The sequence below is a fragment of the Erythrolamprus reginae genome, chromosome Z, assembly GCF_031021105.1.
Source record: "Erythrolamprus reginae isolate rEryReg1 chromosome Z, rEryReg1.hap1, whole genome shotgun sequence".
In the NCBI taxonomy this organism is placed as follows: domain Eukaryota; kingdom Metazoa; phylum Chordata; class Lepidosauria; order Squamata; family Dipsadidae; genus Erythrolamprus; species Erythrolamprus reginae.
The window spans coordinates 137,223,174-137,345,069 of record NC_091963.1 but is presented as its reverse complement, the minus strand read 5'-3'; the positions used below and the strand labels follow the sequence as shown (position 1 = coordinate 137,345,069).

Here is a 121,896-nt window from a genome sequence, read left to right as displayed (position 1 = left end):
AGAGAAACCCAGGTGGGTGAGAGGGAGAAACCTCCCACTCCTTTGACCGAAAGACAGCTGCTGCTGCTGCGTCCTGCTTCCTCTTCCTTCCCATGCTGAAGGGCTCCCCTCTTCTCTTGCCTGCTCGCTTTGTAGCCGGTGCCTTTTCTTCACTGTGGTGACTCCTTGGTTTGGCTGAAGCAGAGTTGATCCGGCCAGGGCAAAGCGCCCCCTTTTGCCTTTCTGCACCCAGACTCTCCAGGAGGCAACCTCATGCCGGGTGTGTGGGAGGCAGCGTGAGGGAGTCACCGCAGTGAAGTGGTTTATTCCCTCTCCAGGCGCTGAGAAAGGAAAATGCTTCGTTCGCTCTGGACTGCCTAAGCCTTCTTAAGTGCCAGAAAAGCCCGAGATGGCTGGGATTAAAGAGGGAATGGCAGGAAACTGGCAGAACCTTCATACCGCTCCCAAATTTCCTGGGAAATTTTTCCAGGCTCGGGTTCTTAAGTAGAAAATGGTTCTTAAGAAGAGGCAAAAACTATTGAACACCTGGTTGTTATCTAGAAAAGTTCTTAAGTAGAGGCATTCTTAGGTAGAGGTACCACTGTATCATAAAAGTCGGTTCTTCTTATTCAACAGTTGGAATATGTTTGCTATTTAGCTGACAATATGGCTTTATTCTCTTTGTCGCTTAAGCCAGTGTTTCCCAACCTTGGCAACTTGAAGATATCTGGACTTCAACTTCCAGAATTCCCCATCCAGCATTCACTGGCTGGGGAATTCTGGGAGTTGAAGTCCAAATATCTTCAAGTTGCCAAGGTTGGGAAACACTGGCTTAAACCAATAAGAAAGTATAAGCAACATTGTTATATAGAGCATGACTCTAAGGCTGGCCCAGTTTCTTGGCTTTGCGTCTGAATGATGAAATATCAGAGATTCCATATCTGAATTATATTATATTAATTATATTATATAACAAGACCTGAAAGCTCACCCTCTTTGAAAGTGTTAATTTTCTTTACTAGTGTAACCTTCTAAAACTGTATTTCTCAATCTTGGCCAGATGAGTGGACTTCAACTCCCAGAATTCCCCCAGTCAGCCCATCCTGGCTGGGGAATTCTGGGAGTTGAAGTCCACCCATCTTAAAAATGGCCAAGATTGAGACACAGTTAGTTTTAGATCCTGATTGTATTTAAAAAAAACCAAAACTATTAGCATTTCTACAAATCTTAGAGAAGACTCGAAAGGGCAGCTAGCAGGGTCGTCTTCAGTCCCTTCATACGCCTTTTTGCAATATATCCTGAAACCCACCCACCATTGACTGAAAATGTCAGCGCTTGGCGGGCTCTGCTTTGACCCGCCTCAAACCAACAGGTGAGCTAGACCGCCCTATGCAAATGGCAGCGTTGTCTCCAGTCTCTGACTGGCTCTCGCCCGACGCCCAGCCCTTCTCCGACAGGTTAGACGGCTTGTCCGTCATTGGCGAAGGTAGAGCCGCCAACGCCGCTTCCCAGCTTCAGTGCACCTGTCTGCCGGGCTGTTCGGAGGATCTTCCACCTGGGCTCCCTTCGGCGCTTCTCTTCAGCGGGCCAGCGTCGTTGCCGTCCATCCACCTGGGACCCGCCATGGAGCGGTTACGGGGTGGCCTGAGCCTCGCCGGGCTGCTGTGGTTGCTCGCCGGGCTGCTCGTCGCCGGCGGTAAGTAGAGAAGGAGGAGGAGAGGCGACAGCCGTCGGGGGCGCCTAGAAAGGCAGCGGGAAGTTCCTCTTGCGTTCCGCGCACCTTGCATCTTGGCCGCGGGCTATTTCTCGACATCCCGCCCAGGTTTGGAGCCAGGGCTGATTTGGCAACGGGAGAGGCTTCGGGCTGAGTTGTATATTTCAATCTTCTAGTCCTCAAGGCTTTAGGAGCCAAGTTGGGTTTTGTAGAGGGGGATGGTAGGTGGGAGGACGGGAAATCTAAGTGGAACTCTATGCTTGCGGCAGTGAAGGAACTTGGCTTGGAGGGAAGGAAAGTGGGAAGACTTCATCAGGAGTTTATTATTTATTTATTTATTTATCAAATTTGTATGCTGCCCAACTCCCGAAGGACTCTGGGTGGCTTTACAACATTTTTTTAAAAAAAAAACCAATATAAAACAATTTGAAAATCCAATTTAATACAATCATACAATCTTATTGCGGCTGGATTTAGACATGTGTTGATTGATCATGGGAGCCAGGACTGCCTGCCTGCAAAGCCAGGTCTTCAAGGCTTTCCAGAAAGCCAGTAGAGTTGGGGCAGTACGGATTTAAAGAGATAGTTGGTTGGGTGCGGGACATGAGCAGTCCTGCAGAATAACTGTTTCTCGCTGTCCCAGGCTTAATCTGGACCTCTCTTTTGAAAGGCCATTTCAAGGTGGCACGATCAGGATAGAATACAGAATAACAAGAGTTGGTTTGAAGGGAACCTGGAGGTCTTCTAGTCCAACCCCACTGTCCTCAAGCAGGAAGTCGGGTTGCCATTTCAGACAAATGTTTGTCCAATCTCTTAAAATCTTTCAATGTTGGAGCATTCACAACTTCTAGAGGAGAGACCCTCAAATTGAAGTCTAAATGATTGTCTGTAATGATTAAAGGAGACCCCCCCACACACCCCTTTTGAGTCTAATGGAATTGTGCTTTTAATGCGCTCCTCTGCTAGAGGGGTGAGATTAAAACTCTTCTTGCTGAATGCTTGGTTGGAGAGCCTTATCTTCTTTTCGGTTTTATCTTAGATTTAAGACTACTTGGTTTTCCCACCCTTCTTCCTGAAACCAGCTTTAGGAGCATGACTAGCAAAGAGTTCCTGTTCTTGTTAGCTTACAAGAGGGCAAAGGTCTGTGCATTGGGAAAACAGAAAGAAAGAGAAAGGGGTGGAAATGTTCCTTGGAATGTCTTGAGGAAGAAGATTTGCCATCTTATTGTGTTTACCTGAAAACAAAACCCTGTCTTATATTGTTTTGAACCCTGAAATAAGCGCTTGGCTTATTGCCATGCACTCGAAAGCCTGATTGGCCTTATTATTAAGGGAGGTCTTATTTTGAGGGAAACAGGGTATTTTCTCCCACCACCCACTCTTTGGAGTTTTCATGCTTAACTACAGTTATATTTCTAGCTACTCTGACTGTATTTTTTACCTGCTGGAATTTTAGAAGGAAATACTAGAGTACAACACTAGAATGTGCTAAGTATTTTAAAGGAAGGGCTTGTCACAATAGGAACCTCTGGTCTGATGTGTTAAGATCCTTTTTAGTTACTCTTTGAAAAAGGCTTAACCGGTTATGTGCAACCTTCAGGCCTGCAATGTCCTTTCTGACAGATGTAGAAATATGCTCAAAAAATAAAATAAAGGGAACACTCAAAGAACACATCCTAGCTTTGAATGAATGAAATATTCTCATTGAATACTTTGTTCTGTACAAAGTTGAATGTAAAAGTTGACAACATGTGAAATTGATTGTCAATCAGTGTTGCTTCCTAAGTGGACAATTTGATTTCACAGAAGTTTGATTTACTTTGAGTTATACAGTGTTACCTCGATTTTTGCGGGGGATGCGTTCCGAGACCGCCCGCGAAAGTCGAATTTCCGCGAAGTAGAGATGCGGAAGTAAATACACTATTTTTGGCTATAGAAACATAGAAACATAGAAGTCTGACGGCAGAAAAAGACCTCCTGGTCCATCTAGTCTGCCCTTATACTATTTTCTGTATTTTATCTTAGGATGGATATGTGTTTATCCCAGGCATGTTTAAATTCAGTTACTGTGGATTTATCTACCACGTCTGCTGGAAGTTTGTTCCAAGGATCTACTACTCTTTCAGTAAAATAATATTTTCTCATGTTGCTTTTGATCTTTCCCCCAACTAACTTAAGATTGTGTCCCCTTGTTCTTGTGTTCACTTTCCTATTAAAAACACTTCCCTCCTGCACCTTATTTAACCCTTTAATATATTTAAATGTTTCGATCATGTCCCCCCTTTTCCTTCTCTCCTCCAGACTATACAGATTGAGTTCATTAAGTCTTTCCTGATATGTTTTATGCTTAAGACCTTCCACCATTCTTGTAGCCCGTCTTTGGACCCGTTCAATTTTGTCAATTTTGTCAATACTATGAACAGTATCCCAAGCCTTCCCTTAAACACTTTAAACTCCTAAATTTACAATTTCCCATTCCCTTAGCAACCATTTAGATTATTACTTACCATGTTTATTTATTAAAGTTTATTTTTAAAAATGTTTTTTAAAGGCAGATGAAAGTTTGGCAATGACATATGACATCATCAGGCGGGAAAAACCGTGGTATAGGGGGAAAAAACCGTAAAGTATTTTTTAATTAATATTTTTGAAAAACTGTGCTATAGACGTTCCGCGAAGTTCGAACCCGTGAAAATCGAGGGAACACTGTATTGTGTTGTTTAAGTGTTCCCTTTATTTTTTTGAGCAGTATAATATTTGTCAGAGGTGGGAAATGAGATTCCCCCTCCCCTTGTCTTCTGGAAGGAAAATCTGTTCTTGGAGCCAAAAGAAAAAAAGAAGGGGGAGAAAAAGCATTATCTCCTTTTTGGTAAGGACGCCCAATCTTTGGGCTGCTTCTGAAACTTCCACTATCTTCTTCCATGAAGCTGAAACTCAAATACACTTCATAGAAGAGGCATTAAAACCCAAGCACTTGGGAATAGCGGTTCCTGGAATGTTATGCACGTGTGTTTACATTTGTCTGTCTTTCTAAGGCTGCGGTTGGGCAGGATGTCTGTAATCAAACAAAATAAGAATATATAAGATGCTTTGCCCTCAGGCCTCATCCAGTCAGCAGTAGCAGCACTCAGTCCTAGAACATACAAATAAAGTACAGAATGTTCTTGAACAGTTTATTTAGGTCAAAGTTACAATAGTTTATGGCCATTTTTCACACTTATGACCGTTGTCGCATACCTGAAGGCACACGATCAAAATTCAAATGCTTGGCAAGTGGCTTATATTTATGACGGTTGCAGTTTCCTGGAGTCGTGTGATCCTCTTTTGTGACCTTCTTACAAAGCAACGGGGAGGCCTGATTCACTTAACAACTGCATTATTAGCTTAGCAACTTCAGGAATTCACTTAACAACTGTGAGAAAAAAGTTCGTAAAATGGGAAAAAACTTAGCTTAGCAACATAAATTTTAGGCTCGATTGTGGTCATAGGTTGCAGTCAATCCGTAAACAGCATCCTTTTCTTCACCTTGACCCATGACCTCCAAACTCTGCATTCAAAAATAATGGGTGGTAATTTTCTGGGGTTTGATGCTTCCTTGTATTTTAGATTGATAAAGTGGGGGAGGGGGAAATAATTTTACAAAGCATAAAATGCAAATTTAAATTACTTCTTAGCCACTGAGATCTGCAAAAAATTATTAGTAAATAAGAAGTCAAGTTATATCAGGTTGGTTCATGCATTGCATTGAAACATGATGTGACTTGCTTAGTTTCATCTTGTGAGATCCATGAGCCCGTCCATCATGTAAAATATGTATAGTTTAAAGTTGAAACAAGATATAATGGGTTGGTCAAACCATAGATAAATCTATGGTAATAGTAATTTATCACAATGTTGAAGGTAGCACCGGATTGATAGAGGTTCTCCTGGATTCCTATCTAATTTGGAGATTCCCAAGGATTGGATTCAAGTAATTCTGCATGCGTTGTTGATTTTTTATTTTTCCCTGTCACTTTGTGGTGGATTGTGATGTCTGGCATTTACTAAATGTCTCTTTGAGCTATTTTCTTCCAAGATTATATACAAAACAGGGTGCAGTAGTTAATTTTACAAATTGTGAATCTTAAGAAACCATCTTAGATATGGATGTCACTGTTCTGAATATTTTCCAGATAAATTCAGGGGTTTCTTTGTGTTTTTGTTATTAACAGAGTTGCAAAACTATACGACAATTGTACCTGTACTTGCTGAGAAAAAGACCATTTGTTGAAATTCTGCCTCCCAGGTTAACAATGAAAACAGAAAACGGATGTTTCTTGGTGTTTATATTTTAAAAAAATATGGTTTACAGGTAGTCCTCAAATTACAATAGTTCATTTAGTAACTGTTATTATCACAGCACTCAAAAAAGTTTTTCCCCAGCAATGATGTTTGCAGCATCCGCATGATCCTGTGATCAAAATTCAGATGCATGGCAATATTTATGACCGTCGCTGTGTCCTGGGATCGTGGGATCCCTTTTTATGACCTTCTGACAAGCAAAGTCGATGGGGAAGCCAGATTTCCCTGAACAGCTGGGTTAATAACTTATCGACAGGTCATAAAATGGAGCAAAACCAGGGGTGAAATACTTCGGCCTGGTTCGGGCCTACTGGTAGTGGCGGCTGCTGATGATTCGGTTGTGTGAGGCTCCGCCCACCCACCTGGAGGTCACCATTTTCTTTTTAAAAAATCTCTGCATGCACAGAAGGTGAAAAAACATGAGGTGTGCGTGCGCGCAAAGCACGCACTTCCTGACTGGTAGGGAAGATAAATAGATTTCACCGCTGGGCAAAACTCACTTAACAAATATCTCACTTCACAACAAGAATCTTGGACTCAATTGTGATTATTACCTGTACAGTGGTACCTCCACTTATCAACTTAATTTGTTCCGTGACCATGTTCTTAAGTAGAAAAGTTTGTAAGAAGAAGCAATTTTTCCCATAGGAATCAATGTAAAAGCAAATAATGTGTGCAGTTGGGGAGGGTGGAAGCCCTATTTCATCCCAGGAGATTCCTAGAGAGGCCCCCAGAGGCTTCTCCCTGCCTTTTCCAGCCCAGTTTCCTCCCAGGAGATTCCTAGAGGCTTCTCCCTGCCTTTACTGATTACTGTTTCAGAGGCTCAGGTTTGTAAGTTGAAAATGGTTCTTGAGAAGAGGCAAAAAAATATTGAACACCCGGTTCTTATCTAGAAAAGTTCATATGTAGAGGCATTGGTAGGTAGAGGTACCACTGTATTTGAAACCAGCCATGATAGCATTTTAACACCCTGAGGAGTAAAGCTGGATGTCATTTGCTCACACCTAAAGCTGATGGCACTTAGAATAATCTCCGGGACCACCTTCTGCCGCATGAATCTCAGCGACTGGTTAGGTCCCACAGAGTTGGCCTTCTCCTGGTCCCGTCGACTAAACAATGTCATTTGGCGGGACCCAGGAGAAGAGCCTTCTCTGTGGCGGCCCCGACCCTCTGGAACCAGCTCCCCCCAGATATCAGAGTTGCCCCCACCCTCCTTGCCTTTCGCAAGCTCCTCAAAACCCACCTCTGTCGTCAGGCATGGGGGAATTGAAATTTTTCCCTTCCCCCTATGCTTATAGAATTTATACATGGTATGCTTGTTTGTATGATTGGTTTCTTAAATTGGGGTTTTTTAAAGATTATTTTTAATATTAGATTTGTTTACATTGTCTTCTTTATTGTTGTTAGCCGCCCCGAGTCTTCGGCGGCATACAAATCTAATAAATAAAAATAAACAAATAAAATAATAATGATAATGATGATGATGATGATAATAATAATAATAATAATAATAATAATAATAATAATAATAATAAGCCTTGTAATGTGAATGTGTGTCCCTCAGGTGTTTAGTTCTTGCTAGGGTTGGGCCCTGGGACATGGGTTGGTGTTTAAGAGGGCATGGATAGGTCAGGCAAGTTTCTTTCAATGACTTTTTCTCCTACAGGGTGTGGCTGGCTCGAGTGTCATGAACAGGTAACCTAACAAGTCAGCCTGGATCTGTTTTTAGACATCCTTGTTGCTCATTCAACCACAGTTTTGTCATGAAAGATCAGATAGCAGGATTGGCTTGGAGCCCTAGAAGTAGCTTCTGGGTGTCAGCTATGACATCTGAAGGGGTGGTACCCCGGGGAGGGGGGGGGCTGCTGCCCAGACAGGGGGGAATGCAGTGAGTAGTGAAAATGGAGCTCCACCCCAGAGCACCCAATTTGCACTGAAAGATAGTGAAAGAAAATGCAGGGCGTCTTGCATAAGCCCTGCCCACAGTGTGGTGGTAAAAATTTTGGTAGCCCTTCACTGGGTGGTACATTGTGCTGAGGACTCTGTTCTAAGTGGGAGCAGATTTGTGTGACAACAAAGTTGAGTCCATGCTTACGTTTTGCTCAATAGTGGGTTTTAAAACCCTTTGCTACTGCATACTTTCCAGGTGGGATGGGGGAGCTTCACAGAACTGGGCCAAACCAGGAGCAACCCACTATTGGTTGTGCTGCAGTCATACCAGTACATGCGATATGGCCACAAGGATGTTGTGGGTTCTCGTTTCACAATCTTACCCTAAAAGATCAGGATGGTTGGGGGTCAAATATTTTTTAGGTTGCAGTAAAGCAGGGATCCCCAAATTCTAAGTGGCATCGATGGATGGACATTGACATCATATCAACAGTACAGACATCCTGCTGGATGAAAAAAGGAGGGACAATAGTTGGTCAGAAAGATTAATTTGACCCAGGCTTCAATGGAAGAACTTAATTTAATTTATTTAATTTATTAGATTTGTATGCCTCCCCTTTCAGAAAACTCGGGGCGGCTCACAACAACGATAAAAACAATATTATACTGGCACAAATCTAATATTAAAAAACCCTAAAAAACCTATCATAATTAGAAACCAAACAGCACATACATACCAAACATAAATTATAATAAGCCTGGGGGAAAGGTGTCTCAAATCCCCCATGTCTGGCAGTATAGGTGGGTCTTAAGTAGTTTACGGAAGACAAGGGGGGTGGGAGCATTTCTAATCTCCAGGGGGAGTTGATTCCAGAGGGCTGGGGCCACCACAGAGAAGGCTCTTCCCCTGGGGCCCGCCAGACGACATTGTTAATCGACAGGACCCGGAGAAGGCCAACTCTGTGGGACTTTATCGGCCGCTGGGATTCGTGCGGTAGCAGGCGGTTCCGGAGGTACTCTGGTCCAATGCCATGTAGGGCTTTAAAGGTCATTACTTATTACCAAAGTCTCACCAAGAGAGCACAATCAGGGATAATGGGGATGGCATGACTCAGCATGAATGGCATGACTCAGACTTTGACAATTTGGAAAATGCAAGATAAACCCATTTTGATTATCGCAGCTAAGTGGCCTTCAGATGCATTGGTCTCTTTTTTCCATTATCCCCAACTAACATTTCATTAAGAAAAGATAATGTACCTGTCACAGGGTATTCAGGTCTCAATATTTTCAACAGAGGTAACATTTATTTATTTATTAGAGTTGGAAGGGACCTTGCAGGTCATCAAGTCCAACCCCCTGCTCAAGCAGGAAACCCTACACCACCCCAACCAGATGGCAGTCCAATTTTCTTTGGAATGTGTCAAGTGATGGGGCGTTCACAACCTCTACTGGCAGGCTGTTCCATGGTTGATCGCTCTCTCCGTCAGAAAGTTCTTCCTTATTTCCAGGTTGAATCTCTCCTTGGTCAGTTTCCATCTGTTGCTCCTGGTCTGGCCCTCTGGTGCTCTGGAAAATAGTGTGGTCCCCTCCTCTCTGTGGCGACCCCTCAAATATCTGTATGCTGCTATCATGCCCCCTCTGCCCCTCCTTTTTGCTAAACTATCCATGCCCAGTTACAGCAACCTCTCTCCATATGTCTTGGTTTCCAGTCCCTTTATCATTTGAGTTGCTCTTTTCTGTACTTTCTCTAGAGTTTCAATGTCCTTTTTATAGTGGGGTGACCAAAATTGAATGCAGTAAAGGTGCTGAGATTATGGAATAATTTAGCCTCATCATCTGCCCTAAATTGTTCACCTCTAGTTTTTAGATGATTATTGAATTTAAGAATCCAAATCTGCGCAAGGTTAATTGTCCCGTTCAAAAATGGCTCCAAACTTCTATAATCTCATACATTAGAAGAGTTAAAAAAACTGAACAGGCATAGAAGAGAATATTTATGACTCAGCGTTAAACTGTGGGATCCCTGGTGCTTTCTGAGCAGGATGGTTTTCTTGCAGAGGTTTCATCCAATCTCAGTGGTGTTAGGTCTGATAATATTCAGCCCTAGCACTGATGATATTACCTAGTTGGGTAATGAAATGTCTTCAAGAAAAAACTAAGTTCAGAGTGTCTGTGGAGATTCTCAGTCATCCAGGTCACGGGTGTCCCAAAGGTGCTTTTTTTAAAGAGGCAACCAGACTTTGTGTTTTTTCTTTGAAGACGTTTTGGATGAGAAATGAAATACCTTGAAAGAAAAATCAGAAATTCCAGTTGCCTCTGGAAAAAGCACCTTTGGGACAACCAAGCTCAGGGAGTAACAAGAACCCCCTCTCAGATGTATTTGTGGCTCAGAATGGAATAGTTGAAAGAACAGAAAAAAATAAAAAAAATTATTTGAAACAAGTTGAGGGGGCTCATTCCCCACTTATAATAATTTTGCCTCAATTCCACTTCCCACGTTCTGAGTTCAGCCACTTTTGCAGGGCCTACAAAGGATAAGGTGGCTTGGTGACTTTGCAGTTCCTCTTCATAAGAATTGCTTAGAAATGTTATTATTTGTTTGTTTGTTTGTTTGTTTGTTTTTTTGGTTGGTTGGTTGGTTGGTTGGTTGGTTGGTTGATTGATTGGTTTACTTACTTACTTACTTACTTACTTACTTACTTACTTACTTACTTACTTACTTACTTACTTATTCAATTTGTTTGCTGCCCGTTTTGCTGTAAAGTATGATTGCACATAGAACCAAGCTAGGTAATATAAAACCTATCCTCTACAGCAGTGATTTTCAACCTTTTTTGAGCCAGGGCATATTTTTTACATTTACAAAATCCTGGGGCACACCACCAACCAAAATGACACAAAATGACACTCTAACGCAGTACATATTATACATTCATTCATTCATTCATTCATTCATTCATTGATTTGATTTGATTTGATTTGATTTGATTTGATTTGATTTGATTTGATTTGATTTGATTTGATTTGATTTGATTTGAATGCCGCCCCTCTCCGTAGACTCGGGGCAGCTCACAAGAATAACAAGAACAATGTAAGAACAAATCTAATAATTTAAAAAACACTAAAAACTGCATTATTAAAAGCAAACAAACACACAAACATTCCATGTAGTTCATAATATAGTTTCTAAATGTATTTATACTCACTCAGTGTGAAACCTGGGTCTGTTTTGATGAACACAAAAGGGATATCCTGGCAGGAATGGTATTGGGGACCCATGTTTAATTTCCCCACAGCACACCTGACCATGTCTCACGGCACACGCGGCACCCTGGTTGAAAAACTCTGCTCTACAGGGGTGGGTCCCAACTTAACTCACTTCTGGTTTGGTCCCTCTTGCACCGTGTGAGCACAGTAATAAAAAATGTGTGTGGGGAAAAACCTGAACAAAACGAAGCGGGAAAAATTATGGGAAACGCTTGCACAGTGCCAGAACTCAGTCTCTGCACATGCTCAGAGGAAATAAAAATAATAATAAATTCAAAAAAAGATGGTGGCGCCCATAGGCCGGCACCAACAAATCTCGTTTGGTGACATCACCGTGATGTCATCACCAGGTCGCCACTGGTTTGGGCAAACGGATCCAAACCATGAGGAACACACCCCGATCCCTTATCTTTTTCTAACTACAAACCGTTTCTAGATAGAGAACACAATTTTTGGTGAAGGATTGAACTACCCTTGTAGTAATTTGGGAAATATCCTCTGAAGAGGAAAAAATGTTCTGCAATTCTCTGGAATGTTCTATTACACATGCAGAAACCAATCAGACACATATGATATGAAATAAGGACAAGGAAGGGTGCGGTTGATTTGATTATCAGAGATCCTGTCTTCTGGAATAGTTGTTTATTTAATATTTTTATTAAATAATGGGAAAGCTTATCTGTATACCCATTATGTAAGGGGAGAAGAAACTATGTTTTTATTTATTTATTATTATTATTATTATTATTATTATTATTATTATTATATTTTTTATTATGCGAAGCAGAGCCTGAAAAAATTAATCGTAACTCATAAATGTTCCTTTCCACAGAAATTTTTAGTAAAAGGCGAAAGATTTATACGATCTGAAGAGAAACCAGAGTATTGAGTATTATTTTATTTCAGCATTCAGCTGGGGTAGATTCTTTATTTTAGATTTATTTAATATTTGGGTCATTTTTTCCTTTTTATTTCTTATTAGTGCTGGATGTATGGTTTTTTCTTGGCATTTTATTCTTGTTGATAAACAAAATAAATAAATATAAATAAAAGAGGATATGGATGGTTATGTACATGTAATATATTTTCACTTTTGCATGGAGTAGAACTGTGGAGATAGTATTTTGACATCGTAGGATTGGGACAGGACAGTGGTTTAATGATCATGTGAAGAGTTAATATCATTTTATAATGTCTACCAAGACATTATAGACCACACTTGGAATACTGCAACCCACTTGGTCTCCACAGTGTAAAAAAGATGTTGAGATTCTAGAAAGAGTGCAGAGAAGAGCAACAAAGATTATTAGAGGACTGGAGGCTAAAACATTTGAAGAACGGTTGATGGAATTGGTGTTTAGTGCAGGAGTGGATTGTAACCTGTTTGCCCTGGATCAGGCAAACCAGTAGCGGCGGAGACAGGAGGCTCCTTTTACCCACCTGGCTGTCATCAAAAATGCTCTGCACATGCTCAGAAGCATTCTGTGCATGCATAGAAGCATTGTGAATGGGCAAGGCGCACACAAACCCGCTGCCGTTCCCAACCGGTAGCAAAGTAATTGAAATCCACTACTGGCTTAGTGTAACGAAAAGAAGGACTAGGGAAGACGTGATAGCCGTGTTCCAGTATCTGAGGGGTTGACACAAAGAAGAGAGAATCAAACTATTTTCCAAAGCTGCTTAGGGTAAAACAAGAAGCAATGGGTGGAAACTAATCAAGGAGAGAAGCAACCTAGAACTAAGGGGAAATTTCCTGACAGACAGAACAATGAATCAGTTGAATGACTTACTTCCAGAAGTCGTGAATGTTCCAATACTGGAACTTTTAAAGAAGAAATTGGGCAACCAGTTGTCTGAAATGGTAAATATCATGGGGTTAGACTAGAAGACCTCCAAGGTCCCTTCCAACTCTGTTAAACTGCTTTTGAAGGATTGAATAGTTAAAAGGCTTCAGACGTGCCCTTGTTCTTTGCTGATGCACCTTCTCGCTTGGGTCTTTAATCTCCTTGTTTGATTTCAATTTTGCTTATGTGCAGCCTTCAACTAGTGGGGCATGACAAGGTTTGGGATAAAATAAACAATGAAGAAGAAGAATTGGTCATGTTTCCTATGTTCCTGATGCCTCTGCAGTTGGAATGGACTTCAGAAGAGTTTGGTGTGGATCTAGGGGACATGCGTGCCAAACTTGATTTCCTTGAGGACTACATCTGGGTTGTGTTTGTCCTTGGAGGGGTGGGAAAAGGAGGGCATGACCAGCTTGATGTCACTCTGTCAGGGCCCCCTGTGCCACCTTTATGCCACCCCCGAGCTTCTTTTTCATGGCTGAGGGTTGCAGGAGGCCATGGCAGCCGAAAATGGAGCTTCTGAGCCTGTTTTCATTGCCAAAAGCACCACGGCCTGTCCTTTACTGTTTCCAAGACAGCAACGCAGACCAGATCCAAGTATCCCATGGGTCAGATGCAGCCCCCAGGACTTGAGGTTGACAGCCCTGGTCTAGGACAACTCATCATGGCTAACTTATCACGGGACAACAACTAATCTAATATTTAAGAAATGGTGGAATAGAATCATTAAAGAAAGGAGGAACCCAATGAAATATGAATGACAAAAGTTAAAATAAGTGTTTAATTATTTGAAATAATTGAATTATTGAATTGTCCCACAGCAAGTAAGCCAGGGCCAATTGGCCGTGGCAAATTGGTCATGGAAAGTTGTTGCATTCCAGGCTTGGTGTAGTCACAAGGCAGGAAATAAATTCTTGGGAAGCAAAATTGTTCCAAGAAAAATCTGGGCAGGAGCAGAGAGAGAGAGAGAGAGAGAGAGAGAGAGAGAGAGAGGGAGGGAGAGAGAGAGAGAGAGAGAGAGAGAGAGAGAGAGAGAGAGAGACTGACTGACTCAGATTCCTTAGCGCAACCTTAGGAGGAAACCTTGGAAAAGCCCGTGAGAAATAATTTTTCTCTCTCTCTGTCAGGATGATGATATCTTCCCCGGTTATTTCTAAAGTGAAAAGTACATGAGTTTTGGTACATCAGCTTTGGTATGGGACCTTTACTCTAGATAGGGCTGTGGCTTTATAGTTTTATGATCTACATTATTTCCTGCATCTTTCACAAGAAATGCAATGAATTGGTTCTGAGCAGTTTCCTTCAAGGATATTTCTGCTGGTTTGCCACCTGTTGCCCTGCTGTTCAAGGCAAAGGAGTTTGGGAAAGTAACCTGAGGGAGTTCTTAGGTACAGCGTGCTCGATACACTCCTTCCAAAATGCTCTTAAATAAAATACAGCCTGGAGACTAAAAGATATAAAGGACAGCTGCAAGGAGTGGATTTGGCTTGTGTAAAGAAAAGAAGAATTATGGGTGACATAATAGTAGTAATTTGAGGAAGTCAAATTATTCTCCAAAGTATTCTTCAAAGAAACAATGGTTGGAAATTAATCAAAAAGCGACCTGAAGAAGGTGATTTGGAAAATATTAAAATGTGCTGAAATGAACAGATTGACACTAACAATTAAAGAGAAAACAAACTGAATATTATATGATATGGGAAGTACTTTATCAATGATTAGAGAGTAAAAGGGGGAATTGGAAATAAAACAAGACTAAAGAAGAATAAAAAATATTAAGATAGATGTATAAATAAGATGATGATTGTATTACAATTAGTTATTACTGCATTTTTGTTACTGGTAGAAGACCCGTTAAGAGGAAAAATGAATAGGATTATAATGTTTAATTTTTTAGCGTAATACGATTTTAAGATTAAGAGAAAGATATTACAGTGAATGATATTGAAAATGTCGAAGATTGGTACCCAGAGATATATGAACTCAGAAGATGCACTGTTTAATGAAAGATGGAATGCTTGTATTTTGAAATTAAAAAAAAAAACTTTTTTAAAAAGAAAAGCAACCTGGAATTAAGGAGAAACTTCCTAACAGTGAGGACAATTAACCAGTGGAACAGCTTGCCTCCAGAAGTCGTGGGTGCTCCATCACTGGATGTCTTTAAGAATAGTCTAGGCCAGGGGTAGGCAAGTTGGCTCTTCTATAACTTGTGGACTTCAATTCCCAGAATTCCTGAGCCAATCATGCTAGATCAGGATTTCTGGGAGTTGAAGTCCACATGTCATAAAAGAGCCACCTTTGCCTACCCCTGGTCTAGACCAATGATGGTGAACCTTTTAGGGTTTATGTGTGCACGTTAGGATGCCCACACCTATTCCCCTTGACACACACAGATGTGCACACACACATCCATGTTGCCCCTGCACATGCGCACAATCCCCCTGGCCTCTATGCATGCTCACAGGCCTCACTGAAGCTTGGGACCGTGAAAAAATGGCCAAGCGGGCACACCGGAAGTTCAGAAAAACAGACTTCCTGTTTTCCCGCTGTGATGTTTTTCCCACTCTGGAGGCTTCAGGAAGCTTCCCAGAGTGCGAAACGGCCTTCCCCAAGACTAAAAATGAGCTGGCCAACATGTGCATGTGCACTGGAACTGACATAGGTCAAGGCTATGCGTGCCGTCCGATAGGGCTCAGCATGCCACCTGTGACACACATGCCATAGGTTCACTATTACTGGTCTAGAGACATAATCATTTGTCTGAAATGTTATAGGTTCTCCTGCTTGAACGGGGTGGTGGTGGCGGTGGTGGTGGACTAGAAGACTTCCAAGGTCCCTTCCAGCTCATTCATTCTATTCTCCTAAAAGTTGTGAGCATTGGGCCCAAATTAAGGCCAGTTTTGGACCAAAGGATTAAGGTCATATAGTCAGCAGAATCAAGGGAAAATTGGCTTTCTGAGGACATTAGGTATAGACAGATAGTCCTCACCTTCAGCTATTTTATTTAGTTGTTTATTTATTTAGTGCTGTTATAACCACTCAAGGTTACAACAGCGCCAGAAAAAGTGACTTACAACCGTTTTTCATACTTTACAATTGGGCATCTGCTTAGCTACTGCCCTAAATTTATAACATTTGCAGTGTCCCAGAGACCCTCTGACAAGCAAATCAGAAACATAGAAACATAGAAGATTGACGGCAGAAAAAGACCTCACAGTCCATCTAGTCTGCCCTTATACTATTTCTTGTATTTTATCTTAGGATGGATATATGTTTATCCCAGGCAGGTTTAAATTCAGTTACTGTGGATTTACCGACCACGTCTGCTGGAAATTTGTTCCAAGCATCTACTACTCTTTCAGTAAAATAATATTTTCTCACATTACTTCTAATTTTTCCTCCAACTAACCTCAAATTGTGCCCCCTTGTTTTTGTGTTCACTTTCCTATTGAAAACACTTTCTTCCTGAACCTTATTTAACCCTTTAACATATTTAAATGTTTCGATCCTGTCCCCCCTTTCCCTTCTGTCCTCCAGACTGTACAGATTGAGTTCATTCAGTCTTTCCTGATAGGTTTTATGCTTCAGACCTTCCACCATTTTTGTAGCCCGTCTTTGGACCCATTCAATTTTATCAATATCCTTTTGTAGGTGAGGTCTCCAGAACTGAACACAGTACAGTGGTACCTCGAGATACGAGTTTAATTCGTTCCGGACCTGGGCTCTTAAGTCGAGCAGCTCTTATCTCGAACGACTTTTCCCCATAGGAATTAATGTAAATAATTTTAATTGGTTCCAGCCCTCAAAAAACTCACAAAGTTAGTCTAAATTATGCAGAAAGACATGTTTTTAATGAAGAAATGTACATGTACATATAAATGAATAATGAAGTTTCTTTCACTTAACTTGTAAACTTTCTTAAACTTTTAAATTTACATATGTTCAACTTCTCTGCCACCCAATCCTGTAGGACAGAGGTCCCCAACCCTTTTTGCACCAGGGACCGGCTTTAAGCGATCAAGAGAGGAATGGGTGAATGAATGGACGGAGGGTGGGAAGGAAGGAAGGAAAGAGGGAAGGGACAGGAACAGAGGAAGGAAGCAAGGAAACTTATGAAAGGGGAGAGTAAGAGAGGAATGAGTGAAGGGAGGGAGGGAGGAAGGTGGGAAGGAGAAAGAAAAGAAGAAATAGAGGAAGGGAAGGTAAAAGAGAGAAAGAAAAAGAGCAAGAAAGAAAGAAAGAAAGGGGGAAGGGACAGGAACAGAGGAAGGAAGCAAGGAAACTTATGAAAGGGGAGAGTAAGAGAGGAATGAGTGAAGGGAGGGAGGGAGGGAAGGTGGGAAGGAGAAAGAAAAGAAGAAATAGAGGAAGGGAAGGTAAAAGAGAGAAAGAAAAAGAGCAAGAAAGAAAGCTGCAAGCACCCCCCCGAGCCCCCCAGGCCGGCTGCAACCTTTTAAAACACGCGCGCCGCTTCGCAGCTGTCTCCTGAAGCCGAACGCGGAAGTTAGCGTTTGGCTTCAGGAGACAGCTCCTTGGCGCTTGTATCTCGAATTTGGGCTTGTAAGTAGAACAAAAATATCTCTCCCCTCCCAGCTCTTATCTCGAGTTGCTCTTAAGTAGAGCAGCTCTTATGTCGGGGTTCCACTGTATTCCAAATTCAGTGGAGAATTTCACTTGCATCGAGTTACTAATTTAAAAATTGCGGTGATTCACTTTAACAACTCTAGCAAGAAAGGGCAAAAATCACTTAGGAACCCTGTTGCTTAGCAGCAGAAATTTGGGGCTCAATTATAGTCATAGGCTTTGAGTTGCGGCCATAATGCAGCCTGCCCATCATGGTTATAATTTGTGATGGTAGTCCATTAGCTTGTCCACGTGACAAAACTTTTTACAAACTTTCTTTTTTATATAGATATACTGGTATATGTATAAACTTTATTGATTTTCAAACTTTTCTTTAAATATTTATTTATTTATTTATTTATTTATTTAGTCCAATACACAATGAGGGTTTTAGTGGGTATATATCTATATACACATAGTAAAAGTACATGATGAAGGTTATAGAGGAGATATTCATAGTAAAATATATCTAAGAAATAATAGAAAAGAAGATATAGTAATAGAACATATCAATGAAAGAATAGAAGAAGAGATATAGGAATAGAAGAAAGGTATAGGAGATATAGGAGAGCAATAGGACAGGGGACAGAAGGCACTAGTGCACTTGTACTCGCCCCTTACTGACCTCTTAGGAATCTGGATAGGTCAACCGTAGATAATCTAAGGGTAAAGTGTTGGGGGTTTGGGGATGACACTATGGAGTCCGGTAATGAGTTCCACGCTTATATTATAATAATTATTATAATGTTATAATAATTCTTTCAGTAATTCTACATTGTTATATAGTTCCATTTTTATCTAAAAATATTCACATTACACTTAATCATTTCTTTTATCCATATTGTTTATACATTTGTATTTACATATTTATATACTATAATCCCTCTATTTTTTGTTATCACATTTACAAACTTTCTGTGATGGTCATTAAGTACAGGCTTTGGTTTTTAAACAAAGTGGTGGTTTGATATGGGCCTAGATTTGCTGAAAACCAGAAGCAAATGTCGCTTTTCTAGAAAACGGTCATAAAACACAGTTGACTGTGGGACCCTAACCCACTTCCTTGAAGTGACCACGGAATTGGGGGTCTGGAATGCTGCATCTGCATCGTAAATATCCTCAGGTAGCTCCGCCATAACTCTGAAGTGTTGCTAAGCAACCATAAACTGAAGTCTACTTATATGTAAATAGGAAAAAGACTGCCCTAGAAACCTCTTTTCATAAACAAGAGTGTAATCAATATACCACCAGCTATGTTTATGTCCTAACATTGCTTTGTTTTCTTCTTTTTCATGTTTTTTCCCTGTTCCTATTCTGCAGTCGTGAGAGAGGCCAGGGCACAAGGTAAAGAGATGAATGAATGTTGCACACTCTACCTGTCTTCTTATGTTTCCTGTTTTTCTGCTGGCTAATTGAACTCTGCCCTCCCCACTTCAAATCCCGATTGGCTTTTGTTTCTAACCAATCGTGGTTTAATGATCATATGTCTTTCCAATGAAATCCTTGATTCTGTGACCTTTTTCAAAATGGGATTATTTATTATTGGCCTTCTAGATTGACGTGACAAGGGGCACATGTTACCTTTTCCAGCAATAGAAAGAGGAAGGCACTATTAAAATAAAGACCAGAGATTTCCCAGCTGTTGATTATCTTTCTTATCAATGTCCCCTGGAACACAAGCATAGTCCTAATTTATAACAAGGCTGTACTTGGCAGCCAGCAATGGACGAAGCGATGCCAGCAATTCTAGAATGGGTTTTCCCCGCCCCACTCATGAAAATGTCTCCTTCTCTGCAGTGTTGTGTGGTGTGCCTGCCCTGGGACGGATCGTGGGTGGTTCCAGTGCTCAAAGTGGACAGTGGCCATGGCAAGCCAACCTGAACTACAACAGTCATCATGTCTGTGGGGCAACCCTCATCGCCCCCCAGTGGCTGGTTTCGGCTGCACATTGCTTCCCAAAGTAAGTCAAGTATCCAAGTTTGGTCTGAGGGTGAAGGCACCAGGCTAGAAACCAGGAGACTGTGAGTTCTAGACCTGCCTTAGGCATGCAAGCTGGTTGGATGGGCCAATCTCTAGGACAGGGATGGCGAACATATGGCACAGGTGCCACAGAGCCATGTCTGCTGCCACACGAGTTGTTGCGCTAGCTCAGCTCCAACGTGCATGTGTGTACTGGTCAGCTGATACTTGGCTTGCAGAGAGGCTTTGGGAGGGCGTTTTTGGCTTCCAGAGACCACCCAGGAGAACGGGGAGGGTGTTTTTACTCTCCCCTGGCTCCAAGGAAGCCACTGGAGTCTGGGGAGGACGAAACACGAGCCTTCTGGGCCCATCAGAAGTTGGGAAACGGCCTTCAGAGGGCTTCCAGGGGGCGGGGGAAAACTGTTTTCACCCTCCCCGCACATTGAAGTATGGGTGTGGACACTCTCACATGCACTCCCACGCTCTTTCGGCACCTGAGAGAAAAAAGGATTGCCATCACTGCTCTAGCACTATGAGTTCTAGTCCCACCTTTGAAAATTAGCTGGGTGACTTTGGGCCAATCATTCTCTCTCAGCCTCGAAGCATGAGGAAAATAGTAGCAGGAAAGCACAGGTAGTTCTCGATTTACAACAGTTTGTTTAGTGACCATTCAAAGTTACAGCAGCACTGTAGTAGAGTGTAAGTAGTGACTTGTGACCATTTTTCATACTTATGACTGTTAAGAAAGAGCCGAGGTGGCGCAGCAGGTAGAGTGCTGTACTGCAGGCCACTGAAGCTGACTGTAGATCTGTAGGTCAGCAGTTCAAATCTCTTCACCAGCTCAAGGTTGACTCAGCCTTCCATCCTTCCGAAGTGGGTAAAATGAGGACCCGGATTGTGGGGGCAATAGGCTGGCTCTGTTAAAAAAGTGCTATTGCTAACATGTTGTAAGCCGCCCTGAGTCTAAGGAGGAGGGCGGCATAAAAATCGAATAAAATAAATAAACAAACAAACAAATAAATAAATAAATAGAAGATAGATAGATAGATAGATAGATAGATAGATAGATAGATAGATAGATAGGTAGGTAGGTAGATAGATAGGCAGGCAGGCAGGCAGGGAGGGAGGTAGATAGATAGGTAGGTAGGTAGGGAGGTAGGTAGGGATGTAGGCAGGGAGGGAGGGAGGGAGGGAGGTAGGCAGGGAGGGAGGGAGGTAGATAGATATATAGGTAGGTAGGTAGGTAGGTAGGCAGGCAAAGAGGTAGGGAGGGAGAGAGGAAGGTAGATAGATAGATAGATAGATAGATGATAGATAGATAAATAGATAGATAGATAAATAAGTAAATAAGGCGTCACACAGTCACACAATTAAAATTCAGATGTCTGGCAACTGTTTCATATTTATGACAGTTGCAGTGTCCCAGGATCGTGTGATTCCCCTTTTGTGTCCTTTCAGACAAGCCAAGGGGTAGGGAGCCAGATTCACCTAATAACCGGGTTACTAAATCAACAACTGCAGGGATTCCATGCAACAAGAAAAGTCGTAACATGGAGCAAAACTCACTCTACCCATGTCTCACTTTGCAGCATAAATTTGGGGCTCAGTTGTGGTTGTAGGTCGAGGACTCCCTGTGTGCTCAACATCTTGAGCTATTTGTAAAAATAATAAAGCTGGGATTAAAACTAAAAAAAGGTGTGGGTATTAGGAAGCAGAGCCTCATGCTGTTAGCTTCCTTACAGAGAAAGTCTCAAGGCTGCTGGATTTGAAATCCCAGACCTTGATCAGAACAAACGGATGAGGCCTTGTGGCGCTTGCAGAATGCAATCAATGGGAGATTTTGACTCTCTCATGACAGTGTGTGACCGCTTGGTCTTCATCACGCCTGCTGTTACCCATTCAGAGTTCTCAAACTTTTTGGATTAGTCCTCGAGTTACGACCACAGCGAATCTCCAAAATTTCTAAGTGGGATGTTTCTCAAGTGATTTTTTTAAACCCCTTTTGTGATCTTTCTCTTGCTACAACTATTTGTAAGAATCACTGCAGTTATTAAGTTATCTCATAAGGTTGAAGGCTTTCCTCATTGACTTTGCTTGACCGAAGGTCGCAAAAGGGGATCACCAGACCCTGGGACACTCAAACCGTCATAAATATGAACCAACCGACTAGCTCTGAGTGCTAGCGGAGTCCAGCGCAATTATGCTACAAAATTATGTAGCAAAATTGCACGCGGACACGCAGGGGCACCACAATTTCGCTACCTGCTCGGGTGTAGTAGCATAAAATGAGCCGAGGTGGCGCAGCAGGTAGAGTGCTGTACTGCAGGCCACTGAAGCTGACTTGTAGATCTGAAGGTCAGCGGTTCAAATCTCATCACCGGCTCAAGGTTGACTCAGCCTTCCATCCTTCCAAGGTGGGTAAAATGAGGACCCGGATTGTGGGGGCAATAGCCTAGCTCTGTTTTTAAAAAAAGTGCTTTTGCAATGCTAACATGTTGTAAGCCGCCCTGAGTCTAAGGAAAAGGGCGGCATAAAAATTGAATAAATAAATAACTTGCGCTGGACTCCGCTAGCACTCAGAGCCACGGGGGCGAGCACACGTCACCGTTCCACCTTAGCAACCCCCCTCTGCTTATGAAGTTTTAAATGGGGATGCTGCAGTGGTTGTAAGCGTGGGAAATGATTGCAAGTCGCTTTTTTCCAATGCTGTTGTCACTTCGAATGGTCACTAAATGAACTATTCAGTGGTGGGTTGTAAATAATTTTGCTGCTGGTTTGCATGCACGCGAGTTGCGCGCTCCGCTTCTCCACATGTACAGAAGCATCTCTAAGTTGGTGGGCTGAGCCTCCTACCGCCAGAGCTACCGGTTCTAAGAACCGGTCCGAACCAGGAGCAACCCACCGCCAGAACAGTTTTTATTTATTTATTTATTTATTTATTTATTTGTTTGTTTGTTTGTTTATTTATTTGTTTATTATTTAGATTTGTATGCCGCCCCTCTCCCCTCAGTTGCAAGTTGAGGGCTATCTGTACAGTTCAGTGTATGGCTATATGTGATACTAGCTTAATGTTGGCTTACAATTGAGAAGTAGGATATATTTAAGCATTGGGGAAGTGGGGAAACTCAGGTGGATTATTATTGCTGCCTTTCCGTGGTTGGATACTTGGGAATCTGCTGGCCCTTGCTGGGAAGAGAAGAATGGGTCTGGATGCATTTGGGAGGATCTTACAGATTTGGAACCTCAGAAATGACACAAACCCTGCTTCCTCTCTACAGGGGGAATGAGATCCCGTCGTACGAAGTGTCCCTGGGCTCCTTCCAGCTGAAGAACCCCTCGTCAGAAATCCAAGTGAGGTTAATAGAGGAAGTGATTAAGCATCCTGATTTCAATGAAGACGAAGGCTCTCGAGGAGACATTGCCCTGGTGAAACTCAAGACGGCAGTTCAATATTCTCGGACCGTCCGGCCGATCTGCCTGCCGGACTCTTCAGCCAACTTCCCACAAGGCTTGACGTGCACCGTCACAGGCTGGGGGAATGTCCACGAATCCAGTAAGGATGGAATGTTTTCACCTAGAGATTTCAGACCTTTAGCAGATGGTGGTTGCATTAGAAATCCCAGAATTTATCATCAGCTAGATGGGTCAGTGTGTCACTTGGGGCATGCATTTTTCTGACTCAAAGTATGCAAGGATGCTGATATACCTGAAATGGCAAACCATTTATGTACAGGTAGTCCTCAACTTTTACAACAGCTCATTCAGGGACTGTTCAGAGTTAACAACGGCATTGAAAAAAGTGACTTACGACCTTTTTCGCATTTATGACCTTTGCAGGAGCCCCATGATCACGTGATCAAAATCCAGATGCTTACGGCCATTGCCGTGTCCCAAGGTCACGTGATCACCTTTTGATGAGCACAACCAATGGGAAGCCATGTTCACTTAACAACCATGATACTAGTTTATTCCTTGCAGGGAGTCACTTAACGAATGTGGCAAGAAAGGTCATAAAATGAGGCAAAACACACTTAACAAAAAAACCCTCACTTAATAACAGACATTCTGGGCTGAATTGTGGCCGTAAGTTGAGGACTCCCTTTAAAATTTATTTATTTATTTTATTTTTTAGATTGATAGGCTGTCCTTCTCCTCGGGGAGTCAGGGTGGCTTACAAGGATAAAATAGACCCAGTAATAATAAATACAATTACAAATATTAAAAAATAAATAAAAACCACTATAAAAAAAATTCAGTCATCCTCCTTTCATACTAATGGCCAGAGCGAAACTGTCACTCACGGTCATAGTTCCCTCTAAGCTGAGTAGTGAGCAATCGCTCACTTAAAAATCATCATCAACTCAGAGTTTTCCAAACCTGCCCAGAAGCCGAGGGGGAAAGAGTGAGAGGGAAGGAGAGAGAGAGGAAGAGAGGAAGAGAGAGAAACAGATAGAAAAAAGAGAGGAAGGAAAAGAGAAAGAAAAAGAATGGGAGTAAGGAAGAGAGAAAGAAAATCAAAATCTAGTTTGAAACTAGCTCAACTATTTAAGTGGCATTTTGATATTGATAGAGTTGCCCTATTATGAGCTCACTGTTATCGACACAGTACAGTATTTTATTTTGAAATTCTCTGAGGCAAAACAGGGTGGGTTTTTTATTTGTTTGTTTATTTATTTATTTATTTATTTATTATTTCTGTGCCGCCCAGTCCCGAAGGGACTACCGCTCAGACAGTATACTTTTCCGCCCCCCCCCCCAAAAAAATTAGAGGGAACACTGCTCACGGTCCCAGGCCTCTGGCACAGATGTTTCTCTAACGCATTATGAAAGGCAAGGAGAATGGAGGCGATGCGAATCTCCGGGGGGAGTTGGTTCCAAAGAACTGGGGTCACAACAGAGAAGACTCTCCCATGTTGATATTGTTTAGCCAACGGGGCCTGGAGGAGGCCGACTGTGCAACCTAACCGGCTGCTGTGATGTGTGAGGCAGAAGTTGGTCTCAAAAATAATCTGGTAAAATGTCATGTTGGTCTTTATAGGTAATAACCAACACTTTGAATTCCATTCAGAAAGCAATCGGCAGCCAGTGCAGTGCACGGAGTGTTGGACTAATGTGGGAATACCTGGGTATGCCCAACCCAGCTCTCGCGGCTGTGTGCTGGACCTATAATGTAGGTTCTCTTCCTGCAAATTCTTCCAGACACAATCAGTATTTAGTTTCCTTCTCTTGTATTTGTATTTATTAGATTTGTATGCCACCCCTCTCCGAAGAGGCGGCTAACAACAATAAAAAAGACAATGTGAACAAATCTAATATTAAAAATAATCTAAAAAACCCCAATTTAAAGAACCACTCATACATACAAGCATACCATGTATAAATTCTATAAGCCTAGGGGGAAGGGAAAATTTCAATTCCCCCATGCCTGACGACAGAGGTGGGTTTTAAGGAGCTTGCGAAAGGCAAGGAGGGTGGGGGCAACTCTGATATCTGGGGGGAGCTGGTTCCAGAGGGTCGGGGCTGCCATAGAGAAGGCTCTTCTCCTGGGTCCCGCCAAACGACATTGTTTAGTTGACGGGACCCGGAGAAGGCCAACTCTGTGGGACCTAACCGGTCACTGGGATTCGTGCGGCAGAAGGCGGTCCCCCTCTTCTTATCCCAAATGATATTTCTCCAATATAATGTTAGGAACAGTTGATTTCAGGGGTCTAACATTTAAAAAAAAACTTAATGTTATTTCTGAGTTGGGGGCAGGTGGTCCACAAAGGGTAGCTGGGACATAATGACAGTAGGTAGAGAAAGGCAGGCTTCACAAGCATTCATTCCTGAGCAATGAGCATTCATTCCTATCCAATATTATTATTATAATTATTATTATTATTATTATTATTATTATAATATAATAATAATAATTAGATTTGCATGCTGCCCCTCTCCGCAGATTTGGGGCCGCTCACAACAATAGTAAAACAGTATACATGAACAAATCTAATATTTAAACAATATCTAAAAAACCCATTATTTTAAAAACATACAACACAAGCATACCATACATAAAACTATATAACCTTGGGGGAAATGTCTCAATTCCCCCATGCCTGATGGCAGATGTAGGTTTTAAGGAGTTTTCAAAAGGCAAGGAGGGTGGGGGCAATCCTAATCTCCGGGGGGAGCTGGTTCCAGAGGGTCAGGGCCACCACAGAGAAGGCTCTTCCCCTGGGTCCTGCCAGATGACATTGTTTAGTCGACGGGACCCAGAGAAGGCCAACTCTGTGGGACCTAACTGGTTGCTGGGATCCGGTTGGGATAGACAAAGTTCTGGGCTAAGAAACATTTCGGACCGATCCAGGAAGTGAGCCTCTTTTGATTGTTTGAGGTGATAGAAAAAACCACTCGGTTCCACAGGAAATTCTGAAAGTCTAGGTTCCCCATTCAAGGGAAGACTATCCCTCTTGCTTAACCTTTACAAATAAGATCCTTCAGGTTGTCTTGCCTCCATACTGACCCTATATCCTTCTCTATAGCGAGCCTCGCCTCGCCCATGACGCTACAACAACTTGAAGTGCCCATCATTGGCTTGGACACCTGCAGGTGCCTATATAGAAGAAACCCAGATCCTGAGGAGTCCCACACCCTCCATCCTGACATGATGTGTGCAGGCTATGTGGAAGGCAAGAAAGACGCCTGTCAGGTGAGGCCACCGGGAGGAGTTTAGGGGTGCCATTAATTGGCCAGGTGTGGTGGTAGTGATGGTGGTAGGACGTGAGGCCCTGAAATCTGCAGGAATATGAGGATTGGGAAAGAAAGCATTCCTTTATTAGAGGAGGCTAACAAACCGTTGGGTTGTCTAGTGCAGTGTTTCCCAACCTTGGCCACTTGAAGATATCCAGATATCTTCAAGTGGCCAAGGTTGGGAAACACTGGTCTAGTGCTTTTATTTATTGATTGATTTGATTTGATTTGTATGCCGCCCCTTTCCGTAGACTCGGGGCGGCTCACAACATAATAAAACAATTCATAACAAATCTAATAATTTACAATTTAAAATTTAAAGTAGTTAAGAAAACCGCATTTTTAAGCAGACATACCTACAAACATACCATACATAAATTATATAGGCCCGGGGGAGATATCTCAGTTCCCCCATGTCTGACGACAAAGGTGGGTTTTGAGGAGTTTATGAAAGGCAAGGAGGGTAGGGGCAGTTCTAATCTCTGGGGGGAGCTGGTTCCAGAGAGTCGGGGCTGCCACAGAGAAGGCTCTTCCCCTGGGGCCCGCCAACCGACATTGTTTAGTTGACGGGACCCAGAGAAGGCCGACTCTGTAGGACCTAATCGGTCGCTGGGATTCATGCAGCAGAAGGCGGTCTCGGAGATATTGTGCTCTAGAGCAGAATTTCTCAATCTCAACAACTTTAAGATGGGTGGACTTCAACTCCCAGAGTTCCCCAGCCAATATGGGAATTCTGGGAGTTGAAGTCCAGGCATCTTAAAATTACCAAGTTTGAAAAGCACGGCTGTAACTTTTCATCATTTTTGACTCCTCTTCATGTAATCAGACAACATGTTTATGGATTCTCAACTTTTTTTCCTTTGCAACTCCCTCTCTCAAAAAAATGACCGAATTAAATTTTGTTGGGTTTTTTTAGGGTGATTCTGGGGGGCCCCTCTCCTGTCACGTGGACAGCGCCTGGGTCCTGGCTGGCGTTGTGAGCTGGGGCTCCAGCTGTGGGGCTCCCAACAGACCTGGCGTTTACATCCGCCTTGCAGCCTATGCCGACTGGGTGAAGAAAAACGTTCCAGAAGTACAGCTTCAGCAAGTAACAGTCCCTACAGTGCCACCCCCGAAAGAGGCTTTGTGTTCGAATTCTACAGAAGGCGGAAAGCCCTATGATGACATGCAACCTTTACCAGGTTGGAACCGACCCATCCCTCCAGGCAAGAACCCTGATAACAGTTCTGCTTCCTTAGCCCGCTGGGCTGGTCTTCCACTTCTTCTCCTTCTCATCCAGACCTGCCTGTGGTAACTTTCTCACCAAAGCTGCGCAGGGAACTTGATTGTCTTTCTGTTCTTTACCCTGCTGGTGATGGTCTCCCTGTTTCATAGCCGTCTGTGCTTCAAGCTTTCTCTTTGCAAGCTGGGTATACAGAAGGCAGCGTGACTCAATCAGGATGTGGTACTGTTCCTCCAAAGCCCAAATTGCCTCTCAAGTGGTCATCAAGTGTGCATTTTGTAAATCCACTTGTGGTCTTGGCATCGCATGCAGCTTTTAAAAAACTTTCCTATTATTCCTGGCTTTTACTCAGACAATCTAATAACTTTCATAATTTTCTATTTTTTGCCCATTTCCCTACCACTTTTTAAAAATCATAGCTGGGTACAAATCTGTAATAAACCGGTTTTGTTTCTTTTGGCTGTGGACCTAATTTCAAAGTGGGAGCCTAGCTTCCTTTTTAGGCAAATTCCTGAACTGTGTTTGGATATGACTGGGTATCTCTGTTGAGTAGTTGGCACCCTTCTCCGGTTGCATTCCTCGCTCAGGTTTTGAAACGTGATCGGTTTCAGGACGGGTTCCTCTCTGTCCACTTCCTCCTTTCCTGCTCATAATGTGAATTCTCTTGTAGCCTTCCTAACAGTTGCTGTGAAGACAAGGTCCTCCACAATAGTTGGACGTTATTCAAGGACCAAAGTTGAGCCCTTTGAAGAGAATCGGTCAGCTGAATCCTTTCCTCCTTAGGATTTAATTGAGATCAGTGTCTGAGGTCTTGCCTGACCGGATAATCCAGCAGCATAATGGGCCGTAGCGTAATTTCTCTCTCTTCAAGTGGGGCCTTGCCGAGTAGACAATGCCATTGGTTAAGTTGGGTGATGGGAGGATTTTTACAGGGCTAGCAGTTCTATTATCTTAGGCTATCAGGGTCTCAGCTTATGTGAAACAGGTCAAGAACCTTGTTAGAGAAGTAAAATGCAAGTTCTGCAACTACAGAGTTCTGAAAAAGGGGATATATTCTATAGCAGTGTTTCCCAACCTTGGCAACTTGAAGATATTTGGACTTCAACTTCCAGAATTCTTGGCTGGGGAATTCTGGGAGTTGAAGTCCAAATATCTTCAAGTTGCCAAGGTTGGGAAACACTGTTCTATAGGAGCATGGTGGCGAACCTATGGCACGTGTGGTGGCACACGGAGCCATATCGGAAGGCATGTTAGACGTTGTCCTACATCAGCTCTAGCATGCATGCGCACCAAGCCAGATTATTTTCAGCCTTGGGGAAGGCTGTTTCGCCCCCTGGAGATTTCAGGGGAGGCTTCCTGAAGCCCTGCAATGCGAAAAACAGCACAACAAGCAAACTGGAAGTTTTAAAAAACGGACTTCCAGTTTGCCCACTGTGCTATTTTTTGCACTCTGGGGCTTCAGGAAGCTTCGCTGAAGCCTCCGGAGTGCAATAAACAGCACAACGGGGAAACCGGAAGTCTGTTTTTCTAAGCTTCCAGTTTGCCACTTTTTTTCATGGTCCCAGGCTTCAGTGAGGTCTGTGTGCATTTGCAGGGATGGGGTGGCGATTGTCTGCCTACACAGGGGCAGCAAGGTGGCGGTGCGCATGCATGGGGTAAGGAGGGAACGGGTGTGGGCACATGTATGTGTGCTAGCATACCCACATACACCCTTTTGTCACACAAACCAAAAAAGGTTCAGCACCCTATAGGACCACTTCGGCCCATGCTTGTTTTACTTGACCCTCGTTTCTCTCTTCTGGGCTCCCCATGTGGAGGGAAGTATTGGTGTTTACCCACCCCTCTTTCTGGCTCACAGACTGAATAAAAGGAGGCTCATCAGCAGTGCTGGGACTTTGAAACCAGCCTGTTGCCTTTTGATCTTTGGCTGGGTGATTAGGCCCTCTTGCTAGTCTTGCAGTTTTGCCTGATTTCAGCCGGAATTGTACAGGGGTGGAAGTGCAGCCTCTGGATGTTTCCGCTGTGTAATTTATGAATCCCTGCAAGGTGGGATGTGGGTAGAGATTCTGGGAAGTTCTGATGTGTGTGGACACCTCAAGTCAGAGATGCCAGCAGTTTTCGTTCTGTGTCACCAACTGTCTGCCTGGCAGATTTATGGAGCATCACCGACCATGATGTGGAGGAGATGAAGAGCATTGCTTATTCCCAAATGCGCTTGGACTGAAATAGCTGCCAGCACAGATGCAGAAATAAAAAGAGTGGGACTGTTGATTGAAATCGTCCCCTTTGGGGGAAAGAGGATTGAAACTGTATTTAGATAATTTATGTTTGTACACACTTTAAAAAAATGTATGGATCATCTTTTAAGGAAGGATTTTCTGTTTTTGAAATGAAGGGTTTTAAATAAACAGTAATTTTGCACAAATATGGCTTTTATTTATCACCAAATGGAAACTTTGTGGACTTTAATCTCCCCAAAAATGTCAAGGTGAAACTAGGGAAAATTTTAACAGATGGCTGAGCAGTTGCTTATGAGCAATAACATCTACAGATGTTCTCCGGAAGGCATACAGGAAGTAGATGCCAACGTACCAGGATCCGCATTGCCTGCTGCCAAGTGTAATGACTCATGCAACTGATCTTGTCACATTAGCTGTGTGGCATGAATACTTGGCATGGGTTGGTCAAGAGTCTGGATTAGGATAGGAATGCAATTCTTATACTAAACTGTCGCTCTAGTTTTTAGATGATTGTATTGAATTTAAGAGTCCAAACCTGCGCAAGGATTCTTGTTTCATTCAAAAATGACTCCAAACCTCATAGTCCCATAGCATTAGAAGTGTTCAAGAACTGACCAGGCATATTTGTAGCACTAGCAGAGAATATTTGTGGCTCAGGGTTGAACTGTGGGGTCCCTGGTGCTGAACCTGGTGGTTTTCCTGTAGAGGTTTCATTAACCCAATCTCAGTGGTGCTAGGTCTGATGATATTCAGCACTTGCAACTGATGGTATTACCTAGTTGGGTAATGAAATGTCTTCAAGAAAGCAATCAAGATAAGAGTGTCTGTGGAGATTCTCAGTCATCCAGGTCATGGTTGTCCCAAAGGTGCTTTTTAAAGAGGCACCTGGACTTCATATTTTTTTTCTTTTTGGTGTTTTGGATGAGAAACAAAATTTATTTATTTATTTATTGGATTTGTATGCCGCCCATCTCCGCAGACTCGGGGCGGCTAACAACAGCAATAAAACAGTATATAACAAAATCCAATACTAAAAACAGTTAAAAACCCACTATATAAAAACCAATCATACATACAGACATACCGTGCATAAAATTGTAAAGGCCTAGCGGGAAGTGTATCTCAGTTCCCCCATGCCTGGCGGCAGAGGTGGGTTTTAAGCAGCTTTCGAAAGGCAAGGAGGGTGGGGGCAATTCTAATCTCTGGGGGGAGTTGGTTCCAGAGGGCCGGTGCCGCCACAGAGAAGGCTCTTCAAGGAAGAATCAGAAATTCCAGTTGCCTCTTGAAAAATCACCTTTGGGACAACCAAGCTCAGGGGACGACAAGAACCCCCTCAGACGTATTTGTGGACCAGAACGGAATACTTGAAACAACAGGGAAAAATAACATCTTTTTTCTTCCTGACTATGAAGTCTGAGGGGGCTCATTCCCCATTTATAAGAATTTTGCCTCGCTTCACCCTCCCATGTTCTGGGTCCAGCCACTTTTGCAGATCTTGCAGAGGATAAGGAGGCTTCATGATTTTGCAGCTCCCCTTCATAAGAATTGCTTAGAAATGTTATTTATTTATTCAATTTCTGCTGTAAAGTGTATATTGCACATAGAACCAAGCTAGTTGGTGCGTAATTTATCCCCCTGTCCTGATCACCACAAACCATTTCCAGGTGGGGAACATAATTTTTGGAAGAGGACTGAACCACCCTCAGAGTAATTTGGAAGAATCCCCTCTGAGGAGGTACAAATGTTCTGGAATTCTCTGGAATGTTCTATTGCACATGTACAAAACAATCAGACTCATGTGACATGAGCCACAGTGGCACAGTGGTTAGAATGCAGTACTGTGCAGGCTAATTTTGCTGATCACCGGTTGCCAGCAGTTTGGCAGTTCGAATCTCACCAGAGCTCAAGGTTGACTCAGCTTTCCATCCCAAGGATGATAAAATGAAGACCCAGATTGTTGGGGGATAATATGCTAACTCTATAAATCATTTAGAGAGGGCTGCAAAACACCAGGGAGTGGTATATAAATCTAAACGCTATTTCTATTGCTGTATGAAATAAGAAGATGGATGGGTGCGATTGATTGGATGATCAGAGATCTCATTTGGAATAGCTGTTTATTTAATATTTTTATTAAATAAGAATGGAAAATCTTATCTGTAGACCCATTGTGTAACAGGAGGGGAATCTCTTTTATTATTTTATTTTCAGCATCCAGGCGGGGTTGATTCTTTATGTTTGATGTTAGATTTATTTGTTATTTGGATAAATGTTTCTTCTTTTTGTCCACAATTTCCCTTCTTTTTTTTTCTTATTACTGTTGGATGTATGTTTTTCTCTTCTGCATTGTATTCTTGTTCATTAAATAAATAAATATATATATATATAACGAAACGAGAATGTGTGTGTTTGTGTGTGTAATAAATATACAGTATTGGGACAGGACAGTGATTCCAATGATCATGTGAAAAGTTAAAAGGACTTTGTAATGTCGTGTTAAGACCACACTCGGAATACTGCTACCCACTTTGAAAAAAAAGGATGTTGAGACTGTAGAAAGAGTGCAGAGAAAACCAACAATGAAAGAGACAAGATGATTTGGAGGCAGGTTGCGGGGATTGGGTATGTCTAACTTAAGGAAAAGGAGGGCTAGGGGTGACATGATAGCGGCGTTCCAATATCTCAGGAGTTGTCACAAAAAAAGAAGAGGAGGCCAATCTATTCTCCAAAGAACTTGAAGGCAGGACAATTAAGGAATGGATGCAAACTAATCAAGAAGAGAAGCAACCGAGAACTAAGGGGAAATGTCCTGAGAGAACAACGAATGAGGGAATGACTTACTTCTAGGAGTCATGGATGCTCCACTACTGGAAATTTTTAAAAGGAGATTGGGCAACCATTTGTCTAAAAGAGTACAGGGTTTCGTGTTTCAATGACACCTCCCCGCATTCCCCCACCCCTGTGCACGTGTGCATGAACCCCCAGGCTCCCCACACTCCCAGCACATGGATGACAACTCCCCCAATTCGGAGACCCACCAGAGGCCATTTTCACCCTTTCGGAGACTTGAACATAGCCTTTGGAGCTGGGGAGGATGAAAAATTGGCTTCTCGGAAGTTCTGGAAGTCTGGAAATGCACCCGTTTCCGGCCTCCGGAGGGTCTTGGGATCTCAGGAGAGGCCGTTTTTGCCCTCCCAGAGGCTCAAGGAAGGACTCCAGAGACGGTGGATGCACACTGCCCTCCATGCTGGCAGGAGGTGGAGCTGAACTGAGTGACGGCTTGGGTGCCCCGCAGAAAGGGCTCTGCGTACCATGCCTGCCATAGTTTCGCCATCATGGATCTAGGACATGGGTGTCAAACTTGATTTCATTGAGGGCTGCATTAAGGTTCTGTTTGACCTTAGGGAGCTGGATTGGGCGTGGACAGGGTGGGCCTGGGCAGTTTGACATCACTCCTGCATTGGGCACCTGCGAAAAAGGGAATAAATTATCGGGAAGCATAGTTTCCCCAACTTTTCTCTCTCCATCAGCATGGTGATATCGCTTGGGGTTATTTCTAAAATGAAAAGTACATGAGCTTTGGTACAGTCTGATATGGGACTTTTGCTCTAGATAGGGCTGTGGCTTTATAGTTTTATGATCTACACTATTTTCTGCATCTTTCACAAGAAATACAATGAATTGGTTCGGAGCAACTTCCTTCAAGGATATTTCTGCTGGATTGTCAGCTGTTGCCCTGCTGTTCAAAGCAAAGGAATTTGAGAAGGTTACTTGAGCGAGTTCTTAGGTGCAGCATGCTTGATACACTCCTTCCAAAATGCTCTTAAACAAAAATAAGACTAAAAGATATGAAGGACTGCTGCAAGGTTTGAGCTTGGCTGGTGTAAAGAAAATAAGAATTATGGGTGAATTATTCCAGTACTTGAGGGACTGCCACAAAGAGGAGGGGGTCAAATTATTCTCCAAAGTGCCAGAGGGCAGGACAAGAAGCAATGGGTGGAAATTAAAGAGAGAAGCAAGCTGGAATTGAAGGGTGAGGACAATTAACCAGTGGAACAGCTTGCCTCCAGAAGTCATGGGTGCTCCATCATTGGATGTCTTTAAGAAGAATCTAGACAATCACCTGTCTCAAATGTTATAGGTTCTCCTGCTTGACCAGAGGGCTGGACTAGAAGGCCCCTTCCAGCTCATTCATTCTACTGTCCTAAAACTTGTGAGGCTCAGCATTGGGTCCAGTTTTGGACCAAAGGATTACGGTCATATGGTCAGCAGAATCAAAGGGAAATTGACTTCCTATGGACATTAGATGTAGACAGATAGTCCTCCATGTTCAGCTATTTGTTTAGTGATTGTTTCTTTAGTGCTGTTATAACCACTCAACGCATTCAAGGTTATAACAGCAGTGGAACAACTGACTTTCACTATTTTTAGCACTTACAATAATTGTGGCATCCACTTGGCAACTGGTTCAAATTTATAACATTTGCAATGTCCTAGAGACCTTCTGATGAGCAAATTTAATGAGAGTTTCACTTACACCGAGTTACTAATTTAATAATTGCAGTGATTCACTTTAACAACCCTGAAAGTCGTAAAAAGGGGCAAAAATCAATTAGGAACCCTTTTGCTTAGCAGCAGAAAACTTGGGCTCAATTATAGTCATAGGTTATGAGTTATGGCCATAATGCAGCCCGCTCGTCATGGTTATAACTTGCGATGGTAGTCCATTAGTTTACCCATGTGAGAAATGCAATTTTACAACTTTCCGTGTTGGTCATTAAATGCAGGCTATGGTCGTTAAATGAAGTGGTGGTTTGCCTAACTTTTAACCAGAGGTAAATGCTGCTTTTCCAGAAAACAGTCATAAAACACAGGTGGCTGTGGGACTCTAAGCCACTTCCTTGAAGTGACCACAGAATGGGGGGTCTGGAATGCTGAATATGCGGAATCTACCTATATGTGAATAGAAAAAGCGTGTCCTAGGAACCACTTATTCTAAACATAATTAATGTATTCCCCGCTATTTTTAAGTCCTTCTAACATTGCTTTTTTTGTTCTTCTTTTTCATGTTTTTCCCCCCGTTCATAAAAGAGGCCAGGTCAGGAGGTAAGAGATTAATGAATGTTGCACATTCTATCTTCTTTTATTTCCTGTTTTTCCTCTGGCTAATTGAACTCTGCCCTCTCCCTTCAAATCCTGATTTGCTTTTATTTCTGACAATCGTGGTTTAATGATCATATGTCTTTCCAATGAAATCCTCGATTCTCCATAATGGATGGAGTTACCATCCAGGATGCGTTGACCTTGTCCAATCCATTTGCCCAGTGATGCTGGGAGTTTTGGGGGAGCTCCTTTGGCTTGAGAACTGACGTTAGCAGTCACCTGGGCCGTTGAAGCATTGGCGACTGCGTCTTTTCATTGGTCTTCTCTTACCTGGTTGAGACAATTCCAAGAACACATTTCACCTTCCGATTTGCAGGCCCAGCAGGACCTCACAAAGCTGATAGCCGCTACGCAGTTTTTGACAGATGTGATGCTCCAGGCTTCCAAATTTGCCTCCAAGACCATTGCCGCCTCCATTGTTTCCGACAATCTGCAGTGATAGGCTGATAAACGCCGCAAATGGCATTTAGCATCTGCTCCTTTCCAGGATCAACATTTGTTTGGGGATTCCCTGGACTCAATCCTAATGGAGTCCAGGGACCAGACGGGGAAATGCTAGGCCTGCTCCATAATCCCCACCATTCTTTTCATGCCCCAGATTAGGCCTCTTTTATTAATGCCTTGGAGAGTGGCGGCATACAAATCCAATAAAGAAATAAATATTTTATTTTATTTATTTATTTTGTCCAATACACAATGAGGGTTTTAGTGGGTATATATCTATGTATACATAGTAAAATGCATGATGAAGGTTATAGAGGAGATACTCATAGTAAAATATATCTAAGAAAGAATAGAAGATATAGTAATAGAACATATCAATGAAAGAATAGAAGAAGAGATATAGGAATAGAAGAAAGGAATAGGAGATATAGGAGAGTAATAGGACAGGGGACTGAAGGCACTCTAGTGCACTTGTACTCGCCCCTTACTGACCTCTTAGGAATCTGGATAGGTCAACCGTAGATAATCTAAGGGTAAAGTTTTGGGGGTTTGGGGAGGACACTATGGAGTTTGGGGAGGACACTATGGAGTAATGAGTTCCATGCTTCGACAACTCGGTTACTGAAGTCATATTTTTTACAGTCAAGTTTGGAGCGGTTAATATTAAGTTTAAATCTGTTGTGTGCTCTTGTGTTGTTGTGGTTGAAGCTAAAGTAGTCGCCGACAGGCAGGACGTTGCAGCATATGATCTTGTGGGCAATACTTAGATCTTGTTTAAGGCGTCTTAGTTCTAAGCTTTCTAGGCCCAGGATTGACAGTCTAGTCTCGTAGGGTATTCTGTTTCGAGTGAAGGGCTCTTCTGGTGAAGCATCTTTGGACATTTTCAAGGGTGTTAATGTCTGAGATGCGATATGGGTTCCAAACAGATGAGCTATATTCGAGGATGGGTCTGGCAAAAGCTTTGTAAACTCTGGTAAGTAGTGTGAGATTGCCAGAGCAGAAGCTACGTAGGATTAGGTTTACAACTCTTGAAGCCTTCTTGGCTACGTTGTTGCAGTGGGCTTTGGCACTTAAATCTTTTGTTATTAGTATACCGAGGTCTTTAACCGAGTGGGGATTATCTGTGATAATTTGATTATTCAGTTCGTATTTGAAGTTCAGATTCTTCTTCCCAATGTGTAGGACAGAGCATTTGCTAGTTGAGATTTGGAGTTGCCATGTGTTAGACCACTCAGAAACAGAGTTCAGGTCTTTTTGGAGAGTAGTTGTGTCAGTGCGAATCCCAGCTCACTCTACGCGAGTGTGGCAACTGGATGCACGCTCCCGCGGGGCAACTCGGGCTTCTCTGCATGAGGTGTACAGAATGGAAACTTGGGCCTCACCTACCCAGTTCATATGCCACTATAGGGTTGATTTGTATGCTTCTGCGGATGTTGCATTTGGGTGCCGTGTTTTACAATGAGTGTTAGAAGATGGCTAGTTCTGAGCCTTAACTATTGTGTCCTGGGCTGTGGAGAGACTGCTTGGGTATGTCCCATCCTGGATGATAACTCCACCCACTATGGAAAAAGGGCATTGACTCTTAGTTGATACGCCTCTTCTCTTAAGTAGGTGGAGTTATTATCCAGTCCCACCCAGTTTCAGGGCTCCTTTTGTTTTATTTGTGGACAATTTTTCTTCTTGATTTTGATGAGAGGTCACGTGGAGTCTGATGGTTTCCATCTGATGATGATCACGTCATGTCAGTGTCTTCAGCTTCGTTGTAACTGGAAATCCAGGCCAGGCGAGGGTTGCAACTTACCTCCGCTACCGCTGCTGATGTGCCTGCAGCTCCGGATGACCAGCGGGCACAGGCATCAGAGCAAGATTTGAGACTTCAGCAATTTTGCTTCTGCGCATGTGTGGAAGCAAAAAAAAAAATCACCGAAAAACACCAAATTCTTGAACACTTGTGCATCGCCTTGTGAGATTTTGCTTCCTGCACATGCGCAGAAGCCAAATCTCACTCAAGCACATGCGCCCGTCCACCAGTCATCTGAAGCTTCATTTTCGCTACCAGAATGCCCCCTGGTCCATGTAGGAACCCAATACTGATCCAGGCAAGGCGGAGCCTTTCAATTCAAATCAACAGATTGAGTCCTCAGTTGATTGGTCGAGGTCAACGCATCCTGGATTACAACTCCACCTATCTACATGAAGAGGCGTATCAGGTAAGGACCAACATCCTTTCTGTGACCTTTTTCAAAATGGGATTATTTATTATTGGCCTTCTAGATTGAAGTGACAAGGGGCACATGTTACCTTTTCCAGCAATAGAAAGAGGAAGGCACTATTAAAATAAAGACCAGAGATTTCCCAGCTGTTGATTATCTTTCTTATCAATGTCCCCTGGAACACAAGCATAGTCCTAATTTTTAACAAGGCTGTACTTGGCAGCCAGCAATGGACGAAGCGATGCCAGGAATTCTAGAATGGGTTTTCCCCGCCCCACTCATGAAAATGTCTCCTTCTCTGCAGTGTTGTGTGGGGTGCCTGCCCTGGCACGGATCGTGGGCGGTTCCAGTGCTCAACATGGACAGTGGCCATGGCAAGCCAAACTGAACTACAACGGTCAACATGCCTGTGGGGCAACTCTCATCACCCCCCAGTGGCTGGTTTCGGCTGCACATTGCTTCCCAAAGTAAGTCAAAGTTCGGTCTAGTGGTGAAGGCACCAGGCTAGAAACCAGGAGACTGTGGGTTCTAGTCCTGCCTTAGGCATGAAAGCTGGCTGGGTGACTTTAGGCCAATCTCTGGGAGACTGTAAGTTCTAGTCCTGCCTTAGGCAGGAAAGCCAGGTGGATGAGTTGGGCCCAATCACCAGATCATGAGTTTTAGTCCCACTTTAGGTTTGAAAGCTGATTTGGTCCAATCTTTAGGAGACTGTGAATTCTAATCCTGTGTTAGGCATTAAAGCTGGTGGGTGACCTTAGGCCAATCTCTAGGAGACTGTGAGTTCTAGTATTACGAAACAGAGCCTCGTGCTCTTAGCTTCCTTACAGAGAAAAGGCTGCTGGATTCGGAATCCCAGACTTTGATCGGAACGAACGGGTGTGGCCTTATGGCGCTTGTAGAATGCAATCAATAGATTTCACCTCTCTCATGACAGTGTGTGACCACTTGGTCTTCACCACTCCTGCTGTTACCCATTCAGAGTTCCCAAACTCTTTGGATTAGTCCTCGAGTTATGACCACAGCGGAGCTCCAAAATTTCTGTTACTAAGTGGGACGTTTCTCAAGTGACTTTTTTTTAAACCCCGTTTGTGATCTTTCTTGCTACAACTATTAATAAGAATCACTGCAGTTGTTAAGTTACCGCACAAGGTTGCTAAGTGAATCTGGCGTTCCTCATTTACTTTGCTTGGCAGAAGGTCGCAAAAGCAGATCACCAGATCCTGGGACAATGCAATCCATCATAAATATGAACCAGTTGCTAAGCATTTGAATTCTCTGTCATGAGATTAATGGGGATGCTGCAGTGGTCATTAAGTGTGAAAAATGGTTATGTCGCTTTTTTCAGGGCCAATGTAACTTCAAATGGTCACTAAATGAACAGTTGTAAGTTGAGGACTATGTGTATTGTCCAGTTTTTGGCTATGTGTGATGCTAACTTAATACGGTTAAGAGGTAGGATATATTTAAGCATAGAGGAGGTGGATTATTATTGCCTTCTTTCTGTGCTTGGATACTTGTGAATCTGTGGGTCCATCACTGGGGAAAGAAAAATGGGTCTGGATGCATTTGGGAGGATCTTACAGATTTGGAATCTCAGAAATGACGCAAACTCTGCTTCCTCTCTACAGGGTGAATGACATCACGTTGTATGAAGTGTCCCTGGGCTCAATCCAGTTGCAACCCCCCCCACCAGATGTCGAAGTGAGGATAATAGAGCAAGTGATTAAGCATCCTGATTTCAATGAAGAAGAAGGCTCTCAAGGAGACATTGCCCTGATAAAACTCAATGGCCCAGTTTCGTATTCTCAGACTGTCCGGCCAATCTGCTTGCCGGACTCTTCGGTCAACTTCCCACAAGGCATGACATGCACCGTCACAGGCTGGGGGAATGTCCACGAATCCAGTAAGGACAAGAGGTTTTCATCTAAAGTTTGTTTGTTTATTTATTTATTTTTTAGTCGATCCTGTATTAGATGATACTTATAAGTATATACACTATCTGAATACATAAAATGAATAAAATTAAAAGGGAACATCAGGACAGGTAAGGTAGGCATGCAAGTACGCTTATGCACACCCCTTGCAGACCTCTTAGGAATGGAGTGAGGTCAGCAGTAGACAGTCTATGGCTAAAATTTTGGAGGTTTGGGGATGAGTCGGGTAGTGTATTCCAGCCTTTGACCACTCTGTTGCTGAAGTTGTACTTTCAGCAATTGAGTTTGGAGAGATTCACTTTAAGTTTGTATGTATTGTGTGCTCATGTATTGTTGTGGTTGAAGTAGTCATTGACAGGTAGGACATTGTAGCAGATAATTTTATGAACTATGCTTAGGTCATACTGCAGGTGGTGTAGTTCTAAGTTGTCTAAACCCAGAATTTCAAGTCTGGTAGTACAGGTAGTCCCAGACCTACGTCGATCCATTCCTACGGGGCGTCGTAAGCCGAATTTTTGTGTAAGTCGGAATACTGTATTCCGATTTACACAAATGGAGGCGTCGTCGGCGTCCTCAAGGGACCAACAGCTGGTCCTACTCGGCGCTGCGTTGCTGCAGCCTCCGAGGCTGCCCACCGCGGTGATCCCCTCGCCTGAACAGAGGTGGCAATGCAGCACCGAGAAGGACCGGCTGTTGGTCCCTTGAAGCTGCCGTCTGCGGCGTCACCATTCGGGTGAAGGGATCTCTGCGGTGGGTGGCGGCGGCAGCTTCAAGGGATCAACAGCCGGTCCTTTTTGGTGCTGCATTGCTGCCTCCGTTCAGGCCTGGGGATCTCTGCCGTGGGTGGCGGCGATGGCTCCGAGGCTGCCCACCGCAGAGATCACCTCGCCCGAATGGAGGCGGCATGGCGGCGGCAGCCTCGGAGGCTGCAGCAACGCAGCACCGAGAAGGACTGGCTTTTGGTCCCTTGAAGCTGTCGCCGCCTCTGTTTGGGCGAGGGGTCTCTGCGGGGTCTCCAAAGCCACCGCCCACCACGGAGATCCCTTCGCCTAAATGGAGGCAGTGGTGGTAGCGGTGGCTTCGAAGCTGTCCCCAGGTCGTTGTAACGAAGAAACATCATACGTGGGGGACGACGTAACCTGGGGACTACCTGTATAAGGCATTCTGTTGCAAGCAGAGGAGTGGAGAACTCTTCTCGTGAAATCTCTCTCTCATTCAATTGTATTAATGTCCAATATGCAGTGCGTGTTCCCAATAGATGAGATGTATTCGAGAATTGGTCGAGCAAATGTTTTGTATGCTCTGGTTAGTAGTATAATATTACTGGAGAAGAAGCTACACAAGATTAAGTTAATAACCCTTAATACCTTTTTGGCGTGATGTTGTTACAGCAGGCTCTGGCACTTAGATTATTAGATATGAATTGTCCTTGACAGAGTGAGGGCCATCTAAAACTCTCTTTGTATTTTGTGTTCTGATCCCTTTTTTGCCAATGTGTAATACAGAGCATTTGTTCATTGAGATTTGTTCATTGAAATTTGGACCATTCTGACAGAAAATCAAGGCCTTTTTGAAGGGAAGCAGTATTGTTGATGGTGTTAAATAGTTTTATGTCATCGGCAAAGAGGACACAGTAGCTTATAATAAGATTACAAAGGTCATTTATGTAGATTATAAAGAATCTTGTTCTTGGAACACTGCCTGGGGGGACACTGCTCTTAACAAGTACAGGATTTGATAGGGCTCCCAATTTTGACCACGTTGTCTGTTTGACAGGAATGAAGCCATAGAGTTATGCAGGGGTCTAGAACTGCCATAATATTTTAGTTTTGGGAATAGCCGTGTACCACCGAATCAAAGGCTTTACGAAAGTCTATGTAAATTGCGTCTACTGCTTTGCCCTGATCAAGTTTTATAGTCCATGTTTTTGCTGTGCAGAAATTGTAGATGAGGGGATTTTTTTTTTCTGAAACCAAAGTGAGTGGAAAGCTTTTTTAAGTATGCACATAATCCATCAGGTCTGATAAATAAAGATGGTTTTAAGTTGCTAGTGCCTTTTCAACATTATCTTCTGTGAAATTTATTTGTGTTAGGTTGTTGTAATTATTTGTGGCATGACTAGGGACTGTTGGGCAAGAGCCATTGCTGTTACAAAAACTTAGACAAAGAATGTGTTAAAGAGTTTGGCTTTAACTGTTTCATCCTTACATTCTTTACTGTTAGGTCCTTTTAGGGGTAGCATGGATCTAGAGTCTTTATGTTTATTATTCACAAAATTATAGAAGGCATGGTTGGATTTCATGTGTAGAAAGTTTTCCTCTTGTTTTATGTGATAATTGGTACATTCAGTCTTTATTTGTTGGCATATATTCTTGTAGTGGCTTTTAAAGTTTGCTAAGTAGCCAATTTAGTTTTTTCTCAGAGATTTCTTTTTGATTGGAGCTTCCTTATAGATATGGGTAAACTGTTTTTCCTGGTTTTGGTGATTATTAGTGATACGTATAGCTTAATAACTCTTTTGACTTCAACCAAGAAAATGTTATAATGGCCTTCAGCAATGTTATAGCCACAGTCTCAAATTTGCCAATCATGAGGAGTGAAGTTACTTGTTCGCATGTGTGATGTCGTAATCAGAAGCGCTATATATAATATAGTAGGAAGCGAAGTGTGGAATTTAAGGACAGTTCACAGATTATGGTTTCAGGAAGAGCATGTGTAACCTGAATATTTTTTTTTACATTTAGTGACTTTTTATAGAAGATAGCTACTCCACCACGTCTGCGGGGTTCATGATCAGACTGATAAACACGACAGTCTCTTACTGTGATAATGCAGTCACGGAGGGATATGTTTTGACATATTTTATAGACAAATGTAATGTCAAATATAACACTATTTAATAAGAGGAGTTTGGACATTTTGTTTATGATGCCTCTTGCATTAATTAGTTTGCATTTAAGATTAGTAGAGGTTTGTATTGAAGAAGTAAGCGGCGTGCTTACCTAGTTTTGGATGATGGTGGGTTGGGGGATTGATATTGGGGGATGGATTGCGGGTCTCACTTTTGATGCTGTTGTGCATGGTAGTCAATATATAAGTCTTTGTCACCTTGGCCTTGGCATCTTTTGAGTTCTGTACAGAGTTTACAGAAGCATTGTAGTATGCATAGGTTAGGCCGTGATCTAAGTTTGTTATGGTAGGGATTGGTTCTGGCTATGGAATTTATAGCATAAATGAATTTGCGTTTGCTTGATTCATTTTTGCAAACGACTCTACAGAACCGTGGTGCCACCGAACCCGTCATTCTTCCTGTACTCTGGGCCATCTCTGGAAACTTCGATGATTTCATCAGGGGAGATGGATGGTGTATGATGGCTGCTGCTGATGTTTCTAACCTTTGTGATATCAGGTTCGTTGGTTTCAAATGACCCAAATAAAATAGTGTCTTGGTGTTTTTGTTTGCGCTCAATGGTATCTTTGGTAAGTATGGAGATGCCGTGTGTTTGTTTGGTAGCTATTTGTGGTTGTGGTAATGGTTGTTGAATTTGTTGGATTGGGATAGGATTTTGATATGCTGAGCTTTCATTTTTATGTGCTGTAATTATTTTTTGTTTCGTTTCCAAAAGATTTAAGACGTGATTCAAAACATGTTAATATACATGCTTCTAAATGTGTTTTTATTAAGCCCATGACTGTTTCTAAGGTAGATTTCATCTAGGGATGTCACACCCTACTCTTTGCCAAACCCTTAGCGGCCTAGGATGTTGGTGGCACTATAAATCACAGAATTTCTCATCAGCTAGCTGGATAAGTGTGGCACTTGTGGCTTCAGTTGTACTCAAAGGATGGCATGGTTTTTTAAAAAAATTCTGATTTAAAGTATGCAAGAATGCTGATATACCTGAAATAGTGAACCATTTATGTATAGGTAGTCCTCAGCTTACAACAACTCATTCAGTGACTGTTCTGTTAATAATGGCATTGAAAAAGTGTGACTTTTTTCTCATTTTCTTATTTCTGACCTTTGCAGGAGCCCCATGATCATGTGATCAAAATTCAGATGCTTACGACCCTTGCTGTGTCCCAAGATCATGTGATCACCTTTTGATGAGCAAAATCAATGGGGAAGCCATGTTCACTTAACAACTGTGATACTAATTTATCCCCTGCAGTGATTCACTTAACAATTATGGCCAGAATGGGGCAGAACCCACTTAACAAATGTCTCATTTAGCAACATAAATTCTGGGCTGAATTGTGGTCAGAGGTCAAGGACTCCTTCTATAATGCAGGTTCTGTTGCTTCAAATTCTACTCAGGATTTAGTTTTCTTCCCTTCTTGTCCCAAATTATGTTTCTCCAATACAGTACATATTGTTAGAACAGTTGATTTTGGGTGTCCAATATTTTACAGGGAGTCCTTGACTTGCAGCAGTTTATTTATTGACCACTCAAAGTTATAATGGCATTGAAAAAAAGGGACTTATGATCATTTTTCACACTTACAACCATTACACTTAACAAATTGCTCGCTTTGCAACAATAGGTTTGGGGCTCCATTGCTGTCACAGATAGAGAACCAAGCATATTTCTATGGCATCAGTTTTTAAAAAATCAAAAAGAGGAGCTTACAAGGGTATAAGTATCTAAAAGAAAACAATTTAAAAACATTCCTTAGTAATAATAACCATTGACAATCCATGAACCTCTTATTGTTCAGAGAGATTAACTAAATTGAGAAACAGAAGGACCATAGAAAAAAACAGTAGGAGCAAAGCCCGATTTCCTGCTGGCTTCACAATTGATTTGTGGGGAGACAGCAGGAAGCATTGGAAATGGCAATCATGCGACCATGTCTGATGGTGGCAGCACTGAAGCAGCTACAAGATTGTCAAAGCTCAATCCCATAGGAATAATAATAGGTCCTGGTTTCGGATGCATTCTTTAAATTAGCTCTATTGAGGTAGGTTGATTTAAAAAATGGTTTCCCAGTAATGCACTGGTTTTTGCCCACTTAAAGTTTACACACAAACAAGAGTTTGATAGTTTAATATTAATAGTACACGGATAATAAAAATAGAATGCTTCCAAGAAGAAATGGTTTGGGATAGTTTAGTTTGGAAAAACATTGACTGATCAAAGCTTATAAAACCATGCTTGGACAGTGTGGAGAACATGGCCAGGGAGATTTTTTTCTTCTCTGAAAACAATTGGATCAGGGAGAATTTAATAATTTATTAGATTCTCTTATCTAACAAAGAGATTTAGAATAGACAAAAGAGAAGGCATATTTACATTGCTCATTATTGATCTGTGGAGCTTATTACCACAAGAATGGGCATGGCTACTGACCTTATGGGGACTGGACGCATTCATGTAGAATTGCTCCGTCAAGAGTGGTCTTGAAGACTTAATGTTATTTCTGGGTTGGGGTCGGAGGGGTCTACAAAAGGTAGCTGCGACGTAATGACAGTGGGAGTAAGGCAGGCTCCACGAGCATTAATTCCAGAGCAATGGGCATTCCTATCCAATATTCAGTTGGGATAGACAAAGTGCTGGGCTAAGGAACATTTTGGACCGATCCAGGAAGTGAGCCTCTTTTGTTTATCTGAGATGGTAGAGACTACTCGGCCTCCAGGAAGTTCTGAAATCTAGCATTTTTTATTTTGGGTTCTAGCATTTCTTAGTTTAACTATCTGTCTTGCTTAACCCTTACAAATAAGATCCTTCAGGTTGTCTTGCCTCCATACTGACCCTATATCCTTCTCTATAGCGAGTCTCAGCCTGCCCAAGATGCTACAACAAGTAGAAGTGCCCATCATTGGTCTGGACAACTGCAAGTGCCTATATAGAAGGAACCCAGATCCTGAGGAGACCCACACCCTTCACTCTGACATGATGTGTGCGGGCTATGTAGAAGGCAAGAAAGACGCCTGTCAGGTGAGGCCACTGGGAGGAGGTTAGGGGTGCCATTAATTGGCCAGGTGTGGTGGTAGTGATGGAGGTAGGACGCGAGGCGCTGAAATCTGCAGGAGTTCTCAGGCATTTTATGAGGATTGTGCATTCTTTATTAGAGGAGGCTAATAAACCGTTGGGTTGTCTAGTGCTTGTGCTCTAGAGCAGAATTTCTCAATCTCAACAACTTTAAGATAGGTGGACTTCAACTCCCAGAGTTCCCCAGCCAATATGGGAATTCTGGGAGTTGAAGTCCAGATATCTTCAAATGGCAGGTTTGAAAAGCACGGCTGTAACTTCTCCCTTTTTCTGACTCCTCTTCCTGTAATCGGACAATATGCTTATGAACTTCTTTTCCTTTGCAATTCCGTCCCTCTTAAAAAAAATGACCTAATTAGGCGGTCCCGGAGATAACTGGGCCAGGTTATCTCCGGGACCGCCTTCTGCCGCACGAATCCCAGCGACCAATTAGGTCACACAGAGTGGGCCTTCTCCGGGTCCCGTCAACTAAACAATGTCGTTTGGCGGGACCCAGGGGAAGAGCCTTCTCTGTGGCGGCCCCGACCCTCTGGAACCAACTCCCCCCAGAGATTAGAATAGCCCCCACCCTTCTTGCCTTTCGTAAGCTTCTTAAAACCCACCTCTGTCGTCAGGCATGGGGGAATTAAGATATTCTTTCCCCCTAGGCTTCTACAATTTATGTATGGTACGTTTGTATGTATGATTGGTTTTAAAATAAGGGATTTTAGCTACTTTAGTATTGGATTGTCGCATGTTGTTTTTACCACTGTTGTTAGCTGCCCCGAGTCTACAGAGAGGGGTGGCATACAAATCCAATAAAATGAAATGAAAAATGAAAATAAATTTCCTTTTGTAATTTTTTTTAGGGTGATTCTGGGGGGCCCCTTTCCTGTCAGGTGGACAGCGCCTGGGTCCTGGCTGGCGTTGTGAGCTGGGGCTCCAGCTGTGGGGCTCCCAACAGACCTGGTGTTTACATCCGCCTTGCAGCCTATGCCGACTGGATTAAAGGAAACGTTCCAGAAGTACAGCTTCAGCAAGTAACAGTCCCTACAGTGCCGGGGCCGGAAGAGGACTTGTGCAAGAGCCCTGATAACAGTTCTGCTTCCTTAACCTCCTGGGTTGGTCTTCCGCTTCTTCTCCTTCTCTTCCAGACCTGCCTATGGTAACCTTCTCACCAAAGTTGCGCAGGGAACTTGGCTGTCTTTCTGTTCTTTACCCTGCTGGTGATGGTCTCCCTGTTTCATAGCCGTCTGTGCTTCACGCTTTCTCTTTGCAAGCTGGGTGTAGAGAAGGCAGCGTGATTCAATCAGGATGTGGTACTGTTCCTCCCAAGCCCAAATTGCCTCTCAGGTGGTCATCAAGTGTGCATTTTGTAAATCCACTTGTGGTCTTGGCATTGCATGCAGCTTTTTAAAAACTTTCCTACTTCACTCTTATTTCTGGCTTTAACTCAGAGGATCTAATTCAAAATTTTCTAATTTTTTGCCCATTTCTTTACAACTTTTATTTTTTTAAAAATCATAGCTGGGTACAAATCTGTAATAAATCTGGGGTTTTGACTGTGGACCTAATTTCAAAGTGGGAGCCTAGCTTCCTTTTTAGGCAAATTCCTGAACTGTGTTTGGATATGACTGGGTATCTCTGTTGAGTAGTTGGCACCCTTCTCCGGTTGCATTCCTCGCTCAGGTTTTGAAACGTGATCGGTTTCAGGACGGGTTCCTCTCTGTCCACTTCCTCCTTTCCTGCTCATAATGTGAATTCTCTTGTAGCCTTCCTAACAGTTGCCGTGAAGGCAAGGTCCTCCACAACAGTTGGACGTTATTCAAGGACCAAGTTGAGCCCTTTGAAGAGAATCGGTCAGCTGAATCCTTTCCTCCTTAGGATTTAATTGAGATCAGTGTCTGAGGTCTTGCCTGACCGGATAATCCAGCAGCATAATGGGCCCTAGCGTAATTTCTCTCTCTTCAAGTGGGGCCTTGCCGAGTAGACAATGCCATTGGTTAAGTTGGGTGATGGGAGGATTTTTACAGGGCTAGCAGTTCTACTGTCTTAGGCTGTCAGGGTGTCAGCTTATGTGAAACAGGTAAAGAACATTGTTGAAGTAAAATGCAACCACTGAGCGATATAGACCATTTCTGCCCATGCTTGTTTTACATGACCCTCGTTTTTCTCTTCTGGGCTCCCCGTGGGGAGGGAGTATTGGTGTTTACCCACCCCTCTTTCTGGCTCACAGACTGAATAAAAGGAGGCTCATCAGCAGTGCTGGGACTTTGAAACCAGTCTGTTGCCTTTTGATCTATGGCTGGGTGATTAGGCCCTCTTGCTAGCCCTGCAGTTTTGCCTGATTTCAGCCGGAATTGTGCAGGGATGGAATTGCAGCCTCTAGATGTTTCCGCTGTGTAATTTATGAATCCCTGCAAGGTGGGATGTGGGTCGAGATTCTGGGAAGTTCTGATGTGTGTGGACACCTCAAGTCAGAGATACCAGCAGTTTTCGTTCTGTGTCACCAACTGTCAGCCTGGGAGATTTATGGAACATCACCGACCATGATGTGGAGGAGATGAAGAGCATTGCTTCTTCCCAAATACGCTTGGACAGAAATAGCTGCCAGCACAGATGCAGAAATAAAAAGAGTGGGACTGTTGATTGAAATCGTCCCCTTTGTGGGAAAAGAGGATTGAAACTGTATTTAGATAATTTATGTTTGTACACACTTTAAAAAAAATGTATGGATAATCATTTAAGGAAGAATTGAAATCAGTTGCTATTTTTAAAATGACTTTTAAATAAACACTAATTTTACACTAATACAGCTTTCATTTATTACCAAATGGAAGCTTTGTGGACTTTAATCTCCCACGAAACGTCAAGGTGAAAATTTTACCAGATCGCTGAGTGGTTGCTTATGAGCAATAACATCTACAGATGTTCTCCAGAAGGCATACAGGAAGTAGATGCCAAAGTACCAGGATCCGCATTGCCTGCAGCCGAGGGCAATGACTCATGCAACTGATCTTGTCACATGAGCTGTGTGGCATGAATACTTGGCATGAGTTGGTCAAGAGTCTGGATTAGGATAGGAATGCAATTCTTATACTAAACTGTCACCAGACTCAAGGTAATCAAGAAAAACAACCCAGTCATATTTGGCAAGTGAGGTTCGCAGAGGTTGAATGTTAAAACAATTAACATCTTAGCGTGCTGTTGTTAGTCAAATGAACTAATGGGGAAATGAGGAAGAAATGCGTTAGTAAACCCTCTTCACAAGAAGGGTAACAAGTATTAACTACCTGTTACGAAAAGGAATTAGTTTCTGTGACCTAAGCATATTGATACAAATTGGCTTTCATTTCCTGCTATAGGTTTGTTCCTGCTTAGAAGGATCCTTTCTCTAGATTTCCTTTCCCAGGGCTCTTCAACAGTTTTTTCACTCTGCCACCATTAAGGAGCAGCTGTAATTCTTGTAAATGAGTTAAAAACAGCACAGTGCTTGTGTTACGGTTTTATTAATGAAAATATTTCTCAAGCGGAACATACTATATATCTGGTATACACAATGAAAACTATAACAACTATGGTGAATATATGTTTCTAGCCAAAGACATCCACCATAAGCTTTAGGGTCCCTCCCAAAACCACAGTCCCCAGGACAAAAGTATGCAAGCGGAAACTAGTAGTATAAAGAGCAGTAGGTTTTTCTCCACTTCGGTTCACTTGATCCCTTCAAGAGGCTTTTGGTCTTTTGGAAAAGTCCCTTCTCATTTGGTCACCAACAAACATGGTTTGTAAGATAGAAAGGGGAAATGTTGAGCAATCACACCATATCCTTCTAGACTGTTTTTTCCAATCCGGAGTTCATCCATTCATCTGGGTAAAGGCTGCCATTTAGAAGGGTACCTAACAAAGACATCCCCCCCTCCCCATCCTTATTCACATTTTGTTCCTACAGAGAACCATTCCCTTTGGGGCTCTGCAAAAGGAATTGGTTAATTCATTTTAATTACATCATAGAAGCTACACGGCACTACGAAACAGCCTTTTTAATACGTGCCTATTTCCACTCCCCCCACCTCCTCCAAGTCTTAACATCCAAATCCTGGCGACCAAGCGTTCAACTGTAATACAACTTACTTTTCTTGGCACCATTGACCTTAAAAATTGACTGTGTAACCAGTGATACTGCTTCAAAACATTCTCCCTCTTAGCAATAGCTATGTGACAGTGGAAGGATCTAGTATATCCAAAGACATTTATGAGCTTTGACAGACTTGCCTCTTCTTGAAGACATTGAGTGTGGCAACAGATCTACCAAAGGAGAAAATTACAGAAGACACATTTCCCCCCTCAAATTTTTTTTGAACAAGGCTGATTTTTCAATGTTTTGGTAAGTTGGAGATCCTCCAGCATCTCTTTTGGGAAGTCAATCTTCTTTCCTAGGACAGTCAATAATCTAGTTTTCAGTATGACTGATAGTAAACGTTGCCTCCAAATTTTAGTTGACCGCATGCTGCTCAAATATCCAATCCCTGTGTTTATTTACTGCTCAGATCCTGTTCTACCACAATTCTGCCAAAATTTAATCACCTGTTTGATTTCAGAACTAGTAATATCCCAAAGTCAGTTAAAACGGTCAATAAGAAATAATAGAATGATTTATCTGCTCCTTTTACGGCAAGAACAAGAGTACCAGTTCTATTTTAGAGAAGACATCAGGTTTGGCAAGGGAAAAAAAACAGTTCTATGTTGAGTTACAGAAGAAAAAAAAGGGATAAATTAGTAGCTCTTCATTCAAATGAACCGACCTAGGCAGAACTGCTGCAAACTCAAAAATCACCTGCTTTCAGGTGTTTCTCATAACCCCAAACCACCTGTTCCATGTATGCCCTTTCTCTGCAAGACTGACAGCAATGCTAAATTACTGAACATCTTCTAAAATAAAAAAAAGGCAGATGTGGAGCCAAACCCTTTCAGTTTTTCAAGCCAGTTTTTCCTTCACTTCTTGGAAATCTTGGCTTGCTTGTGTTTAGGAGGTGCCCATCTCAGGCAGAGAGAATCCACTGGAAAAAGAGGGGGGGGGAGGGAATAAAAATAAGAAATAAGAAAATTTAGTAGGTCTCATTGCGGTAAGTGGAAAAGAGCAGAGCAGTCAAAGCCCATCACTATCTTGAACATAATGGGGCATGGGTATCCTTGCCTCAACTGAGAATGCTAATGAAAATTCAGTAGGTTAACCATGTTGAGAAAGGGCTACAGATACCACCAGTGAAGGGCTACCAAAATTTTTACTACGACACTGTGGGCATGGCTTGTACAGGATGCCCTGCATTTTCTTTCAACATCTTTCAGTGCAAATTGGGTGCTCTGGGGTGGAGCTCCGTCTTCATTCCCCCACTGCATTCCCCCACCCCCGTCCAGGCAGTAACCCTCCCCTGGTTAAACACCGTGAATAAAATTATGCCTTGGGCTGGTCATGGCAAACACCTTTCACTTGCCTTTCGCTTAACCATTCAGTGACTGTTTGAAGTTACAGCAACATTCAATAATAATAATAATAATAATAATAATAATGATGATGATGGTGATGATAATAATAATGATGATGACCTATGACCATTTTTCACACACTTATGACCGTTTGCAGCATCCCAACGGTCACATGAACAAAATCTGGATGCTTGGCAGCTGGCTCATATTTATGATGGTTGCAGTGTCCGTTTTGCAACCTTCTGAAGAACAAAAGTCAACGGGGAAGACAGATTCACTTAACAGCCATGTTACTAACAACTGCAATGATTCACTTAACAAATGTGACGGGAAAGGCTGTAAAATGAAGCTGAAATCACTTAACTGTCTTGTTTAGCCACAGAAACTTTGGGTTTAGCTGTGGTCATAACTTGAAAACTACTTGCAAGTGCCACGGCAGATTCATTTTAGATTTGAGGAACATGCTTATCATGTTCCTCATGACAACTCTTCCTCTCTCTATATACAGTAGAACCCCGACTTACGAGACTAATTGGTTCCGGAAGGAGGCTCGTAAGTCAGAACGCTCGTATGACGAAACATTGTTTCCCATAGGAAACAATGTAAAGTCAATTAATCCGTGCAACAACAAAAAAAACCGTTGCCGCCGAACGCGGAAGTTAGCGTTCAGAGACAGCTGCGAAGCGGCGCGCGTGTTTTAAAACGTGGCAGCCGGCCTGGGGGGCTCAGGGGCTTCCCCCCGAGCCCCCCAGGCCGGCTCTGACGTTTTAAAACACGCGCGCCGCTTTGCAGCTGTCTTCTGAAACCGAACGCGGAAGTTAGCGTTCCGGCTTCAGGAGACAGCTGCAAAGCGGCGCGCGTGTTTTAAAAGGTTGCAGCCGGCCTGGGGGGCTTGCCAGCACCCCCCCCCAGCCCCCCAGGCCGGCTGCAACCTTTTAAAACACGCGGGATACGAGCGCCAAGGAGCTGTCTCCTGAAGCCGAGACAGCTCCTTGGCGCTCGTATCCCGAATGTGAGCTCGGGAGGCGAACAAAAATGTCGCTCCCCTCCCAGCTCTTATCTCGAGTAGCTCGTAAGTAGAGCTGCTCGTATGTCGAGGTTCCACTGTATTAAATTTCCTTTCCTTCTTACGACTGTGTGACTGTAATTTGTTGCTTTGTATCCTTATGATTGATATCTAAGTCTAAGGAAAAGGGCGGCATAAAAAAATCAAATAAAGAAACAAAAAAAATAAATTAATACTGATTGTTTCCCTATGACCAACATTAAGTGTTGTATCTCATGATTCTGGACAAATGTATCTTTTCTTTTATATACACTGAGAGCATATGCACCAAGACAATTCCTTGTGTGTCCAATCACACTTGGCCAATAAAAAATTATGTTCTATTTATTCAGGCCACAGTGCAAGAGTTAATGCCTTGTTCATACCAGTTTCACAGACCTTCTGCCCCACCCAGTAGGCAGCTCCTGACCCAGCCTCCTATTGAAAAGGAAAGAGATCTGGGAGGGGGTCCAAATAACCTCCCTAAAGCTCCTGTTACATAGATGACATATTTATGTAACAGGAGCAACGTCATCCGCTGCCTGGGGAGGAAAATAACAATGCCTCTTTCAGGAAACATCTAATTTCTTTCGAGGTGACTCTTAATAGATACCAGGCACGGTTGCCAATAAATTTGGAGTGAGTTGTTTGGCTTAACTGAGGAAATGGCTTTATAGTGCAGTGAGGAGTCATTTAAATGTTTATACTCATAATAAACAAATATTTCAGTTTCTTTGCATTTTATGTTATACCCCTGCTAGTGATGCAAAGCAGGAAAGATCCGGTGTGCAAAAATTGAAGTGGTATAAAGTGAGCCAAGGTTAGATAAACATCCAGCTATAACTGGAAACTCAAACGAGAAATTGCATACGTTGAGTGCTGAATGATTTGTGTCTCACCAAATAATCAAAAATGGTATTTTTCTTCCTTAGCTACTGTGCTGGTCCTTGGGTGCTCTGAAACAAAGGTCTGGACTGCCATATGTCAGAAATGGCGTAGGGTCACCTGCCTGGGGGTGGGGTATGGGTTGGACTAGATCAGTGTTTTTCAACCAGTGTGCCGCGAGACATGGTCAGGTGTGCCGCGAAGCTCAGAGAGAAAGAAAGCAAGAGAGAGAGAAAGCAAGAGAGAGAGAAAGCAAGAGAGAGAGAAAGCAAGAGCGAAATAAAGCAAGAGAGAGAGAAAACAAGAGAAAGAAAGAGAGCAAGAGAGAGAAAGAAAGCAAGAGAGAGAGAGAGAGGGAGGGAAGGAAGGAGAGAGAGAGAAAGGGAGGTAGGGAGGGAGAAAGAGAGCAAAAAAGAGAGGAAGGAAGGAAGAGAAAGAAAGAGGGATAGAGAGAAAAAAAAGAGGAAGGAAGGGAGAGAAAGAGGGAGGGAGAAAGAAATAGAGTAAAGGGGAGGAAGAGAGAGAGAGATAATTTTTTTGTCCAAACTTTTTTAGTCCCCACCCCCACCCCCCCGCTCAATGTGCCCCAGGGTTTCGTAAATGTAAAAAATGTGCCGCGGCTCAAAAAAGGTTGAAAATCACTGGACTAGATGACCTACAAGCTCCCTCTAACTTTGTTAATGAAAAGGGGCAAGCGGAGACTGGCAACGCTTTTTGCATAAAACCATCTCACGCTATGAACGTTCATCCCATGAAACATGCTTAAATGAAAGACTGGCCTTTTCTCAGTGTCTCCTCCACATTCCAATCAGGTAACCTGCATAAATAATCCTCCCGGCTATCTTGTGGGAGTTAAATATTAACTCCCTGGGCTGGTGAAATCAACTGCTTAGGAAACTTTAAAAGTTTGAAGTCCATTCCTCAAAATAAATCCTAAGAATGTCAGTTTAGTTGGGATTAAAGGGCATGGCAAAGACTGGAAGGCAGTTCCATGAATGAGGAAAACTAAAAGGACAGGACAGGTTTAGGAGCACGCAGCCTTCAGGATAGGCAATGGCCTGTGAAACATAGAACACAAAGAGTTGGAAAGCACCTTGGAGGTCTTGTAGTCCAACCCCCTGCTCAGACAGGAGAACCTATGCCTTTTCAGACAAATGGCTGTCCAATCTCTTCTTAAAAGCCTCCAGTGATGGAGCACCCACAATTTTTGAAGGCACGCTGTTACACTGATTGATTGTTCTCACTGACCGGAAACATATCCTTATTTCTAGATTGGCTCTCTCCTTGGTTGGCTTCTTGCCCTGCCTTCAAGTGCTTTGGAAAGTAGGCTGACTCTCCCCCACTCTTCTCTGTGGCAGTCCCTCCAATATTGGAGCCCTGCTATTGTGTCAACCCTGGTCCTTCTTTTTACCAGACTAGATACAGTGGTACCTCATCTTACGAACGCCTCTTCTAAAGAACTTTTCAAGATACGAACCCGGTGTTTAAGATTTTTTTGCCTCTTCTTCTGAACTATTTTCACCTTACGAACCCAAGCAGCTGCTGCTGGGATGAAGGGGTTTCTTTCCCCCCCCCCTTTTTTGAAGAAAGAAAAGGGAGGGGCGGCTTGGAGGGGGAAAGACTTTGCAGAGAACAGCGTGCTTGCAGGCACTGAAAGGATGTCTTTTGAAGAAAGAAAAGGGAGGGGCGGCTTGGAGGGGGAAAGACTTTGCAGAGAACAGCGTGCTTGCAGGCACTGAAAGGGTGTCTTTTGAAGAAAGAAAAGGGAGGGGCGGCTTGGAGGGGGAAAGACTTTGCAGAGAACAGCGTGCTTGCAGGCACTGAAAGGGTGTCTTTTGAAGAAAGAAAAGGGAGGGGCGGCTTGGAGGGGGAAAGACTTTGCAGAGAACAGCGTGATTGCAGGCACTGAAAGGGTGTCTTTTGAAGAAAGAAAAGGGAGGGGCGGCTTGGAGGGGGAAAGAGTTTGTAGAGAACAGTGTGCTTGCAGAGGCACTGAAAGGGTGTCTTTTGAAGAAAGAAAAGGGAGGGGCACCCCCCTTGCCTTTCTTCCTTCCCACTCACCCTTTAGCCTAGCCTTGCTTCTTCTACCCACTCCCTTTAGCTGCTCCTCACTGCCCTCTGTTCACCTCCCTTCTAAAGTTTGGGATTTTCCTGAAGGATTTGCACGCATTATTTGCTTTTACATTGATTCCTATGGGAATCATTGTTTCATCTTACAAACTTTTCACCTTACGAACCTCCTCCTGGAACCAATTAAGTTCGTATCATGAGGTACCACTGTATATCCAATTGGTGCAACCGTTCTTCATAAGCTGCTTAAGAATGCTGCATGCGGAAAAACTAGGAAACTCAACTCATTGCAGGCAGTCCTCAACTTAGAACCACAACTGATCGCAGAACTACTACTGCTAAGAAATGCAGACGTTAAGTGAATTGTGCCCACTTTTATGACCTTTCTACCAGTCATTTAAGCAAATCCAGCTTCCTCCATTGAAGTAGCTTTTGGAAGTCCCCAGGGAAAATCACAAATGGAAAGGTTGTAACCATGAAAAATGGTCATAAGCCACATTTTTCAGTGCCACTGTAACATTGAATGATCTCTAAACTAACTGTTGTATGTTGAGGACTACCTGCATATGTTTCAGAGGAAAAAAAACCCAGATGTATTCTCACCCACGCAAGAAAGCTAGAAGACAGGAAGCCACCTACACGATAATGGTAAAAACTGGGAATTTAAAGAAGCAACAGGTGGCATTAAAAAGAAAAAGTAAGATGGAGACAATGCAGTTATTGTAAGAACTGGATAAACTACTTGGAAACCGTTTTTACACTTTGTGCTTGAGGAGGGGGAAAAAATGAAACTTTGATTTTGGATTTTATCGATGAAATAGATTTGTTGCTATAGAAATGGCTAGTTTGTACTATTATATAAAAGTAAAAAATGTTGAGGTTTGATATTAATGCCTTAGTGCTTATTCTATTGCACTCAAGGGAGTCAGAAGTCAATGCCTTCTTTTTTTTCTATTTTTCCGCCTTGCTTTCCCCCACTCTTCCCTTCCTTAATTTCTCCACTATTTATGTTTGCATTTTCTCTGTACGTTGTATTATAAACTAATAAAAGTGTTTAAACCGGAACTGCATAGACAAAAAAAAGTTGTGGGGTTTGAGGGCCAAGAAGCTAAGTCTATCAAATTTAAGAAGTTGGCTGGAGATTATTTCAGTTCTGCTATCACTGCAGATCTGGAATTGTACGGTGTGTGTGTGTGTCAGGGAGCAGGGAAAGAGAGGAAAGGAGGGAGGAGAGAGAGAGAAAAAAAGAGAAGGCGCACCACACTGAATATCCCATGCAGGTTTATAAGTCGCAAGTCAGACTTTGAGCCGAAAGCGAGATGAACCACTAAACCTGCATCCCGCCCCCACCCTTTCCCTATTGGTCGGTACCTGTGATTGGCGGCTTCTTATACTGAGCACTTTTCAGATGCTCCTCAACCAACTTGGGAGTGACACAGATGACGTGCTGCCCCTTCCAGTACTTGACCATGTTCAAGGACTGCAAGGTGCTGATGATGTCGTTCTGCGTGATGCTCGTCATCTGGCTGTGCCAAGAAAAACAACAAGGTGCACATCAGCCAGATAAAGGGAGGTCAGGAGTTCAAAAAAATAGGCTGTCAGGGTTCCAAGTAATACACCCATAACAATCAGAATTCCAAGGCAGGTAGATTCCTCAAAGAACAGCTTTATTGGGTACATCAAATTGGCATAGGCTGGTGAAAACCGACTCCAAAGATTCCCGTGGTTTTCACCTAATTAAATGTTTTCCACTTTTCCCAAACAAACAGTCACATAGTCCAATCAGGGTGCTGTCCAGTTGCTTGATAACATCACTCCTCCTTTCTTCAGCCACTGTTTGGAATGTCCTTGGTTCCCAGGGGAAAGTATTTTGTTTTGGCTACAAACCCCCAGCTATCTCTAATTCCCACCCCCTACCCCTCATTTCCCTTGTGGTAACATAAGGCATAGGCCTTATTATGTTCAGTCAAGACAACTCCATGGTCAAATACTACAGAAGGGCACACAGTCCTTCCGTCCACACCCACACCCCATGCTACAGGCTGTCCTTGACTTACGGCCAGAATTTCCAATGCTAAGCAAGGCAGCGGTTAAGCCAGTTGTGCCCAATTTTGTGGTTTTTACCAGGGCTCTTAAGTGAATGGCTACAGTTTTAAGTGAATCCTGAGGTCATTAAGCAAATCTGACTTCCCCTCATCAACTTTGTTGGAAACTGACAAATAATGGCTCTTGAATATTGATCATATAACCCCAGGACTCTGCAACCATTATAAATATATGCCAGTAGCCAAGCACCTGGATTTTGATCAAGTGATTGTGGGGAGGCTGTGACAGTCATAAGTGCAAGGACCCGCAGTAAATCACTTTTTCTGTGCTACTGTAACTTCAAATGGTCATTAAACTAACAACAATAGCACTTAGAACTATATACCGCATCACAGTGCTTTACAGCCTCTCTAAGTGGTTTACAGAGTTATCCTATAGCCCCCAACAATCTGGCTCCTCATTTTACCCACCTCACAAGGATGAAAGGCTGAGTCAATCTTGAGCTGGTCAAGATCAAATCCCTGGCAGTGGACAGTCAGTAATAGCACTTAGACTTATATACCGCTTCACAGTGCTTTACAGCCTCTCTAAGCGGTTTACAGAGTCAGCCTATTGCCTCCAACAATTTGGGTCCTCATTTTACCCACCTCGGAAGGATGGAAGGTTGAGTTCAACCTTGAACCCCTTCAGGATCGGACACCTGTTGTGGGCAGAGTTAGCCTGCAATACAGATAGTCCTCAACTTACAATAGTTCATTTAGTGACAATTCAAAGTTACAACAGCCCTGAAAAAAGCGATTTATGAACCATTTTTCACACTTATGACTTCTCACAGCATTCCCATGGTCATATGATTTACATCCAGAGGGTTGGCAAACGACTCATATTTATGACGGTTGCAGCATCCCGGAGTCATGTGATCTTCTTTTGCAACTTTTTGGCAAGCAAAGTCAATGGAGAAGCTAGAAGAATTCACTTAATAACCATGTTGCTAACTTAACAACTGCAATGATTCATTTTGCTAACTTAACTGCAGTGGGAAAAGTCGTAAAAAGGGGCAAAATTCAGTTAACAAATTTCTCACTTAACAACATACATTTTGGGCTCAGCTGTGGTCATAAGCTGAGGACTGTATTTAACCACTGTGCCACCAGTTTACAAATAGCTGTAAATGGAGGAGTGCCCTTTAGGACTAGTAGCCAAATCTCCACTCACCTTAGATCCTTGATGGAAAGAGTGCCTCGGAAATCCCGAAGGATCTCTAGTAATACCCATGACCAATAGCTACGGTAGCTCAGCTTGCCGAGATCCGAAAGGGGCTTTTCAGGAGATCCCACTGTGCTTTCAAGTTTGGAGAGCTCATAGCCTGGGGAAGAAGAGGTCAGAAGTCAAGGCCTCAAAAGCATCTCAGTTCAGCAACAGGCATTTCAAGGGCGAGGAAAAGCTCAGGCCAGATCAAAGCTCACACATTTTTTAAAATAAAGTGTCTTTGAAATGCAAGGGCTAAATATTTAGCGTACCCCTCAAGTGATCAGGATAGCAATGGTGTTACAAAGAGGAGTCTCAGGGCAGATATATCAGAAGTTTAACATGTCGCCAGAAGTCCATGAAGCTTCTTAGTCATCCAGGTGGATGGTTGTCTCATAGGTGCTTTTTTCAAGAGGCAACTGGACTCTTTTGTTTGTTTTTAGGGGGGGGGGGGAAGCCAAAATAAAATGTGGTACAACCATGACCTGGATGACTAAGAATCTCCATAGACTTTTAGCTATGCTCTTTGGGATGGACACCCTAAAATCGGGTGGGAGAATGAAATTTTCTGGATTTCCAGAAAAATTGTAGGCAACAGGAACCAGTTGTGCTTCAGTTTGAGATGCAGACAACATAGACTCATCCCCAGTAACCTGAGCCTATTGAGCCTTCACTCAACAGTGAAGGGATACAGGGCAGAAAAACATACTAGAGCAAAAAGGCTCCACACCCATTTGCAACACTCAGGTGACCCCGAGGACACAGATAAACCTCCAAATAGCTTCAAAGACTCTCTCTAAAAGAATGCAAATGACCAGCATTCATTTGCTAGCTGAAGAAGCTTCTTGGATGAGAAAGGAAACGTATTCAAAACAACAAGAAGTCCAGTTGCCTCCTGAAAAAAGCTCTAACTACAAATCCCATACCAAGAAGCAAATAAGAGACTGATAATCAACTCTGATGTTTTTACTTATCATTCACGGCTAAGAAAACAAGCTTACTGAATGCAATGAGGAATTTCCCATAACCCCGTCTCTGGTAAGGGGGCAAGGTTAGGATACAAGCCACATTATTTCCATCTGGAGATTCCTTTTCCTAGAGGGGGAAAGAGATCACAGGAGTCAAATAAATGAAGCTGTGCAATCTAGCAGAGAAATCAACATCCAGAAAAACACATTTCTTTAAAAAAAGTCACCAATTGCATCTGTTATATCTGGTAACTCTAAGAAGGACCTTGTTCCACTGTCAAGGTTAAAATCTCTGCTTCCCTTTCGTTCCTCCTGAAAATTTTAAACTGCTAAACGGTCTTGGTATATTTGGGTTTCTTCCCATGTAGGATTTGGAAATTTCTGGCGACGTTTCAACGAGGTCCCACTCGTCATCTTCAGGCTGGTGTTTCTGTCCTTGTTCTAGGGCAAACACATCGTCCCACTCGTCATCTTCAGGCTGGTGTTTCTGTCCTTGTTCTAGGGCAAACACATCGTCCCACTCGTCATCTTCAGGCTGGTGTTTCTGTCCTTGTTCGCCCTAGAACAAGGACAGAAACACCAGCCTGAAGATGACGAGTGGGACCTCGTCGAAACGTCGCCAGAAATTTCCAAATCCTACACGGGAAGAAACCTGAATATACCAAGACCGTCATACCTGTACCCGTGAAAATCTACGAATATATATATATATAAAAATTACCTATTACGTTTGTACCCAATCAATCATCAAAAGCTCAAGGCAGCCTGCATACCATATTCTTTTCCAATTTAATTCTAAGAGCAACCTATGGCCATCTGGTTTTTCTGACTCATAGTAAGTGACCTTGTATGATTCTAGGATTGCGTGTGTGGAGTTGAATCCAGTCCAATTTTTCGCAGAGAGTCTATTCCACTACAGTTTTTTTATACTACTTGTTAAATTTTAGTTGCAATAAAATTTGTCCTTGTGTCTGTGGTTGAAGTTTTCAAAATGTAAGAAACTGCAATATTGCAGATTTCAGAGGAAACCAGAGACTCTGAAATTTCTCTCTCTCTCCCTGTCAGAGACAGAGGGAGAGAGGGAAGGGGAGAGAGTGAGAGAAAGAGAGAGAATTTCTTCTCCCTTCCCTGTCAGATGTCCAATTAATAACAACAATGGAACAAACATGGACATGTTTCTGAAACTGCATTTTCTATTTCCAAACTTTTCTTACCACACGCCAATTTTAAACACTCAGAAATAAGTTTTTAAGTGCTCACTTGGGAGTGCATATAAAAGAAAAAAGTAAAATTTGCTGAATTATTTGGGTCAGCCATCTTTTGGTGGAACTGAAATCCAAAATGCTAGGGTGTGCAAAATGATCTCTCTATATATATATTTTAAAATCTTTTTATTAAATTTTCATAAAATAGACAAACAGACATACATACATTTAACAGAAAAAGGTGGGAATGTATATTCCCCGCTTATCCGAAAGTATAAATTTCAATACAGAAAAAAGAATACATAATTGAGTATATAATTGAACATTTGAAAAAATGATTTGTTAAACTTTTCATTTAAAAAAAATTCTTCTCATAATGATTCTTAATACATAACCTAGTTCTACTATATTTCTAAAACCAAACTTTGTTTATCTAACACTACTATAACCAAAAAAATCTTATCCTTACCAAAACAATTACACATTGGTATCTTAATATTCTATTATTTTTTTCTTATTTGATATATAAATGGAGTGAATTGCCTCACTTGTAAAAAATAAAAATAAGAAATCCTGATTTTCAAACAGTCCTAATCTTCCAGAACCTTTTCTCCTCTCCCTCCCAACAACCATTCTTGATATCCTTCTTGTCCCTCCCAATCTTCCTAGGGCCATCACCATCACTCTTCTGGAATTTTTCCCTGTTCATGAGAACCCAGATTGTTGAGGGCAATGGGCTGAATCTGTAAACAGCTTACAGAGGGCTTTAAAGCAGTGGTATATAAGTCTTAAATGCTATTGCTATCTATCCCAAAGCCCTTGTACTTAGAACAACTGTGTTTTAGTCCCTGACTCAAAAAATCCCAAGTTTTAGACACAGAGCAATTAAAACCAGTAGTACACAGAATATTTTGCATGTTCCTGGGGTTTGTCCACCTGTTTACATCATAATGTTAGTTACAATTCATTCACTCTCAACCCTGTGTGAACACCAGCAGCCAGTACCTTGGAAAAGTAGCCAACAATATGGGCTCCTTGCCTGTCCACCTCAGTAAGGATGTAGAAGACAAAGGGCTCCACATCGAAGTAGAGAGTCTTATGATCCAGGAACAGTTTGGCCAAAAGACACAAATTCTGGCAATAGATCTGGGGGGGAAGGAAATAAATGAGGAAGCAGTAAGGACACAAACAAAAAGTGTGGAATCCAGAGCCAAAGAGTCAAAATAAACAAACTGCCTCTCTAAGGTAAATTTTCTAAAATAAGAATACTTCGTTGGCAATTTAAGTTGTTAAAACTAAAATCTGCTGTTCTAGAGAAGCGACCTCCAACCTTTTGGCCACCAGGGAGCATTCCGTGGACAGAGGTTTTTCTGTGGATTGGAGGAGGAATGGTTTTCCATGCTGCCTGCATCCCACAGATGGGCCTTTGTTTGTGTGGCATTCCACGGCCTGGTGCAGGTCCACAGACCGGAGGTGGTGGTGGTTAGGGACCCCTAGAGTGACACCCAGCATCTCCAACTTATTCAAAAAGCCAAGCACGCAACTAAGGAAAAAAACACCTTGTGTAAGAAGGTTCCTGTTTTGGAAACATTTGACCCTCACAAATAGTATTTGAGAACCCAAAGGTTTCTTCTCTGAACCAGAACTTCCCCATTCTGTGGGGAACTTTATGGATCTTCCAGAAGTTAATCTTCCAAAGTAATTCCAGATGACATCTTCTTCTGTGTAATGAGGAATGATTGCCACTACCACCCAGCCTCTCTTTGGGTGAACCTCCTCCCCTTCTCGTAACTCCCTGGCATTATTCCCCATTATTTGCCATCTTTGATACAGCTGTTTCTATATGAAAAGATTGAAGGTCATTGGCCCATACAGGTTTATCTGCATTGATAGTGCTCAACATACAATGGTTCATTTAATGACCAGTTACAATGACATTTTTAAAAAGTGATTTATGACCATTTCCCCACACTTATAATCCTTGCAGAAGCCTCGGAAGTCACATGATCAAAATCCAGATGTTTGGTAACTGATTACTTACTAACTTATGAAGTGTCCCAGTCATTTTGCAATCTTCAGAAAAATCCTACACTACTTCAGACAAATGGTTATCCAGTATCTTCTTAAAAGCTTCATGTTGGAGCATTCATAACTTCTGGAGGCAAGTTATTCCACTGATTAATTGTTGTAACTTTCTCCTTACTTCTAATTTACCTCTTTCCTTGTTTAGTTTCCACCCATTGCTTCTTGCTTTACCTTAAGGTGCTTTGGAGAATAGTTTCACTCCCTCTTCTTTGAGGGAGATATTGCAACAGTGCTATCACGTCACCCCTGGTCCTTCTTTTCATTAAACTAGACATATCCAGTTTCTGCAACTGTTCTTCATATGTTTTAGCCTCCAGTATCCTAATTATTTTTGTTGTTCTTTCCTGCACTTTTTCTAGAGTCTCAACATCCTTTTTACATTGTGGTGACCAAAACTGAATGAGTATTCCAAGTGCGGCATTACCAAGGCATTATAAAGTGATATTAACACTTCACTTGATCTTACCTTGTGATCTTTGCCATCCACCTCATAGACAGAAATGTTGCTTTTGCGGTAGATTTCTTTCCCTGGGGGTTGCCGCCACTGACACTGGCCCTGGAAGAACAATGACAAGATCACCACCTATAGATAATACCAAAAATGACGTTTTTCTCTGAGCAATCCCACCCCATGCCTTGTTCAATGACCCTCTGCTTTTATTTGGCTTTTGAGCAGGTTATTATTATTATTATTCTCCAGTGTCATTTTAGCATTATTCATTTAGATTTTTTTTTCCAGCTGACTACACTGTGAGCCACCCTGAGTCTTCAGAGAGGGGCGGCATACAAATCTAATAAATTATTAAATTATTATTTTTATTAAGTACTGAAACTAAATACAGGTAACCCTCAACTTGCAACAATTCATTAATGACAAGTCAGTTCAAAGTTACGAAGGCACAGGTAAAAAAGATGTCCTTCAGCCATTTTTCACACTTACGACCACTGCGGCACCGTGGTCATGTGATCAAAATCCAGTCTCTTGGCAATCTAGGCCTCTTGAGTTATATTTATGACAGTTGTTGTATCCTGGCATCTTCTGCGACATTCTGACAAGCAAAGTCAAGAGGGAAGCGATATTCACTTGAACATACCATACCAACCAGTGATTCGCTTAACAACTGCTGCAAGAAAGATTGTAAAATGGGGTAAAACTCACTTAACAACTGTCTCACTTAGCAACAAAAATTCTGTGATCGTAAGTTGAGGGCTACCTGAATGCGAATTCAAATTTACTGATAGGCACTGATCCCCAAACACTGTTTCTCTCTTCCTTCTGACACTCTTATAGGTTCTCTGGTGCCCACTTGCCTCCCAACCCAACCTTCCCTAGCCCTAGGCCCCTGGCAACTGTTCTCCCCCTTGCGTACAAGGTGATAGCAGTAAGTCTTCTCAAACTTCATATACTTGAGGCAGTATTCGCAGATCCACAGCTTGGGCTGCTTCCCATAGTCTTCTGGGAATGGTGAGAAATACCAAGCGTCAATCTCATAGTTCCCAATATGGATTTTGTCCACGTATTTCACTTTGGTGATCTGGGAAGAGACAAAAGTAAGCGGTATCCTGCAAACATAATCAGAGCAATGACGCTTAGACTTATACAGCGCTTCATGGTGCTTTTACAGCCCTCTCTAAGCAGTTTACAGAGTCAGCCTATTGTCCCTAACAATCTGGGACCTCATTTTACCAACCTCAGAAGGATGGAAGGCTGAGTCGACCATGACTCAGCCAGTCAGGATCAAACTTCTGACAGTGGGCAGAGTTAGCAATAGCCACTATACAGTGCTTGACAACACTAAGCGGTTAATAGTGTACATAGCTTGGGCCCTCATTTTACCAACCTCAGAAGGATGGAAGGCTGAGCCAATCTGAAGTGAGCAATGAGTTAGCCTGTAGTACTGCATCCTAACAGCACATAATGTTCCCTTTCCCAAAACTCTTCAGGTTTCAATCCAGACACAGTTAGGCCTAATACAGATAAACACTCACCGCTTCATGCTCCTTCTCCAAAGCTGCTGTGGTAGGATCCATCTCGGCATATGTCTGTGGTGGGGAGAAGAAACCTCTCTGGTGAGTCACAGCAAGCGTTTCCTTGCAAAGCCACCTTTTAATAAGTGTAGCAACTGCATCAAAAGTACAATCGGGCACAGGGAGTCCTCCACTTACAACAGTCCATTTAATGTTTGTTCAAAGTTACAATGGCACTGAAGAGTGACTTAGGATCATTTTTCACACTGACGACCATTCCATGGTGACATAAGCAAAATTCAGCCACCTGACAACTGGCATGTATTTATGCCGGTTTCAGGGTGATCCCCTTTCTGACAAGCAAAAGTCAATGGGGAAGCTAGGTTCACTTAACAAACATGTTATTAACTTAAGAATTGCTCACAACTGTGGCAGGAAAGGCCATAAAATAGGGCAAAATTCATTTATCAGTGGTCTCACTTAATAACAAGAATTTTGGAGCTCAACTGTGCTTGTTAAGCCGAGGACTGTGTTGTTTTTCCCACCCCACCTCTGGAATGGATAGAAGGAGTCCTCGGTCTATGACCCTTCAGCAACCGCTGCCCTCTACACCACCTGAGGCAAGCATGCTCCACATAATGACTGTGAGTTGGGATGGCCAAGGGTGCCTTTCTTAGCGAGAGCAGCAATTTAATTATTGTAATAATGGGCTCAATTGTAGTCGTGAGTTGAGAGCTACCCATGCTATGTAGCGCAACACAAACTCCACCTTCCCAGCCACCTTTTGCTTTGCCCATCACCTTTTGGACATGGTTGATTTCATCATGCTTGCGCTTCTGATTGCGTGTGATCTTGCGCTCGGGCTGCTCCGAAAGCTCATTCATGTATTGATCGGTGTTCTTCTGCACAGCATCTTTGACTGTCTTGGTGAGGGCCAGGCGGTTCTTATCTACCCACTCGTCCAGACGTCGGTTGACTGTGAGAGACAGAGGGGAGTTAGGAAATTGCAGAAATCTCATCACAACCTCTCCCTCCGCCTTCCAACCATCCCACACAAAATATTTGTTACCTAGAAATCGAAATATGGGAACAAGATGATCAATCCACCCAGCCTTGCTGTATTTTGGGATGGACCTATAGATCAGGGGTATCCAACCTTGGTAACTTTAAGAACTGTGGACTTCAACGCACACAAGTCCTCAGTCAGTCCGGGGGATTCTTGGAGTTTGAGTCCATAAGGCCCTTAAGTTTGGACACCTTTGATCTAAATCAGGGGTCAGCAATCTTAAACACTCAAAGAGCCACAAATTGGAAGCCTGAAAGAGGGCATGGCCAAGCACCATGGCGACACGGAGTTCCCTGCGCTCCATTTTGGAACCCCGATATCCATGTTGCCTGGGGGACCCAGTTCAACCAGAACTGGGTTAGAACCACCCTGGGTGGGGGGTGAAGAGGAGAGACACAGCGACTTAGGAAGGGGCAATCCCCCTTGGAGCTGACAAAGTGCTCTCAACTGGCGGAAAACGACTTATAAAAATTGTCTAAGCCAGAGCGGCCAAGAACGGTTTGATTGACTTGCTTGAAGATGGGAGGTCACCTGGAAAGGAAATTTCAAGATAAATGCTGGAGAGAAGATTATAAAAGTAGAAGTTGAAACTGGTGAGTTATATTGCCGAACAAGAGCTTTGGGATGTTTTTTAAGTTTAAAAGGGGAACAAAAGGGTTGAAAAATAACGAAGCAGCTACCTAGCAATAGAAGACTACAGAGGACGAATTTTCAAGAAGGCAGTAACTAAAGCCCAATGTTTGAGAACTTTGATTTTACTTTGAATTAAGAAAATAATTGAACTGGTTTGAAAATACTGTATATAAAGATATTGATGAACAGGAAGAATAGATCTGTGGGATTAATGAAGAGTGCCACCTGCTGGTTGGAAGAACCATTTCAATTGTGGAAGATTTTTTGTGGATATTTAAACAGCTGCTGACCTTGAACTGGGGAATTATTTCAGACCGTTTGAGAAGATACAAAGCAGCAAATAACTTTTTAAAATCTTAACAATTTAAAAATATTATCTCCATCTGCTGGGACTGAATGAACTTTAATATATTACAGCTGGTCTGACTTGTGAACTGTGATTTTGGCAATATGGTATCAGATTATGAAGAGCTTGTAGCTTTCTTTAAGATTTTAAAGACTACTGTCAAAAAATAAATGGATGCTTTTTGGAGTTTGTAGATGGAATTAAAAAAGAAAAAGAGAAAATACTAGATGACAATAATGATTTTGGAGACATGATGGCAAGGAATAAAAAACAAGGTAGCGGAGGAGAAGAAAACAGAAGTGGAAGAGCAGGTGAAAGAAAATACAGAGCAGGAAAGAAATAAAAGGGATGAGGATTTTGAAAATGATGGTGAATATAGTTGATGATGATAATCAATATTGATAATGAACAAGATTTTAATTAAAAATCTAAACATTTAAATATAATAATCTGTACAATAGATGGTAACTTTGGAAAATTATATTACAGGCTGGTATAAATTGGACGTTGAATTAAACTTAAAATTGGTAAACATATATCTGTACCAGGAGGAAAGATAAATTAATGTGGAATTTTTAGGGGCATTTAGTTATGAGAAAAAGGGGACTAAGAAAAATGAATGATAAAGAAAGAAAATAAGGAAGAGAATAAAGCACTATGATTTAAGAAATAAGATTTAATAGAGAAAGTAATAGTGGTGAACCTAATTGGACGGTAAAATAATTTGTGTAATTTAGGTGATATTAGACAAAGAAGGCAGCATGAGATAAATAACATATACCAAAAGTAAGGATATAAATAGAATGGATATTAAATTAAGAAATATGAGCAGTGGTTCTCAACCTTTCTAATGCTGTGACCCCTTAATACAGATCCTCGTGTAGTGGTAACCCACAACCATAAGTCTAGTGCCAATTCTCCCAACAGAGCTTTAAGCTGATTGGCAGGAAGGTCAGAGGGACAGCCCCATTGTAAATGCCTGATAGGTCAGATTATAAAAGTATGTTCCAAGGCACCAGAATAGAAACTTTAGTTCCTAACACTATGTGAAATTCATCTTTTCCCACGGTCTTAGGCTACCCCTGTGAAACAATTGTTTGACTTCCAAAGGGGTCCTGATTCATAGGTTGAGAATCCTTTATGGCATAAAGGATTCAAGACTCACAGAAGCTTTTCAGTCTGTCATTAATAGAAGCAGAATTATCCACTTAGGGAAGGATTCTGAGGGCGTACAGGGAAGTAGGAAAGGAGAGTAGAGAAGGAACTGGAGATAAAAGAAGGTAGGAGGGGGAAATAGTGGAAAGGGTGAAAGAAAGTGCAAGAAAGTAGGGTGCAGGCAGAATGGGATAGAAATAAGGAAGTGGTGAGAGGAAAGATCGAGGGAGACTGAATAAGGGAAAGCAAATTGGAATGTAACCTAACCTATTATGTTTAAGAGATGATATATGATTATTAAGTTGTATTGAAAGTTTATGATGTTGTATGTATATTTTTAATGTGGAGAAAAATATAATATAATGTTATGTTTTATATATATATATTATAATATATACATATATTATTATTATTATTATTTATTGGATTTGTATGCCACCCCTCTCCGTAGATATATTAAAGATCCTAACCAGAAGCCCCTGCTTCAATTCTGAAGCCAACCGCAAGGCCAGTTCTCCCATCATAGTCTCCTCCTAGCGTGGCATCCTTCTGCCGACCAGAGGTTCAGTTCCCCCACCATAGAGTCTCCTCTTAGCACAGCATCTTTTTTCCTCTGCCAACCTGAAGTCAGTTCCACCACCACAGAGTCTCCTCCTAGTGTGGCATTCCTTTTCTTCTACTTGTCCTAACTGAAAGGCCTATCAATTGTGGAGCTGACCAGAGCCAGGGAGTCGCAGCAGAGGAATGAAAGAGCCACATGCGGCTCCAGAGCCAGGGACTGCTGACCCCTGGATCAACAAGGATTTATGACTGTTGTTGATTTATCAACAACAAACAAAAATCACCATCCCCTAACAAAACTACAAGATTGTGTATAGTAAGTTCAATTTTAATACTAGAAAAAACTAAAATCTGGAATCGACATTAAGCAGAATCTTCATCCTGATTCCACTAATAAACCCTCCTTCAGCTTCTTCCATGAGTTCAATACTGAACTGAAGGCATACAATTTTTTTTCTTCTGCTTCTTTTTCCTACTAACTGGGATAATTGGCCCAACTTATGATGGTTATTTGACTGAGAATTTATCATTAGTATGCAGAAGAAATAAAAACCACTTACTTAGAAATCTACGCAAAACTACATCTAAACTAAATCTCCTTAGGGCTAGGCTCATTTGATCTCAAAATGATGAAGCAACTTAATTTATGGAAGAAAGTGTGTGTGTGTGGGGGGGGGAGCAGTTATATTTAATTGGATTAATTTCAGTTGGTTAGGAATTCAAGGAATTATCATTCCAGTTTATCTGCAGGGCATGAGATTAGGAAAGATACCTCTAATTTTCTCTTCATTATTTAGATCAGAATCTCAAAATAGCACTTACATCCTACATAATGAACGTAAAATTCCTCTCTGGCTTCTTGTTCATTGAGCCGAGACTGAATCACCTCTGCAGAATCTGAAGGGGAAGCAACCGTTAATCTGGTTAAAGGAAATTTCAGTCATGAAAAGAAGTGAGAAATATAAGTCAGTAAAAAGACTACTCATCTTTTTCTCCAAAAGGTAGCAAGCCAGCATAGGAGCAGCCTATAAAAATTTACCGTTGGTTCATTCATACCAGCCAAGCATGAGGCATTGACAGGGATCGTATGTACATATAGTCCTGTACTCACAACAGTGACCATTCAAAATTACAACATCACTTGAAAAAAGTGACTTTTTTTACTTTTTTCCACACTTAACAAATGTTGCAACATCCCCTTGGTCACATGATCAAATTTCCAATGTTTGGCAACTGACTTATATTTGTGACGGTTGCAGTATCCTGGGGTCATGTGCTCACCTATTAAGACCTTCCTGCAAGCAAAGTCGATGGGGGAGCCCAATTCACTTAACAACCGTGTTACTAACTTACTTCCTATAATGATTCATTTAACAGCCATGACAGGAAAAGTCATAAAATGGTGCAAAAGTCACTTAATAGATGTCTTGTTTAGCAACAGAAAATTTGGGCTCATTTGTGGTCATAAGTCGAAGGCTACTTTTAATTACGTTCAGGAGAATGAACAAAGAGAAGTTTCCCGTTATTTCTATAATATGTACAAGGATACTTTAGAAAAGTACAATAGAAATGACAATGCAATTAGAGAATGCAAACAGAATAATGAGAGTGCATATTCAACATTCAGTATATTACAGGTAGTCCTCAATTTACGACCACAATTTCTATTGTTAAGTGAAACAGTTAAATGAATTTTGCCCCATTTTATGACTTTTCTTGCCACAGTTGTTAAATGAATCACTGCAGTTGATAAGTTAGAAACCTGGTTGTTAAGTGAATCTGGCTTCCTCATTGACTTTACTTGTCAGAGGGTCGCAAAATTGGATCACATGACCCCGGACACTGCAATCGTCATAAATCTGAATCCACTACCAAGCTTCTGAAAATGGTTGTCACTTTTTTCAGTGCCGTTGTAACTTTGAACGGTCACTAAACCAACTGTTGTAGGTCGAGGATCACAGTCTTAAATGATTGTACTGAGACTTGAAGCTAGACGGACATTCAGACACCAGGCAACAGTCTAACTTTGAGTATCATGTAATAATTTATATGATCCTTCCAGTGGTGGCTCCAAAACCATATTACCTGCTTCAGAACCCAATATGATAAACTTCCGTCTTCTTCTTGGGGAAATGCATTAAATGAGGACATCTGAGCATTTCACAATTACATGTGGCTCACCTTAATACTTAGCGCTACACAAGATGAATTTGGCTTTAGATATTTAGTGTCATTTTAGGAATCTTTAAAATAATTTGAAATTCAAAGTTGTAAATCAATCACTGTATTTGTAAATAATAATTATTGAGCCAGTGTTGGTATTCTAGGACAATTAGTGACAAATAGACTATAGCAGTGGTCCCCAATTATGTGGACCGGCAATAGTGGTGGTGGAGGGAAGAAGGCGTGGTTCCGTGTTAACATGCTTGCCCACTTATGTGGGTGAGTACTAGGCCATGGCCCAGGAACACCTGGGCTATAAGACTTTTGGCTCAGCAAATAGAGCCAGTAGCTGTAGGACTACTGAAAAAAAAAAGGGTGCAACAGTCATAAATATACAAAGATTGAAAACAAAAAAATAACAATAAAATCACCACCAATCAATTTCAAAAGGCAGTGTTAATTATAGCAGCTTACAATCTGTGATAATACTTTTAACACCATCAAGCATAATCATCTGCCTATCCCAGGGACTTGGGAAGGATTCAAAGGTAGACAAAAATGTCAAATTTGGTCTCAACATCTGGCTGATTGGGAAACCAACAATAACAACACTTTTAATGGGTGATTAAGATTGCCAAGGGAGATTGGACTGCCATTTGTCCTAAATGGTGTAGGACAGTGATGGTGAACCTATGGCATGGGTGCCACAGGTGGCACGTGGAGCCATATCTGCTGGCTCACCAGCTCTTGCCCTAGCTCAGCTCCAACATGCATATGTCTGCTGGCCAGCTGATTTTTGGCTCACACAGAGGTTCTGGGAGGGTGTTTTTGGCTTCCAGAGAGCCTCCAGAGAGATGGAGGAAGGCATTTTTATCCTCCCTTGGTTCCAGGGAAGCCTTTGGAGCCTGGGGAGAGCAGAACACGAGCCTCCTGGGTCCACCAGAAATTGGGGAACAGGCCATTTCCATCCTCCAGAGAGCCTCTGGGAGATGGTTTTCACCCTCCTCAGGCATTGAATTATGGATATGGGCACATGCGCATGCACGTTGGCGCACATGCATGCTCTTTCGGCACTCGAGGAAAAAAAGGTTCACCATCAATGGTGTAGGGACTCCTGCTTGAGCGGATGTTGGACTAGATGACCTATAAGTCCCTTCCAATTCTAATAAACTGTAATCTGTAATTTAGAATTCAAATAGGTAAGCACCTGCCACATAACATCACAGAATTAATGGCCATGTGATTAATAACTGCAAATAAGAAAGACAAAAAGTCTGGACAGTGAATGTTGCAGCATCTGAAGGCTACAAGAATAGAAGAGAGAAAGAACTTTATAAAATACAAACCTCCCTCCCTGCAAATAGAGCGACTAGCATTGAAAGCAAAACATGATATCAATAATAGGCACAAGTCATAAAGGGGCCATCTTTCCATACCTTTGTGGAAGTCTGCTGCTTGAGCAGAGAGGTTGGACTAGAAGACCCCAAGGTCCCTTTCAACTCTTTTATTCTGTTAACTCAAGGTAGGGTCCATAGCCCTTCAATCCAATGTTTTTCTCCACAACATAGATAATAGCATACTAATTAGGTTGGGCTCAAACAGAATGATGTAATCAAAGACATCCACTCAACTTCCATGGACATAGGTAGACTTGAATCATGTCTTCTCTGGTCGTAGTCCAATATTTAAACTACATAGAAACATAAAAGATTGACAGCAGAAAAAGACCTCATGGTCCATCTAGTCTGCCCTTATACTATTTTCCTGTATTTTATCTTAGGATGGATATATGTTTATCCCAGGCATGTTTAAATTCAATTACTATGGATTTACCAACCATGTCTGCTGGAAGTTTGTTCCATGCATCTATTATTCTTTCAGTAAAATAATATTTTCTCAGGTTGCTACAGGTAGTCCTCAACCCATGACCAAAACTGAACACAGAAATTCTGTTGTTAAGTGAGACATTTGAAAAGTAAACATTTGCCCAATTTTACGACCTTTCTTGCCACGGTTGTTAAATGAATCTCTTCAGTTAAAAAGTTAGTAGTGGGGTTGTTAAGTAAATCTGGCTTTCCCACTGACTGCTCATCAGAAGGCGACAAAAGGGGATTATGTGCCACCAGGGCACTGCAATCATTAAGTACAAGCCAGTTTGATCAGGTGACCACGGAGATGCTGCAAAGGTTGTAATTGAAAAACAATCAAATGAACTGTTGTATGTCTAGTATTGCTGTACATGTGGTCCTTGACTTACAACAGTGCATTTAGTGACCGTTCAAAGTTATAACAGCATCGAAAAAAAGTGACTTACTACCAATTTGCACTCTTACCATTGCAGCACCTCCTTGGTCAGATGATCAAAATTTGGCCTCCTAGTCAGTGATTGATATTTACCACAATTGCAGTGCCCTGGGGTCACATGATCAGGATTTTTTGCACTTTTTCAAATCTCATGGCCATGTGATTCTCTTTTGCTACCTTATGACAAGCAAAGTCAAAGGGGAAGCCAGATTCACTTAACGACCATGTCACTAACTGAACAACTGAACCGATTAACTTAATAAAGAAGAGAGAGTCAACATATTCTCCAAAGCACCTGAGGGTAGAACAAGCAATGGGTGGAAACTAAACAAGGAGAGAAGTAACTTGGAACTAAGGAGAAATTTCCTGAGAGGTAGACCAATTAATCAGTGGAACAGCTTGCCTCCAGAAGTTGTGAATGCTCCAACACTAGAAGTTTTTAAGATGATGTTGGATAACCATTTGTCTAAAGTGATACAGGGGTTCCTGCCTAAGCAGGGGGTTAGACTTGAAAAACTCCAAGGTCCCTTCCAAGGGTCCAATTCCGTTGTTGTTTTATTTTTTATTTATTTATTTATTTTGTCAAGTACGTATTGGTAGTATCCAAAGATATAATAATATTTATATACGTGATACTAGTAAAAGTGAAACATTAGGACAGGGAATGGAAGGTACTCTGGTGTACTTTTGCATGCCCATTAGAACTAAGGAGAAATTTCCTGAGAGGTAGACCAATTTCGCCTCTTAGGAAACAGGAGAGGTCAACAATGGACAGTCTAAGGATAAAGTTTGGGGGGGTTAGGTGATGATACCATAGAGTCAGGTAGTGAGTTCCATGCATCAACTACTCGTTTACTAAAGTCGTATTTCCTGCAGTCAAGTTTAGAGCGGTTTACTTTAAGTTTGTATGCTTGTGTGTAGTTGTGGTTGAAGCTGAAGTAGTAGTCGACAGGAAGGATATCGTAGCAGATGATTTTATGGGCTATGCTAAGGTCGTGTTTAAGACGATGTAGTTCTAAGCTTTCTAAACCTAGGATTATAAGTCTAGTTGCACAGGGTATTCTGTTGCAAGTGGAGAAGTGGAGGCCTCGTCTAGTAAAGTTGTTATTGTTGTTGTTATTATCATTGTAAGCAGTGTGGCAAGAAATGTTGTAAAGTGGGGCAAACTCACTTAGCCAACGTCTCACACCTACCCACATCAGTTTTGGGCTCTGTTGACAAGTCTTGGGCAGTCCTAATCATCGATGAAGGCGCCCTGCGGCAAGCGTTTCAACGACGGACACAAACAATAGCACTGAAAAACAGAAGGAAGGGAAGACAGGGAGGGGGACACTTACGCCATGTTCCGTCCCCTCGCCGACACAGGTAGGTCTCTCCGATCTCCACGGTGACTTCAGCCTCGCGAGAGGGCGGCGACGAAGACAGGCGGCCTTGGTGGCCCAGGCCTCCCGCGCTGCCTTGCCTCGGCGCCTCCTCTTCCTCTCGCCCCCCCCGGCCCCAGGCGTCGTAAGTCCAAGCCGGAGGGGCTCTCCCGGTCTCCTCCGCCTTCGTCCGCAGAAATCGTGTCGCCCGCTCCGGGCCCGGCCGTCGCCGCTGCCATGACAACCGCCACCGCAACAACTTAGGCGCGAGAAAGACGGCCCGGTCCCTTCTAACGGCTTTCCCACCCCCTCCCCCACTACTTTATAGGCCCAAACCGGAAGTGATTTCTCTGGGTCATCATAGAGATAAAACTTCCCGGCGGGGGCGCACACATGTGACGTCACCCGCTCATGGTCACGTGACGGACACTCCTTCATTTTGCGCCTTGCTCTGCTAAAAAATCGAGTTCCCTGGCTGTGTGAATCTCTATGGAAATTCTCAGTCATTCAGATAATGGTTGCCTCAAAGGTGTCCCCCCCCTAAAGGCAACGGCACCTACATCCATCCCTCCCAAAAATCGAGTTGCCTTCTGAAGAAAAAAACATTTGGGATGAGTTCCCTGACATTTGATTCACCGGGATAATAAGCGGGAGAAGCCTACTGTCCTCTTTATCGTTACTTTTTACTTATATTTATGCGAACTACTGCTATCCTATCCATGTTTGCCAAATAAAACGAACGGACTAACGAATGAATAAATAAATAAATAAAGTCTGCTTTCTTTTCCATAGATACAGCCTGGCGCTCCTTCAGATAATAATTTACAATTCCCAGCCACTAAAGCCAATGAGAAGGAATGCTGGGAGTTTTAACTCAGAAACATCGCTATAGCGTGGTGCTTGCCAGCTGTTACCCGAATTCAATGGGATGTCTTTTTGTTCCCCGTAGGGGCTATTTTTTTGTTACAACTGCTGGATAAAAAGTAAAGCGAGTACAATTAATTTTACCCTGCACCATTGGAGTTATTAGTTATAATTATTATGCATCTTGTCTAGTCTTGTGAAAAGGATAGAGGCACCATGATAACAATGTTTATGATAACACATTTAGATTTAGATTTGTAATTGGATTTGTATGCTGCCCCTCTCCGAGGACTCGGGGCGGCTCACAGCATGTTTATCCAGTTTATCTGCAATAAATAATTAAGTTTTTATTATGAACTTAATCAACTACCACTACTTATATAAGAAATAGAGTTAAACTGCAATAGCATATATGATACCAATATGAAAACCTGCAAGTTTAGAAATTTGTACGCTGCCCCTCTCCGAAGACTCGGAATGGCTCAAATGTATAAGGGATAATACATAATGTATTAGAAATGTATAAGGGATAATACATAAGAAAAGAGAGGGCCAGGTTATCTCTCTGGTTTTTAAAGTTGTGTGTATATTTTTGTTTGTTATCTAGATTTGTATATGAATTTACTTTTTTCTAATAAAATTTAATTTAAGAAACCACAATGTTCCAATATTTGAGAGACTGCCACAAAATTCACATCTAGTTTTTGATCACCATGTTACCAGGGGCAGGCTCCTCTTAAGATACCAGTGCGCTGCCTGTGCATTGCCCATGTTTTCACACACACGCACACTTGCGGGCATCCTCTCATGTGATTTTGCTTTCTGTGCTTTCATGGGGGCAAAAAATTGCTGAAATGTCATGTGCGTGAGCATGCCCTCATGAAATTTCACTTCCATGCATGCGCAGGAAGATTAAAAAAAGGCATAAAATTCAGGAAAAAAGATGGTGCACGTGACGGCCCAGCAAAGACAGTACCAGAATCGTCGTGCAAATTACACAACCAGCAGGCTGTTACTGGAACGGCAGAGTGGACTGCATTGACAGGAACCCAGCACTGCATGTTACGGAAAAGATATTGAGATATAAAAGTGCAAGGGAAACTAAGACGATTATAGCCTGAAACGGGTGAAATGCTCCCAGTCTGGGTATGACTGTCGATCATCACAGAGCCAATTGTAAAGGCAGCACAAGTCTCTTGCCACCCAGCCAGATGCTGCCATTTGGGTTCTTGTACCCTCTGCGCATGCGCAAAGCATTCTGTGCATGGACAGAGGGGAAAAGAACCCAAATGGCAGCATCCAAGCAGGTAGCTTGAGCCTTGCGTTGCCTCGCAACTTGCTCTCCAATGTCAGGCACGTTCAAACTGGGAGCATTTTACCCCTGGCCTAAAATATATGTAGAATGGCTGGAAGAATTGCTCCCAAAGGCAAGACTAGAATCAATGAATGGAAATTATTCAAAGAGATAAACAACCCAGAACTAAGGAAAAATTTCCTAACAATAAGAACAATTAATTAGAGGAAGGACTTGCCTTCAGAAGTTGTAAGTGCTCTATCACTGTTAAGAAGAGACTGGACAGCCACTGGTCTGAAATAGTATACAACCTCCAATCCTTGAACCAGGGTTGGAATAGAAGACCCCCAAGGTCTGTTATTCTGCAAATATTTCAGATAATTAAACTGAGGTGACTGAATGATCAAAATACATCATGTACCAAGACAAATAAGATCAGACAAAGGTTGATTAGAAGGAGATTAAGCTCATAGTATCTTGTGTAGAACCAGTTCACGTAGGACCCTCTGAGTATGAATGTTTGGAGTTCCAAAGGGACTTAATTTTAAGAAAATGGCCATGTTTCTTGTGAGAATTTCTGCTATGGGGTTTTTTAAGAAAAGTGACGTAGTAAGTTAAATAATATCATAACAGTGATGCTACTGAAGGATGTAATAGCAATAACATTAAAACTTTACAGGTCTATTTAAGCTGTTTAGGGTCAGCATATTGCCCCCAACAATCTGGGTCCTCATTTTATTGACTTCGGAAGAATGCACTTGATTATCTGATACAGTTTCTCACTGACACTTTTTTTTGGTAAACTTTGATGAACAGAAGAATATTTTGTTTTTACTTTTATAAACCTGATGCACTGCAGACAGAGCTTGAGGCTGTAATGAAATTACATTTTTAATGAGCTGTTATTGAGAAACACTGATGAAAGCATATGAATACAATAAATCTGAAACACCATCAGTACAAAATTAATAAAATGCACTAGGGCAAATATTCTATACACAGCCTTTACTCAATTGTTCTTCAAGAACAACACTTAACGTACAAAGGACAGGAACTTTTCTATTGCTCTATGAAAAGAGCCAGCATAAATGGAAACAAGCCTTGTGTTTTGTTTACATTTTTAGATAATTTCAGACTATTTTTTATGCCCTATTTTGCGAGTTACTTTCTATCATGGCAAGTAAAGCAATGTTTTAATTTTAACATTGTTCCTCAAATTTGTTGTGGGAATTGTTTTATATTGTATAGCTCCCCCATTTTTTTGGTATCCTATTTTTCCACGAATGCCAGTTTGGTGCAGTAGTGAAAGCATCCTGTGAGAATGAGTTCTAATTTCAAGGCTCCCATCTCAGCTACGAAGATCTTGGGCCAGCCACCTTCTCTCAATTCTAGGAAGGAGGCAATGGCAAATCACTTCTGAAAAATCACTGCCAAGATAACTATCACACTTGACCAGTCTCCAAGAATCGGACACAACTGAAAGAAAAGTGAGGGGGAAGTATTTCCCTAAATGTACAGTTTGGGGATAATTGGGTTATATCAATTTGTTGCTTTGACTAACGTTAATAATGTTTTCTTAAAAATTGAGGATGAACAGACAGAAAGATTGGACAAATGACTTCTATGAATTGTGCTAGATGTGATGCAAATAATTCATGAACCAGCAGAATGCAACAGGAATTAGTTAAGGCTTCGAAACCAGCCAAAGATATCTATAGATAGTCCTCAACTTACAACAATACATTTAGTAATTGTTTCAACAACACTGAAAATAAATCTTTTTTATATGGGAATGTTGCAGCATTCCCATAGTTATGTGATAACTTTTTGCAGTCTTCTGAGAGACATAGCAAACTGGGAAACCAGATTCATTTAACAAACATGTTACTAATTTAAAACAATTGTAATGATTCACCAAACTATGACAAGAAAAGTCATGAAATGGAGCAAAATTCACTTAACTACTCTGTCTTGCTTAGCAATGGAAACTTTTGGGTCAGTTGTGGTTGTAAGTCGAGGACTGTGGTTTTTTTGTCACCATGACTTTAGTGTGAGAAAGTAAGTTAATTTCATAATTACTCCAGTGCAGACCCACTATGTAACTGATACAAGATTTGTGCGTGTATCCCCTTAGGTATCTGAAAGAGAAATTCAACAGGTTTGCACATTGTGTCCATGACTAAATTATTTTACCAACTGATTGGAAAGTCTTTATTTTTAGCAAAGTGATTCTTTGCAATGTCTGAGTGAGAAATGGAGACCTAACACAGCACTGGGACAGCAGGTAGAAAAGATTATAGGGCCTTTTTGTGCGCTGAAGCACAGCTACTTAGGCTAACAAAGTTCCTGGGGACAGAAATGGATGCAACACCGAACACGCCAGTGTACTACAATTACAGGTGGCCCTTGGTTTATGACAACTGAGCCCAACATTTCTGTTGAGATATTTGTTATGTTAGTTTTGCCTCATTTATACTGCCACAGATGCTAAGTGAATCACTGCAGTTGTTTTAGTTAGTGACACGGCTGTTAAGTGAATCTGGTTTCCCCATTGACTTTGCTTGTCAGAAGGTCGCAAAAAAGGATTATGTGACTTTAGGACACAGCAACAGTCATTAAGTATGAACCAGTTGCCAAGCATCAGAGTCTTGATCACGTGATCATGGGGATGTTACCAAGATCATAACTATGAAAGACAGACCTAAATCACTTTTTTTCAGTGAAGTTGTAACTTTGTCCAGTCGGTAAATGAACAGTTATAAGTCAAGGACTACCTGCATTGTCCTCTCTAGGAATTTCAGGCTTTAGTTGAGAGATGGCGAACCTTTTTTTTCTTGGGTGCTAAAAGAGCATGGATGTGTGCTATTGCACAAGCCCAAGTGCCCACACCCATAATTCAATGCCTGGGGAGGGCGAAAACAGTTTTCCCCATCCCCCAGATGTCCCCTGGAGGCCAGAAATGGCCTGTTTCCCAATTTCTGATGGGCCCAGTAGACTCCTGTTTCACCTTCCCCAAGCTCCAAAGGCTTCCTTGGAGCTGGGGGAGGATAAAAACGTCCTCTCCCATCCTCCCGGAGGATCTCTGGAAGCAAAAAATGCACCCCAGAGCCTCTGTGCAAGCCAAAAATCAGCTGGCCAGCACACACATGCATGTTGGAGCTGAGCTAGGGCAACAGCTCGCATGCCAGCAGATATGGCTCCGTGTGCCACCTGTGCCATAGCTTTGCCATCACTGCTTTAGTTCTACTATTATAGATAGTTCTCGACTTACAACTCTTTTTAAGTACTGCCAGTTGTTAAACAGTTTGCAAGATAGCATGCACAATTTTACAACCGTTTGTGTGAGGGTCGTTAAGAGGACAAGATGGTTGCAAAGCAAGTCATTTGTTATGAAGTGACAACATGGGAGTAATTTTGCTGAAAACTGGAAGTAAAAGCCAGTTTCTAGCAAAAAAAAAAAGTGAATGCGGGACAGTGCAAATAGCTGTTAAATGCGGACCGGTTGCAGAGCTAACCAAATGCGATCAATGCAACTGTAATGACAATTTCAAATCTGGTTTATAGGCAGCTCTGGGCAGGCCCCTTTGTCCATCATTAAGCCACCTGTCATAAATTGAAGACTACCTGTCTTCTTTCTGCCCTCATTAAAGCAGAAATCACAGTTCACACTACTTTGTAAATATAGTTTTGTTTTGAAAAGGAGAGTGACATCACCATTGTAGGATTCCCCTGCCCAAACACGCAACTGTCATAATGAAGCAATCAATTTGAGAATTGGTCTATTCCAGTGTTGACACGCAATACTAGGACCAGATCATACCCCATTTTCAAACATTTACCTGATTAGGGGAAATCCCGCCATGTGATTGAAACACTAGTTTCAGGGGAAAGGACTAAGTGACAGGCACGTATGTCAGGTAACCTTCTTAATTATTTAACTGTGGAATAGCGTTGTTTCATTTTGTTTTCATCTGTCTCTTATGAATGAAGGTTCTGAAGCTAATTCAAGAACACAGACTTAAAAAAAAAACTCACCCAAATTTGTCAACGAACTGGTGACTGACTTAATTAATGAGAGGCTCATACATGACTTTTGGAGGTCACTACTTTGTTTATTGCTCACTTCTTGAGATGAGTCCATGAGATGTCATAGGCTCATCACTAATGATGGTTCCTCATGCCCATGGTTTTTGTACTAGAAGGTACACGGTCCTTGGAAATGATCCGGTACAAGTCATCAGTAGAAAAAGTAAGCAATGCTTTAGAGTTCTTAACAGTTACACCTCTAAAAATGTGGGTCTGTTCCATAATGATAAAAGGGCATTTAGAAGTTTTTACAATTGCCATATTTTTCAGATTATAAGATGCACCCTTTTCCTTGCGACTAAAAATTTGGGCATGTCCTATAGTCTGAATGTAGCTTTTTTAAAAAAGTTTTTTTCCCTGGCCCTAACTGGGTGCCAACAATCATCCCAGCTCTTACCTTGCAGGCTCTTTCATAGTTACTCTCTACGAAGAATGTTTTCCATCCCTATGTCTTTGCAGGCTTTTTAAAATTGCTCTACTTGTCCCGAATATTACGGCTTGCAGGGTCTTTCATTGTTTTTCTTTCCAAAGAATGTTTTTCCAGCTCTGTCTTTGCAGGCTTTTTTTCATTGCTCTACTTGCTCAGAATGTTTCTTTCCAGCCCAACTGGTTGTAAGCTCTTTCATTGTTTCTCTCTCCTAATAAGGTTTTTAAAGCCCTAATCAAGGGATAAAATAATGTGCTGAAGCTGACCAGACTAAGGACGCTAACCAGATGAATACCCGATAGGCAGATTCCCCCCCCCCCCCATTTTCCTCTCCAAAAACTAAGGTGTGTCTTATACTTTGGTGCATCTTATATTCTAAAAAATACGGCATTCTAAAATCCAGTAAATAGTAAAAATGTTTTTACAGTTTTGACTGTGAAAGGAATTCCTTTGAATAAGAACTGGTAGGACCATTGGCAGAATTTTAAATCATTTTATAGTTTTCTCGTAGTTATCATAAAGATACTATCTGAATAGTATCCACATTAATAAAACTTCCTGATAATACTGTAAGTAGTTCAATGAAAAAACTTCAAAGTATAATTTTACCTTTACTTCAGATTACAAAAAACAAAGACCCCAAGGTCCAGAAAATAAATCTTACTATGCTTACCATGGCTACAGAGCATAAAGTTTTGCTTTTTCACACAGCAGATGGAAAATTAAAATTCTATGTCATGTGCTGTATAGGAGCAAAACAAAAAACAAAACACCAAAGTTAAGCAAAGTTTTGTGTTTCCCCAAAAATAAGACCGCGTCTGTTGTGGCCCATTCATCTCCTGCACAATTAGTAATGGTCCAAGAGTACTGAGAGACAGTGGAGGTGCAGCACAGGCATCCTGTATTCCTGGCACTCGAGACAGACAGCGAAGAGGACATGGTGTCAGAGGCTGAAGAGCAACTAGGGCCTTCTGCACCTCCTGTAATAAGTGACTCAGGAGGAGAAGCCTCTTCTTGATGCTAGGATTCATAGGGTCTCTAAGATGCATGAGTGGTTACTCAGGAGGAAGTTTACTCGTGAGTAGCACTTCTGGCTATTGGGCCACACCCTCAGGCTATTTAAAGGGGAATCACGCGATGCTTTGTCGCAGAGAACACAGTTTGTCCTAGAAATTCAGTTTCAGCTATTGTCTTTCATCTTGAGATTTAAAACAACCACATTCTTGGCTTTCCTAATGACCTCCGGGCTTCCCGCCAACTTCTGTAAGTCTACGATAAGGACTATTACTCCGATCTGGTAATTATTGCTGGGCTTACTTATTCTTGGGACTCTGTCCATTTGCTAAGACTTTTATGATCAGTAAAATCTTTAATACTAAAACCGGTGGCATGCATCTTATTTCGGGGGACTCGGCGCTGGGACAGAACAGGTTCTTATTTTCTTTTAACCCCCCCAAATAAGTGCCTGGCCTTATTTTCAGGGAGCTCTTATGTTTTTGGCAGGAGACGGCAAACGTAATCACCTCATGGCTGCTGGGCCCCTTAACCTCAGCTGATCCAGGAGGGCTGGAAATTCTGTATCTCCATGTGCCTGGAGAGATTTCCAGTGTGTTCTTGCTAGCCTCAGCCCTGCCCACAGCGCTAGGCAACCTTACAGCTGAGGGGGCTCTATTCCGCAGTTCACTTTGTGGTTATGGAGCAAGAGGCAGCCATGGTTTGCGCTCCGCAGATGTTGTTTAGGCTCCTGCTACAATGAGGTGCTGCCCATCGGAATCGCCCCCTTCCCTAATCTAGCCGGATGCTGCTGTTGCTTTGCTCCAAGGTTGCTTAGCGCTGTGGGTAGGGCTGGAGCTGGCAAGAATGTTCTGGAAATATCTCCAGGCACTCGGAAAGATGTAATTCTCGGCCCACACTGATTAGCAGGCCGCACTTAAGGGGCCCAGCAGCCTTGAGGTGACTAGGGAATGGAATGGGTGCCTCCTCTGCTGGTCATGCCCACCCCTTCCCAAGATCTTATTTTTGAGGTAGGGCATTTAGGCCCATCCCAGAAAAAAAAAACTAGACCTTATTTTTGGGGAAACACCATAATTAGCTTTGACTTTCACATACCACATAAAATGAGCTTGATCTATGTTTGTTTATTATTTCTTTTATTTACCCGGGTTTGTATGTTGTGTCCCTAAGGCGTTTCCCCCCCCCCCCCCCGAGGCAGCTGGACTTTCTTGTTATTTTTCTTTCGAAGACGTTTCGCTTCTCATTCAAGAAGCTTCTTCGGTTCTGACAGGATGGTGGGGAATGGAAGGACTGGTATATTTCCTTGCAGACAGCTGGTCATGTTTGCCTCCTTTTAGAGGGTCGTTAACGCACTCCCGCACCACTCAAAGGGTCTCCGTCCCAAATTGTATAGATGAAAGAGGATGATTCTCAATTTTGGATGAACACCCTTTAAAAAGTGTGGGAGTAGGAATGAATTTCCAGAGGGAAAAACATGCAGGAACCAGGAGCGCCAGTCGGGTGACTCCGAGGACACAGAAAGACCCTCTAATACAGTGTTTTCCAACCATGGCAACTTATTTATTTATTTATTAGATTTGTATGCCGCCCCTCTCCACAGACTCGAACTTGAAGATATTTGGACTTCAACTCCCAGAATTCCCCAGCCAGCATTCGCTGGCTGGGGAATTCTGGGAGTTGAAGTCCAAATATCTTCAAGTTGCCAAGGTTGGGAAACACTGCTCTAATACATGGGTATCAAATTTATGGCATCACATTGCTGTCACATAACGTATCGCAACATTTTTTCCCTTCGGGGAGCTGGGGTGGGCGTGGTCTATGCGTGAAGCATCCAGCCCACAGGTCAGCTGTTCGACTCCCCTGCTTTAAAAAGATGCAAATGACCAGCTCTCTGCAAGGAATATAAATCCTTCCATTCCCCACTACCCAGTCAGAACTGAAGGAACTTCTTGGATGAGAATCGAAACACCTTCAAGAAAAAAAAGAAGAAAGTCTAATTGCTTCCTGAAAAAGCAGCTTTGGGACAACCATGACCCGGATGACTGAAAACCTCAACACATCCTTATGTTGTGTTAGTTAATATATAGATAGTCCTTGACTTAAAACCAAAATTGGGACTGGAACTTCTATTTTTAACCGGTGTTAAATGAACCAGCTGACCACACCCTGTTTTATGATCTCCCCACCGCCCCATGCAGTCATTACCCAAACCTGACTTCCCCTGTTGATGTTACATGTCAGAAGCCAGCCGGGAAGGTTGCGAAATGGCAATCACATAACTTAAATACATGCCAGTTGTCAAGAACCCGAGTTGTAATCCAATCACCGTGCTGCAATTAGTCATCTTTCATTTAGCACCGTCGTAACTTCGAGGACTACCTGGAACAAGATGTCAAGTTGCTAGCTCTTAACACTATTGCAAACTGGCAATAATGGGAGCCCTGTGAAGCTGCATGGCTTCTGTGTCATAAGGACATGCAGGTAGTCCTCACTTAATAAGTTTGTTTGAATGACCATTTAAAGTTGCAACAAAGAAGGAACCTATGACTGTTTTTTCACACTTACGACCACCGCACCATTCCGTGTGGTCATGTGATCAAAACTGAGATGCTTGGCAATCGACTCATCATATTTATGACTGTTGCATGGGCTTATGGGGGATCCATGGGGGTTACATGATACCCTTTTGCACCCTTCTGCAAAGCAGTGTCAAGCCGAAGCCAACGTTTTGAGTTGGCCTGCCACAAGTAGAATAGTACTGCTAGTAAATTGGAACTTGGAGTAAGGCCAAGGTTTGGACTCTTGATTTATTTCTCGGTCTTAATTGGGGCCCTGGCACAAAGTCAAAAGTAGCTTCTTTAAACAAGGATAAAGGCAGCACCGTGGAATAGACCACCCAACAACTGTGGCATTCACTAAGGTAGAAATACGGGTAGTCTCGACTCATAACCATAGTGACTGTTTGAAGTTATGGCTTGTGAACGTTTTTTAACAATTACGACCACTGATGAAGCCTCCCCATGATCACGGGGATTGGTAACCTGGTATATATTTAGGACAATTGTAGCATCCCGGGACCCACGTGACCTCTCCCCCCCCCCTTTTTTGCGAACTTCTGACAAGTAAATCAATGGGGAAGCCAGATTCAGTAAACAACCGTGTTACTAACGTAACAACTGCATTTGATTCCCTAATCAATTGTAGCAAGAAAGATCATTAAATGGGGTAAAATTCATTTTAACATCTGTCTTGCTCAGCAACAGAGGTTTTGGGCTCAATCGTGGTTTTACGTCAAGGACTATCCCTCCCTCTGTAAGTTGGAGCACCTCAGAAATTGCTTGAATCGTTCAACGAAAGATGCTATTCTAGGAACCGACCTTATTTGGCAACGATTCTGCCTCTGGCTGGGACCAGTAGCCCTCTGGGACTTAGAGGCCAGCCACTGGGCACTGTGGGGTCTACACCCTAGGAGAGCAGCATATTAACACTGGTCCCCAAGTTAAGGACAGAAACCTGCTCTTCCCCTGGGTGGACGTGGGCCAAGTGACGGGGAAACTGCTGCTTGTATCGGAAAGTTTTCCCACAAGCCGAGCAGGCATAGGGCTTCTCCCCTGTGTGGATTCTCTGGTGTTTGACCAGTTTGGAGTTGACATAGAAGCCCCGGCCACACTGGGGACACTTGTACGGTTTTTCCCCAGTGTGGATCCTCTGGTGCTCGATCAGAGACGAGCTTTGAGAGAAGCACTTCCCGCACTCCTCGCACCGGTAGGGCCGTTCTCCGGTGTGGACGCGGTTGTGCGAGACGAGGTGGGTCTTCTTCTTGAAGCGCTTCCCGCAGAGCGGGCAGGGGAAGGGCTTCTCCCCGGAGTGGGTGCGCTCGTGCTTCAGCAGGTTGGAGCTGAGCGAGAAGCGCTTCCCGCAGAGGGCGCAGCTGTACGGTTTCTCGCCCGAGTGGGTGCGCAAGTGCTTCACCAGGTTGGAGGTGCGGCTGAAGGCCTTCCCGCACTCACGGCAGGGGAAAGGCGTCTCCCCCGTGTGGGTGCGCTGGTGCTCAGTCAGGGCGGAGCTGCGGCTGAAGCCCCGCCCGCATTCGGGGCAGGCGAAGGGCTTCTCGCCCGTGTGGATCCTCTGGTGGCCCATCAGGGTGGAGCTTTGGGAGAACCGTTTTCCGCACACGTTGCACACAAAGGGCCGTTCCCCTGTGTGGATTCTCTGGTGCTCGATGAGCACGGAGCTCTGTGAGAAACACTTCCCACACTCTGTGCAATGGAAGGGCTTGTTCACCACCTTCTGGGGCGTGGAGGGCGGGAGAGGAGGTGGCGGTTCCAGGATCCCTAGGAGGTTGATGAAACCTGGAGGATCCTGGGGAACTTCTTTCGTCCGGCGTCTTCTCACCTGGCTTCTCCACCTCTGGTCTTCTACCTTGGCTTGGTTTTGGCAATCATCAGCTCTTGAGCAGCTATCGGGGACGTCAAGATCTCCCTGCTCTTTCCCACCTGCATTAATGACCCCTCTTGGTCCTCCAACTCTCTCTATGCTCTCCAACATCAATGCACTCTGCTCCAGGGTCTGAGTAGCTTCTGAGTCCTGCTTCTCTAGCCACCCTTCTGGTTCTTGCTTCTCGAAGTCTTCCATCTCAAGGACACTTCCAATCTGAACACCTGCAGAGAATAGGGGTGGGGAAAAAGAGTACAAGTAGTTCCCAACTTGCAACATTCATTTAGCGACACTTTGAAGTTAAAATGACACCGAATAAAGTGATTTACAACTAGTTTTCGGGACCGCCTCCTGCCGCACGAATCCCAGCGACCGGTTAGGTCCCACAGAGTCGGCCTTCTTCGGGTCCCGTCGACTAAACAATGTCATCTGGCGGGACCCAGGGGAAGAGCCTTCTCTGTGGGGGCCCCGACCCTCTGGAACCAGCTCCCTCCTGAGATTAGGATTGCCCCCACCCTCCCTGCCTTTTGTAAACTCCTTAAGACCCACCTCTGCCATCAGGCATGGGGGAACTAAAACATCTCCCCCTTGCCCATGTTGTTTTGCCATTTGATTGATTGACTGTGTGCCTGTTTTTTATATATATTGGGACTGGTTTTATGAATTTATTAATTTTAAATTGTAATTAGATTGGTGGGCATTGGATTTGTTATTATGTACTGTTTTTTATTATTGTTGTGAGCCGCCCCGAGTTTGCGGAGAGGGGCGGCATATAAATCCAATAAATCTAATCTAATCTAATCTAATCTAATCTAGTTTTCACACTTAAATTATTGCAGCAACCCCATGGTCATGCGATCAAAATTCTGACACTAGGCAATTGGCACGTATAGGTAGTCCTCAACTTACAGCCACAGTTGAGCCCAACATTGATGTCGTAAAGTGAGAAATTGGTTAAGTGACTTTTGTAGCATTTTATGATTTTTCTTTGCCACACTTGTTAGATGAATCATTGCAGTTGTTTATTTATTTTTTATTTATTTATTACTTAGATTTGTATGCCGCCCCTCTCCGAAGACTGTTAAATTAGTAATGCTGTTGTTAAGTGAATCTGCTTTCCCCATTGACTTTCCTTGTCGAAAGGTCTCAAATGGAAATCACCTGGCCCCCATAATACTGCAAGTGTCATAAATTTGAGTCGGCAAGCATCAGAATGGAACTCACGTTAATTGTGTAGATGCTGCCATGGTTATAAGTGTGAAAAATGGTAGTCACTTTTTTCCACTGCCATTATAACTTTGAACGTCACTAAACAAACTGTTGTAATTCAAGAGTTTGTATTTAGAGACATAGAAGATTGACGGCAGAAAAAGACCTTGCGGTCCATCTAGTCTGCCCTTATAACTATTTCTTGTATTTTATCTTAGGATGTATATACAATATATTTATCCCAGGCATGTTTAAATTCAGTTACTGTGGATTTACCGACCACAGTACGTTTGTTCCAAGCATCTACTACTCTTTCATTAAGATAATATTTTCTCACATTACTTCTAATTTCCCCCCAACTAACCTCAGATTGTGCCCCCTTGTTCTTGTGTTCACTTTCCTATTGAAAACACTTCCCTCCTGAACCTTATTGAACCCTTTAACATATTTAAATGTTTCGATCATGTCCCCCCTTTCCCTTCTGTCCTACAGACTATACAGATGGAGTTCATTAAGTCTTTCCTGATAAATTTTAGGCTTAAGACCTTCCACCATTTTTGTAGCCCGTCTTTGGACCTGTTCAATTTTGTCAATATCTTTTTGTAGGTGAGGTCTCCAGAACTGAGCACAGGATTCCAAATGTGGTCTCACCAGCGCTCTATATAAGGGGATCATAATCTCCCTCTTCCTGCTTGTTATACCTCTAGCTATGCAGCCAAGCATTCTACTTGCTTTCCCTACCGCCTGACTGCACTGTTCACCCATTTTGAGACTGTCAGAAATCACTACCCCTAAATCCTGCTCCTCTGAAGCTTTTATGTCACTTAAACTGCCCTGGGGTGTGGTGACGTGGCCAGGCACGGGTTGTTGTTGTTGTTGTTGTTCTTGGTGGGTGCCACAGTAGCCCTGAACAGCATGGCAAACCTGCTGCTGGACCAGGAGGAGCATCCTCTGCGGGATGCTAAAATGTAAAATTCCCAGATCAGAATGGGACGGTGCAAATTGTTTACTTTTTCCTAGGGCGGGCGTAACAGAAAATAATTGAGAAGCACTGGCTTAGTGACTGCATGATTCACTTAACAACTGCAGTAATTTTAACAACTGTGACAAAATCCGTCGTAAAATGGGACAAAAACTTCAGTTAACAGTTGCCTTGATGTTATTATGAGCCGAGGTGGTGCACTGGGTAGAGTGCAGTACCGCAGGCCATTAAAGCTGACTGCTAGATCTGCAGGTCAGCGGTTCAAATCTCATCACCGGCTCAAAGTTGACTCAGCCTTCATTTCTTCCGAGGTGGATAAAATGAGGACCCGGATTGTTGGGGCAATAAGCTGGCTTTGTTAAAAGGTGCTATTGCTAACATGTTGTAAGCCGCCCTGAGTCTAAGGAGAAGGGTGGCATAAAAAAATAGAATAGATAGGTAGATAGATAGGTAGATAGATAGATAGATAGATAGATAGATAGATAGATAGATAGATAGATAGATAGATAGATAGATAGATAGATAAATAAAATAAGTTGAGGGCTACCTGCATACAGACATCACTTTCTCCTAACTGGAGCCATTTTTTGCATGGGAAATAATCTCATATCCAGAACAGGTTTCTGTGATGCACATGCTCCTTCGACACTCGCCCAGGGAAGCGTTCCATTCCAATCCTCCACTCCAGTATTCACTGGCCAAAAATCACATGGTTTTCCTCTAAATATGGGGCATATTTGGGAGGCGACCAGGCTGACACCTTTTTCTTTAAGGGGAAAAGAATTCTAGAAGAACCTTCTCAAGGAGGGTGTCACAAGATATGATGGGCTGCACTTTCTAAACACCAGCCGGTATGGCTAGTGGCTCAGATGACTGGGAATTATGGATGTCGTAGCTTCTGTAACAGTGATGGTGAACCTTTTTTTGGTTTGTGTGCCAAAAGGATGTGTATGTATGTGCTAGCATGCATGCAACCACACCCATTTCTTCCCACACACAAGTGCACCCTCTGTGCAGCCCCTGCACATGTGCACAATCCTTCCCATGTTCTATAATACCGTATTTTTCAGAGTACAAGACACACCGTTTTCCTCCCTAAAAGAGGCTGATAATTTGGGTGTGTCTTATACAGTGATACCTCGTCTTATGAACCCCTTGTCATACGAACCTTTCGAGATACGAACCCAGGGTTTAAGATTTTTTTGCCTCTTCTTCCAAACTATGTTCACCTTACAAACCCGCCGCCACCTCCAAACTTCCGTTGCCAGCCGAAGTGCCCGTTTTCACGCTGGTGGGATTCTCCTGAGCTTCCCCTCCATGAGAAACCCCACCTCTGGATTTTGCGATAATGCAGGGGAATCTCAGCAGGGGAATCCCAGCATTGCAAAAACGGGCGCTTCAGCTGGCAACGGAAGTCCGGAGGTGGGGTTTCCCAGTGAGGTAAGCCTCAGCGAAATTTGTGATGCTGCGATTTCGCTGAGGCTTCCCTCGCTGGGAAACTCCACCTCCGGACTTCCCTTACCAGTGGTGCCCGTTTTTGCGATGCTGGGATTCCCCTGCTGGGATTCTCCTGCAGCATCGCAAAAATGCGGTAGTCCGGAGGTGGAGTTTCCCAGCGAGGGAAGCCTCAGGGGAATCCTACCAACGCGAAAACGGGCGCTTCGGCTGGCAAAAGGGCTGAATTTTGGGCTTGCACGCATTAATTGCTTTTCCATTGATTCCTATGGGAATCATTGTTTCATCTTATGAACTTTTCACCTTACGAACCTCGTCCTGGAACCAATTCAGTTCGTAAGACAAGGTATCACTGTACTCTGATCGTAGCTTTTTTCCCAGCCCTAACTATCTTCCCAGCTCTTACCTTGCAGGCTCTTTCACTGTTTCTCTCTGTGAAGAATGTTTTCCAAGCCCTAAGACTTTGCAGGCTTTTTTTCATTGCTCTAACTTGCTCCGAATATGTTTATTTCCAGCCCTAACCAGGTGAAACGATGTTCCCAGCTCTTACCGGCTTACAAGCTCTTTCATTGTTACCCTCTGCAAAGAATGTTTTCCGAACCCTAAGACTTTCCAGGGTTTCTTCCATTGCTCTACTTGTTCCGAATGTTTCTTTCCAGGTGCTAATGATGTTTGCAGCTCTTACTGGCTTGCAAGCTGTTTCATTGTTACTTTCTCTGAATAAAGTTTTTTTAAAGCCCTAACCAGGGGATAAAATAATGTGCTGGCTAAGGACGCTAGCCAGATGAATACCTGGTAAGCAGATTCTTTTCCTTATTTTCCTCCCCAAAAACTAATGTGCGTCTTATACTCCGGTGTGTCTTATACTCCAAAAAATACGGTAACTAGAAGGCCAGCAGTATGTGACATTGTTTTGCCGCACACCTTAGATTAACCAGACTAATTTTCTGGGTGTGCACAATAGAGTGAACCGCTGTTTTCAGGGGTGAGTTCCTCCCAGTTTGGATGTGATTGCCTGAAACGGTAGCGACCCACTGGTGATGTCACAATGGCTTGTTAGGTTGGTACCAGTCTGTGGGCGCTGCCATCTTTTTTTGGGGGGGTGGGGGGAATTTTTACTGAATTTTTAATTGCTTGGAAGTTTTTTCCTCTGCTGCCGCTTGAAAAAGGGCCCTACTGCCAGCCTCCGGTTTTATACCTACCTTTATTCCTTAGCCTGAAGCACAGCTGATCAGCTCCTCAGCTGTGTTTTGGGCTGATTACAGCTACTGAGCATGCACAGAAGCAGAATTGCACAAGGGGACACGTGCAGGTGAGCGTAGTGTGTGCGCAAACATGAAACATCACAGTGCAAACTAGCGGCAAAGGTAAGTGGGATCCACTCCTGACTGTCTTGTATGCAAAGCTGATATGTCATACACCCGATTGTGACTTAGTGCATCATTCTGTCATAAGCTACAACATTCAACACATCTGTGGCTGAAGTGGCCTTAAGATGTTGACTGGGCTGGTTGAAAGAGAATACAAGATGAGCACTCAGCCTTTAGAATTTAATTTATGGGGCTTTGAAAAGAACCCTTTAATTTAATTAATTTAATTCAATTTATTAAATTTATAAGCCGCCCAACTCCTTACGGACTCTGGGCGGTGTACAGCAGATAAAAGCAATATAAAAAATAGATAAAACCCCCTAAAATAAAATATTCATTACTTCTAGGGCAGAGCTGGATGATAATGCTCAACAGCTCCAGGCCTGCCGGCAGAGCCAGGTCTTTACAGCTTTCCAGAAGGCCAGGAGGATGGGGGCGGTACAGATTGCCGGGGGACAGCTGGTTCCAGAGAACCAGAGCCATCACAAAGAAGGTCCTCCCCTGCGGTCCCACCAATCAGCATTGTTTGGCTGATGGGACCTGGAGAAGGCCAACCCTGTGGACCCTGATCGATCACAGGGAAGTATAGAAATTAAACAAGCAGATGCTAAGAACCAATCCCAATCTTAAATCTTTTTAGCACAGTGCAACAAACAGGGATAGGTTTCAAAAGAGGAAACAGAAAAAATTGCAAATTTTGAAGAAATTGCATATTTACCATTCCTGGCATGCTACAGTCTTAGGCAACTAAACAATTTACTAAATGTTTTCCTGTATTTAACTTTTCTAACCAAAGGCAACAGGCAGCAAATTAATTTATATATTATATATTTTTAATTTATGCCCCCTGTGTAGGGTTAGAATTTTTTCTTCCTGATGTCTCTAATACAGTGATTTTCAACCTTTTTTGAGCCCCGGCACATTTTTTACATTTGCGAAACCCTGGGGCACATTGAGTGGGGGGTGGGGGGCTAAAAAAAGTTTGGACAAAAAAATTCTCTCTCTCTCTCTTCCTCCCCTTCACTCTATTTCTTTCTCCCTTCCTCTTTCTCTCCCTTCCTTCCTCTTTCTTTCTCTCTCTCTCCATCCCTCTTTCTTTCTCTTCCTTCCTCTCTTTTTTGCTCTCTTTCTCTCTCCCTCCCTCCCTCTATGTCTTTCTCTCTCTCTCCTTCCCTCCCTCTCTTTTTCTCTCTCTCTTGCTTTCTTTCTCTCTGTCTCTCTCTTTCTTTCTCTTGTTTTTTCTCTCTCTCTTGCTTTCTTTCTCTCTCTCTTGTTCTCTTTCTCTCTCTCTCTCTCTTTCTCTCTCTTGCTTTCTTTCTCTTTCTCTCTTGCTTTCTTTCTCTCTTGCTTTCTCTCTCTCTTGCTTTCTTTCTCTCTGAGCTTCGCGGCACACCTGACCATGTCTCGCGGCACACTAGTGTGCCACGGCACACTGGTTGAAAAACACTGCTCTAATAGAAGAAAAATAGCAGAAAGAAAAATTCTAACCCTACACAGAGGGCATAAATTAAAAATATATAATATATAAATTAATCTGCTGCCTGTCACCTTTGTTGAAAACACTTCTGTTTTAAAACTTCCCTCCCATCTCCACTGTTTTATTTTCTCATTTCTCAATGCCCCCCCCATACCTTGCTATCAATTATAGAGCTTAAAACCTATTTTTCAAAAATGACTACAGAGACGCCTATTATTCTGACTTCCACTTTCCTGCATCCAGTTTTCAAGCTGCACATAAACCAGTCGCAAGAAGAGTCCCAAATAACAAAAACAAAAAACATTTAAAAACTTGCATAATTGGAATACTAAATTTAAAATTAAAATTAATACTAAATACTAAAGGGACGTGCATAAGCGCGTGCATAAGCGCACCGTTGTGCCTATCGTCCCTATCCTACCGTTCTATTGTCTTTTACCATTACTTTTTATCACTACTTTTCTGTTTTATTTATACAAATTACCATCCTATAATTTTTTGACAAATGTATAAGAAAATAAATAAAATAATAATTGCACCAGCTTGGTCCGTGGCTTTTGCCTTGCATAGACTAGGAAGGAGCTCTTTAAAAACAGTTATAATGTCGTCTTAAAAGAAATTAGCAGCTTCTGGCGTTTTTCCTCCGCTCCGCTTCCAATGGCTTCAGGCTCATTAAATGAGACATTTATTCTTACCTTTGTCTCTGGATTCCTCCCTTTTTTCCTCCGTCCCTCCTAAGTGCTCCCCTTCCATCTCAAGGCCGCCCTCGAACCCCTAGAAAAACGGATTTTGCGAGATACTCGCACTTTTGCTTTTCGTATCCTAAGGCACAATTAAGAGCCGTTGCAAAACACCCAGACAGTTATCACAATCCTGCAGCTTGCAAATCGCTAATGCTTGCAGAAGGATAAGAGGGAACCCAGTGATGACGTCATATCCTTGAAGGTTCACATGATGCAGAGGGGAATTTAAGAGGGGCGGGAGGGAGAATCTTGGGGGCGGTTGCTAGGAAACCAGAGGAAACACCCAAGATAAGGACCTAAGATTTGGGAGGGGGGGGGGTTGGATGAGGACTTTGCTTTGAATACATTAGGAAGGATGAGAACAGATCCCACCCCCTTTCTTTCTTTCTTTCTTTCTTTCTTTCTTTCTTTCTTTCTTTCTTTCTTTTTCCTTCTCTTTTCATACTGGCAGAAATTCAACAGGAGAAGAATTTACATGGCACAGCTTCGTGGAGGAATCTGCCTACCTCCATATCTTGCTTGTTTTTGCAGCTGTCAAACAAAAAAAAGTGCCCAAAATTAAATGTGCCTTCTTTAGAACATGGGGGAAAAATGAGAGTCTGCAGAATCTTAATAAAGTTTTGGAGACTTTTAATTTGTGTCTTGCTTGAGTAGAGGATTGAACCAAAATCTCAGCAAACCCAGGGCACAGAAGGAAGAATGGTACCAATAGAGAAGAATATTGATAGCTCAGGGTTGTTTTTATTTAGTGTCCTATGACTATCACGGTGTTTATTTATTTATGTATTTCTTCAATTTTTATGCCGCCCTTCTGCTTAGACTCAGGGCGGCTTACAACATGTTAGCAATAGCACTTTTTTAACAGAGCTATGCTATTGCCCCCACAATAGTGTTGTATCTTATGATTTATGATGATTGTAGTTTATGATTATGATAATGATTTATGATGTGTTGCTTTTATGTACACTGAGAATTTTTGCACCAGAGAATTTTTGCACCTTGCCTTGTGTGTCCAATCACATTTGGCTAATAAAAATATTCTACTCTATTCTATTCTATTCTACTCTATTCTACTCTACTCTACTCTACTTTACCCCTATTCTGTTCTATTCTACTTCAATTTTATTCTATAATTCTATAATTCCATTCTACTCTTTCTTTGGTGCTCTCTGAGCTTGGTTGTTTTGTTGCAGACATTTCATTGCCCAAACTAGATAACACCTTGGTAGCACTGATGATATGACCTAGTTTGGAATATTTTATTTAATTATTTATTTTGTACAATACACAATGAGGGTTTTAGTGGGTATATATATATATATATATACACACACATAGAAAAATACATGATAAAGGTTATAGAGGAGATACTCATAGTAAAATATATCTAAGAAAGAATAGAAAAGAAGATATAGTAATAGAACATATCAATGAAAGAATAGAAGAAGAGATATAGGGATAGAAGAAAGGTATAGGAGATATAGGACAGGGGACGGAAGGCACTCTAGTGCACTTGTACTCACCCCTTATTGACCTCTTAGGAATCTGGAGAGGTCAACCGTAGATAATCTAAGGGTAAAGTGTTGGGGGTTTGGGGATGACACTATGGAGTCCGGTAATGAGTTCCACGCTTCGACAACTCGGTTACTGAAGTCATATTTTTTACAGTCAAGTTTGGAGCGCTTAATATTAAGTTTAAATCTGTTGTGTGCTCTTGTGTTGTTGTGGTTGAAGCTGAAGCTGAAGCTGAAGTAGTCGCCGACAGGCAGGACGTTGCAGCATATGATCTTGTGGGCAATACTTAGATCTTGTTTAAGGCGTCTAAGTTCTAAGCTTTCTAGGCCCAGGATTAAAAGTCTAGTCTCGTAGGGTATTCTATTTCGAGTGGAGGAGTGAAGGGCTCTTCTGGTGAAGCATCTTTGGACATTTTCAAGGGTGTTAATGTCTGAGATGCGATATGGGTTCCAAACAGATGAGCTTTATTCGAGGATGGGTCTGGCAAAAGGTTTGTAAGCTCTGGTAAGTAGTGTGAGATTGCCAGAGCAGAAACTATGTAGGATTAGGTTTACAACTCTTGAAGCCTTCTTGGCTATATTGTTGCAGTGGGCTTTGGCACTTAGATCATTTGATATTAGTATACCAAGGTCTTTAACCGAGTGGGGATTATCTGTGACAATTTGATTATTCAGTTCTTATTTGGAGTTCAGATTCTTCTTCCCAATGTGTAGGACAGAGCATTTGCTAGTTGAGATTTGGAGTTGCCATTTGTTAGACCACTCAGAAACCGCGTCAAGGTCTTTTTGGAGAGTAGTTGTGTTATCGGTGGTGTTGAAGAGTTTTACATCATCGGTGAAGAGGACACAGTTGCTTGTGATGTAATCGCAAATGTCATTGATGTATAGAGAATGAAGAGCTTTATACAATTTCACTAAAGCTGAAGGCAGGATAAGATAGGATATATATAAGAAATATCATCTAATAAACATTTTAGTAATGATTTAACACCATTGTTCTATTGGTTTCTAGCCATCTCTATTCCTGAACCTTGGCTAGTGAGTTCTCCAGGAATTATCTAATTTACAATCTATATGCTCCAGGCCATCCCTAGCTTGTAACTGTGGTGTGCAGGATGTCAAACTTTTAGTACTACAGTATTATCAGTCTTTTTAATCATCCAGAGTTACGTACAAGTTTTACTCATGCATATTCTCTGCGAATAAGCTTTCTTTGTTCTTGTCACACGTAGGCTCCACAATTATGGGCTTCCTGATTTTCTTTCAAGTGTATGCCCATTGTTTCAAGCCGGTGCAAAAGTTAGTGATAAATCAACAGCTTGCCACATAGAAGGCCTGGTATTTATAGGGACTTGGGAGGGGTGATTTCATGAGGCAGCAGATGCAGCCACAAAGCATTCTTTCGAGAAGTTCAAGGCCATCATGTGTCTACCACCTGGGCGGAAGCAGAAGGAGGAGTTGCCACGCTGGCACAACCTGTGTGGGCAACGTGACAAGTTTGTAGGTAGAGGGCAAGGCATGTGAACTTTTAATTGGGTGGGAAGCTCAGATTTGGGTTCATTGATAGATATGTCAGAATGGCTCTGGAAATAAATTGGAACTTTGAGGAATACTTTTGAGTTCGACTCTGGTTTAAATTTGGTTGCTACCTGGAACCTTGACAATAGCCACGCTCTGTTTTAGCAGAAAGTCCATCATTAGCTCCATGACATGGCTTCAGCTCTCTGAACCAATGAAAGACCTTCGTGCAGATGTTAAATAACAGGGATGAGAGCCTCAATCTCGAAGCATTTTGCAAATCATTCCTTTCCTCCCCTCCCCTCCTTACTTCCTTTCAGCTCCATTTTCGCTACCCCCACTGCGTCCCCCCCCCATGTGGGCAACAGCCCATGACTGGAGGTCAGTTCCAGGGAGGATGAGCTCATTCCTGGCACATCAGTACATAGGTTAATGAATGACTCGGAACAGCTGGCTGAAAGAAAGGGGTTCAGCTGGGGACAGCTTGCAGGGGCTTTTGATGAAAAGGAGGAAGAGGAGCTGCCTCCTCTGATGGATACGAGAGCACACAGGATACACAATAAAAGATGACAGCAATGGAGATCTGCCACATTACCTGGGAGAAGGTCCCACCCATCTTTGATAGGCTGCACTGGAAAGCTATTTATCACAACAGGCAGAAGGAAGCATTGCTGGGAACAATGTGTTTAGCTTCTGGCTGTGCGTGTTAGTTCCAGGTGCTTCCTGTTGGACTTTGGAGACTCTGAATTTCTCTTGCCAAAGTGAGCTCTTGTATTTCAGTTTGGCCTGGTGGATTTAAACCTGTTTGGTGGGTTTATTTGTTGAAGCGACTTTCCATTATGGACAACTGGCTATTGCAGAGGTCTTCCAACTTGGCAATTTTAAGACTTGTGGACTTGAAGTCCACAAGTCTTGAAATTGGCACGTTGGAAGACCTCTGGGTCACTGCCTTGTGGATTAACCTTGGCCTGCTTGTGGCTGGATTTATTTGGGATAGGTCTGACTGACGCTGGGTGAAGGGAATTTATAACCTATAAAGCCCTACCCGGCTTAGGACCAGTCTATTTACAAGACTGTCTCTTGTCATATCCATCATACCATTCTACCTCTCACGTTGATTGCAGCTATCCTCTCAGAGCCCAACTAGATCACAAGTTGGCCTCCTCCAGGTCCCATCGACTAAACAATGTGGGTTGATGGGCCCGCTGGGGAGGGCCTTCTCTGTGGCTGCCCTGGCATTATAGAACCATTCCCCCCACCTCCGATATTGGTACTGTTCCCACACTACTGTCTTTCAAGAAAGCCGTGAAGACCTGGCTTTGCCAGCAAGCCTGGGGACCGTGAATGTAGCACCTCATCACCACACTTCCCTCTAAGGTGTGCGGCTGCGCAGCTGTGCACCCAACAATGAACTGCCATGCAGCATTTTCCAACCCTGAACAGTGGAGCCAGGTGCCGTTTCTCACCAGCAGTGCCCAATCCGCTCCTCCCAAGACCGGCTTCCCCGCCGCAGTGCCCACTTGCCCGTCCACCTTGCAGAATCTGTGGTTGGGATGGGAATGAGGATCCAGTGACCGGCTAACTCCAGAAACCTGTAAGATAATACCTGCTCCTCATATTGACAGTTGTATCCAGACCTTGTGTGTTCCCCCTCTGGCCTCCATCACGATTGATTGATCGATCGATCTATTGATCTTCTCCCGGTCTCCTGTCTCCACTCCCACATCTCCTTCTTTCCTCCCCCGTGTATTTCTATCTGTGCCGAGGTGTAATACAAATTTGGGCATGTGGTTTGAAGAAACTTAATAGATCTGGCCCTGGGGTATTTTTATGTGGGCTTCAAAGGAGGCTAATTTGTACTGCAAAATAGACCTTTGCTGAAAGGTTGCCTGTTGGAACTTCCTCTAAGGATAGACTCTGAGGTGCCAAGAAGCACTTTGTACAGGGGGAAAGCTGGGGGAGGATGCAAGGAGAGAGAACATTTTGATAATGCAGATGCTTTTATTGAACTCCATTGTCCGTGGGGTTGTGAGCAAGTTCAAAGAAGGTGAATCTGAGTTTATCAGGGATCCCTAAACTTGACAACTTTAAGGCTTGTGGACTCCAACTCCCAGAATTCTGGCTGGAGAATTCTGGGAGTTGAAGTCCACAAGCCTTAAAGTTGCCAAGTTTGAAGACCTCTGGTTTTGTCAGATTTTGTAGATAAATTATAGCCCGTGTGAGCTATAATAAATCAAATCTGGAGGCGATGGAGTAAGTTACAGAAACGGCTTTCAAACGAAGTTACTTTTATTAAGAAAATAACAAAAGTAGCTATGCCTGATCCCAGGCAATTTCTATGTGTCTTACATTGTTGAAGACTTAGAAAAAGATGGATTCTTCCCAAGAAGAAAGGAAGTGATGCTGGCAGTCCAGGCAGGATTTTACATCATAATGGGTGGAGCTAAACTAACATAAACAGAGTTAACTATTTAATTACTGAATGTCTCTGGGGCTGGCAATACACAGCATGACAGGTTTAGATCTCATTTTTTAAAAATCCATGAATTCCATTGATAGTGTATGGAGATTCTCAACCCTCCAGGTCATGGTTGTCTCAAAAGTGCTTTTCAAAAGGCAACTGGACTCCCCCCCGCCCTTAATGAAGAGGTTTCCCTTCTCATCCAAGAAGCTTCTTCAGTTCTGACTTTTTTTTCCAGTTCAAAACTGAAGAAGCTGCTTTGATGAGAAGGGAAATGCTTTCAAAGAAAAACACCAAGTCAACTTGTCTTTTGAAAAGCAACTTTTTATAATATTTGGGATAAGATTTATCTATAGCTAAATAAAAAATAAAAAAACAACTAAATGACTTGAAAGCAAAGTAAATGTACAAAAATAACTTATTCTTCTATAACTGTCATTATTAACGGTTAAATTTTGTAAAAACAAAAAATTATTCTTTTCATTCTAACTATTGTGTTAATTTTGCAAATTTTAGTAGATTCCTTTTCTGTATTAGAAAGACTTCTACAACGAGCGGGGTAATTGCTGCCCCAGTATATGTTAAATGTGTGTCTGTCCTGTTTGTCTTTTTATGATATAAAATAAAAATATTTTTTTTAAAAATGAAAAGCAACTTTGGGACACTGCTAGTGTGTAGAATGCAGGAGGAGTCCGCTCAAAAATAACTCATTTGAATCCAATAGAACTCACTTCCTCCAGTTGGATTGTAGCTTGGGTGCCCTTAAGGCAGCTATTTCTTTTGACCCTTCTAAACAGGGCAGGTTCTTTTCTCTGCCAGAAAAGATGAAGCTGTAATGCATAAGGTACCTAGACAATGTGGATCCTTCCTTTTTCACATACATTGAATAAAAATAATGCTAAGTCTTGGGTGACGTCTGTGAAAAAATTCAGGTGTTCAGGAATAAAAATGTGCCACTCAGAGACTATATTTTTGCGCCCACACCGAAAAAAAATTAGAGGGAACATTACTTCACGGATGAAGTGTAACTGATTTTGTATATATGTATGTTTAATTGGACAGTTCATTAGGGTCTAGGTTTTACTGTCCTTATTAACTAATATTTGACTTGTTTATTGTATGTACTGTTTACTGTTGTAAGCCGCCCTGAGTTCCATTGAAATTGGGTGGCACAGAAGTCAAATTAAATTAAATTAAATTAAATTAAATTGCTGGAGAACATTAACAAACACTCTAATCTAAACATACTTTTTTCCCCAGAGTATAAGATGCACCTTAGTTTGGGGGGAGGAAAATAGGGAAAAGAATCTGCTTACCAGGTATTCATCTGGCTGGCTTCCTTAGCCAGTACTGTACATTATTTTATCCCCTAGGTAGGGCTTTAAAAAAAACTTTATTCAGAGAGAGTAACAATGAAAGAGCTTGCAAGCCAGTAAGAGCTGAGAACATCATTAGCACCTGGAAAGAAACATTCAGAGCAAGTAGAACAATGAAAAAACCCCTGCAAAATCTTGGGGCTTGGAAAACATTCTTTGCAGGGAGTAACAATGAAAGAGCTTGCAAGCTGGTAAGAGCTGGGAACATTGTTAGCACCTGGTTAAGTTGGAAATAAACTTTTTTGGAACAAATTAGAGCAGTGGAAAGAAAAAAAACCCTGGAAAGTCTCAGGGCTTGAAAAACATTCTTTGCAGAGAGTAACAATGAAAAAGCTTGCAAGCCGGTAAGAGCTGGGAACATGATTAGCACCTGGTTAGGGCTGGAAAGAAATATTCAGAGCAAGTAGAGAATGAAAAACCCCCCTACAAAGACGGGGTTTGGAAAACATTCTTTGCAGAGAGTAACAATGAAAAAGCTTGCAAGCCAGTAAGAGCTGGGAACATTGCTAGCACCTGGTTAGGGCTGGAAAGAAACTTATTTGGAGCAAGTTAGAGCAATGAAAAAAAATCCTGCAAAGTCTTAGGGCTTGGGAAACATTCTTTGCAGAGATTAACAATGAAAGAGCCTGCAAAGTAAGAGCTGAGAAGATTGTTAGCAGCTAGTTAGGCCTGGAAAAAAACCCTAAATTCAGAGTATAAGACGCACCCAAATTATCAGCCTCTTTTAGGGAGGAAAAGGGTGCATCTAATACTCTGAAAAATACAGTACATGAATGTGTGTGTGAGTGGGGCAGCACAAAATGATTTAAGGCGGACAATTTTCCCCCCATCTTCCTTGTTGCTTCATCTCTCTTCTAGGTCTCTGATGAGAAAGGGATGTATGGCCTCCAGTGCATTGTACAGTTGATCTTTGCACAGGCGGTTCCAGCCAGGAACTAACTTATAAAGCTCTCGCATTTTCGCCTGATTAGTTTCCTGTGAGCAAATTTTTTGGTATTGTTCTTCATTAAGGATGGAACCATGCAGTTTATCCAACACCTGTTCTACTGTGGCCGTTCGCTGGATCAGCTGCTCCCGGAACCGGTCGATGAAATGCTGCTGAGGAGAACTAGATGGCTGATTCCCTGTCAAGAAACGACAAGAAGAGAAGAACTCTGTACAATGCTCACAGGATAGTCTTAGACGAGCTGCAAACTCCTTCCCTTTGCCTCGAAGCTAGTATTCATCCTCAGCAGCTTTCAGATATGTGATCAACTACTCCCAGAATTCTTAGTGAAGAGCATTCCGGCTATGGCATTTGGGATGTTGAAGTCCACACATGTGGAACAGTAGTGGGTTCTAAAACCCTTTGCTAGCAGTTTGTATGCAAGCTTGTTTACTACCGGTTTACTACCGGTTTACTACCAGTTTATTACCAGTTTACTACCGGGTTGTATGCCTGCTTATTCTTGCACATGGTTCTGAATATGCACAGAAGCATCCCAGGTGGGTGGGTGGAGCCTTCTACCCAGGCGGGGGTTCCTACCTAGGTGGGGTCATCCCAGGAGGGTGGGTGGAGCCTCCCACCCAGGCGGGGGTTCCTACCCAGGTGGGGTCATCCCAGGTGGGTGGGCGGAGCCGCCTACCCAGGCGGGGGTTCCTACTTACCGCTGCTACCTGTGCGATGTGCACGCATTGGTGGGTAGAGGATGCGCGCAAGAGAGAGATTTCAGGGGGGGGTTTGCTTTCACGCATGCGGAAATCTCTGAAATCTCACATACCTGCACATCCACTCAAACGATTTTGCTTCCTACACATGCGCACAAGCAAAATATGACCGGGACCTGTCCTCCCATCGACCTGCCAATCACCCGGAGCTGTGTGTGCATTGCTGGTTTTACTACCAGTGTGCAGCATGGCCCATACTGGTTAGCAACTCAATACTACTGGTGCTACCGGTTCTTAGAATCAGTACGAACGTGGAGCAACCCATTGATCTGGAAGTTGCATTAGTTGAGAAATACTGCTCAATAGGAAGAGCAAGTCCTAACAACATTTTAGGTCTTTCCCAAATCCTAGAATTTGGGGAATACATTCTAACACTTCAAGTAGCATAAAACAAACACCTTCAGTGTATGTACCAACACAGAGGAAGTGTTTTAAAGGAAGTGGCAAACAGAAGTCACTGAAATGAGAAACAAGATGCGCAGAAATCAGCATCCTGGTTCATGTTGGCTGATTGCTTAAGTTTGATTTCTTGCCTATGGAAGCACATCTGAATTGTTCTGCCTTGGCCAACTTATGTTATATGGAAAATAGTTTAGGAGAAAAAACCCAGATATTCCTACCTAAGCATGCCAGCTCTTAGAAACATAGAGTGACGGCAGAAAAAGACCTCATGATCCATCTAGTCTGCCCTTAGACTGTTTCTTGTATTTTATCTTAGGATGGATATATGCTTGTCCCAGGCATGTTTAAATTCAGTTACTGTGGATTTACAAACCATGTCTGCTGGACGTTTGTTCCAAGCATCTACTACTCTTTCAGTAAAATAACATTTTGTCATGTTGCTTCTAATCTTTTCCCCAACTAACCTCAAATTGTGCCCCCTTGTTCTTGTGTTCACTTTCCTATTAAAACACCTCTCCTAAACAGTATTTAACCCTTTAACGTATTTAAATGTTTCGATCATGTCCCCCCTTTCCCTTCTGTCCTCCAGACTATACAGATTGAGTTCATGAAGTCTTTCCTGATTAGTTTTATGCTTAAGAATCCTTCCACCATTTTTGTAGCCCGTCTTTGGACCCATTCAATTGTGTCAATATCTTTTTGTAGGTGAGGTCTCCAGAACTGAACACAATACAGTATTCCAAATGTGGTCTCACCAGCGCTCTATACAGCGGGATCACAATCTCCCTCTTCCTGCTTGTTATACCTGTAGCTATACAGCCAAGCATTCTACTGGCTTTTGTCTCCTGCTATAGCTGACAAATACAGCAGTAAATCTTTTTTTTTTTTTTAAGGAAAAGAAATTTCTCATTTTAAAATATTGTACGTGGAATTTCTTAAGTTTCTAGGAAATCAAACTACCTTTCACAAGACTATTGTATCAGTTATTTATCAATGGGCGATAGCAAGCACAGAGAATACATATATAGTTGTTCATTAAGACTATTCTGTTCAGGCAGTGCATAGACTGCGCATGAGTAAGACTTAACATGGATGCCATTCCAAGAAAAAGCATCTTTCTGACAATTGGACTACAAGTGTCAGAAAAGCTTTTTGTTTTAAAATGCGTTTAAAATCCCAAATGCCACAGACAGAGAGGCCAGCACCAAGAATTCTGTGAATTTTTTCTGAAGCAATTTTACAGCAATTTTACAAAATTTTACAGGCATCTTTTCCAAAAGGAGAATAGATTAATTTTTAAAAAAAACAAAGCCAGATAAAGTTCTATGGTTCATAAATAGAAACAATGTCATAAGTAAAAATAAAAAGGTGAGGCTTTACAAGGAAGTATTTTAAAAAAGAATTTGTTTTTCAAATGTGTTAGGAAATGATTTGCGTCATGCTAGATAAGTTAATGACAAATGTCTGTACTGTGTAAGAACTGCAGAAAATAGCAAGGCCCCTAAACATCCAAGGAAGAATATTATAAAATATGTGAGAATAAGAAAGGGAGCCCACGAACTTAAAGAAGGGTAAGCAGAAACCATGGTGGTTTTAAAGCAATTTTAGGAAAAAACACCTTGCTGTGCATTTCTTTTTTACACGGCTTTTTGAACACCTATAATTTTAATGTTTTCTATAGAAATAGAAGAAAGAGAGCAGGACTTAAAAAATAAAACAAAACTAAGGCGCCAAAGGAAAAATACGCCTGATTCATAGGTTTTCTCGTTTCACGTTTGGATCAACTTTGCCAGAAATAGTTTTCAAATGGTGATTTCGAAAGACTTGGCGCTTTGGTTTGCAACAAGAATGGCCACGGGACAAGTTTCTGCAAATTACTTCTCTGCTGCCAACCCGGAACAGTTGGCCGCCTTGTCGATCTGGATCAAGCGAGGCGTTTCGATCGCCCCCAATTTCTCCCTCCTTCAATTTCTCCCCTCCCACCCATCCTTACCGATTCCACAGAGAGTCACCAGGTTTTCGGCTTGACACTTGCAGTTGCAGCGTCTTAGTACCGCGGCTGTCACTTCCACGGCGTAATCCTTGGGGTAAAAGTTGAGCAGGAGTTCGCTCAAATCCGTCGCGTCCGCGTTCTTCAGCCGCCTTTGGGGGATATTGTCGTAGATCGGTTTAACCGGGAATTCGTGGAGCTTCGCTTTGAAGTTTCGGAGCTGGTCCTCGGTCAAGTCCTCCAGCGTCTCCTCCAGGCTCTGAGCGATAGATTTGGGCATATTCGCGCCTCTCCGGGATCAGCACCAAACCCACGAGTCGTTCGGAGAGTGGGTGGGAACCGTTTCGGTTTCGCTCCCATTCGAGTCTTCCTGATGTGACCTCCGGAAAAAGGAAATGCAGATTTATTGTATAGCTAAAAAGGGATGGTTCCCAATTTGGGACGAGCATCCTTTGAATTGTGTGGAAGTGGGAATGGGTTTCTAGAGGGGAAACAAATTTATAGACTGCAGGAACCAGGAACATAATATGTTTGGTTGTACTGAATGAAGGGTTTTGAGTTTTTATAATGTTTTTAGTTAATTAGCTATATTAATTGGATCCGATTGTAATTTGTATATTGATTAATTTGAGCTGCCCCGAGACCACGGAGAGGGGTGGCATACAAATCCAATAAATAAATAAATAAATAAATAAAATAAATGTTGGCTGGCAGGGGCCTGGAGAAGAGCCTTCTCTGTGGTGGCTCCGATCCTTTGGAATCAACACCCCCCAGAGATCCACACTATCTCCACCCTACAGGTCTTCCGGAAAGCCCTTAAAACCTGGCTATTCTGGCAGGCCTGGAATTAGGATTGGCCGTTAGCAATGCTTGGTTTTTGGAATGTTATAGGTTTTATTGCACTGTTGATTTTATCGAATTTAAGGGGCGAGCATGAGTGCACTAATGTGCCTTCCGTCCCCTGTCTAATTGTCTCTCCTATATTTTATATATCTTTTCTCCCATCCATATATCCTTCCTCTACTCTTCATTGATGTATTCTATTCTCATATCTCTTCTTCTATCCCTTCCCTAATATTTACCACTACACGTTTTTATTCTCCTTAACTTTCAATTTGTATTGGACAAAATAAATAAATGAATGAATGAATGAAGGAATAAATAAATAAATAAATATTTTTATTGTTGTTTTCTTTATGACTATTATTAGCCACTGTGAGTCCTTTTTGGAGTGGGTAGCATATCAATCAATCAATCAATCAACAAATATATGTATGTATGTATGTATGTATGTATGTATGTATGTATATATGTATGTATAACATATTTTGCTGATAATGAAAAGGAAGTGAAGTCTGCCCGCAAAGCAGCTTTAAAGTTAAGCTTTAAGACTGGAGGAGAACCGGTGGCCTAGAGGTTAAAGCTACTGCCTTGCAGGTGGACTGCCCAGGTTCAAATCCCAGTCACACACACACACACACACACCTTTAGTGAATGTATTAAACATAACCTAGTTCTTTTTCAGGTTTTTGCAAAACCAATATAAATCGCAGTAAATGCAGGCTAGGTGACTGAAACACAGTCACACCACAAGGTGTGTGGGATGTCAGAACTTGAAACACGACTTGGGGCTCTGTTATAACCAAACAGTTATTAAGTGACTCGTTATAAATACTGTATTATAAATGAAGGACTACCTTTATTACCACAATTTGTTCTTTTTAAAATAAACATTTACACAATAAATCCCAGATAAGTTTCATCTGTGAAATCACAACCAGCTCAATTAGCTGATACAGTATTCCTTTAAATATCTACATTGAACTTTGCTTAGAACATTTGGTTTGCATTGCTAATCTTGCTATAACTTTCATTTATATGTGTATAAATTTTCCGTGTTAAATATTAATCTCTCCTTTTTTTGTGAATAATGCCAGAACGGGCCGATGATTACGCAATTTTCCTACTAAAAATAACTTTCAGATCATTTATCAGGTCATCAAATTTTGTTACCTAGTCGCAAAAATGCAGCAGATGATGCATCTTGGAGATTGTCTTTCCTATCAGTTAATTATCTTTGTCTTGCTGGACTTTGGCTATAGTCACATCTTGATTATATTCCAACTTACGCCATCTTATCATTTACCCTTGAGCGTGTTTCAAAACTGAAAATCGAAACAGGCTAACAAAATAATTCCACAATGCCCACAAATTCCTTTGCTTGCAATCTTTTAATCTCATTCTGATTTTTGAAATTACAAAGTTGCAGACAATTTTTAAAAGATGCTTTATTCTGTGATGGTACAATTTTGCGTGTGAATTATGATTTGGGACAAGATTTGATAAAAGCCAAGGACAGGAATGTGAAGGATCAGCGATCAGGATCAAAGAAACTTTGGTCTTTACTCCAGTGAGACTCACAGCAATTTGATTGTGCTTTCCTATACATTGGCTGGGTGTGACAAGCTGGATTGCTTTTTTTCATTCCTCCCCGACACATAAGGAATGGTAACTTTAGGAATTGGTATTTCAGTTTGCTGTTTTCCCTCCCCCTCCCCTAATATTCTTTCCTTCCTCCTCTTTTGGAATTGCACTGGGATTGCCTTGATTTTAAAAATACTGGACATTTTGTACATGGAATGGAATATAATAGAGAAGAGAGGAAAGGAAAGGTGAGAGAAGAAGAGAGAAGAGAAGAAGGGAAAGGGGTGGAGAAGAGAGGAGAAAAGACGGGAAGAGAGAAGAGGAAAAGAGAAGGGGAGGGTGGGAAGGAAAGAGGAGAGGGGAGAGGAGGGGAGAGAACAGGAGAAAGAGGGGAGGGGAAGGAAGAGAAGAAGGGAGGAAAGAAGAGAAGGGGAGAAGGGAGAGAAGAGGGGAGAAAGAAGAGAAGAAGAGAAGGGGAGAAGGGGAGAGGAGAAGGGAGGGGAGAGGGGAGAAGAGAGGAGAGAAAATTCTTTATTGGCCAAGTATGATTGAACACACAAAGAATTTGTCTCCAGTGCATAAGCTCTGAATCAGACAACAAAGTGATAGTTCATAGATCATAAATCATATTTATGTATGATACTCATACCATATCGGGAATAAAATGGATTATTGTTTGTAAGCTGCCCAGAGTTGCTCTGAGTGAGTCGGTGGCTATATCTAAACTACAGTGAAGCCATGTATAAGTCTAAGTTCTATTGCTATTGTTACACAAATTTTCTAAATAATAAGTAATGAACTACCTTGGGGCTACCAGTAAGAGGAACTTTTAGATAATCATTTCATAAGGTTTTGTTAGAATACAGTAATCCCTTGCTACTTCACGGTTCATCTTTCGCGGATTCGCTATTTCATGGGTTTTCAAAGGGGGCTTAAATCCATTAAATCCATTAAAATTCTTCTACAGTACTACTGTATTAAAGAAAGTGGTAGGATATCACATGTAGTTCCAGCTGAGAAACATTATAGAATGACTGTTTAATAAAAAGGGTGGATTTTAAAAGTCCAAATCCTTGTTAAATACATAAAAAAATATCTTTCCTCTACTCCACGGAAATTCGTTTTTCACGGGTGGTCTTGGAACGCATCTTTCGTGAAAAAGGAGGGATCACTGTAGATCAAAAAATCAAGTCCACATCAAGGCTAAAACTATTTTGAGATACTACAGTAACAAAATTGTATACTGTACCTCCTCCTCCTTAGACAAAGATGCTTTTTTCCAAAAGACCAGTTGCTTTTAAAAAGGTTTTTTTTTTTGGAGAGGTGGAAGCACCTTTGGGACAACCCTGACCTGGATGTTTGAGAATCTCCATAGACTCCTTCTTAAAGAATTTAGTGAATTAAGAAGGCATTTGTTTGAGATACTTCTGAAATGTTATCTGGATGCTCTGGACTTAAAAACATGTTAGCTACTTTGGACTAGGCCAGTGATGGCAAACCTTTTTTTCCTTGGGTGCCGAAAGAGCATGGGCATGAGCTATCGTGCCCACATCTATAATTCAATGCTTGGGGAGGGCAAAAACAGCTTCCCTCTCCCTCCAGAGGTCCTCTGGAGGTCGGAATTTCCCAACTTCTGGTGGGCCCAGTAGGCTCGTGTTTCACCCTTCCCAGGCTCCAAATGCTTCCTTGGAGTCGGGAGGGTAAAAATGCCTCCCCCATCCCCCAGGATGGCTCTCTGAAAGCCAAAAACGTTCTCCCAGAGTCTCTGTGCAAGCCCAAAAAATCAGCTGGCTGTCACACACATGCACATTGAGGCTCAGCTAGAGCAACAGCTCGCATTCCAGCAGATATGGCTCCATGTGCCACTTGTGGCACCCGTGCCATAGGTTCACCATCACTGGACTAGGCAATAGAGTCTGCATATCTCTATCAAAACCATCTTGTTTGCTCTTTACAGCAGTGTATCTCAATCTCGGCCATGATGTGTGGACTTCAGCTGCCTAGTAGGCAGGGAGTTGAAGTCCACATAAATTTGTTAAGATTGTGAAACACTGTTCTACAGCTTCTCTATCTCTGGCTTACGCTGGAAGCTAGAACTAATTATTTGAAAGAAGACATACCCAAGGAAACTAGGAATTCTTGGGTTAAAATACAAACATGATTAGAGGGGATGCTACGCGAGCGTATAGAATTAATTATTGGGTATTTTACAAGAGAAATATGGTCAAGAAGGTACATATTTGATTATACACATAATAATAGCAGCAAGCCTACTATTTGCAAAAAACTGGAAAACAGATGGAGAGAGAACAGATGGAGAGAGAATAAAAAAATATTTAGAATGTGCAGAAATGAATAGATTAACACTACAAATAAAAGATAAGTACAAATAAAAGATAAGTAGGAATCGGTGTATTTCAAGACATGAGTACAATTTTATGTATTATGATTAGAAAAGGTATATGAATAAAAGAATAGAGATTAATAAACTGGATAGAATGAAGAGCAAATGATAGAAAAGACAAAAAGAGAATAGAAAGAGATGACACACTGGTGAATGAAAATGGAGGGGAAATAAAAGTGTTATTAGACAAATATTTTTTTTATATATATATTGGGACTGTCTTATGAATTTATTAATTTTAAATTGTAATTAGATTGGTGGGCATTGGATTTGTTATTATGTACTGTTTTTTATTATTGTTGTGAGCCGCCCCGAGTTTGCGGAGAGGGGCGGCATATAAATCCAATAAATCTAATCTAATCTATACATTAATGATGAAATATGTGTAACTATTAAAATAGAAAAAGAATTGGAGACGTATGTAAATAGAGACTTAGCGTTGCTCGAATACCTCCTAAAACTGTACTGAATCGAAAATATGTAAACACAACAATGAAAGGAGGGAATGGAGAACGTAGAAGAATAAGAAGGAAGAGGAAAGGAGAGAAGGGAGGAAAGGAGAGAGTGGGAAAAGAAGAAAGGGAAAAAGAGAGGAAGAAAGGGAGGGGAAATAAGAGTAGGAGAGAGGGTTGCAAGAGAGGAAGAGCGGAGGAGTGGGGAAGAGAAGGGAAAGGAGAGGAGGAGAGGAGGAAAGAAGAAAATGGAAAAGGAGAGAAGAGTAGAGAGAAGGGGAAAGAGGGGAGAGAAAGAGGGGAAGGGTTGTTGCGAAATAAAGAGAGGATATCGAATGGTAAAAGAGCAACAATGATCATATGTTTTAATTTTAGGAAAGATAAGATAAATGATCATTAATGGCGAAAAGTTTGAATATTTATGTAATTGTATGAGAAGGAAAGAAAGAAAGACAGAAAGAAAGAAAGACAGAAAGAAAGACAGATAGACAGAAAGAAAGACAGACAGAAAGAAAGAAAGAAAGACAGACAGACAGACAGACAGACCTGATTATATTTGGAATATAAGTTGCTCCAAGATTTCAAAGAGGAAAACAAGAAAATAGTAGTTTTTGCCCTCCCAAGTCCTCTGCACATCCCATTTTTGTGAAAAAAGGGTAGGGTTTCGGGCCCCCAAAAATGGCTGTATTCAATGTATAAGAGGCACTGAGATTTCCACCCTCGTTTAGGGAGGACTAAAGTGTATCTTATACTCCGAAAAGTACAGTAGGTAGTTTGGTGGTCCCACACGTGCGTTCCCATTACACCAGCAAACATGACAAGTGACCAGGGATAGGGGAGGAATTACAGTCCATAACATCTAGGAAAACACTTGTTGTTGTATAAATGTTTAAATCTATTTGGACAAAAAAGCAGTTTCATTGGAATGCAATAAAAAAAAACGATGAGTGTGCAAGAGGAATGTGAATGTGAAGAAGGGATCGATCTATGTTCCACAGTACCAGAAGGCAAAACAAGAAACAAGGGATGGAAATTAATCAAGAATAGAAGCAACCTAGAACTAAGGAGAAGTTTCCTAGCAGTGGGAACAATTAACCTGTGGAATGGCTTTCCTTCAGAAGTTGTAGGTGTTTCATCACTGGAGGATTTTTAGAAGAGACTGGGCAGCCTACGTATCTCGAATGTCATAAGGTCCGTTGCTTGAGCACGGGGTTGGACTAAAAGACCTCCAAGGTCCTTCGCAACTCTGTTATTTCATAAGGAAAATGTAACCCAGAAAGAAATGGTGAAATCTCACTTAACAACTATAGTGATTTACTTAATTGTGCCAAAAAGGTCATAAAATGGGGGCAAAACCTGCTTAACAACTGCCTTGCCTAGCAGCAGAAATTTTGGGCTCAGTTGTGGTTGTAAGTCAAGGACTACCTTATACCAGGGGTAGGCAATGTTGCCTCTTCTATGACTTATGGACTTCAACTCCCAGAATTCCTGAGCAAATCGTGCTAGTTCAGGAATTCTGGGAGTTGAAGTCCACATGTCATAGAAGAGCCAACTTTGCCTATCGCTGACTTATACAAAGGATGGCAAACCTTTTTTTCCCTTGGGTGACGAAAGTGCTTGCACGCGCACATAACTACCCACACACATAATGCAATGCCTCTCCTGCATGTCCCGCCCCCTGCACATGATTGTGCGACTCACCGGGCATGCATGCCTCACATCTCAAAACAGCAGTGAGAGAGGGGAAAAGCCTCCCATCCCCAAATGGAGCTGGGAAGTGGAAAAACGGAGTTGGGAGGGGTGGAAAGCCTCTTTTCCCAAATGGATCTGTGAAATAGAAAAAGCCTTTTTCCCCAATGGAACTAAGAGGGAGAAAAAGCCTCTTTCCCCAAACAGAGCTGGGAAGTGGACAAAGCCCCTTTCCCCAAATGGAAAGATATAATAGAGAAAATAATAGCATGCACAGAGATGGATAAACTAACATTGGAAATAAAAAATAAGGAAGAGTCGGAACATTATGAATGTTGGGGCAAACGGAGTTGGGGGGGAGAAGCCTCTTTCCCCAAACAGAGCTGGGAAGTAGAAAAAGCCCCTTTCCCCAAATGGAATTAAGAGGAATAAAAAGCCTCTTTCCCCAAACAAAGTTGGGAGGTGGGGGGAAGCCTCCCAACTCCAAATGGAGCTGGGAAATGAAAAAAGCCTATTGCCCAAACGGAGTTGGGGAGGGGGGGGGAGTCTCTTTCCTCAAACAGAACTGGGACGGGAAAAAGCTTTGCATGGCCAAACAGTGCTGGGTATGTGTGAGTGTGAATCTCCAGACATCTGGGAAGGCATGGTCTGCATAAAGTGAGGAGAAAGCATAAGCTTGTCTGACCCGAAAATCAGCTGGCTGGCAGGAGGCACTCGCACATCCGCAGTGGTCAATGGCTCGCGTGCCTGCAAAGAGGGCTCACTTGTAGCAGGAATGCCATAGGTTCACCATCACGGACCTATACTATGTCAACTTGAGAAAATGGAACAATTCAGTAACCGGGACAACTGTAAATACAGCTACTCAGTTTAAATATACTACAGGTAGTCCTTGACTTAAAAGGTTCGTCTAGTGACTGTTCAAAGTTACAACGGCACTGAAAAAAGTGACTTATGACAGTTTTTCACACTTACGACTACTGCAGCATCCCCATGGTCAAGTGATTTACATTTGGATGCTTGGCAACGGATTCACATTTATGACAGATGTATTGTCCCAGGGCCATCTGATCCGGACAAGCAAAGTCAACGGGGAAAGCTAGATTTTCTTAACAACTGGGGTTACTAACTTAAGGGCTGTAGCGATTCACAGCCCCGTGACAAGAAAGTTTTTAAAATGGGGGCCAATTTCTTGCAATTTTGGGCTCAATTGTGACGTTGTGTCCGCAAGACTATCCTGTTTCCCCCAAAATAAGACACCCCCTGATAATAAGCCCAAATGGCCTTTTGAGTGAATTTCAAAAGGTAGTGTCTTATTTTTCAGGGAATGAAAATAGTCTATACCTGTATGCACCTGAATCTGCAGAATTCCTATGATATAAGTGTAGTTTGGATATTTTATGCCCTGAGATGGTATTTCACTTCTATGGCCTCACTGCCTTTCAAGGTCTTCAATCAGAAACTTCCTTTTTTCCTTCAGAACTTTGAGGAACTTGTCCTTGCAATCCCTATTCCAGCCTGGCACCAGTTTAAAGAGCTCCCTCATTTTCTCCTGAGATGTTCCCTCTTTCATGATCTTTTGATATTGCTCATCGGTCAGGATAACTCCATATAGCGGGTCCAGAATTTCTTCCACTGTGGTTGTCCTCTGAATCAGGGCGTCACGATGGCGTTCAATAAAATGCATTCCTGGGGCCTGAACTGCGAAAACATAAAAGGAAAAAGAAATAGCAATATATTGATACTCAAGACTTACATTAGTTCAGCTTCAGCCCTCTCTTCACTGGAGCTTTGGAGGCTGAGATTTTGTGATAGGAGGCTCTTCAAGGCAGGGCTGGGCAACTACAACAGCTTTACGACCTGTGGATTCCCAGAATTTCTGAGCCGTGCTGGGAATTCTGGGAATTGAAATCCTCAGGTAATAGAGTAGCCAGGTCGTAGAGTGGTCAGCTGCCTACCCCTGCTTTAAGGTTCTAAATAAATATACAGTGTTCCCTCGATTTTCGCGGGTTCAAACTTCGCGAAAAGTCTATACCATGGTTTTTCAAAAATATTAATTAAAAAATACTTTGCGGTTTCCCCCCCCTCTACCACGGTTTTTCCCGCCTGATGACGTCATATGTCACTGCCAAACATTCATCCGCCTTTAATAAAAATATTTTAAAATAAACTTTAATAAATAAACATGGTAAGTAATAATCTAAGTGGTTGCTAAGGGAATGGGAAATCACAATTTAGGGGTTTAAAGTGTTAAGGGAAGGCTTCTGATACTGTTTATAGCCAAAAATAGTGTATTTACTTCCGCATCTCTACTTCGCGAAAATTCGACTTTCGCGGGCGGCCTCAGAACGCATCCCCCGCGAAAATCAAGGGAACACTGTATATTTTTAACTGAAATCAAGGTTCTCTCTGTCACTTTATCCTGGAGTAAAATCCACATCCATTGTATGAGATAATTTTAAGAATGCTGTGAAATTCTGCTCTACCTCTCTATAACGTTCTGATGTTTTCCTTTTTTCACAGTTCAAGTTTGACAATCAGGAGAATATTTGTTAAAAAACAAATGCAGGCTGCATTAGGAGCCAACTTTCATCTCAGTCTCTAAGGAAAATTATACAAAAATTGCATAAACTACCAGCTTACAACCATTTCATTTTTCAAATAAAAATATGTTTCCTTAATTATGGGGTCCTATGAATACTGTGTTGGGGAACAACTAATATTTTGGTTGCAGTAGATTCCATGTTGTCAAGCCAGGATTGTATCAATCTATACAAACAACTTCAAAAAAATTAAGTCCGAGATATGAAGCGAAAGCTAACAGGTGAAACGAGTCTTTATAAAATAATATGAGCATCACAATCCTTTGTATGATCCTATTGATCTCTTAATTCGGGATAGAGTTGGATTGACTGAATGCAACCAAGCATTTACTGGCTCCTATTACCATTTATGGTGGCAGTGTGAAAAAAGTTAACAACTACTGGGGAAAAATTAAAAACTGGTTAGAAGAAATCTTAGGAAAAAAAATAGAAAAAAGTCAGATATATTTGATTTTGCATATAACAACCACGGCAAGAATAAAATGTGCACAATATTGAAAAAAATGAAAATGTACTGAAAGAGGAAGAATAATAGCATGCACAGAGATGGATAAACTAACATTGGAAATAAAAAATAAGGAAGAGTCGGAACATTATGAATGTTGGGGCAAGTTCTACTGCTGGCTAGAGAAATGGAGAAAGTAACAAATGTACATTTAGTAATAATAATAGTAGTTGGAGTGAAAAAGTTTTTTAAAAAGGAGATATTTCTTGGTGATAAAAGGGTTAAGGGAAAATAGATATAGGATTAGATACATAAATAAGATCAATGTATATGACTTGTTTTTAAATGTCTTTTGTTTTGTGTTATGTATATATGTGTATAAATAGAAATTATTTTATATTAAAAAAAATCTTCACATGTATTGGAATTTAAGAGAGAAATCAAATTGTTGTGAAACTGAAAATTTCACTTAAATTTGTTCTAAGGTAAACATGTGTTCCAAGTGAGAGGATACAACAAGCAAACAGACAGGCAGGCTAATTCTTACCTACTGATGGAATAGGGACTCACCGGGTTGCCTTGAGGGGACGCTCATCTGGGCCAAAGGTTCCCCAGCAGAATTGCAGGCACCTGGAAAAAAGGAAAAGAAAGAACAATAATAATTGGACAATGCACAGACTTTTGTCTGGTATTCTCTAACAGATTGTGTGCACATAGATCGGAGAAGATGGAAAAACGGTAGCAAGTGAACCACTCAAGGAAGATGGACCTGTCCTGTAGAATCAGCTTGATAGACCTGGTGGGTTTCAGTTTGGGATTATACAGGGTATGTCTGAGCCCTAGATCTCCCACCTAGAATGAAGCTGTGCAACTTTACACGGCATTGCATCTATGCAGACTCTCTTTAAGCCAGTGATGTTCAACCTTTTTTGAGCCGCGGCACATTTTTTACATTTACAAAACCATGGGGCCCATTGAGGGGGTGGGGGCGGCTAAAAAAAGTTTGGACAAAAAAATTATCTCTCTCTCTCTTCCTCCCTTTCACTCTCCCTCCCTCTTTCTCTCCCTTCCTCTTTTTTCTCTCTCTCTCCATCCCACTTTCTTTCTCTCTTCCTTCCTTCCTCTTTTTTGCTCTCTTTCTCTCTCCCACCTTCCCTCCCTCTTTCTCTCTCTCTCTCTCTTTCTTTCTCTCTCTCTCTTCTTCCCTTTCTCTTCCTCCCTCTTTCTCTCCCTCTTTTTTCTCTCTCTCTCCATCCCACTTTCTTTCTCTCTTCCTTCCTTCCTCTTTTTTGCTCTTTCTCTCTCCCACCTTCCCTCCCTCTTTCTCTCTCTCTCTTTCTTTCTCTCTCTCTCTTCCTCCCTTTTTCTCCCTCCCTCTTTCTCTCCCTTCCTCTTTTTTCTCTCTCTCTCCATCCCACTTTCTTTCTCTCTTCCTTTTTTTGCTCTCTTTCTCTCTCCCACCTTCCCTCCCTCTTTCTCTCTCTCTCTCTTGCTCTCTCTCTTGCTTTCTTTCTCTCTCTTGTTCTCTTTCTCTCTCTCTCTTGCTTTCTTTCTCTCTCTCTCTCTCTCATTCTCTTTCTTTTTCTCTCTCTCTCTTTCTCTCTCTCTCTTTCTTTCTCTCTCTTGTTCTTTCTCTCCCTCTTGCTTGCTTTCTCTCTCTTCTTTCTTTCTTTCTTTCTCTCTCTTTCTCTCTCTCTCTCTCTTGCTTTCTTTCTCTCTCTCTTGTTTTCTTTCTCTCTCTGAGCTTCGCGGCACACCTGACCATGTCTCACGGCACACTAGTGTGCCGCGGCACACTGGTTGAAAAACACTGCTTTAAGCAATGACTCTGCAGAGGATGAAGCCTAGAATGCTGCTGGAGGAAAACAAGGAGTGAAACTGACTAGAAACATACCAGCGTCCTAATTATTGTGGGGATAGGAGCAGCAAAACTTGCTTCATTCCTCTGCCCTTGTTTCCTCTGAGGGTTGGCCAAGGGCTCCGTTCAGGGCAATCAGATTCCGATGTCTCCAGGGTGCATGGAGACAAAAGTGACAGCTCTATCTGGATAAGAATGAAGTTGCTATGATAAATTATGTCCTGGTAATTTATATCAGGGTCTGCCGCTGAAGATAACTTGCAATGTCAGTTAGAACAATTTCTGGGTTAAAAACTGACTCTGAAGTGTGATGAAACTGGGGTGCATCACAGTACCCTGTCTACCTTCACTCCTTTTTCATTTGTTTTCAGACACAATTTAATGTGTGCTGTCAAAGTATAAAACCCTTTGAGACTTGGGATTCCTGTATGTGAAGAAAATCCATCTTTATTTCTGTTCTTACCTCTGTCCTAAGCAAATAACAATAGAAGATTTATTGCTTTATCCTTTGACCATTTTGATCAAAATACTGCAGGCTTAACAATCATCAAAGCTCTGGGCACCCCATCCTGCCAAGCAACACCCAAAGTGTTCTTTGTTGCTTTTGCAGAGTCAGAAAAAAGACATTTTTCTTGCAGGCTTCCTTAATACAGGAATAAGATAGTGATGCTCTGATATGTCTAACTTTTTAGGGCTGCTTTTATTTGCCTTTACTGGATTACTCTTTATTGCATTATATTTGTTATAAATGGCGTTTTAATGTCTCGTATCTTTTATAAAAGGTATCAAACTTTAGCTTAATGCTCTCGTTGTTTGGATTATGTTGCTGTGCAAATAATATATGGGTATCTATGTATATCTATTTATGTGTTTACATGTGTGTGTGTAAAATGCATATTGTATGTATGTATACAGTATGTGTGTGTGATTAAAAATATAAAATAATCAGAAGCATTTGACCAGGGGTCACCAACCTTTTGGACCTTGGGAACTAACAAATTCATAATTTTAAATTCCACATATCACTAATGTGATCTTTTTTTTAAAAAAAAAGATAAATAGTATTTAATGCAACATAAAAATTCAAATAATTTTTCTGCGGACCCCCAAAATGTTCTCGCTGACCACCAGTCCATGGACACTGGTTGGTGACCATTGCATGACACATGCTTAAATAAATAATTGTGCCTGCATAATTGGCATGCAATGAAAAACCGATATATATATATATATATATATATATATATATATATATATATATATATATATAGTATATATACTTGTTTTCATAGATTTTCACGGGTACAGGTAGGAAGGTCTTGGCGTATTTGGGTTTCTTCCCGTGTAAGTTTCAGAGATTTCGTTTCAACGAAGTCCCACTCGTCATCTTTAGGCTGGTGCTTTTGTCCTTGTGTCGCCCTAGCACAGGGATAAAAGCACCAGCCTGAAGATGTAGAGTGGGACTTCCTCGAAACTTTGCCAGAAATCTCTGAAACTTACACGGGAAGAAACCCAAATACGCCAAGACCTTCATATATATATATGAAAATTAAAATGAAAAAAGAAAAGGAAAAGGAAAGGAGGCTGTATTATATATATATATATATACACACATACATACATACATACATACATATAAATATATATAAATATAATATATAAATATAATATAAGTTGGCTATGAATATAAATATATATTCATAGCCAACTTTTGTAAAGAGAAATCAGAACCCCAGCAAAAGAATTTCTCTGTGGGAAGCTGAAAAGGTTTTTTTTTTTTGGGGGGGGGGGTCCCCTGATTGGGTCAGTGGCGGTTGCATCCAACTCCTCCCAATACTTTTTTAGGGCTCGGGGAGCTAAAGTCCGACCCATCCCAGGTTAGAGAAACCGCCGCTAATCTCGGGCGGGCTACCTTTCCCGGTGTCACTGAGGAGCTTCTCAGCTTGTGGCTTGCAGTTGCTGGCCGAGAGCACCTGGGCGGCCACTTCCACGGCGTAGTCCTGGCAGTAGTAACTGATCATGAGGTCAGTGAGGGTCAGATAGTCCGCCACGGTCAGGGGTCCTCGGGCGATGTTGCTGAAGCCTTTCTTGACCGGGAAATCCTGGAGGTTCGCCTTGAATTTGTTCAGCTCTTCGGGTTTCAGGTTCTCCAGGGCTTCTGCCAGGCAGCCGCGGGCGCTTTTGGCCATCGCGCTCCTTCAAATTCTTCTCTTTCGTCTTCCGCGAAAATGGAAGGGCGCAATTTCGCGGGGAAAAGCGAGACAAAGGCGCGGAGCGGAAAAGGCGCCCAAGTGGGAGGGCTCGGAGTTCAGTCTCCGTTACTTTCGCTTTTTGCCCCTCGGCTTCCCGTTCCGGGCTTGGTGGTTTTTTGTTTTTTGTAATGGTTGTCGGGAATCTGGAGATTTCCGGAGGATTTGGTAGCATATTAGAGAATAGAATATAATTTTAATTGGCCAGGTGTGATTGTACAGTTAAAGAATGTGTCTTTGGTGCATAAGCTCCCTCAGTGTACATACAAGAAAAAGATACATTTGTCAAGAATCCTGAGGTGCAACACTTAATGATGGGCATAGGGGTCAAATAAGCAATCAGGAAATGATATTAATAAAAATCTTAAGGATATAAGTAACAAAGTTTATAGTCATACAGTCCTAAGTGGGAAGAAATGGGTGATAGGAATGATGAGAAAACACTAGTAGTAATAGTCGGGCAGCCATAATGAATAGTTTGACAGTGCTGAGGGAATCATTTGTTTAGCGGAGTGATGGTGTTTGGGGGGAAAAGTGTTCTTGTCTCTAGTTGTCTTGGTGTGCAGCATTTTGAGGGTAGGAGTTGAAACAGTTTATATCCAGGATGTGCGGGATCCGTAAGGGATTCTTCTGACGTGCAGTTTTGCACAACACCTAAATTTGACAGGGACTGAGAGGTGCATGAAATTAATTGTCCTCCTTTAGAGAGGACAGGCCTTCTTTCTGTTGTTCCTCAAAAAGTGTCCTCCTACCTGTCGGCTGGCGGGGACCTAGGGGAAGAGCCTTCTCTGTGGGGGCCCCGGCCTTCTGAAATCAGCTCCCCCCAGAGATTCGTACTGACCCCACCCTCCTGGCCTCCCGAAAGTTTAAAAACATATTGTTGACGCCAGGCCTGGGGTTCCTTAGATCTTACCCCCTGACCAATGAATGCTTTAGTTTGATTGTTGAATGAATGATATTGATAAGTTTTTTAATTAATATTTTAAAGATTTTTTAAATGTATTAATTAGATTGTTATTATTGTTTCTTGTTTTTCTGTACATGCTGTGATCTGCCCCAAGTCCTCAGAGAAGGGCGGCATACAAATCCAATTAAACAAACAAACAAATAAATAATAAATAGGCAGGAAACCCTGCACTAATTCAGACAAATGGTTATCCAATCTCTTCTTAAAAACCTGGAGCATTTGCAGCTTCTGGAGGGAGGTCGTTCCACTCATTGTTCTGTCAGGGATTTTCTCCTTTGTTTTAGGTTGCTTCTCTCCTTGATTAGTTTCCACCCATTGTTTCTTGTCCTGACCTCGGGTGCTTTGGAGAACAGTTTGACTCCCTCTTCTTTGTGGTAAAATGGGGCAGACCTCACTTAACAAATTTCTCACTTAGCAACATAAATTCTAGGCTCAGTGATGGTTATAAGCTGATGACTACCTGGAATGCAAATTGGCTCTATCTATAAATAGCAATGACACTTAGACTTATATAACTCTCCATAGTGCTTTACAGCCTTTTCTGTAATTTACAGAGTTAGCCTATTGACCCCCAACAATCTGGGTCCTCATTTTACTGACCTCAGAAGGATGGAAGGTTGAGTCAGTCTTGAGCCTGGTGGGATTTGAACTTCTCTGTGGGCAGAGTCGGCCTGCAATGCTGCATTCTAACCATTACGTCACCACGACTCCTAATGCTAGCAAATACATTCAGTTTGTTTGTTTCAGTCCAGTTCAATACAGTTCATTTTATCTAGCACAATTGGAGGCAATAATCACACTGAGAGACAAAACTATAGTTTAACAGTTTATTCCTGGTGCACTTTTTCATTGCTTCTTCAAATGTGTGAGGCTACAAAAAACCCTGCAATTTGGTCTATCTATAAACGAGTCATTCTGTGTCAAGTGGACCAATGGTCCCCACCTTAACATCTCAGATTTTGATTAAATTTGGCACAGTTTTTTTTATGATATTAAACTATGCTGTGGAAATTTTTAGTTCAAAAGACTAAAAATTGGGAGTTCTAGGAGACCTCAAGTAAAGGGTTGCAAAGTGCCGAGTCAGCATTTTGGGCCAACTTCCAGAAGCTGTAAATGCGACAGTTTTAATAGTATCTTAGAGTTATTTGGAGAATCTGCACACCTTGTAAGGCTTTATAAACTGGCAAAACCCCATGTACCTAGTCCTATTACTTTTTACGTGGTTCAGGCTCAAACTTTGCAAAAAACCGCTCAAAAATGAATTTATAGCAATCTTTAGGCTGCTGTAGCTTCAAAATTACTTGGCCTTTCAGGTTGATTTTTGGCGTGTACTAAGCACACACCTGCAATGAGGACGTCCAATTTGCAGCACTTTCCTTCAAGTTGTTGAAAAAATATAAGAGTTTAAAGTTGGTATTTAACAGGGTTTTGCCAAATTTTGGCTATCTTTGATGCTCTGTTTGACCCTGTGGGACAGCTTCGATTCTCTTCAATTTAGCACCATTAGAAAGAGCAGATTCTGTTCTTTAAGAATACATTGGTGCCTCTACTTACGAACTTAATTCATTCCGTGACCAGGTTCTAAAATAGAAAAGTTTGTAAGTAGAAGCAATTTTTCCCATAGGAATCAATGTAAAAGCAAATAATGCGTGCAAACCCATTTGGAAAGAAATAAAAGCTTGGAATTTGGGAGGGAGGAGGAAGAAGAGGAGGAGGACAGTCGCTGCCCAGAGTGAAGGGAGTGTTTCTTTTCTTTGGGCCTTGGCAGAGGTTTCTCCAAGCGCCCAGAGAAAGGAAAGGAAAACGCTCCATTCACTCTGGGCTGCCAAAGCCCCCTTAAGTGCCACTGAAAGGCTTCTCTGGCAGCCCAGAAAAGCCCAAGCTGGCCGGGATTAAAGGGGGAATGGCAGGAACCTGGCTGGGCCTTTGTGCCCCTCTCAAATTTCCTGGGAAATTTTTCTGGGCTCAGGTTGAAAATGGTTCTTAAGAAGATGCAAAAAAAATCTTGAACACACGGTTCTTATCTAGAAAAGTTCTTTAAGTAGAGGTACCACTGTATCCTGTTTTACCTGTGGAACTTTGCCCAGACTTTTGGCCATGGTTTCATCAAAATGCCACATTACCATACCTGGTTCCATTAATGGTCCCATTTGTGTACTACTTTAGCATACAAGCAGCCTTTGACTTATGACCACTACTGAAAATCTCTATTTCTAAGCAAGGCAATTGTTGTTAGTTGAATCGCTGCTGCTGTTCAGTTAGTAACATGGCTGTTAAGTGAATGTGGCTTCCCAATTGATCTTGCTTGTCAGAAAGTTTGTTTGTTTATTTTTTTATTCATTC

The 121,896-nt window shown here is 42.1% G+C and overlaps 5 protein-coding genes and 1 non-coding gene across 6 annotated transcripts; 1 reads left to right on the top strand and 5 right to left on the bottom strand.

Annotated features, from left to right (window-relative positions):
- The first annotated feature begins 1,458 nt into the window (after window positions 1-1,458).
- LOC139153723 (transmembrane protease serine 9-like) lies at window positions 1,459-48,351 on the top strand. The gene is made up of 11 exons (XM_070728030.1): window positions 1,459-1,675; window positions 18,982-19,005; window positions 19,459-19,621; window positions 22,899-23,173; window positions 26,145-26,311; window positions 27,269-27,557; window positions 34,906-34,920; window positions 37,939-38,101; window positions 39,263-39,537; window positions 45,341-45,507; window positions 46,410-48,351. Exons 1-11 carry the CDS (start codon window positions 1,603-1,605, stop codon window positions 46,707-46,709), a joined length of 1,911 nt encoding a protein of 636 aa, XP_070584131.1. The 5' UTR covers window positions 1,459-1,602; the 3' UTR covers window positions 46,710-48,351.
- On the bottom strand, window positions 11,968-12,080 carry LOC139155019 (U5 spliceosomal RNA). Its single transcript, XR_011557006.1, has one exon. It is a non-coding gene; the product is annotated as a U5 spliceosomal RNA (small nuclear RNA).
- A 682-nt stretch (window positions 48,352-49,033) lies between the features above and the next one.
- KAT8 (lysine acetyltransferase 8) lies at window positions 49,034-74,463 on the bottom strand. The gene is given in 12 exon segments (XM_070729010.1): window positions 49,034-50,600; window positions 56,399-56,553; window positions 58,289-58,439; window positions 59,323-59,416; window positions 61,500-61,640; window positions 63,046-63,135; window positions 63,950-64,114; window positions 64,569-64,622; window positions 65,348-65,523; window positions 69,131-69,205; window positions 74,113-74,266; window positions 74,268-74,463. Coding segments are annotated over 12 exon segments (1,428 nt in total). The 5' UTR covers window positions 74,376-74,463; the 3' UTR covers window positions 49,034-50,535.
- A 10,147-nt stretch (window positions 74,464-84,610) lies between these two features.
- LOC139154862 (zinc finger protein 70-like) lies at window positions 84,611-93,635 on the bottom strand. Its single transcript, XM_070729892.1, has 2 exons — window positions 93,447-93,635; window positions 84,611-86,482 (listed from the first exon to the last, which is right to left on the bottom strand). The coding sequence occupies exons 1-2, from the start codon at window positions 93,502-93,504 to the stop codon at window positions 85,287-85,289; spliced, it is 1,254 nt and encodes a 417-aa protein (XP_070585993.1). The 5' UTR covers window positions 93,505-93,635; the 3' UTR covers window positions 84,611-85,286.
- A 5,162-nt stretch (window positions 93,636-98,797) lies between these two features.
- Window positions 98,798-104,938, bottom strand: LOC139154716 (apoptosis-associated speck-like protein containing a CARD). The gene is made up of 2 exons (XM_070729631.1): window positions 104,466-104,938; window positions 98,798-101,487 (listed from the first exon to the last, which is right to left on the bottom strand). The coding sequence occupies exons 1-2, from the start codon at window positions 104,740-104,742 to the stop codon at window positions 101,207-101,209; spliced, it is 558 nt and encodes a 185-aa protein (XP_070585732.1). The 5' UTR covers window positions 104,743-104,938; the 3' UTR covers window positions 98,798-101,206.
- A 1,736-nt stretch (window positions 104,939-106,674) lies between these two features.
- Window positions 106,675-118,654, bottom strand: LOC139154715 (apoptosis-associated speck-like protein containing a CARD). Its single transcript, XM_070729630.1, has 3 exons — window positions 118,250-118,654; window positions 115,050-115,109; window positions 106,675-113,132 (listed from the first exon to the last, which is right to left on the bottom strand). Exons 1-3 carry the CDS (start codon window positions 118,524-118,526, stop codon window positions 112,864-112,866), a joined length of 606 nt encoding a protein of 201 aa, XP_070585731.1. The 5' UTR covers window positions 118,527-118,654; the 3' UTR covers window positions 106,675-112,863.
- Between the last annotated feature and the right edge of the window lie 3,242 nt (window positions 118,655-121,896).

Coding starts and splice junctions, on each gene's coding strand:
- LOC139153723 (XM_070728030.1), top strand. CDS start 1,603: ATGGAGCGGTTACGGGGTGGCCTGAGCCTCGCCGGGCTGCTGTGGTTG. Junction 1,676..18,981: donor CGGGCTGCTCGTCGCCGGCG/GTAAGTAGAGAA, acceptor CCTATTCTGCAG/TCGTGAGAGAGGCCAGGGCA. Junction 39,538..45,340: donor GGGGAATGTCCACGAATCCA/GTAAGGACAAGA, acceptor CCTTCTCTATAG/CGAGTCTCAGCCTGCCCAAG.
- LOC139154862 (XM_070729892.1), bottom strand. CDS start 93,504: ATGGAAGGGGAGCACTTAGGAGGGACGGAGGAAAAAAGGGAGGAATCC. Junction 86,483..93,446: donor GGAGGAATCCAGAGACAAAG/GTAAGAATAAAT, acceptor TATTCTCTGCAG/GTGTTCAGATTGGAAGTGTC.
- LOC139154716 (XM_070729631.1), bottom strand. CDS start 104,742: ATGCCCAAATCTATCGCTCAGAGCCTGGAGGAGACGCTGGAGGACTTG. Junction 101,488..104,465: donor GGTGACTCTCTGTGGAATCG/GTAAGGATGGGT, acceptor GTTTCTTGACAG/GGAATCAGCCATCTAGTTCT.
- LOC139154715 (XM_070729630.1), bottom strand. CDS start 118,526: ATGGCCAAAAGCGCCCGCGGCTGCCTGGCAGAAGCCCTGGAGAACCTG. Junction 115,110..118,249: donor CCTCAGTGACACCGGGAAAG/GTAGCCCGCCCG, acceptor CCTTTTTTCCAG/GTGCCTGCAATTCTGCTGGG. Junction 113,133..115,049: donor CGTCCCCTCAAGGCAACCCG/GTGAGTCCCTAT, acceptor ATGTTTTCGCAG/TTCAGGCCCCAGGAATGCAT.